Source organism: Dryobates pubescens, chromosome 36 (assembly GCF_014839835.1).
Source record: "Dryobates pubescens isolate bDryPub1 chromosome 36, bDryPub1.pri, whole genome shotgun sequence".
NCBI classification, from domain to species: Eukaryota; Metazoa; Chordata; class Aves; order Piciformes; family Picidae; genus Dryobates; species Dryobates pubescens.
The window spans coordinates 3047683-3180967 of record NC_071647.1 but is presented as its reverse complement, the minus strand read 5'-3'; the positions used below and the strand labels follow the sequence as shown (position 1 = coordinate 3180967).

Below are 133285 nucleotides of genomic sequence, written 5' to 3'. Positions count from 1 at the left end.
CAGCCCCAAATCCAAACTAAATAACCCCAAATCCAAACCCAGCAACCCCAAATCCCAACCCAACCACCCCCAAACCCCCAACCCAACAACCCCAACCAGTTCCCATCTCCCCCCTGGGAGTGAGCCCCCCCCCCCCCCCGCTGCCCCCAACCCAGCAGCATGTCTGGGAGTTGTTCCTGGATGTCCCCAAGGTCCCCAGGGAACCCACAGGAGCTGCCACCCCACATCCCTACCCCCCAGAAGCATCCAACCTTCAGCCCTGGGAGCCCCCAGCCCTCCTTGGGGGGGGATTCTGGGGTTTCCAATCCCCCCTCCCACAAGATTCTGGGGGTACAGCAGCCCTAAGGGTGCCCCCCCACATCCCCCCACCGAGGTGCTGTTGGCTGGGGGTGGCAGAGGGTGCGAGGTGGGTGCTGGCAGCCCCGGGTCCCGGCCACGTGGCACCAGAGCCACCGTCCCAGCCAGGCCCCGGGCACAGCTCCAGGATGAGGTCAGCAGGAGAGATCCCAGCCAGGCTCCGGTGCTGGCCGGCAGCGCCGGGAGCCCTCCTCTCCCTGTTCCTCTCTCCCTCTCCCTCTCCCTCTCCCTCTCCCTCTCCCTCTCCCTCTCCCTCTCCCTCTCCCTCTCCCTCTCCCTCTCCCTCTCCCTCTCCCTCTCCCTCTCCCTCTCCCTCTCCCTCTCCCTCTCCCTCCCCCTCTCCCTCCCCCTCTCCCTCCCCCTCTCCCTCCCCCTCTTCTCATCCCCATTTCCATGACCCCCATCCCGGCTGTCCCCTTCCCTTTCCCCATCCCCATGTCTGTCCCCACTCCACCCTTGTCCTCCTCTCCATTCCCTGTTCCCCATCCCCACTGTCCCCATCCCTGGCCCCATCTCCATCCCTGTCCTCATCCCCTTCCCTGTCTCCAGCCCCATCTCCATCAGTCCCATCCCCACTGTCCCCTTCCCTCTCTCCATCTCCATTGTCCTCATCCTTGCCCTCATCCCATCCTTGATCCTCATCTCCATTCCCCATCCCCCACCTCCACTGGCCCCATCCCTGGCCCCATCCCTGGCCCCATCTCCATCCCCATCCCTGTCACCATCCCCATCCCTGGCCCCATCTCCATCCTTGGCCCCATCCCTGTCTCCATCTCCATCCTTGGCCCCATCCCTGGCCCCATCTCTATCCTTGGCCCCATCCTTGTCCTCTTCCCCATCCCCATCCCTGTCCTCATCTCCATCCCTATCCCCATCCCTGTCCCCATCCCCACCTCCACCTCCATCATCTCCATTCCCATCCTGTCCCCATCCTTGTCCCTATCCCAAGGCTCATTCAAGAGCCTCTGGGTGCAGTGATTAGAGGGATGGTGACCCCCCCACACCCTTCCCCCCCCACAAATGGACCTGAGAGGAGGTGGATTCTTAGGGTACCCTTCTCCCCCCCCCCCCCCCCCAAAATCCCTATCCCTATCCCAGGGGGAACTCATTCAGGAGCCTCAGGGTGCAGTAATTAGAGGGATGGTGACCCCCCCCAACAAATGGACCTGAGAGGAGGTGGATTCTTAGGGTTACCCCCCCCCCCCCCAAATCCCATCCCAGTCCCTTACAATCCATCTGGGAAAGGTTTGAGGAGCATCCCCCCCACCCCTGGGAACCCCTGGAGGGTGCAGGGGGGGGGTGGGGGAGCAGCAAAGTTTTCACTGAGATTGGAAAGAGGAAAAAGGAGAGGGATGGAAAAAAGAAAGGGTGGGGGGGGAACAGGGGGGAAAAAGGGGGAAAATGGGGGAAAAAAGGGGGGAAAAGGGAAAAAAAGGGAAAAAAGGGGGGAAAAAGGGAAAAAGGGAAGAAAAACAACAGGAGAAGAGTGAGCAGGGAAGGGAACTGGCAGTGGAAAATGTTCAGCGTGGAGCTCGGCCCTCAGAGTTTCCATCCCAGCCCAGACAGGGGGGGGCCCAGGCTGGGCTGCTGCTCCCAGCCTGCGACACCCCTCCCCCCCCGCCCCCCCCCCAAATGTCCCTCCTGGCCCCCCCAGATTGTTGCTGACCCCCCAAGGGTTGTCACCCTCCTGCTCCTGGGTCTGCTGCTGGGACTCCAGGCTCCGGGGATGAGTTCTGCCCTTCCCCCCCCGCAGGGACACAGCTGGAGGGGGGGGTAGAAAGGTGTGGGGGATGAGCTCCCCCCCCCCCCCCCGGCAAGGGATCAGCGCTGGGGTGTTGGGGTGCAGATGGAAGGACCCAGCCCGAGGATGTGGGGGTGAAGGGGGGAGGGGGGTGAGCCCCCCCCCAGGAAGGGCTCAGGCTTTGGGGGGGGGGGATGAAGAGGGGAAAATGAAGCTCCCCCCCCCCCCCCCCCCGAATGGTCTCACCTGCAGAGGGGAGAAGGAGCCCCCCCGGAGCCCCCCAAGACTGACCCAGTGCTGGGAAGTGGGGGTGTAGGTGGGGGGCAGGATGAGCCCCCCAGGCCTGTCCCAGTGCTGGGAAGTGGGGGTGTAGGTGGGGGGCAGGATGAGCCCCCCAAGACTGACCCAGTGCTGGGAAGTGGGGGTGTAGGTGGGGGGCAGGATGAGCCCCCCAGGCCTGTCCCAGTGCTGGGAAGTGGGGGTGTAGGTGGGGGGCAGGATGAGCCCCCCAGGCCTGTCCCAGTGCTGGGAAGTGGGGGTGTAGGTGGGGGGCAGGATGAGCCCCCCAGGCCTGTCCCAGTGCTGGGAAGTGGGGGTGCAGGTGGGGGGCAGGATGAGCCCCCCAAGACTGACCCAGTGCTGGGAAGTGGGGGTGTAGGTGGGGGGCAGGATGAGCCCCCCAAGACTGACCCAGCTCTGGAGTATTTGGGTGAAGATGGGGTGGGATGGGACCCCCCACCCTCAGCCCTGGGGGTTTGGGGGTGAAGCTAAGCCCCCCAAGATAGGAGGGACCTGAGGCTACAGCTGAGGGGATGACCCCCCCCCCCCCCCCAGGAGTGACCTCTGGAGCATCTGGGTGCAGCTGGGGTGGGCTGAGCCCCCCAGCCCTAGGCTGTGTGTGTCTGCGGGGGGGCGCAGATGACGGAATGAGCCCCCCCAGGGAGAACACCCAACCCAGGGAGGTGCCCACTCCCACCCCACCTCCCCTCCCCCCCTGCCAAGCTTTGCCACCTGCCTGTCCCTTCCTCAACCTGCTGATCCCCGGGGCGGGGGGGGGGGGGGGGGACGACCCTGACCCTCCTATTTTGGTGGCTGTGTGGCGGACCCCCTCCCAGCCCCGGGACCCCCTCCCCGGGGCTCCCCCTCCCCGCTGTCGGGCCGCGGTGCCCCCGGCGGGGCGCGGCGCTGGCAGCCCTCAGGCCAATTAAACCTTGAGCGGTGCCCAGCTGGGAGCTGCTGGAAATAGCCAGGAGCCGGGGCCGGTGATTATGGGGTGCAGTCCTGGCTGCCGCAATTGAGGGTGCCGAGGGCTGGGTGGCCACCAGGAATAGCTGGGGTGGTGCCCTGCTGTGGGCTGTGGCCGGGGGGGAGTGAGGGGCGTGGGGGGAGGGGGAAACTGAGGCACCAAACCTCCCCTCCCCCTCCTGTCCCTGGCCCCGTGGTGGGATGAGAAAGGTTGAGTGAGGAGGGGGGGGTTGGAGCGGGGGGAGGGGGGGGATGGGGGAATGGGGTCTCGAGGGGGGGGGGGTTGGGGATGGTTGAGGCTCTTGGGAGGGGGATTCTGCAGCGGGGGTCTCCCCTCAGGTCAAGTCCACCACGGAGTCAAACTCCTCAAGGGGTTAAGCCCCTCGTGGGATCGAGCTCCTGGTGGAGCCAACCTCCCCCACGGGGGCAGACCCTGCCGGGGGGCAGACCCTGCCAGGGGGCAAACACTGCCGGGGGGCAAACCCCTCAGGGAGCCAACCTCCCCCACGGGGGGCAAACCCTGCCAGGGGGCAAACCCTGCCAGGGGGCAAAGCCCTCATGGAGCCAACCTCCCCCACGGGGGCAAACCCCTCCATGGAGACTACATCCTGATAGAGTCAACCTCCTCATGGGGTCAAACCCTGCCAGAGGGTCAAACCCCTCCATGGGGACTATGTCCTGATGGAGCTAACCTCCCCATGGGGTTAAACCTCACCATGCAGCCAACCCTCTTGTGGGGTCACCCCCTCCGTGGGGTGAACCTCTCCACAGAGTCATCCTCCCCATGGGGTCATTCCCTCCAAGGAATCAAAGCTCTCCATGGGGTGAACCTCCCCATGGGGTCAAGCTCCCCATGGAGTCAACCTCTTCCTAGGGTCAAGCTCCCCATGGGGTCATCCCCTCCATGGAATCCAGCCTCTCCTTGGGGTGACCCTCCCCATGGAGTCAACCTCCCCATGGAGTCAGCTTCTTCATAGGGTCAACCTCTCCATAGGTTCAACCTCCCCCTGGAGTCAACCTCCCTGTGGGGTCATCCCCTCCATGGAACCAAACCTCTCCATGGGGTGAACCTCCCCATGGAGTCAACCTCCCCATGGAATCAACCTCCCCATGGAGTCAACATCCCCCTGGAGTCATCCCCTCCATGGAATCAACCTCCCCCTGGAGTCAACCTCCCCCTGGGGTCATCCCCTCCATGGAACCAAACCTCCCCATGGAATCAACCTCCCCATGGGGTCCACCCTCCCCAAGGGGGGGGGGGGTTCAGCCACCTGCCTGTCACCACCTCAGGGGACACCCCCTGCCCCTTGTCCCCATCCTCACCACCCAACCCCCACCCCCTGGGGTGAAGCTGGGGAGATCCCACGGGCGTGGGGCTGGGGGTTGGGATGATCTGGGGGGGGTTGGGGGGGAGGGTGTCTGACGTGAGGCTGGCTCCTGGAGCTGCTGAGTGGGGAACAGGGCCGGGGGGGGAACACAGAGAAAGAAGTCCTTTAATGGGCTCCATGTGTCTGTGCTGCTGAGGGAACTTAACTCACACCAGATGCCGGCGGCTGCCCTGCTCCTGCTCCTTCTCCAGCTCCCAGCTCCAGCTCCCAGCTCCAGCTCCCAGCTCCAGCTCCAGCAAACCAACCCCAGCACCTCCCCTCCCCCCCCCAGCCCCCCCCCAGCTCTGCTTGTCACTAGGTCCTACCCAAAAGGGGCTGGGGGGGTGACCTGCCTGCAGACCACCTTCCTCTGCCCTCCCCCCGCACCCCGGGGGTAAGCCCTGCCCGGGGGGGGGGGCAGCCATCGACTTTCTGGGGGTGGGGGTGGGGGGCGGCCACTGCCTTTTGGGGGAGTCCATCAACTTTGGGGGGGCTGCTCTTGGCTTTTTGGGGTAGCCACGGACTTTGCTGGGGCACCCACTGCCCTTTTTGGGGTGCCCATTGGCTTCTTTTGGGGGGCACCCACTAACTCCTCGGGGTACCCACTGACTTTTGGGGGGCCCCCACTGACTTTCTGGGCTACCCCCTGACTTCTTGGGGTACCCACCAGCTTCTTGGGTGCCCTCATCCCATTTCTGGGGCACCCACTGCCTTTTTTTGGGTGCCCATTGGCTTTTTTGGGGGGCACCCACTAACTCCTTGGGGTACCCCCTGACTTTTGGGGTGCCCTCATCCCATTTCTGGGGCACCCACTGCCTTTTTTTGGGTGCCCACTGGCTTTTCTGGGGGCACCCACTAACTTCCTGGGCTACCCACTGCCTTTTTTGGGGCACCCACTCTCTTTCTGGGCTACCCCCTGACTTTTGGGGGGCACCCACTGACCTTTCAGGGGGTACCCATTGACTTTTTAGGGCCCCCACCAACTTCCTGGGCTACCCCCTGACTTTTGGGGGGCACCCATTGACCTCTCAGGGAGTACCCACTAACTCCTTGGGGTACCCCCTGACTTTTGGGGTGCCCTCATCCCATTTCTGGGGCACCCACTGCCTTTTTTGGGGTGCCCATTGGCTTTTGGGGGGGCACCCACTAACTCCTTGGGCTACCCCCTGACTTTTGGGGGGCACCCATTGACCTTTCAGGGGGTACCCATTCCCATTTTGGGGCACCCACTAACTTCCTGGGCTACCCCTTGCCTTTTTGGGGGGGCAGGGGGAACACCCCCTCCCACTTTCCAGGGCATCTGTTGACTTTTGGGGGGGGTGGGGAGCATCTAAACAACTTCTGGGGGCACCCATCAATTTGGGGGGGGGGGGCATTTATTGCCTTTTCGAGGCCCCCATGGACTTTTTGGGGGGCCCCCTTGGACTTTTTGTGGCCCCCATGGGCTTTTGGGGCCCCTCCATGGACTTTTTGGCTCTCCCCATGGGCTTTTTGGCCCCCCCCCCCATGGGCTTTTTGTGCCCCCCATGGACTTTTTGTGCCCTCCATGGACTTTTTGTGCCCTCCATGGACTTTTTGCCCCCCCATGGGCTTTTTGTGCCCCCCATGGACTTTCTGTGCCCTCCATGGACTTTTTGTGGCCCACATGGACTTTTGGGGCCCCCCTATGGACTTTTTGTGCCCTCCATGGACTTTTTGTGGCCCCCATGGACTTTTTATGGGCCCCCCCTGGGCTTTTTGGCCTCCCCATGGACTTTTAGCCCCCCCCCCCCCTGGACTTTTGGGGGCCCCCCCTGGACTTTTTGCCCCCCCCCTGGACTTTTTGTGCCCCCCATGGGCTTTTTGGGGGGCACCTGCCCCCAACTTTGGGTGGCACCCCTCAACGTTTTGCCACCACCATCTCTTGGGGGGGGGGGGAGGTGACCACTGATGTTTTGGAGCCACCACTGCATGGTTTGTTTTGGGGGGGGGGGGGGGGGGAGGGGGCTGCTCACCACCTTTTCGGGGTGCCCACTGCATTTTGGGGGGCACCCATTGAATTTTCAGCTGAGTCAGCAAGGTGTTTTTTTTGGGGGGGTGGGGGGGGGGAGGGTGGGGGTGACCACCAACTTTGGGGTGGGGGTTTTTTTGGGGGGGTGGGTAGGGGGTGTGTGTGACCACTTCTCTCTCTTAGCTCAGCCACCTCCAACCCCCAAACCACCTTCTGCAGCTCTGCTTCCCACTGGGCTCCCCCCCCCCCCCGAAGCCTGGAGCTGGGGGGGAGGTGGTGGTGGGGAGGGGGTGTGGGTGTGAGTGGGTGACTCCCTCCCCTCCCTCTCTCCCCCCCCCTCCCCCATCATATCCCCCTAGCCCTGACTCAAAGGATGATCCAACTTGCCTCCCACCACCTTTTAGGGCTTGAAGAGAGTGTGTGTGTGTGGGGGGGGGTGTGCAGGCCTCCATCACCCCTCCCTCCTCACCTCCCCCTCCCTCCCTCCCCTGCACCCCCTCCCCATTCGCTGTCTCCCATTCTGACTTCCCAGGATCCCCTGATGACTTTTCCAGGACCTTTTCCTCTTCTTCTCCTTCTCTTTTGCTTCATTCTTATGATTTTTTTTTTTAAGTGGGATTTCTTCCCTTTCTTCTCCCCCCCCCCTCCTCCCCCCCCCTCTTTCCCCAACCCTTCCCCTCCCCCCCTTCTCTCCCCTTCCATCCAACCTCCTTAACATTCCTGGGGCGGGCGGCCAGGGGCTGATGAGGTGGCACCGTCTTGGTTTTGTGTGTGTGTGTGTGTGTCCCCTCCTCCTCCTCCTCCTTCTCCTCCTCCTCCTCCTCGACCTCTTTTTTTTCCCCTCCCTTTCCATGCATATGAAGCAAAAAAGAGAGAGAGAGGAGAAAGGAAGGGGGGGGGGGGGGGGGGGGGGGAGGAAAAAAAAAGCCCTCCCAACCCCCCGATGACATTCTTTTCTTCGCTGTCATGCTGCAAAAATTAAAGACACATCTTCGGGCTGGAGCCTGGCCAAAAGGGCTTTCGAGTGGCTTGAGGAGGGGATTGGAGCAGGCTTCGCCCTGCAACGTGTCTCGGATGCGAGGATCCAGGGCTTGGAATGAAGCAAGGAGAAACGGAGAGAGAGGGGGGAGAGAGGCGGGGGGGGGGGGGGGAGGCCCAGTAGCTTCCCCCCCCCCCTCTCCTCCTCACCTCCTCCTCCAAACCCCCCGTGCGAGGCACAGCCCCTGGCTCCCCGGCGTGGCTGTGTGCGTGGCCCAGGCAAGCCCAGCCCCTCCTGCGGCGCTGGGGGTTGGGGTCGTTGGGGGCTTGCTTTTTTTAGGGGGGGGGGGGGGGGAGGGGGGCAAAGTTGGTTGGGGTTTTAGTTGCATTTCGTTGGATGCTGCAAAAGAAATAAAGACCTGGGGAGGTCATTGGTGTGAGGGGGAGGTTGGTGGGGAGGGAGGGAAATAGAGGGGGGGGGGGGGGCGTTTGGTGCTCTTTCGACGTGTCACTTCCTCCCCCCCCCCCCCCCCCCCCCCCCCCCCCTTTTCCCTCTTCCTGGCCCTGTTGTCTCCTTGTTAAGTTGGCATCGATTTGGTTTGCCCTGGAAGAGTAAATAACCACCCACCCCCACCCCCCAAACACACACACACACACACACACACTCACCCCCTCCCCTCCTCTGAAGAGAGAATAAACTCGGTGGGAGCTGCTGCTCAGCTGTGGATTCCCCTCTGCTTCACACCCAGTGCTTCCCAGTGCTTCCCAGTGCTTCCAATGCTCCCCAGTGCTTCCCAGTGCTTCCCAGTGCTTCCAATGCTCCCCAGTGCTTCCCAGTGCTTCCCAGTGCTTCCAATGCTCCCCAGTGCTTCCCAGTGCTTCCCAGTGCTTCCCAGTGCTTCCAATGCTCCCCAGTGCTTCCCAGTGCTTCCCAGTGCTCACAGTGCTCATAGTGCTTATCAGTGCTCCCATTGCTTCCCAGTGCTCCCAGTGCTTATCAGTGCTCCAAAAGCTTCCCAGAGCTCCTAGTGCTTATCAGTGCTCACGTTGCTTCCCAGTGCTTCCCAATGCTTCCCAGTGCTTCCCAGTGCTCCCAGTGCTCCCAGTGCTTATCAGTGCTCTCAATGCTTCCCACTGCTCCCAGAGCTCCCAGTGCTTCCAGTGCTTCCCAATGCTCTCAGTGCTTCCAGTGCTCCCAATGCTTCCAGTGATCCCAATGCTTCCTATTGCTTCCCAGTGCTCCCAGTGCTTCCAGTGATCCCAATGCTTCCCATTGCTTCCTATTGCTTCCCAGTGCTTCCAGTGATCCCAATGCTTCCCACTGCTTCCTATCATTTCCCAGTGCTCCCAGTGCTTCCCAGTGCTTCTATTGCTTCCCAGCACTTCCCAGTGCTTCCTATTGCTCCCAGTGCTTCCTATTGCTCCCAGCACTTCCTATTGCTCCCAGTGCTCCCAATGTTTCCAGTACTTCCCAGTGCTCCCAGTGTTTCCCAGTGCTTCTCAGTGCTGCCAGTGCTTCCAATGCTTCCCAGTGCTCCCAGTGCTTCCCAGTGCTCTCAATGCTTCACAGTGCTTCCAGTGCTCCCATTGATTCCCCTTGCTCCCCAGTGCTTCCAGTGCTCCCAGTGCTCCCATTGCTTCCCATTGCCTCCCAGTGCTCCCAGTGCTTCCCAGTGCTCCCAGTGCTCCCATTGATTCCCCTTGCTTCCCAGTGCTTCCAGTGCTCCCATTGCTCCCCAGTGCTCCCATTGCTTCCCAGTGCTCCCAGTGCTTCCCAGTGCTCTCAATGCTTCACAGTGCTTCCAGTGCTTCCCAGTGCTCCCAATGCTTCCCAGTGCTCCCATGTGCTTCCCAATGCTCTTATTGCTTCCCATTGCTTCCCAGTGCTCCCAGTGCTCTCAGTGCTTCCAGTGCTCCCAATGCTTCCCAGTGCTCCCAGTGCTCCCAATGTTCCCAGTGCTCTCAGTGCTCCCTTTGCTTCCCAGTGCTCCCATTGCTTCCCATTGCTTCCCAGTGCTCCCATTGCTTCCCATTGCTTCCCAGTGCCCCCAGTGCTCTCAGTGCTCTCAGTGCTCCCTTTGCTTCCCAGTGCTCCCATTGCTTCCCATTGCTTCCCAGTGCCCCCAGTGCTCTCAGTGCTTCCAGTGCTCCCAATGCTTCCCAGTGCTCCCATTGCTTCCCAGTGCTCCCATTGCTTCCCAGTGCTCTCAATGCTTCCCAGTGCTTCCCAGTGCTCCCATTGCTTCCCAGTGCTCCCAGTGCTCTCAGTGCTTCCAGTGCTCCCAATGCTTCCCAGTGCTCCCAATGCTCTCAGTGCTTCCAGTGCTCCCAATGCTTCCCAGTGCTTCCCAGTGCTCTCAGCGCTTCCAGTGCTCCCAATGCTTCCCAGTGCTCCCAATGCTTCCCAGTGCTCCCATTGCTTCCCATCGCTCCCAGTGCTCAGCACCGAGGGACCAAGCCAAGGTGTGAAGCCTGCACCCACTCCTTCCCCAAGCCCAACAGGACCCCAGGGCCTCCTTTGCCACCTCGTAGCCCCTTCAAAAGCTGGGGAGGGGAACCCCCTCCTCCCCTTCCCCCCCCCCAAACGCCACATTGCTCTCTCCCCAGCGGCCCCCGGGGGGCTCCCAGCGGCCTCCCAGCGGCTCCCTCCGCCGAGTCCCAGCCCTGGCCAGTGTGTCTGTTTTGTTGGCATGTAATTACACCCTCCCCAAAATTGCACAGTGGGTTGTGGATGATCCTCGAGGAGCCTTTTTTTTCCCTCTCTCTCTCTACCCCCCCCCCCCCGCCTCCCTCCCCCCTCCTTCCCTTCCTTTCCTTTCCCTTCCCTTCCCAGTGGTTTTTTTTTCCAACCAACGTGGCTCCTTCGAATGTGGAAACGGCGGTGGAGGAGTGCCAGGGAGGGGGGGGGGGGAAAGAGAAAAGGGATGGAGGGAGGGATGGGAGTTGGGAAAAGAATGGGAAAAGAGGGAGAAAAAAAATGAAGTAAACTTGGATCTTGGTGTTAGGGTTTTTTTTTGGGGGGGTGGGGGTGGGATGGTTGGGGATTGGGGACCCTCAGCTGGGTGATGATGCTCTGGGGGCCTTTGACCTCTGGGGAGCTGCTGCTCCTTGGCCTTTGAGATGGCTATGAGGCTGGTGGTCCCCCTGGGGTGGTGGGGAGCACTGGGTGAGGGAATGGGTGGGGTGGGGGTGCAGGGGGTGGCAGGTGGGGGGCAGGTGCTGGCGCCCCCGAGGGGCAGCGCTCGGCGGCGTGTGGCGTGGTGGTGGTGGTGCTGGTGGGGTCCCCGGAGCGCCCCGCGGTCTGCCCACACCCCACCCAGCCACGTCCAACCTCACAAACACTTTGGGATGTGCAACCTTCCCCCCCCCCCCCCCCCAAAACACCCCCAAAATACTCCCCCCCCCACAACCCCCCCCAGACCCTCAACCCTCCCAGCCCAGCATCCCCTTCCATGGCATCGCCTGGCACCAGGCTCCCCAAAGCGCCACATCGCCTGCTCCCACCTCACCCGGCCACATCCAGGCCCCCAAGCATCTCAGGATGTGCAAACTCCCCCCCAAAACCCAGCAACACCCCCCCAGAAACCCCCCCCCCACCCCAGCATCCCCTTCCCATCCACCCCACAGCCACCAGCTCCCAGCCCAGCTCGGGGACAACACGCGTGTGCACGTCTGTCTGCGTGTGCATGGACGGGATGGGTTGGGAAGAGGGGGGGCGGTTAGGGCTGTGATGGGGGGAGGGAGGGAGGGAGGGGAGGTGGGGGGGTTGAGAGGGGTCCCCCCGACTCTCTGAGCTCCTCTGATTGGCTGAGGGGCCGTCCAAAATTCCCTGGTCGCGCCGGGTCCCACCTCTCCCAGCGGCGGCGGCCGTATATAAGGGGAGGTGAAGGAGTGGACGGAGGGCAGTAGGAAGTTTTCTGCTGGGGTCTGGATTTGGAGCTCCAGGAGTCGGCTCGGCCCCGTATGACCCCAAGCTAAGAACAAAAAAGAGACCCCAAAGAGTCTACATGTCTAATATTTAGACATGTTCAGCTTTGTGGATTCTCGGTTACTGCTGTTGATAGCAGCGACTGCACTACTCACCCACGGGCAAGGAGAAGAAGACAGTAAGTAGCTCAGCCCCCGGCCCTTCAGCCTCGCCGGGATGAGGATGGGTGGGAACGGTGGCCGTGGTGGCAGGGCGGAGGGGGGGCGGGTGGGCATCAAGGAGCGTTGAGTCTTGCTGTCAGGGGCTCGGTGGAAGGGGCAACGGGGTCGGTGGAAGGGTGGGAATGGGGTGGTCGGAGCTGCTCCGTCGACTCCCAGCTGGAGCGGAAAACAAAAGTTGGAGGAAGGGGAGGGGGGGGGAGGGAAAAAGAGGAGGAAAAAGGTGGGGTGAGGGGGGATTTGGGAGTGCGGGGTGAAGGGGCTTGAGGGGCCGTGGAGTTTTAGGGGTGAAGGGGTTTTAGGGGTGAAGGGGGTTTAAGGGGTGAAAGGGTTTTAGGGGTGAAGGGGGTTTGAAGGGGTGGAGGGGGTCTAGGGGTGAAGGGGTTTTGGGGGTGAAGGGGGTCTAGGGGGTGAAGGCGTTTTAAGGGATGAAAGGGGTTCAGGGGTGATGGAGTTTTAGGGGGCGGTGGAGTTTTAGGGGTGAAGGGGTTTTAGGGGTGAAGGGGTTTTAGGGGTGAAGGGGGTTCAAGGGGTGAAAGGGGTTTAGGGGTGAAGGGGTTTTGGGGGTGAAGGGGCTCTAGGGGGTGGAGGGGTCTTAGGTGGTGCTGGGATTTTAGGGGGCAAAGAAGCTTTAGGGCGTGATGGAGTTTTAGGGGTGAAGGGATCTTAAGGGGTGAAGGGATCTTAAGGAGGGAAGGGATCTTAAGGGGGGAGGGCATTTTAGGGGGTGCTGGAGGGGGTTTTAGGGGTGGAGAGGTCTTAGGGAGTGAAGGGTTTTGAGGGGGGAGAAGGGATTTGAGGGGGTGAAGGAGTTTTGAAGGGGTTAAAGGGGCCTGAGGGCTGAAGGGGTTTGAGGGGTGCAAGAGGTTTTAAGGGATGAAGAGGTGAAGGGGTTTAAGGATTTAGGGGGTGAAGGGGTTACTAAAGGGTTTTTAGGGGGGGGCAAGGGTTTTTTTTAGGGGGGGGGGGGTTAGGGGGTCTGTGGTGACGCGGACGGTTGGGGCATCCTGCCAAGAGCAGGGAGGGAGGGAAGGGTGGAGAGGAGCCGAAGGGAAGGAGGGAGCTGGGGGAAGAAGGGGAGGAGGAGGAGCAGGAGGAAGGGAAAGGAAAGGAAAGGGGGGAAAGAGCGCGGGAGAGAGTGGTGGGGAGAGGTGGAAGGGGGGGGGGGGGGGGTGGAAGGGGAGGGGAGAGAGAGGAGGAGAGAGAAAGGAGGGAGGGGGGCGGGGGGGGGGGGGCGCCAGCCCCGGGATCTGCTAAAGCCATCAGGAAAGAATTAGGATAAGTCTGGGATGATTCATAAGGAAAATGTTCGGGCAGCCCTTAAAGCCGGGACTGGCCAGACAGCCCCGCTCGGGGCCAGCGCCCCACGGCCTCCCCGCGGCGCTGTCCCGGCCCCGGGCCGCGCCGCGCCGCTGGGGGGGGTCACTGCCGCCACCCACCGCCCCCACCCCGCCGCCGCCGGCTCCCCTCGGAGCTGTCACCTGCGGCCATGGGGACACGGGGGACCCTGGGACTGAGCCAGGCCTGGGCTGCCCTTCGTACTTCAGCCTGGTTTAGCACGGAGGGGGAGGATTTTTGGGCGCAGATTTTTTCCTCGGGGGCAAGGGGGGGGGGATGTGGGGGGTGCCTTTTGCATCCCGAAGTTTGCAGCTGACAAGGTCCAGCCTGCACCCCGCCTGCTGCAGCCCAAACTTCGCCCCCTGGAGCCTGCAGGTTGCCTTCTGTAGCCCACATTTTGCCTCTGGTAGCCTGCACTGGGGCTCTGTTGGCCAACATTTTGCCCCTTTGTATTCGTTTGGCCCTTTTAGGTTCCACATTTTGCCTTTCACAGCCCACACTTGCCCAGTTTTTTCCTTCCAGAGTCCTCATTTTTTCTCTTATATTCCACATTTTCCTCTTATATTCCACATTTTCCTCCCATATTCCACATTTCCCCTCTTATATTCCACATTTTCCTCTCATATTCCACATTTTCCTCTCATATTCCACATTTTCCCTCTTATATTCCACATTTCCCCTCTTATATTCCACATTTCCCCTCTTATATTCCACATTTTCCCTCTTATTCCACATTTCCCCTCTTATATTCCACATTTCCCCTCTCATATTCCACATTTCCCCTCTTATATTCCACATTTTCCCTCTTATTCCACATTTCCCTCCCATATTCCACATTTTCCCTCTCACATCCCACATTCTCCCCTCTACCCCCCACCCTTTGCCTGCTTTATTCCTCCTTTTCCCCCTCTCCTATCCCGCTTTCTACTTTTACATCCCACATTTCGCCTTTCTCCAGCTGCATTTTGCCTTCTCCCCTCCTGCCTTTTGCAATTTAATTCCTCTCCCCCCTTGCATTTTGCCTTCTTTTTGTTTTCCTCCCAAGCTGATGACCACAACCCAGGCCAGCCCCACGCACTCCCCCCACCTCCACTACTCCTCTTCCCCCAGACCCTTCCCCACCGCGGGGCCAAGCCCGGCTCCTGGCTCTCTGCCCTACTCCAACCCCCGCCCGCTTCCAAGCCTCTGGATTCTTATTCCTCATCCCAGCTGGACTGATCCAAGCCTATCCCACAGCCTCCTGGATCTAATTTCAACCCAGACGCCGGAGCCAACCCGTTCCCATCCCCGTTTCGCCCCCATCCCGTCTCCTCATCCCATCCCATCCCATCCCGGTCCCGGACGGTGGGGGACCCTCCGTGTCAGCCCCGTGGAGGGGGTTTGCCTTGGCCCCATCCTCCTGGAGCGCCTGGCTGGAGGGATTTTGTTTAAATTCCAGCGTTTGTGGGAAGAGTTTATTGTTGGTGCTTTTCCTGTGTCACCACCACGGGCTGATGAGAACCAGATGAAGGAGGGGGGAAAGGAAAAAGAAAGCTGCCGGAGCAGCGCATGGGGCGGGAGGGGAGGAGGAAAAGCAAGGGAGAGAGCCCGATGAGGGGGGCGAGGGGGATGCCGCTGCCTCTGGGTCCCACTCTCGCCGCCTCCCCGAGCTCAGCCCTGATGTCTGCTCCCCCGCTCCCCTCTCCCAGTCCAAACTGGAAGCTGCATACAGGATGGCCTAACGTACAACGACAAGGATGTGTGGAAACCAGAACCCTGCCAGATCTGCGTCTGCGACAGCGGCAACATCCTCTGCGACGAGGTGATCTGCGAGGACACCTCCGACTGCCCCAACGCCGAGATCCCCTTCGGGGAGTGCTGCCCCATCTGCCCTGACACCGATGGTAACCTCCTGGCACCCTCTGGCCCCCTTCCTCAGGGTGACAGACACCCCCCCCCCCCCCGGAGGAGCAGCGGGGCTTGGAGCCCGCCCTGGCTCGGCAGCCCTCCCGCGGGGTGTTGGGGTTGTGGTAGCTTCCTCTAAAGCTCCTCCTTTCCTCCACAGCCTCCCCAGTCTACCCAGAAACCGCTGGAGTAGAGGTAAGGGTCCCCTTGCCCACCCTCTGACAGCCCCTCCCCACCACCACCTAGTTTTGGAGCCCCCCCCTTCTCTAACCACCTTCTTCTCTCTCCTCCACAGGGTCCTAAAGGAGAGACTGGCCCCAGAGGAGACAGGGTGGGTGTCACCCCTCACCCCCACTTAACCAAGCTCCCCCCTGCTTCCACCCCATCCCCCTGGGGCTCACTCCTCTCTTCTCTCCCCACAGGGACTCCCTGGCCCCCCTGGCAGAGATGGCATCCCCGGACAGCCTGGCCTCCCAGGACCCCCAGGCCCTCCAGGTCCCCCAGGCCTCGGCGGAGTGAGTATGGGGGAGGGTCTGGGTGGTGCAGACCCCCAGGGGGGGTCCCCACCACCTGCTCACCCCCTGCTCTCCCTTCCTGCCTGCAGAACTTCGCTCCTCAAATGTCCTATGGCTACGACGAGAAAGCTGGTGGCATGGCTGTGCCCGGCCCCATGGTGAGCACAGGGGGGGCACAGGGACCTCTGGGGGGCACAGGACACTGGGGGGAGACACACAGCCAAACACAGGGGAAGGTGGGAAGGTGGATGAAGCTTCCTGTGTTGGTGGTGCCAAGGATGGTGCTGAGTGGTGGGAGGGATGCAGACAGAGATGGGGTGGCAATGGGGATGGGGTGGTGGTAGGGTGGCAATGGGCATGAGTTGGTGGCAGGGTGGCAATGGGATGGCAATGAGGTGGCAATTGGGTGGCAATGGGGATGGGGTGGTGGTGGGATGACAATGAGGTGGCAATGGGCATGAGATGGAGGTAGGGTGGCAATGGGGTGACAATGAGGTGTCAGTGGGCATGAGATGCAGGTAGGGTGGCAATGGGGTGACAATGAGGTGGCAATGGGCATGAGATGGAGGTAGGGTGGCAATGGGGTGACAATGAGGTGGCAATGGGCATGAGATGGAGGTAGGGTGGCAATGGGGTGACAATGAGGTGGCAATGGGCATGAGATGGAGGTAGGGTGGCAATGGGATGGCAATGAGGTGGCAGTGGGCATGAGTGGGTAGTAGGGTGGCAATGGGGTGACAATGAGGTGGCAATAGGCATGAGATGGAGGTAGGGTGGCAATGGGATGGCAATGAGGTGGCAATGGGCATGAGATGGAGGTAGGGTGGCAATGGGGTGACAATGAGGTGGCAGTGGGCATGAGATGCAGGTAGGGTGGCAATGGGGTGACAATGAGGTGGCAGTGGGCATGAGATGCAGGTAGGGTGGCAATGAGGTGACAATGAGGTGGCAGTGGGCATGAGATGTAGGTAGGGTGGCAATGGGATGACAATGAGGTGGCAGTGGGCATGAGATGGTGATGGAGAGGTGGTAGAGTGTCCATGAGGTGCCAATAGGAGTGAGGATGGGTTGGATGCAATGGGGACAGGGATGGGATGGTGAGAGTGGGGTGACAATGGGTGTGGGATGGTGATGAGGAGGTGATGGGGTGGCAGTGGGGTGAACATGGGGTGACAGTGGGGGGGGGGGGTGGCAATCAGGTGACAATGGGCACAAGGAAGAGGTGGTGATGGAGGCAGTGATGGGATGATGATGATGGAGGCAGACAGCGAGGGGGTGACAATGGGGACAGGGGATGGCCAGTGATGGGGACAAGCTCAGGGTGGTGATGGGGACAGTAATGGGGTGGTGGTGATGGGGTTCAGTGGGGATGGCAGTGGGGACAGGGATGGGGACAGGGATGGGGACAGGGATGGGGACAGGGTGCCATGGCAGCCACTCATCACCACTTTCCTCTCTCCTTGCCAGGGTCCAGCAGGTCCCCGTGGTCTCCCCGGCCCTCCTGGTGCTCCTGTGAGTATCTCACTTCCCTCTCAGCTTGGGGACCACCCAAGGACCCCTTGGGGTGGGATGGAGATGGGCTGAGGGCAGGACAGTGTCCCACCCTTCCTGGTGGCCACGGAAAGGCGTGGGGGATGCACATCCTGATGTCACCAGAGGGGGGGGGGGGGACAGCTGCCACTGCCTTTGGGGTCTTCAACCCCAATCTCCTCCTTCTCTAACCCATTTCTTTCCCTCTTTTTCTTTCTTTCCCACCAACCTGCAGGGTCCTCAAGGTTTCCAAGGTCCCCCTGGTGAACCTGGAGAGCCTGGTGCTTCTGTGAGTCCTCTGCCACCTCCCTCTCCGACCTGATGTGCCCTGGGCACGGGCACGAGGCTGCCTGTTCCCACCCTGCCCCAGTGCCCCTGTGCTGGGGCACCGGTGGGAACGGGGCTGCCAGAGCCTGGCACTGCCCAGCCCAAGTGGTGAGGGCACAGAGTCACCCACAGCACCCTCACCCTGCCCTGCATCTCTCCTAGGGTCCCATGGGTCCCCGCGGTCCTGCTGGCCCCCCTGGCAAGAACGGAGATGACGTAAGCGGGCTGTGGAGGGGGTCCCCAGGACCCCGGCTTGGGTGCTGGTGGCCCTGCCTCCAGGTGAGCAGGAGTCACCTGGCTTGAGGACACGTCCCCAACTCCCTCTCCTTCTCCCCAGGGTGAAGCTGGCAAGCCTGGTCGTCCCGGTGAGCGTGGTCCCCCCGGCCCCCAGGTGAGATGTTCCCCAGGTCACCCTCATCCCCATCCCCTGCCTGGTGGCAAAGCAAGGAGGTGACCCCAGCTTCCTGCCCCCACCTCGGGCAGGACAAGAAGTGGGGTGTGGGCACAACCCCGCCCTGGGCATCTCCATCACCCCCTCCCTTCTCTCCTAGGGTGCCCGTGGTCTGCCCGGAACCGCCGGTCTGCCAGGCATGAAGGGTCACAGGGTGAGTCCCACCTCCCAGCCCTGTGGGGGGAGCCCCACCTCGCTCAGGGGGTCCCCTTTGACCCCCAACCTCTTCTCTTTCCTGCTGCCCAGGGTTTCAGTGGTCTGGATGGTGCCAAGGGTGAGCCTGGTCCTGCTGGTCCCAAGGTGAGGAGCGGTGGCAGCCTCCTCCCCCAGCCTCCCGGGGGAGTCTTCCCTGTCCTGCATCCCTCTGGAGCAGCTCCCTCAATGTTCTCCTTTCTCCTAGGGAGAGCCTGGCAGCCCCGGGGAGAATGGTGCTCCTGGGCAGATGGTGAGTCCTGAAGTCCCTGAGGGCCACGGTGGGGAGCTGGCCTTGGCCAGCACAAGGGGCTGGGAGCCAGGATGTGATGGGGGTGGATCACCCTCAGGGGGTGGGGGCTAGGAGGGGGCATACCCCCCTGGAAATACCACTGTGGGCAGGAGCAGGGTGGGATGGGAGGCACAGGGATGAGAGAAGACCACCCAAAGGGTCCTCCTGGTGGCCCACCAGGTCTCTCCTGGTGATCTGAAAGTGTCCTCTCCCCTCCCCAGGGTCCTCGTGGGCTCCCCGGTGAGAGAGGTCGTCCTGGTCCATCCGGCCCCGCTGTGAGTATTTGGTGTGGGCAGGGCTGAGCATCTCCTGCCCGGGGGGATGCAGAGGGGGTTAGGGACCACCTCTTCTGTTGTGGACAGCACTGACTGGTGTCTCCTCCCCCCTACAGGGTGCTCGTGGTAACGATGGTGCTCCTGGTGCTGCTGGTCCCCCCGTAAGTAACCCCTGCCCCCATCCAGCTCCCAGCAGCATCACCTCCAGCTGCTCCAGAGGGAGACCTCAGCTCGGCTCCACCGTGGCCAGGAGATCCTGGCCGGGAGGCAGAGCTCTGCTGCCCACAAAACCCTCCAGCAGCAGCTGATGTGTGAGGTGGGATCCCCCCTCTGACGCTTGCCCTCTCTCCCATCTAGGGTCCAACTGGTCCTGCTGGTCCCCCTGGCTTCCCTGGTGCTGCTGGTGCTAAGGTAGGACCTGCCTGACCCTCTCTCCTCCCAGGTGGCATCTCCTGAGCTGGGGGGAACTGGGGGAAACTGGGAGCCCAAAGCGGGGCAGGCAGGGGTGCCCCAGCCCAGCCCCGTGGGCAGCTCTCCTGGCCTGGCCTCCCTGGGAAAGGAGCTGCAGATGGAGAGGGACATCAGCCATGCCAGGAGCTTCAGGGCAGCCTTCATGCTCAGGACTCTTCCTCCTTTCTCTTCCTCCCCAGGGTGAAACTGGTCCCCAGGGAGCTCGCGGCAGCGAAGGTCCCCAGGGTGCCCGTGGCGAGCCCGGTCCCCCCGGCCCTGCTGGCGCTGCTGGCCCTGCTGTAAGTGGCATCTGATGGCTCCTCGTCCTTCAGCCTCATGCCCTGCCAGCCCCCCCTCCCCATAACCCTCCTCTTCCTCTTTCTCCTTGCAGGGCAACCCCGGTGCTGACGGTCAACCCGGTGCCAAGGGTGCAACCGTGAGTGTCCTCCCGCCCTGCCCAGCTCTGAGGTGAGGCTCCAAGCTGCTTCCTCACCACCTCCTCTGCCTCTTCCAGGGTGCCCCTGGTATTGCTGGTGCTCCTGGCTTCCCTGGTGCCCGTGGGCCCTCCGGACCCCAAGGTCCCAGCGGTGCCCCTGGTCCCAAGGGTAACAGCGTGAGTATCCCTGGCCGCCTCCACCCTCCTCCTCCTGGCCTTGTGCCCCTCCTCCTGCTCCAGCAAACCACTGTCCTGACCTGGAGATGCCTCCTCTGGCATCCCTGGGAGTGCAGGATGGTGCTGAGGGCCCGGGAAGCACGTGGCCCAGGGCTGCCTTTGCTCATCCACCTGGAGTTAAAGAGCTTCTCCCTCTTCTCTCCTTCCCCCTCCAGGGTGAACCTGGTGCTCCAGGCAACAAGGGAGACACTGGTGCCAAAGGAGAGCCTGTAAGTCACCCCTGGGGTCTCCTCAGGGGCTCAGCCCCTCCTGGACTCCGTGGTGCTCCCATGATGATGCTCCCTGTGGGTGCTCATCCCATGACCTCCTTCCCCAGGGTCCTGCTGGTGTCCAAGGTCCCCCTGGCCCAGCTGGTGAGGAAGGCAAGAGAGGAGCTCGTGGTGAGCCTGGCCCTGCTGGGCTGCCTGGCCCTGCTGGTGAACGTGTGAGTAGAAGCTGTCCCTGTCCCATCCCCACCAAGTCCCTGTCCCCATCCTCACCATGATCCTGTCCCCATCCCCACCATGTCCCTGTCCCCATCCCCATCATGATCCTGTCCCCATCCCCATCATGATCCTGTCCCCATCCCCATCATGATCCTGTCCCCATCCTCACTATGATCCTGTCCCCATCCTCACCATGTCCCTGTCCCATCCTCACCATGATCCTGTCCCATCATCACCAAGTCCCTGTCCCCATCCTCACCATGATCCTGTCCCCAACCTCACCAAGTCCCTGTCCCCAACCTCACCAAGTCCCTGTCCCCAACCTCACCAAGTCCCTGTCCCCATCCTCACCAAGTCTCTGTCCCCATCCTCATCATGTCCCTGTCCCATCCTCATCCTCCTTCCATCTCCCCATGCCCACCCTCCTTCCATCTTCCCTCTTGGGGGTGCTTGGGGACAGACACCCACCAGGGTGGCATCCCCAGCCTCTTCTGATGCCCCCTCCCCAGGGTGAATCCTCTCAGCAGGGACACCAGACTGCTCCCACTGAGACTGGGTCTCACCTCTGCACCCTCCCCTGAGGTCACCCCATGCCTCCCCACTGACTCCTCTTGTGCCCCCCACAGGGTGCCCCTGGCAGTCGTGGTTTCCCTGGTGCTGATGGCATTGCTGGGCCCAAGGTAGGTGCCCTCCTCCTCTTCCTCCTTCTCCTCCTCCTCCTCTTCCTCCTTCTCCTCCTCCTCCTCTTCCTCCTTCTCCTCCTCCTCCTCCTCCTCTTCCTCCTTTTCCTCCTCCTGCCCCTGTGGCCAAGAGAACCACCTTCTCAAGGGGGTTCTGGGGACAGCAGGAATTTGTCCCCTGTCCCCATGCCATGCTACAGCTGACTCTGTGCTGCTGCCACCTCTGGTGACATTCCTCCAGTCCCCATCCCCAACGCCCCCCTCCTCCCCCCCCCGGTGCTGCCCTGCAGCTGGGGTAACCTCTGTCCCCTGTCCCCAGGGTCCCCCTGGTGAGCGTGGTGCCCCCGGCCCTGCTGGCCCCAAAGGATCTCCTGGTGAAGCTGGCCGCCCTGGGGAACCTGGGCTTCCTGGTGCCAAGGTGGGTATGGCAGGGTGATGGTGGGCAGGGTGGTGGGCAGGGTGGTGGGCAGGGTGGTGGGCACAGTGGCTGCCAGGGGCAATGAGCCCCATCAGCGTTGGCCGCCACGCCGGGGGGGCTCCGCTCCAGGGATGGATGCAGCCTGCTGGAGCTCTCCATGCTGCTGGGGCAGCTGCTGCCCAGGATGCCCACGTGGGTTGGGGCAGCTCTGGGTGGTCCTGAGCTCCTCACCCACCTCCTGCTTCCCTCACAGGGTCTGACTGGAAGCCCTGGGAGCCCTGGTCCCGACGGCAAGACCGGACCCCCTGTAAGTTGCACCCCACGACCTCCTGCTCCCCCCTTGCCTTGCTGTGGGCTCTGCTAAGGGGCTGTCTGCTCTCCCCTCCCCCCTCGCCCCCCATGATAGGGTCCTGCTGGTCAAGATGGTCGCCCTGGTCCCCCTGGCCCCCCTGGAGCTCGAGGTCAAGCCGGTGTGATGGGATTCCCCGGTCCCAAAGGTGCTGCGGTGAGTGTGGCTGGCAGCTGGGGGCGCTGCTGGAGGTGCCCAAGCCCTGGGCCACGAGGGGCTGCCACCCTCTGGCCATGAGGGGCTCCCACCCTCTGCACTGCTACCACCCAGGATGGTGGCTGCAGGTGGGCTCCTGTGGAGCAGCCACCGAAGGAGGGGGGGCTCAGCCCTGCCTGATCCTGCAGGCTGGTGCCCACGGTGCCAACGTGGGTCTCATCTTGCTCTCTTGCTTTCTAGGGTGAGCCTGGCAAACCTGGTGAGAGAGGTGCTCCTGGACCCCCTGGTGCTGTTGTAAGTGTCCAGCAGAGCTCAAACAGCCCCTGGTGGGGCTTGGCAGGGAGCTTCACCACGGTGTGGAGTGGCAGAGAGCTTCAGCATGGTGTGGGGTGGCAAGGACCTTCACCTTGACATGGGGTGGCAGGGAGCCTCAGCATGGTGTGGGGTGGCAGACAGCTTCACCACGGTGTGGGGTGGCAGAGAGCTTACCATGGTGTGGGGTGGCAGAGAGCTTACCATGGTGTGGGGTGGCAGAGAGCTTCAGCACGGTGTGGGGTGGCAGAGAGCTTCACCTTGGTGTGAGGTGGCAGAGAGCTTCACCTTGGTGTGAGGTGGCAGAGAGCTTCACCTTGGTGTGGGGTGGCAGAGAGCTTCAGCATGGTGTGGGGTGGCAGAGAGCTTCAGCATGGTGTGGGGTGGCAGAGAGCTTCAGCACGGTGTGGGGTGGCAGAGAGCTTCAGCATGGTGTGAGGTGGCAGAGAGCTTCAGCATGGTGTGAGGTGGCAGAGAGCTTCAGCATGGTGTGGGGTGGCAGAGAGCTTCACCTTGGTGTGAGGTGGCAGAGAGCTTCACCTTGGTGTGAGGTGGCAGAGAGCTTCAGCATGGTGTGGGGTGGCAGAGAGCTTCAGCATGGTGTGAGGTGGCAGAGAGCTTCAGCATGGTGTGGGGTGGCAGAGAGCTTCACCTTGGTGTGAGGTGGCAGAGAGCTTCACCTTGGTGTGAGGTGGCAGAGAGCTTCAGCATGGTGTGGGGTGGCAGAGAGCTTCAGCATGGTGTGAGGTGGCAGAGAGCTTCAGCATGGTGTGGGGTGGCAGAGAGCTTCAGCATGGTGTGGGGTGGCAGAGAGCTTCAGCATGGTGTGAGGTGGCAGAGAGCTTCAGCATGGTGTGAGGTGGCAGAGAGCTTCACCTTGGTGTGGGGTGGCAGAGAGCTTCACCTTGGTGTGAGGTGGCAGAGAGCTTCAGCATGGTGTGGGGTGGCAGAGAGCTTCACCTTGGTGTGGGGTGGCAGAGAGCTTCACCTTGGTGTGAGGTGGCAGAGAGCTTCAGCATGGTGTGGGGTGGCAGAGAGCTTCACCACGGTGTGAGGTGGCAGAGACCTTCAGCATGGTGTGGGGTGGCAGAGAGCTTCACCACAGTGTGGGATGGCAACGATGGGACAGGGGAGAGCCAAGCTGGGGCCAGGAGAGGCTCCAAGGCTGAGAGCAGCAGCAGGCTGAGGTGGCCAAGCCTCCAAGCTGGTGGCTGCCAGCAGCTTTGGAGCAGGGAGAGGAGGAGGTGACGTGGCCATGGGCAGCTCCCTGCAGCTCCTCCATCCTTCGAGGGATGCTGTGGGCACACCCAGCCCCACACCCTGCTCACAGGGGGGGTGCAGAGTCCCACGGGTGGGGGGTGTTGCAGAGTCCCGTGGGGGCACTGCTGGGCTGCAGGTTGGGTCCATGCCCTGAGCACCCTCTTCTCCCTCTCCCACAGGGTGCTGCTGGCAAAGATGGTGAAACTGGTGCCCAAGGTCCTCCCGGCCCTACCGTGAGTACCGACAAACCTTTGCCCCCCCCCGGCTGTGCTCAGCCGCTGCAGGAGGGGCTTGGGAACCGAGTGCCCCCTCCCCTCCTCACACTTTGTCCCATCTGCCCCAGGGTCCTGCTGGAGAAAGAGGTGAACAAGGTCCTGCTGGTGCTCCTGGCTTCCAGGTGAGAGGTGTCCCCCTCCCCTGCTGCCCCTTTCCTTGTCCCTCACCCACTTCGTGGGGGTCTCATCGCTCCTCCTCTTCCTCCTCAGGGTCTGCCTGGCCCCGCTGGCCCCCCCGGGGAGGCTGGCAAGCCTGGTGAGCAGGTGAGTGTGGGACAGCGTGGGCAGGGGGTGGCATTGTCCCTGTCCCCTCTCCATCACCTCTCTCGCAGTTGGGGTACCCCCCAGCACCCCCCGAGGTGATGGGCTCCACATAGCCTCTCCCTGGGAGCACTGAGGGCTCCAGTTCAGATCTGTCCCCCCAAGGACTGGGGGACCCTCTTCTTCCCTAGCCCTCTCCTGTCCTGTCCTCCCCAAGGACTGGGGGATCCTCTCCCTCCCCAGCCCTGTCCCCCCCAAGGACTGGGGGACCCTCTCCCTCCCTAACCCTGTCCTCTCCTGTCCCCCCAAGGACGGGGGGACCCTCTTCTTCCCAGTCCTTCCCCATCACCTCAGGCCTGTGGGTCCCCCCTCATTCCCGACCTTTGGGACCTCTCCCCTTGTCCCCACGGCCACCTCACCCCCCCCGGCTCTTTGCTGACCTTCTCCCTCCCACACAGGGTGTCCCCGGAGACGCCGGTGCCCCCGGTCCCGCTGGTGCCAGGGTAAGTCGAATCCTATTCGCTCCCTAGCTGGCTCTTGGCACCCCCCTGGTGCCCACCATCTCCATGGCACCTTTGACCCCCTCCCTTCCTGCCTCTCTTCTCCAGGGTGAGAGAGGTTTCCCCGGTGAACGCGGCGTCCAGGGCCCCCCCGGTCCCCAAGGTCCCCGTGGTGCTAACGGTGCTCCCGGTAACGACGGTGCTAAGGTAGGTGCCAGGTGCTTCGCCACCCCAGCTGGGCACCGGTTGGGTGGCGGGGGGGGGGATCACTTTGGGCTGCAGGCGCGGAGGGGAGGAGGGCGGCTTTGGCTCCACCTCCTCTCGCCGGGGCCGCGGGCGGGGAGGGATTTGCCCTGCGCCGGCTTCTCTCTAACCTCTGGTTTGTGTCTCTCTCGGCCAGGGTGATGCTGGTGCCCCCGGTGCCCCCGGGAACCAAGGCCCCCCCGGTCTGCAGGGTATGCCCGGAGAGCGTGGTGCTGCCGGCCTGCCAGGCGCCAAGGGTGACAGAGTACGTGTGTGCCCCCCCCCCCCCCGAGCCCTCCCCTCCTTGGTCCTCTGCTCCTCACCACACCTCTGCTTCCCCCCCTGTACCCACCCTCCAAATACCATCCCCTCTGGGCTGGATGTGCTGCCCCGAGGTGAGGTGGGCAGGGGGAGATGCTCAGTGCCACCACTGCTGTCACCATCTGAGGTGGCAGAGGGAGATGCTCAGTGCCACCACTGGCATCATCTGAGCTGGTGGTAGGGGTGATCAGTGCCACCACTGGCACCATCTGAGGTGGGCAGAGGAAGATGCTCAGTGCCACCACTGGCACCATCTGAGCTGGTGGTAGGGGTGATCAGTGCCACCACTGGCACCATCTGAGGTGGGCAGGGAGGGATGCTCAGTGCCACCACTGGCACCATCTCAAGTGGCAGAAGGGGGATGCTCAGTGCTGCCAATGTCACCATCTGAGGTGGGCAGGGGGAGATGTTCAGTGCCACCACTGTCACTATCTGAGCTGGTGGTAGGGATGCTTAATGCCACCACTGGCACCATCTGAGCTGGTGGTAGGGATGCCCAGTGCCACCACTGGCACCATCCACACATGGCCCTCCCTGAGAGCTGGGAGTTGAGCTCAGCTCTTCCCCCTGCACCCAAGAGGAGGATGATCCCAACCTGTCCCAGGAAAGATGAAGAACCAGGGGTGCCTTGGTGCAGAAGGGAAAGTAAAGGGAAGAGTGAGGTGACCCTCCCTGGAGGAAACCTCCCCAGGTAACCCCCTTCCCCATCACCTTCCTCTGGCAGGGTGACCCTGGTCCCAAAGGCGCTGATGGTGCTCCTGGCAAAGACGGTCTCCGAGGTCTGACCGGTCCCATCGGCCCCCCCGGCCCTGCTGGTGCTCCCGGTGACAAGGTAGGGCTGTCCCCGGGCTGGACACCTCCCTGGGGACAGCGGTGTCCCCACCGCCGCCTCCTCACCTCAGCCTTAACCTGCTCCTTTCCGGCTTTCCTCTCCTTTCCCAGGGTGAAGCTGGTCCCCCCGGCCCCGCTGGTCCCACTGGCGCCCGTGGTGCTCCCGTAAGTTCCCTCCCCCTCGCCCCCCACCCCTCTGCGACGGCCCCGCCGCTGGTGCCCTTCCCCTGGCGGCCACCGGCCGCTGTGCCAGGCTGGAGCTGACTCCATCCTCACCACCTCTCCTAGGGTGACCGCGGCGAGCCCGGCCCCCCCGGTCCTGCTGGATTCGCTGGCCCCCCTGTGAGTGTGATGGCCTCACCCCCCCACCCCCCCACCCCTCGCTTCCAGGGGCCTGATCCTGCCCCGCCGGGGCGCTGCTGAGCTCCTCCCTCCCCCAGCCCCAGCTCACCACACTTTGCTGTCCCCCAGGGTGCCGACGGCCAGCCTGGTGCTAAAGGTGAAACTGGGGATGCTGGAGCCAAGGGTGATGCTGGTCCCCCCGGGCCTGCTGGCCCCACTGGTGCTCCTGGCCCCGCTGTAAGTTGTGCCCCCCCTCACCCCCTCCCCCTACCCCGTCACACCCCCACTCGGGGTCCAGACCCACGGGCACAACTCACCCTCCCCCTCATCCTTCTCCTCCTCTTCCTCCTCCACAGGGTGCTGTTGGTGCTCCTGGTCCCAAAGGTGCTCGTGGTAGCGCTGGACCCCCTGTAAGTAGCAGTTTCATGGTGGGGAGGGGGGGAGTTGGGATGCCCAGGGGGGGACACCTCCCCCCCCGAGCGGACATGAACACTCCTGAAGTGGTTTAAGTCCTCAAGACCTTCAGCTCTGCACCCCAAAACCATCCCTGGGGGACAAGAGCAAACTGGGCTGGCTTCATCCCGTGCTGGGGTGGGGAATGGGGGGGGGAAGGGATTTGCTTCTATTCCCTCCCCCCCCCCCCCCCCAAACCAGTCCCAGGCTGGGCACTTCCCTCCTGGCCCCCGGCCCCAGGGCTGCCTGTGGTGGCCCCCAGGCAGGGGACAGTGCCCTGGACCTGCTGCAGAGCAGGAGCAGGAGCAGGAGCAGCCTGGATCTGGCTCTTGGTGACTCCATTTCTTCTCTCCCCCCTCTCCAGGGTGCTACTGGTTTCCCTGGTGCTGCTGGAAGAGTTGGTCCCCCCGGCCCCTCTGTGAGTACCCCCGGGGAGGGCAAGAGGGTGCTGGTGGGGAGGTGGATGTGGGATGGAAGACGCTGGGCACCCATCCTGGTGGGGCTCCACGTGGCCTCCTTGCCCCAGTTGGCACTGGGACGCCTTTGGCCACCCTTCAGCTGGCATCTGGGAGGGGGGGGGGGGAAGGGCTGTGAGTCTTGAGCTGCTGCCTGACTTCATTGCCTCCACTCCCCCCCTCCCCCCATTCATGCAGGGGAACATCGGTCTCCCCGGCCCCCCTGGCCCCAGCGGCAAGGAAGGTGGCAAAGGACCCCGCGGTGAAACTGGCCCTGCTGGCCGCCCCGGTGAGCCAGGACCTGCTGGCCCCCCCGGACCCCCCGGCGAGAAAGGTTCTCCTGGTGCTGATGGCCCCATTGTAAGTCAGCCCTGCCCCCGGCCCGACCAACCCCCACGGAGCTGGGGGACGCTGGGCAGCATCGCGGCCCCCCTGCAGCCCAGCATCCTTTGGCCATCTCTCCCGTGGGGAGGGTGCTCCCCCCGCACCCCCCCGGCTCAGATGCCACCCCCCTGAGGTGCTGTTTGTCCCCGCAGGGTGCTCCTGGTACCCCTGGACCCCAAGGTATCGCCGGCCAGCGCGGTGTCGTTGGTCTCCCAGGACAGAGAGGTGAAAGAGGCTTCCCTGGGCTGCCTGGCCCCTCAGTGAGTACCTGGGGGGGCTTCCTGGGAAAGGACAATGCTGTGACCCCCCCCTTGGGGTCCAGCTCACCTGGATGGCCCCCGTGGGGAGGCCACTGGCTGGTGTCTGACCCCTCCTCATCTCATCCCATCCTCTGTAGGGCGAACCTGGCAAACAAGGTCCCTCTGGCTCCCCTGGTGAGCGTGGTCCTCCCGGCCCCATGGGCCCCCCCGGCTTGGCTGGACCCCCTGGTGAAGCTGGACGTGAGGTGAGGAGCAACCATCAGCCTTGGGGGGCAGGGCATGGACCCCTCCATGCGCTGGTGTTGGGCTCAGGGTGCTGAGGACTGAGCAACTCGTGGTGCCCATGGAGCTGCCGTGGTGGGTGGAGGGTGGATGGTGCCAGCCTGGCCCCTGCTAGCCCCCAGCTGCCCTCACTGGGGGTTCTCTGCTGCTCCCTAGGGTGCTCCTGGTGCTGAAGGTGCTCCTGGTCGTGATGGTGCTGCTGGTCCCAAGGTGAGTGGGCTGGGGCTGGGGCTGGCGGGGGGGAGATGGGGTTGTGCTGGCTCATGATGACCTCTCCTCTTCCTCCTCTTCCTCTTCCTCCTCCTCCTCCTCCTCCTCTTCCTTCTCCTTCTCTTTCTCCTCTTCCTCTTCCTTCTCCTTGTCTTCCTTCTCCTCTTCCTCTTTTTCCTCCTCCTCTTCCTTGTCCTCCTCTTCCTTCTCCTCCTCTTCCTTCTCCTTCTCCTCCTCCTCCTCCTCCTCTTTCTCCTCTTCCTCCTCCTCCTCCTCTTTCTCCTCTTCCTCCTCTTCCTCTTTTTCCTCCTTCTCCTTCTCCTCCTCCTCTTTCTCCACTTCCTCTTCTTCATCTCCCTCCTTCCTCCTCCTCCTCCTCCTCCTCTTCCTCCTCACAGGGTGACCGTGGTGAGACCGGCCCCGCTGGCCCCCCTGGTGCTCCCGGTGCCCCCGGTGCCCCTGGCCCCGTTGGTCCTGCTGGCAAGAATGGAGATCGTGGTGAGACCGTAAGTGACCTCCTGCCTGATGCAGCCCCAACCCTTACACCCCTCAGGGGACCCCAGCTTAGTCGTGGAGCAGGAGCTGATCCTGTGAACCCACCACGGGCCAGGCTCTGGCCCCAGGCTCAGCTCTCCCCCTTGGATGGAGCTTCCCTGGCAATCCCAACCCCCCCCAGGGGAGGTGCTGCCCCAAGCTGGCGGCAGCAGAAGCTGGAGGATGCTCTAACCTCTCCTTTTCTCTCCTGTTTTAGGGTCCTCAAGGTCCTGCTGGCCCCCCTGGTCCTGCTGGTGCTCGTGGTCCTGCTGTGAGTTGATCTCCTCCTCCATCCTCCTTGGTGCCCCTGTGTCCCTGCGAGCATGAGGGGCAGTGATCAGCTCAACACATCTTCCTCCTCTTCCTCCCTCCTCCTCCAGGGTCCACAAGGTCCCCGTGGTGACAAAGGTGAAACTGGTGAACAAGGTGACAGAGGCATGAAGGGTCACAGAGGCTTCTCTGGGCTCCAGGGCCCACCTGGTCCTCCTGTAAGTGCCACGGGGGGGTGCTGGCTCCGGGTGCTGCCCCACACCCTGGACTGGAAGCAGAGCAGGATGCTGATGGAGCCTCTCCCTGTCCCTTTGCTTTGCACAGGGCTCTCCTGGTGAACAAGGTCCTTCTGGTGCTTCTGGTCCCGCTGGTCCCAGAGTAAGTTCTCAGCTAAGCCACAGCCAGGGGGGAGAAGGGCTGGGGGGAGGTCCTCGTCCTCCTCGGGTTTCTCATGGGGACGTGGCTTGAGGGCTGGAGGGGGACGACTCTGCCCGGGCACGGGGCACATGCTGAGCTCTTTTCCTCTCCCGCAGGGTCCTCCTGGCTCCGCTGGTGCTGCTGGCAAAGACGGTCTCAACGGGCTGCCCGGCCCCATCGGCCCCCCCGGCCCCCGCGGGCGCACCGGTGAAGCCGGCCCTGTCGTACGTACCCTGCCCCCTGCTGCCCACCTGCCTTCAGCCTCCTGCTCGCCGTCATCCTCCCCCTCATTCTTCTTCTTCTCCTCCCACAGGGTCCTCCCGGCCCACCCGGACCCCCTGGTCCTCCCGGTCCCCCCAGCGGCGGCTTCGACTTCAGCTTCCTGCCCCAGCCCCCGCAGGAGAAGGCTCACGACGGTGGCCGCTACTACAGAGCCGACGATGCCAACGTGATGAGGGACAGGGACCTGGAGGTTGACACCACCCTGAAGAGCCTGAGCCAGCAGATCGAGAACATCCGCAGCCCCGAGGGCACCCGCAAGAACCCTGCCCGCACCTGCCGCGACCTCAAGATGTGCCACGGCGACTGGAAGAGCGGTGAGCGCCCCCCCGCGGGCCTCTGGGGTGCTCTCTGCCCCCCCCGCCTGCTCCTCGCCTCCATCTCCCCTGCTTGAGCCTGGTCTGCATCTTCTCACGGCTGCTCTCCCCTCCGGCCTCCGCCTCTCGTGGCGGCTTCTCACCTCCCAGCCTCTTATGCCCTCCGCTCTTCCAAGCCTCACTCCTGCTTCTCACCTCCTCCCCTCCTCCGCTTCTCACAGCCACTCCTCACCTCCTTCCTCTGCTCCTCATGGCTCTTGCTCAACTCCATGCTCCACCCCACCCAGATTCCTCCTACCTGCTCTTCACCTCCCTCCTCCACCTCTCATGGCTGCTCCTCACCCCTGCCTACCATCCCTTCATCCTCCATCTCTCACAGCAACCCCTTCCCTTATTCAACCACCTACCTGCTCCTCACCTCCATCCTCTATGACTGCTCCTCACCTCCATCCTCCACAGCTGCTCCTCACCTTCATCCCTCCCCGCTCCCTGGCTGCTTGTTAGCTCTATCCTCCACTCTCTATGGCTGCTCCTCACCTCCATCCTTCCAACCTCCATGGCTTCTCCTCACCTCATCCTCTATGGCTTCTCTTCACCTCCAACCTCCATAGCTTCTCCTCACCTCATCCCTATGGCTGCTCTTCACCTCCATCCTCCATGGCTGCTCCTCACTTCCACCCTCTACAGCAGCTCCTCACCTCCATCCTTCCAACCTCCATGGCTTCTCTTCACCTCATCCTCTATGGCTACTCCTCGCCTCCATCCTCCATAGCTTCTCCTCACCTCCCTCTTCCATCCATCCATCCATCCATCCATCCATCCATCCATCCATCCATCCACCCATCCATCCATCCACCCATCCATCGTGGCCCCACCTGCCCCACTCCCTGACCCTGTTCCCTCTTCCCCGCAGGTGAATACTGGATCGACCCCAACCAAGGCTGCAACCTGGACGCCATCAAGGTCTACTGCAACATGGAGACAGGAGAGACCTGTGTCTACCCAACCCAGGCCACCATTGCCCAGAAGAACTGGTACCTGAGCAAGAACCCCAAGGAGAAGAAGCACATCTGGTTCGGCGAGACAATGAGCGACGGCTTCCAGGTGAGCACGGGGAGGATGATGAGGGTAGGGACAGCTGGCACTGCCAACCAGCTCTGAGGTGCCCTAACTCCTCCAACACTGAGCACGGGGAGGATGATGAGGGTAGGGACAGCTGACACTGCCAACCACCTCTGAGGTGCCCTAACTCCTCCAACACTGAGCACGGGGAGGATGATGAGGGTGGGGACAGCTGGCACTGCCAGCCAGCTCTGAGGTGCCCTAACTCCTCCAACACTGAGCACGGGGAGGATGATGAGGGTGGGGACAGCTGGCACTGCCAGCCAGCTCTGAGGTGCCCTAACTCCTCCAACACTGAGCACAGGGAGGATGATGAGGGTGGGGACAGCTGCCACTGCCAGCCAGCTCTGAGGTGCCCTAACTCCTCCAACACTGAGCATGGGGAGGATGATGAGGGTAGGGACAGCTGGCACTGCCAACCACCTCTGAGGTGGCCTAACTCCTCCAACACTGAGCACAGGGAGGATGATGAGGGTAGGGACAGCTGGCACTGCCAACCAGCTCTGAGGTGCCCTAACTCCTCCAACACTGAGCACAGGGAGGATGATGAGGGTGGGGACAGCTGGCACTGCCAGCCAGCTCTGAGGTGCCCTAACTCCTCCAACACTGAGCATGGGGAGGATGATGAGGGTGGGGACAGCTGGCACTGCCAACCAGCTCTGAGGTGCCCTAACTCCTCCAACACTGAGCACAGGGAGGATGATGAGGGTAGGGACAGCTGGCACTGCCAGCCAGCTCTGAGGTGCCCTAACTCCTCCAACACTGAGCACAGGGAGGATGATGAGGGTGGGGACAGCTGGCACTGCCAACCAGCTCTGAGGTGCCCTAACTCCTCCAACACTGAGCACAGGGAGGATGATGAGGGTAGGGACAAGTGGCACTGCCAACCAGCTCTGAGGTGCCCTAACTCCTCTTCTCCCACAGTTCGAGTATGGTGGTGAGGGCTCCAACCCAGCTGACGTCGCCATCCAACTGACCTTCCTCCGCCTGATGTCCACTGAGGCCTCCCAGAACATCACCTACCACTGCAAGAACAGCGTTGCCTACATGGACCAGGCCACAGGCAACCTGAAGAAGGCTCTGCTGCTGCAAGGGGCCAACGAGATCGAGATCAGGGCCGAGGGCAACAGCCGCTTCACCTACGGCGTCACCGAGGACGGCTGCACGGTGAGAGCCCCGGGGCCGGGCTGGAGGGGGCGGTGGGGAAGGTGGTGGGGAGGTGGTGTGGGGTCTAGGATGGTGAGGAGGTGGTGTGGGGATGAAGGTGGTGAGGAGGTGGTGTGGGGATGAAGATGGTGAGGAGGTGGTGTGGGGATGAAGATGGTGAGGAGGTGCTATGGGAATGAGGATGGTGAGGAGGTGTTGAGGGATCTAAGGTGGTGAGGAGGCGTTGTAGGGTCTAGGATGGTGAGGAGGTGTTGTGGGGATGAGGATGGTGAGGAGGTGTTATGGGGTCGAGGATGGTGAGGAGGTGTTATGGGGTCTAGGATGGTGAGGAGGTGTTATGGGGTCTAGGATGGCTGTTGAGGAGGTGTTGTGGGGATGAGGATGGTGAGGAGGTGTTATGGGGATGAGGGTGAGAAGGAGGTGCTGTGGGGCTGGTGAGGAGGTGCTATGGGGGTGAGGATGAGGAGGATGCATTATGGGGCTGGTGAGGAGGTGCTATGGGGGTGAGGATGAGGAGGATGCATTATGGGGCTGGTGAGGAGGTGCTATGAGGGTGAGGATGAGGAGGATGCATTATGGGGCTAGTGAGGAGGTGCTATGAGGGTGAGGATGAGGAGGATGCATTATGGGGCTGGTGAGGAGGTGTTGTGGGGATGAGGCTGAGGAAGATGCATTATGGGGCTGGTGAGGAGGTGTTGTGGGGATGAGGCTGAGGAAGATGCATTATGGGGCTGGTGAGGAGGTGCTATGGGGATGAGGCTGAGGAGAATGCATTATGGGGCTGGTGAGGAGGTGCTATGAGGGTGAGGATGAGGAGGATGCATTATGGGGCTGGTGAGGAGGTGCTATGGGGGTGAGGATGAGGAGGATGCATTATGGGGCTGGTGAGGAGGTGCTATGGGGGTGAAGCTGAGGAGGATGCATTATGGGGCTGGTGAGGAGGTGCTATGGGGGTGAGGATGAGGAGGATGCATTATGGGGCTGGTGAGGAGGTGCTATGAGGGTGAGGATGAGGAGGATGCATTATGGGGCTGGTGAGGAGGTGCTATGGGGGTGAGGATGAGGAGGATGCATTATGGGGCTGGTGAGGAGGTGCTATGGGGATGAGGCTGGTCAGTGGGGATGATTATGGGGCTGAACCTGGCGAGGAGGTGCTGCGGGGAGCAGGGCTGGGGGGTGACTGCACCTTAAGGAGACCGACCTGGAGGGGATGTGCTACGGGGACAGGGCCGGTGGGTGGCGGCGGGGCGGGGGGGAGGATGGGGGAGGTGGGGGACCCTGTTCTGAGTTGAAAGCTGACCGGCGCCTTCCCCCACAGAGTCACACCGGCGCCTGGGGCAAGACAGTCATCGAGTACAAGACGACAAAGACCTCTCGCCTGCCTATCATTGACTTGGCTCCCATGGACGTTGGGGCTGCGGAGCAGGAATTCGGCATCGACATCGGCCCCGTTTGCTTCTTGTGAACCGGTTTCCCCCTCCCTCCCCTCCCTCCCCCCTTACCCTCCACCTCCACTTCGCGGCAGGAGAGAGTAAAATACCGAGAATAACAATAATAATAATAATAAAAAAAAAAACCCAAAAAAAAGAAAAAGACAAAAAAAGAGCTAAAAGACCAAAAAAAAAAAAAAAAGGAGGGAAAACAGAAAACCACCAAAACAAAAAACTTTTCTCCTGTGGACTTGAATTTTTGTGTCGGTTTCTACAGCTTCTTTGTGGTGCCAGGATAAAAAAAACCAAACCACCAACCCCAAACCAACCAACCAAACCCCCTCCCCCCCCCCCCACCTCAAAACCCCAACCAAACCCTTCCTCTCCTCCCCCCCCAAAAAAAAAAAATCGACCAAAAACGTTAACCTCCCCCCCCAAAAAAAGCTAAAAAAAGAATAAAAAAGACTAAAAAGGAAGAAAAAAAAAAGACTAAAAAAAAAAAGATTAAATAAATAAATGACTTTTCAAACCAAAGCAACAGGCAGTGGGTTGGCTTGCTTGCTTGCTTCCTCCTCATCCTCATCCCCTCCTTCTCATCCTCATTCTCCTCCTCTTCATCCTCATCCTCCTCGTCGTCCTCCTTGTCCTGCTCATCCTCCGCCTTCTCCTCCTCCTTCTCCTCCTCCTCATTCTCCTCCTCCTCATCCTCATCCTTCTCCTCATCCTCATCCTTGTCCTCCTCATCCTCATCCTTCTCCTCATCATCTTCATCCTTCTCCTCATCCTCATCCTTGTCCTCCTCATCCTCATCTTTCTCCTCATCCTCATCCTTGTCCTCCTCATCCTTCTCTTCATCCTCATCCTTCTCTTCATCCTCATCCTCATCCTCATCCTCATCCCCTCCTTCTCATCCTCATTCTCCTCCTCTTCATCCTCATCCTCGTCATCCTCCTTGTCCTGCTCATCCTCCTCCTTCTCCTCCTCCTTCTCCTCCTCCTCATTCTCCTCCTCCTCATTCTCCTCCTCATCTTCATCCTTGTCCTCCTCATCTTCATCCTTGTCCTCCTCATCTTCATCCTTCTCCTCATCCTCATCCCTGTCCTCCTCATCCTTCTCTTCATCCTCATCCTTCTCTTCATCCTCATCCTCACCCTCCTCATCCTCCTCCTTCTCCTCATCCTCATTCTCCTCCTCTTCATCCTCATCCTCATCCTTCTCCTCATCCTCATCCTCCCCCTTCTCCTCCTCCTTCTCCTCCTCCTTCTCCTCCTCCTCCTCCTTCTCCTCCTCCTCCTCCTCCTCCTCCTCCTCCTCCTCCTCCTCCTCCTCCTCCTCCTCCTCCTCGTCCTCATCCTCATACACCCCCTTCTCCTCCTCCTCCTCATCCACCCCCTTCTCCTCCTCCTCATCCTCCCCCTTCTCCTCATCCTCATTCTCCTCCTCTTCATCCTTATCCTCCTCCTCATCCTCATCCTCATCCTCTTCATCCTCCTCCTCGTCCTCATCCTCATCCTCTTCATCCTCCTCCTTGTCCTCATCCTCATTCTCCTCATCCTCATCCTTCCCCTTCTCCTCCTCCTCCTCCTCGGGGTCAAGCAGCTCAGCACCAGCATCATTGACACCCCCTCCCCCCCCCCCCCCCCCCCCGAAGGGCCTTGCTGGACCCCAACCCAACCCTCTTGGCTTCTGGCACCTCAGCAGGACCCTGGGCTTGGACGGCTTTGGGGGTGGCTTCGGTGAGAGCTCCCCTGGGCTTGGGGCACTCAGCTGAGCTGAGGAGCTCTGCTCTGCTTCGCCTCTGGGCGTTGGATTGGATTTTGTTGGATTGGATTTTAGTCTGCTTTATGTATGCATTTCATTTCATCTTTAGTTTAGTTTAGTTTAGTTTGATTTTAAATGTCACTATTTTAGCTCATTTTAGCTCACTTTCATTGTCTTGTCCTCTCCCCCTCTCTCCCCCTCTCTCCCCCTCTCTCCTCCTCTCTTCTTTCTCTTCTCCTCTCTTCTCCTCTCCTCCTCTCTCCTCCTCTCTCCTCCTCTCTCCTCTTCTCTCCTCCTCTCTTCTCCTCTCTTCCCTTCTCTTCCCTTTTCTCTTCTCTTCTCTTCTCTTCTCTTCTCTTCTCTTCTCTTCTCTTCTCTTCTCTTCTCTTCTCTTCTCTTCTCTTCTCTTCTCTTCTCTTCTCTTCTCTTCTCTTCTCTTCTCTTCTCCTCTCCTCCTCTCTCCTCCTCTCTCCTCTTCTCTCCTCCTCTCTTCTCCTCTCTTCCCTTCTCTTCCCTTTTCTCTTCTCTTCTCTTCTCTTCTCTTCTCTTCTCTTCTCTTCTCTTCTCTTCTCTTCTCTTCTCTTCTCTTCTCTTCTCTTCTCTTCTCTTCTCTTCTCTTCTCTTCTCTTCTCTTCTCTTTCCCTTTCTTTTCTTTTTGGTTTCAATTTTCCTTTCCTGTCCTGTTCTTCCCTTTCCTTCCCTTTCCATCCCTTTCCTTCCCTTTCCATCCCTTTCCTTTTCTTTCCATCCCTTTTGTCTTCTTTCCTTCCCTCTCCTTCTCTTTTTATCCTTTCATTCACTTTCCTTTCTTTATTTTTCTCTCCTTTCCCTTCCCCTTTACTTTCCCCACTTGATTCAATTTAGTTTCATTTCCTTTTTTTTCCTCATTTATTTCCAATTTCCTTTCCTTGTCTTCAGTTCCCTTCAATGTTCTTTGCTTTCTGACTCCTCAGTTTCCCCTTCTTTAATATTCTCTATCTTGAATCTTATTTTGTTTCACTTCACTACTTTTTCACTTCACTTCACTTCATTTCACTTCACTTCAATTCACTTCACTTCACTTCACTTCTCCATTCCATTCCATTCCATTCCATTCCATTCCATTCCATTCCATTCCATTCCATTCCATTCCACATTTCATTTCATTTCATTCCATTCCATTCCATTTTGTGTGTGCTTATTTCAGTGCATTCAGGTTTGCTTCATTTCTTCCATCTCCTTCCATTTAATTGCAATCTGATTTGACTTCATTTTTCACCCTATTTTGCTTGGTTTCATTTCACTTCCCTGAATTTAATGTCACTGATTTTCCTCACTTTGCTTCCTTTTTCTTTCTCTTTCCCCTTCCCTTTCTCTTTCCCCTTCCCTTCCTCTTTTCCATTCCCTTCCCTTCCTCTTTTCCCTTCCCTTCCTCTTTTCCCTTCCCTTCCTCTTTTCCCTTCCCTTCCTCTTTTCCCTTCCCTTCCTCTTTTCCCTTCCTCTTTTCCCTTTCTCTTTTCCCTTCCTTTTCTCTTTTTCTTTTTCATTTAAATATAACTCTATTTATTTTATTTAATTTCATTTCTTTTACTGGTTTAGCTCATCTTTTTACTCTACATTTTCTTTTCTTTTCCTTTTAAATGTTACTTTAATTTTGGTTTGGTTTATTTTCTTTATTAGTTTTTTTTTTACTTCATTTTTAAGTTTATTTCCTTTATTTTCCTTTTATTTAGCTTAGTTTATTTATTTTACTCATCTTCTTCTATTTATTTTCTTTTATGTACTTTATTTTAGTTACTTTTATTCATTTCATTCATTTTCTTTTACTTAGCTTTTCTTTTTTTGAATATTTTATTCATTTTCTTCTTTTTATCTCATTTAATATTTTATTCATTTTCCTTTATTTAGTATTTGATTCATTTTATTTCCTTTAATTTAGTATTTGATTCCTTTTCTTCTTTGTCTCTTATTTACTATTTTATTAATTGTCTTAATTTTATTTTATTCAGTATTTCATTCATTTTGCTTTCTTTTATTTACTATTTGATTCATTTTCTTCTCTTTCTCTCATTTAGCATTTGATTCATTTTCTCTTATTTAGTATTTGATTCCTTTTCTTCATTTTCTCACTGAGTATTTGATTCCATTTTATGTCTTTCACTTTATTCCCTTCCCTTCCCTTCCCTTCCCTTCCCTTCCCTTCCCTTCCCTTCCCTTCCCTTCCCTTCCCTTCCCTTCCCTTCCCTTCCCTTCCCTTCCCTTCCCTTCCCTTCCCTTCCCTTCCCTTCCCTTCCCTTCCCTTCCCTTCCCTTCCCTTCCCTTCCCTTCCCTTCCCTTCCCTTCCCTTCCCTTCCCTTCCCTTCCCTTCCCTTCCCTTCCCTTCCCTTCCCTTCCCTTCCCTTCCCTTCCCTTCCCTTCCCTTCCCTTCCCTTCCCTTCCCTTCCCTTCCCTTCCCTTCCCTTCCCTTCCCTTCCCTCCAAGCTGATCTGCTCTGACTTTATTGCACCCAGAACCATCCTGCCCTTTCCCCCTGGCCACACACCATCAACCCCTTCCCCCCCTTCCCAGCTGCACTCTCCCCTTTCCCAGGACTCATCTCCCACTGCCTTTGGTCCTTTCTGGTCCTTTTGGATCCATTTTCCTTTCCTTTTTTCAGCTTCTTCTGGGGCTTTCCACCTCCTCATCCCCCTGTGACTTTCCTCCAGGTGCCAATTTCTCTCTCTTTCCCCCATTCAGGGTTTATCTGGGGGTGTGTGTTTGTGTGTGTTTGCCACAAACATTTCCCACCCCTCAGTTTTTACTCTGCTTTATATTTTTGGGTCTAATTCTCTGTAGTTTTGGTCCCACCACACTCAGCCCTGGTGCCTCTGCCCCACCCAGACTCAATGAACTTCCCCTTCCCCACCCCAGTTTGGGTTCATTTCCCCCAATTCAATCTGTGGACTTTCCAAGGTGTTGGTTGCTCCCCCCAAGCCCCCAAGACAGACCCCCAAGAGACACCCTCCCCCCCAAAATGAAACCCTCAACAGGGATGAAGGACCAGGCTGCTTCTCAGGTGAGCCTTCAGGTCTGCTCATGTCTCCAGCAGCTTCATCCCTCCATCCATCCATTCATCCACCCTTCCATCCATCCACCCTTCCATCCATCCACCCTTCCATCCATCCACCCTTCCATCCATCCATCCATCCATCCATTCATCCACCCTTCCATCCATCCACCCTTCCATCCATCCATCCATCTCTCCATCCATTCCTCCAACCATCCACCCCATTATAACTTCATCCCTCCCTCCCTCCTTCCTTCTATCCCTCCATCCCTCCTTCCCTTTATCCCTCTATCCCTCCATCCCTCCATCCATCCCAATGTCTCAGTATCCCTCCATCCCTTCTTTTGTCTATCCCTGCATCTTTCCCTCCAGCCCTGCATCCCACCATGCTTCCATCCCGTTCTACCATCCCTCTGCTTCTCCATCCATCCCTCTCCATCCATCCTTCCCTCCCTCCATTCCTTCATCCCTCCACCCCACCATACTTCCATCCCATCTCACCATCCCTCCATCTCATCCCTCCACCCTGGCATATCCCTCCATCTCTCCATCCATCCCTCTTTACATTCCTCTATCCCTCCATCTCTCCATCTCTCCATCCATCCCTCTTTACATTCCTCTATCCCTCCATCTCTCCATCTCTCCATCCATCCCTCTTTACATCCCTCCATCCCTCCATCTCTCCATTCATCCCTAGACCAGCTTCTCCATCCACCCCTCCATCCACCTATCCTTGCATCCCTCCCTCCCTCCATCCATCCATCCCTCCCTCCCTCCATCAACTCCTCCATCAACTCTGTCCATCCCTCCTTTCATTCCTTTATCTTTCCATCCCTCTCTCAATCCTTCTTTCCACCCCTCCTTCCATCCCTCCCCACACTCCCTGGACCCACTGCCGTTTGCCATCCTCCCTCCTGCTGGATTCTGCTCACAGCTCTTTGGGGTCGCTGCTTTGGTTCCACTCCCGGTGCCCCCCCAGCCCAAATCCTCCCTCCAAAGGTTGCCACCAACCTGGGAGCTGCTCGCCGGCGCCTCTCGCTCTTGGGGGGCTGTCAGGGTGGGGGGCTCCTGGGGGCTGTCAGGGTGGGGGGCTCCTGGGGGCTGTCAGGGTGGGGGGTTCCTAGGGGGCTGTCAGGGTGGGGGGCTCCTGGGGGCTGTCAGGTTGGGGGGTTCCTGGGGGCAGCGCTGGGAGCCCCTCGCCCCCCGTTCCCGATCGTTCCCGGTCAGCTCCCGCCGAGCTTCTGCGCTCCGGTCCCCTCCAACCTCCTACCCAATCCGGGCCCCCCCCCGCGCCGGCCCCAGCCCTCCTCTTCCTCCTCCTCCTCAGCACACCCCCCGCTGCCCTGGGAGGTGGGGAGAGGAAGGAAGGGGGGAGCCACCCCCCCAGGGAGGAGGGCTGGGGGTGGCAGAGCGGTGAAGGGATTGGCGGGGGAGGGGTTGTGGTCCCTTCCTAAACAGGGGGAGAAATGGGGACACAGGGGAGCAGTGAGGGGTGGGCAGGGTGCTGGGGGGGAGGGTATTGGGTGCCAGGGTGGGGGGCGCTCAGCCCAGGGTACCCCCCCGCAAAAGGAAGATTTGGGGAAGGGGATGGGCACAGACGTGGCACCTGGGTGAGAGGGGGCACCCCGAGCTGGGGTGCAAGAGGTGTGCCAAGGTGGGGGAGGGGATGCTGCAGTGGGGAGGGTGCCACGGGGGGTGGGTGCCACCTTATGCACGGGTGCCACGGGGGGCGTGGGGGGCCACAGGGAGTGGGTGCCACGGCGGGTGCGTGGGTGCCGTGGCTCGTGGGTGCCACGGTGGGTGAGCACCGCCACTCAATCCCCCACCCACCACAGGTACAGCCCCCCCCGCCCCGTGCCAGCAGCACCCCCACAGGCTGCTCCTGCTCACTCGTGCCAGGGCAAGCTGGGCAACCACCCACCCCACACTCACATGCCCAGGCTGGATGGTGCCCACCACGTCCCGCTGTCCCATCGGCGGTGGGCACGAGTGGGGACCCCAGACCACACTCACATGCCCGGGCTGGATGGTGCTCACCACGTCCCGCTGTCCCATCGGCGGTGGGCACGAGTGGGGACCCCAGACCACACTCACATGCCCGGGCTGGATGGTGCTCACCACGTCCCCCCGTCCCATGGGCGGTGGGCACGAGTGGGGACCCCAGACCACACTCATGCCCGGGCTGGATGGTGCTCACCACGTCCCCCCGTCCCATGGGCGGTGGGCACGAGTGGGGACCCCAGACCACACTCATGCCCGGGCTGGATGGTGCTCACCACGTCCCGCTGTCCCTTCGGCGGTGGGCACGAGTGGGGACCCCAGACCACACTCATGCCCGGGCTGGATGGTGCTCACCACGTCCCGCTGTCCCATCGGCGGTGGGCACGAGTGGGGACCCCAGACCACACTCACATGCCCGGGCTGGATGGTGCTCACCACGTCCCGCTGTCCCATGGGCGGTGGGCACGAGTGGGGACCCCAGACCACACTCACATGCCCGGGCTGGATGGTGCTCACCACGTCCCGCTGTCCCTTCGGCGGTGGGCACCCCAGAGCACGGCGGAGGTGGGGAGAGGGGGGGAAGAAGGGGGGTTGGGGGAGTGGGGGGGCTGCAGAGGCAGCAGGATGAGGCCTCAATGGTGCCTTTCTCCTGCCAGCCCCATCAATGGGTCCCCTTGTTCCGTGCGGGGCCCCCGTGTTTGCCTAACCCCCACCCTGGCGCCTGCCCCTGCCGAGGGGGGGGCCGTGAATGAGCCTCTTTCTTTGGAGGGCACGGGAAGGGATGGGGCTGGGCTGCGGGGGACCCCCTGAGGTGGGAGAGAGAGAAGGGGGGCCTGGGGAGGGGCTGTGGGGGTGCTGAGTGGGATGCCCAGGTCTGTGTGGTGGGAAGGGACAGCGGCCGGAGGCTCCGGGAAGGGCTCTGCTGGATACCAGGTGAGCTGCGGGGGGGCACCGGGGGGGGGGGCACCGGCAGCCCCTGAGGGTGTCCTCATTGTTGTCCCTGGGGACATTGGGGTGTCCTGGGGTGGCACCGGGAGTCTGCCTCCTTGTCTCTGCAGACATTGGGGTGCCCTAGGGTGGCACCGGGAGCCCCTGGGGGTGTCCCCCTCATTCTTGTCCCTGGGGACATTGGGGTGCCCTAGGGTGGCACCGGGAGCCCCTGGGGGTGTCCCCCTCATTGTTGTCCCTGGGGACATTGGGGTGCCCTAGGGTGGCACCGGGAGCCCCTGGGGGTGTCCCCCTCATTGTTGTCCCTGGGGACATTGGGGTGTCCTGGGGTGGCACCAGGAGTCTGCCTCCTTGTCTCTGCAGACATTGGGGTGCCCTAGGGTGGACCGGGAACCCCTGGGGGTGTCCCCCTCATTCTTGTCCCTGGGGACATTGGGGTGCCCTAGGGTGGCACCGGGAGCCCCTGGGGGTGTCCCCCTCATTGTTGTCCCTGGGGACATTGGGGTGTCCTGGGGTGGCACCAGGAGTCTGCCTCCTTGTCTCTGCAGACATTGGGGTGCCCTAGGGTGGACCGGGAACCCCTGGGGGTGTCCCCCTCATTCTTGTCCCTGGGGACATTGGGGTGCCCTAGGGTGGCACCGGGAGCCCCTGGGGGTGTCCCCCTCGTTGTTGTCCCTGGAGGACATTGGGGTGCCCTAGGGTGGCACTGGGAGTCCCTGGGGGTGTCCCCCTCGTTGTTGTCCCTGGAGGACATTGGGGTGCCCTAGGGTGGCACCGGGAGTCCCTGGGGGTGTCCCCCTCGTTGTTGTCCCTGGAGGACATTGGGGTGCCCTGGGGTGGCACCAGGAGTCTGCCTCCTTGTCTCTGGGGACATTGGGGTGCCCTGGGGTGGCACCAGGAGCCCCTGGGGGTGTCCCACTCATTCTTGTCCCTGGGGACATTGGGGTGCCCTAGGGTGGCACCAGGAGCCCCTGGGGGTGTCCCCATCTTGCCCCTGGGGATGTTGGGGTGCCCCAAGGTGGCACCAGGAGCCTGTGGGCTTGTCCCCTCCTCGTCCCTGGGGACATTGGGGGTGCCCTGGGGGTGGCATCACAAGGGCTGTGTTCCCCTCCCTCCCCTGCTGAACCCGGGGCGGGGGAGGGCATCGAGGTGCCCTGGGTGACATTGGGGTGCCCTGAGGTGTCACAGTGACCCCCAAGGGGCTCTGTGTGTGTGTGTGTGTGCCCCCCTCCCCCCATTACCCTGGTCGGGGGGGGAGGGGGGGGACGTGTGTGTCACTGAGGTGCTCTGAGACATCATCCTGAGCCCATCAAGCTCTGGCCCCACCTTTATCAACCCAGCCCACCGTGCCCAGGCTGGGGGGTGCCAACTGTTGGGGGACCCCCCCCCCCCCACCCCGAATTGCTCCAGGCAGGGGCCCAGCAGCGGGCAGAGCCCAGCTGGACGGGCGGCCGCCCGTCCAGCTGGGCTCTGCCCGCTGCTGGGCTTCTGCTGCCCCTCTGAGGACACCCCCAAACCCCTCACCCACCCTCCCCACCTCCTTGGGCATCCTTGGAGCCGTCCTCTCCCCTCCGGCTGGGCTCAGGGTGGGAGGAGGGGGGCGCGGGCGCCGTCCCGGGCACCCTCCCTGGCAGCGGGCAGGGGGTTGAGGCGCTGCCCGGTGCGGACGTTGAACATGGGGAGGGTGGAGAGGGGGCGAGGGACGTCCCTGCTGCCGGCCATGTGCCTCAGCTCCTCGGTGTCCCCGCGGATGGTGGTGTGGTGGAACAGCTGGAGGCTGCCAAAGGATTGGGGGGGGAGGGGGAGGGGGTGGGCAGGGGGAGGGGAGAAGGAGAAGTGAGCGCTGGGGGCTCCCCGTTGGCCCCCCGAGGCCCGAGGAGGAGTTTAGGAGTGAGGGAGGGGGGAGGGGGATGTGCAACCGTCGTGAAGGTTTGTTTGTTGGGGGGGGGGGGAGGGGGCTGCACTATCATGAGGGGCTGCTGTCTGCCCAGCATTGGGGGTTGGGGACTGTCCTTGGGGGTCTATTCCCCATCATTGGGGTCTGCTGCCCCCCCATTGGGGGTCTGCTGCCCATCATTGGGGGCTCTGCTCCCCATTACTTGGGGTCTGTTGCCCATCATTGGGGTCTGCTGCCCACCATTGGGGTCTGCTGCCCACCATTGGGGGTCTGCTGCCCATCATTGGGGGCTCTGCTCCCCATTATTTGGGGTCTGTTGCCCATCATTGGGGTCTGCTGCCCATTATTGGGGGTCTGCTCCCCATTATTTGGGGTCTGCTTCCCATCATTGGGGTCTGCTGCCCATCATTGGGGTCTGATGTCCATCACTGGGGGTCTGCTCCTCATTATTTGGGGTCTGCTGCTCATCATTGGGGTCTGCTGCCCATCATTGGGGGTCTACTCCCCATTATTGGGGGTCTGCTGCCCACCATTGGGGTCTGCTGCCCATTATTGGGGGCCTACTCCTCATCATTGGGGGTTTGCTCCCCATTGTTTGGGGTCTGCTGCCCATCATTGGGGGTCTACTCCTCATCATTGGGGGTTTACACCCCACCATTGGGGTCTGATGCCCCCTATTGGGGGTCTACTCCTCATCATTGGGGGTTTGCTCCCCATTGTTTGGGGTCTGCTGCCCATCACTGGAGTCTGCTGCCCATCACTGGGGGTCTATTCCCCATTATTGGGGGTCTGCTCCCCACCATTGGGGTCTGCTGCCCATCACTGGGGGTCTACTCCCCATTACTTGGGTCTGCTGCCTGTCATTGGGGTCTGCACCCCAGTCTCTGGGAGTCTGCTCCCCACCATTGGGGTCTGCTGCCCACCATGGGTGCCCTGCTCCTCATCCTTGGGGTTTGTTGCCCCTCATTTGGGGTCTGCACCCCGCTGCTGACCTTTGCTGCCCACCCCTGGGGGTCTGCAGCCCATCATTAGGGTTTGTGGCCCATCTTTGGGGGTCTTCCTTCCCTCACCAGGCTCTGCCCTTCCTCACTGGAGGTCTGCACCCCCTCGTGGAGCTCTGCACCCCATCACTGAGGTCTGCACCCCATTATGGAGCCCTTCACCCCACCATGGAGCCCTGCACCCCACCCTGGTGTCCTCCAGCCCCCTCCCCGTGGGGTTCCCCAGCCCTGGGGCTCTCCTCACCAGCCCTGGATCCAGCTGAGACTACTGGAGAAGTAAAACCTCCCTTGTGCTCCACCCCACGTCGGGGGGGGGGGAGATGGGGAGGGGTTATTGGGGGGCGCACCGTGGTGTGGAGGGGGTCGAGATGGAGGTTGAGGGATGTGTGTGGGGGTCCCTCTTTGGGGTGGGGAGCCCTTCAGGCTCTATCACCTCCAGAACGTTCCCTGCTGCCTTCCCTCCCCACCTCCATCCCTGCTGACTGTCCCCATGCGCGGCCACGACCTCGGGCCCCCCCACCCCGGTCCAAGAGCAGCCCCCCCAAGAGCAGCTTCCCCCCCCAAATCCCCCCCGGGTGCAGGAACTCACTCAGACGTCTCCAGGTTCCGTTTTTGCCTGCAAAAGAGAGGGGGAAAGAGGCAAAGTCCTCAGGTGATGGTCAGAAGGCTTCTCCCCACCTCACCCCACCCCCCCAGGGTGGTCCTGGCACCACGATGGCCGGGGAAGGGGCAGCAGCACCCAGCCTGGGGTGGGAGGGAGGGACCCCCAGCCTGGGGTGGGAGGGAGGGACCCCCACCCTCGGCCTGTCCTTCCCCCTCCTCCCTGCCCCCCCCCAGACTCACACTCCCTCCCTGCGGCAGCACATGAGGTAGCCCAGGAGCAGGCAGAGCAGCAGGGCCACCAGCAGCGGCACCAGCAGCGTCACCAGGAAGCCAGGCAGCAGGTCCCGGGGGGTCGCCTCGGTGGGGGGCTGGAAATCGCCAGCGTCCTCCAGCACCCCAGAACCCCACACCGGCCCCGGAGCCGTGGGGCCGGGCCGGAGCTGCAGCTGCCGTGGGAGAGAGGGTTAGGGGAAGGGGGGGGGACCATGGCGGGGGGCAGGTGGGGACAGGGGGAGACGGGGGGATGGAGGGGGAGGGGGGGATAGGGGGAGACGGGGGGGATGGAGGGGGAGGGGGGGATAGGGGGAGACGGGGGGGATAGGTGGGGGCAGGGGGGACAGGTGGGGGCAGATGAGGGCAGGTGGGGGCAGGTGGGGACAGGGGGAATAGCAGGAGACAGGGGGACAGGAGGGACAGGTAGGGGCAGAGGGGACAGGTGAGGATGAGGGGGAGAGGGGGGGACAGGTGGGGGGCATGTGGGAACGGGGGGGGCAGGTGGGGACAAGAGGGACGAGTGGGGGCAGATGAGGGCAGGTGGGGACGGAGGGGGGCAGGTGGGGACAGGGGGGGACAGGTGAGGATGGGGCAGGGAGGACAGTAGGAGACAGGGAGGGATGGGGGGGACAGAGGGGGCGGAGCAGGGCGGACAAAGGAGGACAAGGGGGGAGAGGGGGCGACCGGGGAGGACCCGGGGGGGGTCTCACCAGGGTGAGGTTGCACCATTGGATGGAGAAGGAGGGGGCGAAGGAGTCGTAGCAGTCGGCGAGGGGCTGCTGGCCCAGGCTGCAGCGCAGGCGGCTCTGGGGCGAGGTGGCCGATGCCAGGCAGGGGGAGAAGGCACCGTGGGAGCCTACCTTCACGTACACCCTGCCAAGGGGGGCACCAGTCGGAGGGGACCATCCCCCATCTCCCCCAAACCCCAACCCCCACCCCCCACCCGTGGGGGAGGCCGGGAGCCGCCTCAGCCCCGCCCCCAGCCTGCCCCTACCCCTCCTTGCGCCCCTCGATGGGCAGCGGGACGCGGCCGCCCCGGTCCAGGGCCGAGGTGATGTTGATCACACGGAGGTCATCCTGGTCCCAGACTCCAGCTGTGGCCTGCAGGAACATCTCCTGCACCTCCTCGGGCAGCATCTCCTCCACGTTCCGGTTCCCCACCAGGAACTCCCCCTGGTAGGGTGGCTCCCCATCTGCAGGGGGCACACGGCACCCGTGCAGGGGCCACGGCACCCGCGGGGGGGACATTTCCGGGGTGGGGGTGGGGAATGTCGGTGCGGTTCGGGGGGGGGGGGGGGGTCCACAAGCCTTACCTGGAGCGGGGATGACGGTGAGGAGGAGGAGCTGTGCCGCCGTCTGGTAGGTGTGCCGGTTGTAGGCCAGCACCTGCAAGGGCAGGGAGAGAGCCCAGGAGATGGCAGCACTCACCCCCTGGCAGGGGGCTGGGAGGGTGGGCACCTACCTCGATGCCATGGGTGCCCAGCTCGCTGGCAGTGGGGCAGCCATAGAGGTAGCCCGGCTGGAGGGGGTCTCGCTGGACGTAGCGCAGCCAGCGGGGCAGGTCGGGGTGGTCCTGGAGGTGAGCTTGGAAGGTGATGGGGGGGGCTGGGGGGGGGGCACCAGGGCACGGGCATGGGTGGGGAGGGACACAGGCATGGGCACACATCATCATCATCATCATCATCATCATCATCATCATCATCATCATCATCATCATCATCATCATCACAGGATCAGAGGATGTCAGGGGTTGGAAGGGAGCTGTGAAGATCGCCCAGTCCAACCCCCCCCCCGGCCAGGGCAGGAGCACAGAGCCCAGCCCAGGTCACACAGGAGCACAGCCAGGTGGGGCTGGAAGGCTCTCCAGGGAAGGAGACTCCACAGCCCCTCTGGGCAGCCTGCTCCAGGCCTCTGGGAGCCTCCCAGGGCAGAAGTTCCTCCCCGTGTCGAGGCGGAACCTCCTGGGCTGCGGTTTCCATCCGCTGCCCCTGGCCCTACCCCAGGATGCAGCTGAACGGAGCCTGTCCCTGTGTCCCCCCCGCCCCCCAGCCCTCAGCTATTGATAAACATTGATGCAATCCCCTCTCAGTCTTCTCTTCTCCACACCGAGCAGCCCCCGGGGCTCTCAGCCGCTCCTCGCAGGGCAGCCCTCCGCTCCCTGCAGCATCACACCAGGCTTCGCCGCGGGGGGCAACCGCCCTGCGAGCTCCTCCTGGCCCTGCCGGCCCCAGTAAGGAGGCAGGAGCGGTTACGGAGGGAGGGGGGATGGATGGATGGAGGGAGGGAAGGAGGGAGGGAGGGAGGGAGGGAGGGAAGGAAGGAGGGAGGAATGGAGCATGGATGGGGGATGGATGGGTGGGTGGAGGGATGGATGGAGGGATAGAGGGATGGATAGAGGGAGGGAGGGAGGGATAGATGGGGGCAGGGAAGGATGGAGGGAGGGATGGGGGATGGATGGATAGATGGAGGGATGGGTGGAGGGATGGAGGAATGGATAGATGGAGGGAGGGATGGAGGAATGGATAGATGGATGGATGGATAGATGGATGGATGGAGGAAGGGAAGGATGGAGGGAGGGAGTGATGGATAAAGGGATGGATAGATGGAAGGAGGGATAGATGGAGGGAGGGAAGTAGGGAGGGAGGGAGGATGGATGGGGGATAGATGGATGGATGGAGGGATGGGTAGATGGAGGGGTGGAGGCATGGATGGAGGGATGAAGGGAAGGATGGATAAAGGGATGGGTGGAGGGGTGGATGGACAGACAGATGGCTCCCCAGGGATGGACTGGGTCATGCCTGATGCCAGTGCCAGCCATTAGCAGTCTCAGCCCCCCTCCGCCCAGCACTGCAGGACCCCCCATTGTCCCCAGCCCCCATTGTCCCCAGCCCCCCTCGTGCTGGCCCTCACCATCATCCTCCTCGTGGCCATTGACGAAGGCCTCCTGGAAGAGCTCCCGCTCCAGCTCGTGGACGAAGATGGCTCCAGCCTCGGAGGAGAGGCGGTGGTCAGGGAGGGTGTGGTGGTCAGGGAGGGTGTGGTGGTCAGGGAGGGTGGCCCAGGACCCCCCCAGGGCCATGGCTGTGGGTGGGCAGAGGGCTGAGCTGGGGCTGGGCACCTCGGCTCCTCCCTGCCTCAGTTTCTCCAGCACCCACAGACCCCAGGGCCAGCCAGGTGCCCACAGAGAGCCCCCCAGGGACACCTTGCTGGGGCACAAAGCTGGCCCTGTGGTGCCAGCTGTCCTGGGACAGCTGGGGTGGGCTGTGTTTAGGAGGGGATGGGGGCAGGACCAGGCATGGGGACAAGGCCATGGACCAGGACAGGGCCATGGGTGGCAACAGCACCTTCCCTAGCCCAGGACCCACCACGGGGATGTCCCACTCGGGCCCCTCCTGTCCCAACCCCGGCTGGCACCAGGGCCAGGCTTTATTTAGCTCTGCCCTGTCTCAGCCACGTTCCCCCCCCTGCCAGCAACCACCTCCTGCTCACTCCACTCTAGGGGACACCCCCGCCCCTCCCCCCCCATTGCCTCCCTGCTGGGGTACCCCCAGCCCAGCCACGTCCCCTGTTGAGGGGGGTGACAGGGGTGCCACTTGCCTGCCAGCACCACGACCTGGAGCAGCTCAGGGCCCTCCATCTTCAGCAGTGCCTGGGAGCAGGGCCAGGGCTGATTGACAGAGGCAGCAGGGGCTGGCGTGGCCTGGGGGGGCCCCATCTGGGGGGCCCCCACTGGGGACATGGCAGGGGCCCCCACCACGGCCACCTCCTGCCACCAAGGCTGGGTGACAATAATCCTAGGGGCTGGCAGGGTGCTGAGGGGCTCCCATGGCCCCTTGCTGGGGTGTCCCTTGGGTGGGCTTGCCCTGGTGCCCCCCAGTCATGGCCACCAGGGTGGCACTGGGGGAAGGGGGAGCTGGCACTTGGGGACAGCACCACGGCCACCTCCTGCCGCCAAGGCTGGGTGACAATAATCCTAGGGGCTCCTATGCCCCCTTGGGTGGGGTGTCCCTTGGGTGGGCTTGCTCTGGTGCCCACCCCAGCCATGGCCACCAGGGTGGCACTGGGGGAAGGGGGAGCTGGCACTTGGGGACAGCACCGCGGCCACCTCCTGCCACCTAGGCTGGGTGACAGCCATCTGCTTGGGGTGCTGAGGGGCTCCCATGGCCCCTTGGGTGGGGTGTGCCCTGGGTGGGCTTGCTCTGGTGCCCCCCAGCCATGGCCACCAGGGTGGCACTGGGGGAAGGGGGAGCTGGCACTTGGGGACAGCACCGCGGCCACCTCCTGCCACCACGGCCGCCTCCTGGGGGCGCTGAGGGGCTCTAATGTCCCCGCGGGTGGGCTTGCCCTGGTGCCTCCCACTTGCGGCTGCCGGGATGGCACTGGGGGGGGGGGGGGGGGGGGGGGGGGGACACTTGGGGACAGCTGCCAACCCTCCCCTGGCACGGCAGGCAGCCTGGCAGCACCGCTGCCCGCACACGCGCGTGTCCTTGCGTGGCACCGCGGGAACACGCGTGGGCGTGCGCGAGGCGGGCGGCCTTCACCGGGACAGACTGGGAGGGGGCTGGGACAGCAGGGGGCTGGGGCGGGGGGGGGACACGGACCCGAGCCCTGCAGTGGGGTGGGGGGTGGGAACGGGGACATGGCGGCGGCGGAAGGGGAAAGGGGTGGCCGTGGAGGGGGGGAGGGTGATGCTCCACGTCACGCCACGTCACGCCGTGTCACGCACAAAGGCTGCGTGGGGCAGCGGCAGGGTCCTGCTGCCCGCACTCTGCCTGCCGTGGGTAGGGGGGCGGGGAGGGAGCTGGGCTGCTCCCCACGCTGTCTCCTGCCACCTTGGGGTGCTCCTCATGCCCCAGCACCACCCCGAGCTGTCACCTCCCCGTGTGTCCGTGTCCCACTCCCCCCCCCCCCCCATAATACCTGGTGGGAAGACAGCACCACCCCACCCCCCCGAATCCCCCATTGCCCCCCACAACACCCCCCCTCCCCCCGCCCCAAATCTCACCCTACAGTAAGGCAAGGGAGCAGCATTGCCCCCCACCCCCCCCAGCCCCTGGATCCCTTCCTGCCTCAGTTTCCCCTTCCTGTGTGTACAGGGGGGAGATGGGGGCATGTGAAGGGGGGGTGTGTGTGTGCTGCACCCCAGGGATGGATTCGGGGGGACAGAGAGGAAATGATGGCCCTGGGACACCTCGAGATGGGGGACTTTGGATACAGGGTGTGGGGGACCCCGGGGGGACATGGGGACAAAGCTGAGAGGGGTGCAGGGATAGGATGGGGGGGGAGGGGCGGGTGGTAACTGGGGGGACGTGGGGATGGGCTGGGGGGATGTGAGCAGGAACTGGGAGGGGGGTGGGTGCAAACTCGGGGGGGTGAGGGTGAAAATTGGGGGTGATGTAGGGACAGGGTGGGGAATATGGGGACAGGACTGGGGGACGTGGGGAGAAACTCGGGGGGATGCAAGAAGAAGAGGGGGGGATATGGGTGTAAACTGGGGGGGGCTGTGGGGACAGGAATGGGGGACATGAGGATGGACTCGGGGGGATATGGCAGGTCCAGGGGGATGGAGGCACAAAATTAGGGGGAGGGGGATACAGGGACGAGGCTGAGGGGACACAGGGACCAGCTTGGGGACCACGGGGGCAGAAAATCAGGGGGGAACAGGGACAGAGGCTGACAAGTGTGGGGAGTGGGACAGATCTGGGGGGACATGGGGACAGAGTTGGGGGGGCCTCAACCCAGAGGAGCCGGCGGGGAGGGGGGAGGCAGAGAGCCCAGCAGTGATGCTGCCGGGGAGGGACGTGCCGCAGGGAGGAGAGCAGGGAGGGGACCGTGGGGTATCTTGGTGACAAGTAAGGGGAGGGGGGGGGGGTTGAAGGGAGGGGGAAAGGGTGTCCCAGTGGTCCACGGCGGCGGTGATGGTGGTGAGGCCGAAGAGCGGCGCTGAGGAAGAGGAAGAGCGAGCGCGTCGCTAAGACCCAGAGGGCTCTGCGGGCAGCGGGGCGGGCAGATCGCAGGCAGCAGCGGCTCCATCACCAGCCACAGAGAAAGGGGAAGAGGAGGAGGAGAAGGGAGGAAGGAAGAAGAAGAACCAGGGGTGGAGAAAAAAGGGGCCCCCTTGGGATGGACATGGCCTGACCGAAATCATCCCCCCCCCCCCGCAGCCCCTCCGCGGGCCGGTGTGGGTGTAGCGGCGGTTGGGCCTCGCTCCCCCCTCCCCTTCAGCGGGGTGGCATCCCCCTCCCCAATGTCGCTGTAGCCGGCGAGTGGCCGCGGCGGTGGTGGTGGTGGTGGCAGCGGCGGTGGCGGTGCCGGTGGTGGCAGCGGGCGATGCGGCGTGGCCAGCCGGTGGCGGCATGTTGAGGACAGAGGCAGGCGGCGGGGCGGCCGCCGGTGGGGGGTCCCCTTCCTCCGGGGGAGCGACCGGCAGCGGCGGCGGCGGCGGTGGAGGTGGTGGCAGCGGTGGTGGTGGGGGTCTGAGGAGTGCGTCCCCTCATCGGAACGCCTACGAGGCCACCATCCAGGCTCTGGCGCCCACAAAGGAGGCTGACGGTGAAGACGGCAAGAAGAGCCGAGGTAAGAAGTATGGCTCCAACGTTCACCGTATCAAGAACATGTTCCTGCAGATGGGGACGGCGCCCGGCCCCGACGGCGGTGCCTGCGACCTGGCCAAGGCCAAGGAGAAGCCGGTCCGCCTCTCCTTGCCCCGGGCTGGCAGCCTCAACGAGAGCATGGAGCAGGGCAGCCTCCTCAAGCTGGGCACCAGCGTCTCGGAGAGGGTCAGCCGCTTCGACTCCAAACCCGACAAACCCTTCTCCAAGCTGCAGGAGACCAGGAAGATCTTCGAGAGGAGCCCGCAGGAGAAGGCCACCAGCACCAAGCTCTTGCTGCGGAAGGAGCGAGCAGGCTTCCAGGACCGCAAGCTGGACGTGGTGGTGAGGTTCAACGGCAGCACCGAGTCCCTGGACAAGCTGGACACCGAGGCCGTCTCGCCCACCGTCAGCCAGCTCAGCGCCGTCTTCGAGAAGGCAGACCTCCGGAACAACCTCCACAAAGCCCCGGGCAGAGCGGGGGGACCCCTGGGGGCCAAGGTGGTGGGCAAGAGGCCTCGGGTCTTCGTGCCGAGCCCCGAGGTTGGACGTTCGAGCGATGCCCACGGCGCTGCCCCCCCGGCCAGGGCCAAGCCGCCGGAGGAGGAGAAGGCGGCGGTGAAGGCCGGCCGGCCGGCGGAGAAGGAGGCGACCACCCCGCGGGTGCAGGAGGTCTGCAAGATCAAGCCGGTGGAGGTGGAGGAGAGCGGTGAGGCCGAGGAGGAGGAGGAGGAAGAGGAGGAGGAAGCGACGGCGGCCAGGGAAGCTGCGCCTCTGCCCCAGCCGGCCCCCAAGGAGGCCGAGGGACCGGCCCCGGCCACCGCGCCCCGGCTGGAAGGGGGCTCAGGGGGGGCCGGGGCTGATGAGGGCGTCAAGGGTGAGAGGGTGGAGGAGAACGATGCCTACGAGGAGGCCAAGAAGGAGGACTTCTCCGAGGCGGACCTGGTGGACATAAGTGCCTACAGTGGGCTCGGGGAGGACTCGGGGGGCAGTGGGCTGGAGGAGGAGGATGAGGCCGAAGGGCTGTACGAGCCTGAGTCGGGCTGCGTGGAGATCCCTGGGCTGTCCGAGGAAGAGGAGCCTGTCCCCAACCGCAAGATCCAGTTCAGCACGGCCCCCATTCAGGTGAGACCTCCTGGGGATGGGGGGCAGATGGGGAGGGGGCAGCCTGCCAGAGGGATGGGTGCTCTAGGGGGATGATGGGGACCCCAGGGTGATGGTGGGTACCTTAGGGTAATGGGTACCTCTGGGTGATGATGATGGGTACCCTAGGGTGATGATGGGTACCCTAGGGTGATGATGGGTAGCCTAGGGGGATGATGGGTAGCCTAGGGGGATGATAGGTACCCCAGGGTGTTGATGGGCACCTCAGGGCGATGATGGGTAGCCTAGGGTGATGGGCACCTCTGGGTGATGATGGGTACCCCAGGGTGATGATGGGTATCTCAGGGCGATGATGGTTGCCCTAGGGTGGTGGGTACCTCAGGGTGATGATGGGTAGCCCAGGGTGATGGGCACCTCTGGGTGATGATGGGTAGCCCAGGGTGATGATGGGTAGCCCAGGGTGATGGGTACCTCAGGGTGAGGGGCATCTCTGGGTGATGATGGGTATCTCCAAGATGAGGGGCACCACAGGATGATTGGTACCTCAGAGTGATGGGTACCTCAAGGGTAACTCAGCATAAGGGACACCACAGGGTGATTGGGACCCTAGGGTGATGGGTACCTCAAGATGAGGGGCACCAGAGCATGGGTGGTACCTCAGGGGTACCTCAGAGTAAGGGGCACCACAGGGTGATTGGTACCCTAGGGTGGTGGGTACCTCAGGGTGAGGAACACCTCAGGGTGATGGGCACCCCAGGGTAAAGAGCAGCCCAGGGTGGGGGGTGTGACCCGGTAAAGCCACCCCTTTGGAGCTGCTGGTGCCAGGGACAGAGAAGGGGTGAGGGTCTGTGCCCCCACCACCCATGGGGCATGGCATCCTGCCTGGCCAGGCCCTTGTGCTGGGAGAAGGTGGGTGGCCACCCAGCCTGGCTAACGAGCCCACTAATGAAAGGCCCTGCCCTGGCACGGCCTGGGCACCCCCTTGCCAGCCAGAGGCCGCCCTGGGTCTGGGATGGCAGGGAGAGGTGGCACTGGGACCCACCAGGGTGGGCCATCCGTGGCACCCAGTGCCAGCCCAACCACCGTGCCCAGGATGGGCCAAGACCCAGCCCAGCTCTTTGGGTGGGGATGCCCAGAAGCTCCAGATGTGGGCAGCAGGCAACATCTGCCCTTGGTCCACGGGGAGGGGTCCCTCGATGCTGGGGCTCCTCCTCCCAAACTGGGGGGTCCCTGGGGACAAGGTGGTGGGTTTTGGGGGTGGGGTGGGGTGGTATTTCCTCCCTCCCCCCCGCACACACCATGTGCCCAGCGTGGTGCCAAGGAGCATTTTGGGAAGTGGAGGAAGGGGAAGTGCCTTGGGAACACCACCGGGTGGGGACCGGCGCCGGCAGCGCTGCGCCTGTGTGCGCCCCCCCGCCCCCTCCCCCGTTCCCTGGTGGCTTCCAGATGCCCGTCTGGGGGTGGTCCTGTGACAAGCGGGGAGGGGGGGGTGGGGGGTGGGCAGGCAGGGGGCAGAAGGGGCCGGGCAGCTATTCTGGGGTGTCCTGCGCCGCTGGGATGCCCCCGACCCGCCCGGCGGTGGCTGCTTTGTGCTGGGTTATTTTTAGAGCCCCGGCCTATATTCTGGCTCTGAGTCAGAGCGGGTGGGTGGCCCCCACCCGGGACAAGGTTGGGGGGGGGGGGGGGGGGGGGGGAGGTGGGACACAGGCAAAGGGATCAGCGTGGCCAGGGCAAGGCAGGCTGGTGCCAGTGGGCTGGGTGGCAGCGTGCTGCATGCTGGGTGCCTTGGTCCCGTGGGAACGGAGCAGCCTGCTGCTGGGAAGGCATTGGGGATGCCTTGGGGATGCAGCTGCAAGGTTTTGTTCTGGGGGTGGGGGGAGGAAGCTTCTGCTCCCCCCTACCCCCAGCACACCTCAGGGTGATCCTATTGTGTCCCACCCAGGTGCCTGAGCAACCCCCAGCACCCCTCGTGGGTACGTGGGTGATGCTGAGCACCCCCCACCAGAGCTGCTGTAAGGGAGTGCTGGGGACCACCCCCACCCCATGCCCTGCACCCAGGAATAAGGGCACAGACCCCCCCCAGCCCCTTCCCCTGGGCATGTGCCTGCTCCAGCTGCTTCTCCCTTGGGACCCACTCCAGGTCCTGGCACATCCTCAACCACCCTCAGGATCTAGGGACAGGGATGGGGACACAGTAGGGTGCCCTGGGACCTGTGCCCATGAGCGTGGGTTTAGATGCCCACAGGTGCCCAGGGGATGGCATATGGACAGGAGGGTGGAGGCATCTCCCCTGCTATGCTCATCCCTGGCACCCCTGGGTGCCACCTGGGTAGGTGCTGCCCATTTGTGGGTGTCACCAGGCTTTGTGGCAATGGCCCTTGACACTCATCCCTAAGAGCCTTTGTGGGGAGGTTTAGTGCTGGATGTTATCCCTAATCCCCTCACCCCTCCAGGGACATCTGCCAGGCTCAGCACCAGCCTGGCCCTGTCTGGAGAGGGGTGCAGGGATGTGGCACCTCACTCCCTCCAGCTCCAGGCTGGGGACATCCTCCTGGGGGCACATCCAGCCTTGGCACAGGGCACTTCCAGCTCCAGGCTGGGGACATCCTCCTGGGGGCACATCCAGCCTTGGCACAGGGCACTTCCAGCTCCAGGCTGGGGACATCCTCCTGGGGGGCACATCCAGCCTTGGCACAGGGCACTTCCAGCTCCAGGCTGGGGACATCCTCCTGGGGGGCACATCCAACCCCAGCCAGGGGCATCTTGGTGCTCAGCATGGGGGTACCCAGGCCTAGGGTGGGGGTGCCCCAGGTGGAATAAACCAACCCCAAACTTAGGGTGGGATTTATCTGTCCTGGGCATGATGGTGGGCTTGGGTGCCAGGGCTCCAAGGTGGCATCCCTCCCTCCCTCCCTCCCTCCCTCTCTTCATCCTTCCTTCCTTCCTTCCTTCCATCCATCCATCCATCCATCCATCCATCCATCCATCCACCCATCCATTCTCCACCCTTTCAATCACTCCTCTGTCCATCCTTTTGTCCTTCTGTCCCTCCCTCCATCCATCCCTCCATCCCTTGATCCATCCATCCATCCATCCATCCATCCATCCATCCATCCATCCATCCATCCATCCATCTGCCATCCCATCCCTCCACCCCTTTGTCCATCTCTCTCTCCATCCACCCCCCTCATCCATCCATCCATCCTTCCACCAACCTGCAGAGCTTCTTCTCCCTTCCCAGGGCCACCCCAAACTCTCCACCTGCCCCCAGGAGCTGCCCTGCGGCAGGGGGAGGATTCTCCCTCACCCCCCCCGGCCTGGGGCTTCTCCTGCCTTGAGATACCCTCCTGGCTGGGGGCTTGGGGGTGGCCAAGGATGTCTGCCCTCTGCATCCCACTGCCTTGCTGAGCAGCTCCCTCCACCCTGGCAGGTCTTCAGCACTTACTCCAACGAGGACTACGACCGCCGCAACGAGGACGTCGACCCCATGGCCGCCTCGGCCGAGTACGAGCTGGAGAAGAGGGTGGAGAGGCTCGACCTGTTCCCTGTGGAGCTGGAGAAAGGTGGGGGCCACACCTCCCCCTGCACCCTGGTTGCTCCAGCAGCACCCCAGGGATGGGGTTGGAGGTGCCTCCCTTGGGTGCTGGGGGCGGCTCAAGCTCTCTGCTGCTGTATCCAGAGGGACACTGCTGCACCGAGTCTCCCTCCTCGTGGTGCCTCCTGCACAGGGGGGAGGAAGAAGAGGGAGAAGGTTCTCAGGTTGGATGTGAGGAAGAAGTTGTTCCCCATGAGGGTGGTGAGGCACACTGGCACAGGTTGCCCCAGGGAGGTGCTGGAGACTCCCAGGTGTGGAAGGAGGGCAGAGAAGCCTTACAGCAGCCTCTCCTCTGCTGTGTGAGGATAGGTGGAGAGAGCTGGGGCTGCTCAGTCTGGAGGAGAGAAGGCTTCCAGGAGACCTCATTGTGGCCTTCCAGGATCTGCAGGGGGCTGCAAGAAAGCTGGGGAGGGACTTTTGAGGCTGTCAGGGAGGGATAGGACTGGGAGGGGATGGAGCAAAACTAGAAGTGGGGAGATTCAGGTTGGGTGTGAGGAAGAAGTTGTTCCCCATGAGGGTGGTGAGAGCCTGGCACAGGCTGCCCAGGGAGGTTGGTGGAAGCCTCATCTCAGGGCTGGCTGTGGCTGTGGGCAACCTGCTCTGGTGTGAGGCGTCTCTGCCTGTGGCAGGGGGTGGTGGGGGTGGGTTTGGAACCGGATGATCTTTTGGGGCCCCTTCCAGCCCTGCCAATTCTGTGCTTCTGTCTCTGCAGACTCGGAGGGGCTGGGGATCAGCATCATCGGCATGGGGGCAGGGGCTGACATGGGCCTGGAGAAGTTGGGCATCTTCGTCAAGACGGTGACAGAGGGGGGGGCAGCCCATCGAGACGGCAGGTGAGGGCTGCCCCCCACCCCCAGACGCCCACTTGGCACCTCGCTCTGCCACCCAGCCAGCAGGGAGGCTGAGTGGTGCTGGGGGAGCCGGCCGCGGGAGCAGCCTGCGCCGGGAGCTCTCCACGGGGGGAGGTGCTGGGGAGGCGAGCAGGGGCTGGGCCCCGTGGTGACCGTCCCCTTGTCCCCAGGATCCAGGTGAATGATCTCATCGTGGAGGTGGATGGCACCAGCCTGGTGGGGGTCACCCAGAGCTTCGCTGCCTCTGTCCTCAGGAACACCAAGGGCCGAGTCCGGTAGGGCCTGGGGGGAGGTTTGGGGAGGGTTTGGGGGAGCCAGGAGACCACCCCCAGCCTGTGCAGGGCTCCTTTGGGGGGCCAGGAGACCACCCCCAGCCTGTGCAGGGCTCCTCTGGGGGGCCAGGAGACCACCCCCAGCCTGTGCAGGGCTCCTTTGGGGGGCCAGGAGACCACCCCCAGCCTGTGCAGGGCTCCTCTGGGGGGCCAGGAGACCACCCCCAGCCTGTGCAGGGCTCCTTTGGGGGAGCCAGGAGACCACCCCCAGCCTGTGCAGGGCTCCTTTGGGGGGCCAGGAGACCACCCCCAGCCTGTGCAGGGCTCCTTTGGGGGGCCAGGAGACCACCCCCAGCCTGTGCAGGGCTCCTTTGGGGGGCCAGGAGACCACCCCCAGCCTGTGCAGGGCTCCTTTGGGGGGCCAAGAGACCACCCCCAGCCTGTGCAGGGCTCCTTTGGGGGGCCAGGAGACCACCCCCAGCCTGTGCAGGGCTCCTTTGGGGGGCCAGGAGACCACCCCCAGCCCGTGCAGGGCCTCCTGTCCTCAGAGCACTTCAGGATGGGCTATGCCACTCTGTCCCCCAAGTCCCCATGCCCACTGTTTGCCCTGTGTCACTGTAGTGCCCTCTGCCACCCCAAATGTCCCCATATCCCCCCCCCCCCCCAGTCACCCCCAACTCATCCACAGGTCCCTCCCCCCCCCAGTTCACCACCCCCACAGAGGTGTGGGGACATCCAGCAGGGGTGTCCAGGGATGTCCCCTGGCTGTGCCACCTGAATGTCCCCTTGCTGAGCCTCCCCAGTGTCCTCTGACTGTGCCATCGGGCTGTCCCCTGGCTGAGGCTCCCCAGCGTCCCCTGGCTGAGGCTCCCCAGCGTCCCCTGGCCGTGCCATCGGGCTGTCCCCTGGCTGAGGCTCCCCAGCGTCCCCTGGCCGTGCCATCGGGCTGTCCCCTGGCTGAGGCTCCCCAGCGTCCCCTGGCCGTGCCATCGGGCTGTGCCCTGGCTGGGACGGCCGCCCCGAGCCCTGCCGTCCCCGCAGGTTCCTGATCGGCCGGGAGAAGCCGGGGGAGCAGAGCGAGGTGGCGCAGCTGATCCAGCAGACGCTGGAGCAGGAGCGGTGGCAGCGGGAGATGATGGAGCAGCGCTACTCGCAGTACGCCGAGGAGGATGAGGAGGTGAGGGGGCGGCAGCCGCCCGGGAGGGGCCAGACCTGCTCCCACCCCCTGAGACGGGGCTGAGCCTCCTGGCTGTGCTGTTGGGATGTCCCCTGACCCTGCCACTGGGCTGTCCCCTGGCTGAGCCTCCCCGGTGTCCCCTGACCCTGCCACTGGGCTGTCCCCTGGCTGAGCCTCCCCGGTGTCCCCTGAGTGTGCCATTGGGCTGTCCCCTGGCTGATGCTCCTCACTGTCCCCTGACTGTGCCACTGAGGCATCCCCTGGCTGAGCCTCCCCAGTGTCCCCTGAGTGTGCCATTGGGCTGTCCCCTGGCTGTGCCTTCTCTGTGCCATTGGGCTGTCCCCTGGCTGAGCCTCCTCGCTGTCCCCTGGCTGTGCCATCAGGGTGTCCCGGTGCCTGGGATCCTTGCTGTCCCCTGGCTGTGCCATTGGGCTGTCCCCTTGCTGTGCCTTCTCTGTGTCATTGGGGTGTCCCCGGTCTGAGCCTCCCCAGTGTCCCCTGACTGTGCCATCAGTGTGTTTGAGCCTCCTCTGTGCCATTGGGCTGTCCCCTGGCTGAGCCTCCTTGCTGTCCCCTGGCGGTGCCATCAGGGTGTCCCAGTGCTTGGGATCCCTGCTGTCCCCCGGCTGTGCCATGGGGGTGTCCCCTGGCTGAGCCTCCTCATTGTCCCCCGGCTGTGCCATGGGGGTGTCCCCTGGCTGAGCCTCCCTGCTGTCCCCCGGCTGTGCCATGGGGGTGTCCCCTGGCTGAGCCTCCCCGCTGTCCCCCGGCTGTGCCATGGGGGCGTCCCCTGTCTGAGCCTCCTCATTGTCCCCCGGCTGTGCCATGGGGGTGTCCCCTGGCTGAGCCTCCCTGCTGTCCCCCGGCTGTGCCATGGGGGTGTCCCCTGGCTGAGCCTCCCTGCTGTCCCCTGGCTGTGCCATGGGGGTGTCCCCTGGCTGAGCCTCCCCGCTGTCCCCTGGCTGTGCCATGGGGGTGTCCCCTGGCTGAGCCTCCCCGCTGTCCCCCGGCTGTGCCATGGGGGTGTCCCCTGGCCGAGGCCCCCCTCGGGCCGGGGGTGCCAGGCCGAGGCAGCGCGGCGTGCCAAGGCCGGCGTGTGCCCCGGCAGACGGGCGAGTATGCCACGGACGACGAGGAGGAGATGAGCCCCATGTTCCCCGGCGGGGAGATGGCCATCGAGGTGTTCGAGCTGGCCGAGAACGAGGACACCCTGTCCCCCGTGGAGATGGACCCCGAGAAGCTGGTGCACAAGTTCAAGGAGGTGAGGAGGGGCCGAGGGCTGCCGGGGGAGCGCGGCCGGGGGGCGAGCGCCCGCCCGGTGCCCGGTGCCAACGGCCGGCTCCTCTGCCAGCTCCAGATCAAGCACGCCGTCACCGAGGCCGAGATCCAGCAGCTGAAGAGGAAGGTGAGCTGGTGCCCAGGCCCCCTGCAGGCAGGAGGGATCCCCCTGGCTTTCCATCCCTCTAGATCCTCCCTGCATATCCATACCCTGCATCCTCATCTCCCTGCATCCTCCCTGCATCCTCCCTGCATCCTCCCTGCATCTCCATCTCCCTGCATCCTCCCTGCATCCTCCCTGTATCCTCCCTGCATCTCCATCCCCCTGCATCCTCCCTGCATCCTCCCTGCATCCTCCCTGCATCTCCATCTCCCTGCATCCTCCCTGCATCCTCCCTGCATCCTCCCTGCATCTCCATCCTCCTCCATCCTCCCTGCATCTCCATCCCCCTGCATCCACCCTGGAACTTCATCTCCCTTGATCCTCCCTGGATCCACATCTCCCAGATCCCTCCAGATCTCTATATCTCCAGATCCCCCCTGGATCTCCATCCCCCTACATCCTCGCTGGATCTCCATCTCCCAGATCCCTCCGGATCTCTGTATCCCTTGATCCTCCCTGGATCTCCTTCTCCCTACATGCTCCCTGGATTTCCATCTCCCCAGATCCCCTGTGGATCTCCATTCCCCTCTATCCTTTCTGGAACTTCATCTCCCTTGATCCCCCCTGGATCACCATCACCATATCCCCCCAGATCTCTATATCCACAGATCCCCTGTGAATCTCCATTCTCCTCCATCCTCCCTGGAACTTCATGTCCCTATCTCCCTTGATCCTCCCTGGATCTCCATCTCCCTACATCCTCCCTGGATTTCCATCTCCCCAGATCCCCCTAGATCTCTGTATCTGCAGATCCCCTGTGGATCTCCATCCTCCTCTATCCTCTCTGGAACTTCATCTCCCTCAATCCTCCCTGGATCTCCATCTCCCCAGATCCTTCCAGATCTCCATCTTCCCAGATCCCCCCAGGATCTCCACCCCCCTAGATCCTCCCTGGATCTTCCATCACCCTCAATCCTCCCTGCATCTCCATCTCCCCAGATCCCCCCTGGGCTTCCTTCTCCCCATCTCCCCCTAGCTCCCCCCCCGGCCCCCTCCCCAGGCTGTGCCAGGCCAGGCCATGCCCATTCCCTGCCTATGCCCTTCTGTTCCATGCTGTGCCATCCTCTGCCATACCTGCTCCCTGGCTGTGCCATGCTGTGCCATGCCATGCCATGCTCATTCCCTGACTGTGCCATGCTGTGCCACATCACACTGTGCTGTGCCGTGTCATGCCTGCTCCTTGACTGTGCCACACTGTGCCATGCTCTGCCATGTCATGCCAGCTCCACTGGCTGTGCCATGCTATGCCATCTTCTTGCCTGCTCCCTGGCTATGCTGCACCAGGCCATGTCATGTCATGCCCATTCCTTGGCTGTGCCACGTGGTGCCACCTTGTGTTGTGCCATGTCACGGCTGCTAATTTACCATGCTCTGCCATGCTGTGCTATGCTAGGCCATGCTATGCCATATCATGCCAGCTCCCCCTCTATGCCATGCTGTGCCATGCCATGCCAGCTCCCCCTCTGTGCCATGCCAGCTCCTCCTCTATGCCATGCTGTGCCATGCTCTGCTGTGCCATGCATATGGTGCCAGCTCCCCCTCTATGCCATGCTGTGCCACGCCATGCCAGCTCCTCCTCTATGCCATGCTGTGCCACGCTCTGCTGTGCCATGCCATGTGGTGCCAGCTCCCCCTCTGTGCCATGCCGTGCCACGCCACGCCAGCTGCCTGCCTATGCCATACCGTGCCACGCCATGTCATGCCAGCTCCCTGACCGTGCCACCCCGCGCCGTGCCATGCTGTGCCACCCTGTGCCACGCCATGCCCTGAGCCCGCTGTCCCGCAGCTGCAGTGCCTGGAGCAGGAGAAGGCTCGCTGGAGGGCCGAGAAGGCCCAGCTGGAGCAGAGCGTGGAGGAGAACAAGGAGAGGATGGAGAAGCTGGAGGGGTACTGGATGGAGGCCCAGAACCTGTGCCAGGCGGTGGACGAGCACCTGAAGGAGACCCAGGCCCAGTACCAGACCCTGGAGCGCAAGTACAGCAAGGCCAAGAGGCTCATCAAGGAGTACCAGCAGAAGTGAGGGCAGCACCGGGCACCCATCCTGCCCCTGGGCACCCATCCACCCCTGGGCACCCACCCTCCCCCTGGGCACCCATCCACCCTGGGCACCCATCCTTCCTTGGGCACCCATCCACCCTGGGCACCCATCCTGCCCCTGGGCACCCATCCACCCCTGGGCACCCATCCTCCCCCTGGGCACCCATCCACCCTGGGCACCCATCCTGCCCCTGGGCACCCATCCTTTCCTTGGGCACCCATCCTTCCTTGGGCACCCATCCACCCCTGGGCATCTATCCATCCCTAGGCACCCATCCTCCCCCTGGGCACCCATCCATCCCTGGGCACTCATCCTTCCCTGGGCACCAAACCCTTCCTGGGCAGCCCTGATCCCTGGGCATGAAACCATCCCCCGGGAGCTCCCTGAGCACCACCCTCCCGCACTGAGCAGGATCCCTCCCTGGCCCCCACGCCCTGGGGTCCCTCCTCGCCCTGCCCCCGTGCCCAGGGCATCCCCGGGCTGTGCCCGGCGCGGCGCGGGGAGGTGATGGAGCCCCCCGGCGCCGGTGCCCGCAGGGAGATCGAGTTCCTGAAGAAGGAGACGGCGCAGCGCCGCGTGCTGGAGGAGTCGGAGCTGGCGCACAAGGAGGAGATGGAGAAGCTGCAGGAGAAGGTGGGCACCGGGCGCCGGGACGCAGGCTGCCCCTGAGCGCCCCCCCGGGCACAGCCGGACCAGGCCTCGGCCTCGGCCTCGCCACCGCCGCCCAGCCCCCGGCCCGCTCCGCGCCGCTCCGCCACGCCGCCCCCCGCTGGACCCCGGCGTGCAGCACAGCCGATGTGCCCCGGGCGCTGCCCCGTGCCAGCCGCTGGATCCCCAGCATGGATCACAGCAGATCTGCCCCGGGCGCTGCCCCGTGCCAGCCGCTGGATCCCCAGCATGGATCACAGCCGATCTGCCCCGGGCGCTGCCCCGTGCCAGCCGCTGGATCCCCAGCATGGATCACAGCCGATCTGCCCCAGGCGCTGCCCCGTGCCAGCCGCTGGATCCCCAGCATGGATCACAGCAGATCTGCCCCGGGCGCTGCCCCGTGCCAGCCGCTGGATCCCCAGCATGGATCACAGCCGATGTGCCCCGGGCGCTGCCCCGTGCCAGCCGCTGGATCCCCAGCATGGATCACAGCAGATCTGCCCCGGGCGCTGCCCCGTGCCAGCCGCTGCATCCCGGGGATGGAGCACAGCAGGTCTGGCATGGGGGCTGCCCCGTGCCAACCACTGGATCCTGGGATGGAGCACAGCAGATCTGCCCTGGGCGCTGCCCTGTGCCAGCCACTGGATCCTGGGATGGAGCACAGCAGATCTGCCCTGGGCGCTGCCCTGTGCCAGCCACTGGATCCCCAGCATGGATCACAGCAGATCTGCCCTGGGCGCTGCCCCGTGCCAGCCGCTGGATCCCCAGCATGGATCACAGCAGATCTGCCCTGGGCACTGCCTTGCACCAGCCACTGGATCCCAGGGATGGATCACAGCAGATCTGCCTCAGGCACTGCCTTGTACCAGCCACTGGATCCCGGGGATGGATCACAGCAGATCTGCCTCAGGCACTGCCTTGTGTCAGCCACTGGATCCCTTGGATGGATCACAGCAGATCTTGCTTGGGTGCTGCCCTGTGCCAGCCACTGGATCCCCAGCATGGATCACAGCAGATCTGCCTCAGGCACTGCCTTGTACCAGCCACTGGATCCCAGGGATGGATCACAGCAGATCTGCCTCAGGCACTGCCTTGTGCCAGCCACTGGATCCCTTGGATGGATCACAGCAGATCTTGCTTGGGTGCTGCCCTGTGCCAGCCACTGGATCCCCAGCATGGATCACAGCAGATCTGCCTCAGGCACTGCCTTGTGCCAGCCACTGGATCCCAGGGATGGATCACAGCAGATCTGACTTGGGCTCTGCCTTGTGCCAACCACTGGATCCCTTGGATGGAGCACAACAGATCTGGCTTGAGTGCTGCCTTGTGCCAGCCACTGGATCCCAGGGATGGATCACAGCAGATCTGCCTTGGGCACTGCCTTGTGCCAGCCACTGGATCCCCAGCATGGAGCACAGCAGATCTTGCTCGGGCACCATCTTGTGCCAGCTGCTGGATCCTACATCACAGGGCAGGAGTGGAGCTGAGTGGACTGCTGGCTCCCCTCTGGACCAAGCTCCAGCCACTGGATCCCACACTGGATCACAGGGGATCTGCTTTGGGCACGGTCTCCCTCTGGATTGTGCTGCTGCCGCTGTGCCCTGCGCCGGATCGCAGTGGATCTGCTCGGGTGCTGGTGCACGCCCGATCCTCCTCCTGGCACTGGATCCCACACTGGATTGCAGTGGATCTGCTTAGGGTCGGGGCACAGTGGATCCTGCTTCAGGGTCTGGCATGCCACAGTGGATCGAAGGAGATCTCGGGCGCTGGGTCCCCTGACTGCTTGCGCGGGATCCCGCAGTGGCTCCTGGCAGAGCGACGCGAGGCACGGGGCCGCACTCGATCCTCTGTTGGATCCCATGCTGGTCATGCTGGATCCCACCACAGATCCCACTGGATTCCATGCTAGCCACGCCGGATCCCCCCCGGGGGCGGGGCCAGAGCTGTGCTGGGTCATAGCGGATCCTCCGCGGGGTCACCGGATCCCTTGGGATCCTGCAGCGCCCGGGCGGCCGCTCCGGGTTGGAACGGGTGGGAATGGGGGGCAGGGGGGTAGCAGCTGCCTGGCTGAGGGGGGGCACCAGGTGGGCAGTGTGTGTGGGGGTGCCCCTGGCACCTAGCAGAGCCCCCCCCATGCGCCCCCCACTTTGCACCCTCCTCCAGCACCCCCAGAACGTTCCCCAGCGCCCCACAGAGACTCAGCCCCTGCCTGCCTGCAGTCCCCCCCCCCCCCCCCGTGCCCCCTTCCTGCCCCCACAGCCCCACACTGCCCCTCCAGCCCCCTGCCCTCCCTGGCCCCTGCCTCTGGCCCCTGCCTCTGGCCCCTGCCTCTGGCCCCCTTTGTCTGCCCCCTCCCCTCCCCAGCACCTCCATGTTCTGCCCCTGCCTTGTCCTGTCTGCCCAGTCCCCATCTCCATGTCTCTGGTCCTTGTATCTCCAGCCCTGTCCCCCCACCCCAGTGTCCCCCCCACCCCAGTGTCCCCCACCGCAGTGTCCCCCCCACCCCAGTGTCCCCCACCGCAGTGTCCCCCCCACCCCAGTGTCCCCCCTGCCGTTGCCCCCCTCCATGGAGCCACATCCTGTCCCCCATCCCCATGGCCCCATTCCTGTAGCCCCCCCCTCCTGCATCCCCTATCCCCCTGGCCCCACACCTGTGTCTCCATCCTCGTGTTTCCATCCCCATCTCCCCATCCCTCTCTCCCCTCTCCCTATATCCTCATCCTGTCCCCCCCCCGTGTTCCCATCCCCTCACCCTCACCCTGCTGTCTTCACCCAGCCCCCCCTTATCCTGTGTGTGTCTCCCCCCATCTCCATCCCCATGTTCCCATCCCTCTCTCCCTATATCCTCATCCTGTCTCCCTCCCCATCCCTGTGTTCCCATCCCCTCACCCTCATCCTATCTTCACCCAGCCCCCCCTTATCCTGTGTGTGTCTCCCCCCCATCTCCATGTCCCCATCCCCATATCCCTGCCCTGCCTCCCCCATGCCCCCACCCTCACATCCTCATCCTGTCCCCCTCCCCAGCCCAATGTCCTCATCCCAGTATCCTCATCCATTCCCCCCCATCCTGTGTGTCCCTCCCCCCACTTCCATATCCATATTCCCATGTCCATGTCCCTAGCCCTGTCCCTTTCAACCCTATCACGTCCTCCCCGCCCCCCATATTCACACCCATGTCACTGTGCCCCCCACCCACGACCCCCCCCAGCCCTGTTCCATCCCTTCCCCCCCCATTCCATATCCCTGTTCTCATATCCATGTCCCCACCCCTATATCCCCACCCTGACCCTTCCAGCCCTATCATGTGTGTGTCCCCCCCCCATATTCACACCCATGTCACTGTGGCCCCCCCATGGCCTTGTTCCACCCCCCCCCATTCCATATCCATGTTCTCATGCCCCTGTCCCTAGCCCTGTCCCTTTCAACCCTATCACATCCTCCCCCCCCCCCCAATTCACACCCATGTCACTGTGCCCCCCCCCATGTCCCTGTTCCATCCCCCCCCATTCCATACCCGTGTTCTCATATCCATATCCCCATGTCCTCACCCCTGAGCCCTCCTTCCCTACCATGTGCCGCCCCCACCACGTTGCTGCGTCCCTCCTGTGCCCCCCCGCCCCCCAGCTTCTCCCTCTCCCCCCCCCCCCCCCCCCCCCCGCTGAGACCTCTTCCCTTTGCTGTTTTTCAGATCTCCGAACTGGAGGCCAAGCTGCAGACACTGAAAAATTCCAACCCGACTTAAACCACCCTCAAACCGCAGCGATTTTGAAAGGGGGGGGGGGGGGGGGGGGGGGGGGGGGGGGGGGGGGAAGGGAAGGGGAGGGGCACACACACACACCCCACACCCCCCCACACCCACCCCCCACCCCCCGCCCCGCCCCTCACCGCCCGCCGCCCCCCAGCCCCGTCCTCACCGGCGAGGAGGCAAAGCCCTCCCCACCCCCAACCCCCCCCCTTGCCAAGGCCTCCTGGTGCTCCCCCCCCCCGGCCCCCCGGTTCCCCACTTAGGGGCACAGAGAGCGGAGGAGGGGGGGGGGGGGTCGGGGTGCGTCTCTTGGGGGGGTGGGTTGAGATGGGGGGGGCGGACACCCCGCGTTCGTGTCTGTGTCCAGTGTGAGTCTCGTGGTAACGTGATGGACTGATTGGGGGGGTTGGGGGGGGCGACCCCCGACCCCTTCGACGTGATCCGCCCCCCCCCCCCCCCCCGCCCCAGGACACCTCGGTTGGACGCTGTTGGGGAGGGGGCAGGCAGAAATGTGTCGTCCGTCGTCCCCCCACCTCCGGCCCCCCCATTCCAAATGTGAGCCATAGTGGGGAGCCAGGAGGGGGTGCACTGGAAGCCCCCCCCCCCCCCCCCCCCCCCTCCCAGCTTCTCCTTTTGGGACTCACCTGGACCGCAGGCTGGGGGCGGGGGGGGGAAGGGATGGGGCAGCAGTTGGTTGCCTTTTGGCTCCCCCCCCCCCCCCCAATGGACTCGACCCCAGCCCCACAACGCTGTGCCCCCCCCCCCCCCGGTTCAGTGCCCAGGACACCGCAGACCTTCACCGCGGAGGGGGGGACCCCAAGTGCCCCCTCGGTCCCCCCCCCGCACCTTCCCAGTGCCACCACCACCGGGCCTCAGCCTTTGCCAATCCCTGCAGCGGGCATAGGGGCGGGCGGGGGGGCGGGGGGTCGGTGGGTGTGGGGGGTGGGCATTGACCTCACCACAGCCCCCCCCCTGCCTCCCCCCCTCCAGCACCCTCCTGCGGGGACACAGCCGGGGGGGTGCTCCCGGTGCCCCCCAGCACCTGCCACAACCCTCCCCGAGCCCAGGGCTTTTGCCTTCCCTGGGTGGGGAGGGGACCACACCAAGGGGGGGGAGGGTCCCCCTCCAGGGTAGGGGGGGGGGGGGGCTGCTCTCACCTGCCGCCTCCCCCCCCTCCCCAAACTGTAAATACACCCCCACCCCCCAAAAAAAATCACAGTATTCCTCTGGGGCTGGGACCCCCCCACCCCTGAGCAACCCCAGCCGGGGCAGAGGGTCCCAAACCCTCAGCCTGGGCTTGGGAGGGGGGAGAGGGAGACCCCTTTATTTTTTCGTTTCTCTTTTGTGTCCCCCCCCCTCCCAACCCCTCCCTAACCTCCCCCTCCCCTCCCCCCCCCCAAGTCTCCGACAGTAACTGGATGTGGGGGCAACCGGGAGCCAGAGCTGGGAAGGGGGGGGGGGGGGGGGGGCACATTGGGGGGGGGGAAAAACGGGGTGGAAGCTGGGGGTGGGGGGGGTGGGGGTCGGGGTGGGGGGTTGGGGGAGGGTATTTAAGGCGGGGTGGGGGTGGTCGGGGAGCGCGAGCCCCGGGGGGGGGAGGGGCTGGGGTTATTTAATCTCCCCCGTAGACCTGTGGCTGTATATATCTATATATATGTACCTATGTATGTAACGGTCCTCGGTTTGTAACGCAGCGGCCGCGCCTCCCCCCGACCATAAAAGCACGGCCTCGGCCCCCCCCCCCCACTCCCCGCCTCCCTTCTCCCCCTAACGGGGCGCGCTGGGAGGGGCTGGGTGCGCTGGGGAGGGGGGCGGTGGAGATTGGGAGGATCGGGAGGGGTTGGGGGGGACCGGGATGGGTTTGAGGGCACAGAGAGAAGGGGAAAGGATTGAGGGGATAAGGAGGGGAGGGAGGGATTGGGGGGGACTGGGAAGGACTGGGGGGACTGAGAGGGCTAGGGGAGGTGGGAAGATTGGGGGCGACCGGGATGGGTTTGAGGGTACAGAGAGGAGGGGAAAGGATTGAGGGGTTAAGGAGGGGAGGGAGGGATTGAAGGGGCTGGGAAGGACTGGAGGGACTGGGAGGTCCAGGGGAGATTGGAGGACTGGGGACGACTGGGATGGGATTGAGGGAAAGGACTGAGGGGACTGGGAAGGACTGGGTGGACTGGGAGGTCCAGGGGAGATTGGAGGACTGGGGACGACTGGGATGGGTTTGAGGGAAAGGACTGAGGGGACTGGGAAGGACTGGGTGGACTGGGAGGTCTAGGGGAGGTGGGAGGATTGGGGGCGACTGGGATGGGTTTAAGGGCACAGAGAGGAGGGGAAAAGATTGAGGGGATAAGGAGGAGAGGGAGGGATTGAAGAGGCTGGGAAGGACTGGGGGGACTGGGAGGATTGGGGGCGTTGGATGGATGGATTTGAGGGCACAGGGAGGAGGGGAAAGGATTGAGGGGATAAGGAGGAGAGGGAGGGATTGGGGAGGACTGGGAAGGATTGGGGGGTCTGAGAGGGCTAGGGGAGCTGGGAGGATTGGGGGCGACTGGGATGGGTTTGAGGGTACAGAGAGGAGGGGAAAGGATTGAGGGGACAAGGAGGGGAGGAAGAGATTGAGGGGGCTGGGAAGGACTGGGGGTACTGGGAGGAACTGGGGGTACTGGAGGTCTAGGGAAGGTGGGAGGATTGGGGGGCGTTGGGGGGAACAGGGGTGGGTTTGAGGGCACAGAGAGGAGGGGAAAAGATTGAGGGGATAAGGAGGAGAAGGAGGGATTGGGGGGGTGGGAAGGATTGAGGGGACTGGGAAGGACTGGGGGGGCTGGGAGCTCTAGGGGAGCTTGGGGGATTGGGGGCGACTGGGATGGGTTTGAGGGTACAGAGAGGAGGGAAAAGGATTGAGGGGATAAGGAGGGGAGGGAGGGATTGAGGGGGCTGGGGGAATAAGAAGAGGGAAGAATTGAAGGGACTGGGAAGGACTGGGGGTGCTGGGAAGGATTTGGGGTACTGGGAGGAGTAGGAAATAAGGGAGGGGGAGAACTGGGAAGGATTTGGGGTACGGGAAAAGCTTTGGGGTACTGGGAAGGATTGGGAGCGCTGGGAAGGGCTGGGGGGCACTGGAAGGGCTGAGGGGCACTGGAAGGGCTGGGAAGGATAGAGGGCAGTGGAAGGGCTGGGGGGGCACTGGAAGGGCTGGGAAGGATTCAGGGCAGTGGAAGGGCTGGGGGGGCACTGGAAGGGCTGGGAAGGATTCAGGGCAGTGGAAGGGCTGGGGGGCACTGGAAGGGCTGGGAAGGATAGAGAGCAATGGAAGGGCTGGGGGGCAGTGGAAGGGCTGGGGGGGCAGTGGAAGGGCTGGGAAGGATAGAGGGCAGTGGAAGGGCTGGGGGGGCACTGGAAGGGCTGGGAAGGATAGAGGGCAGTGGAAGGGCTGGGAAGGATTCAGGGCAGTGGAAGGGCTGGGGGGCAGTGGAAGGGCTGGGAAGGATAGAGGGCAGTGGAAGGGCTGGGGGGCACTGGAAGGGCTGGGAAGGATTCAGGGCAGTGGAAGGGCTGGGGGGCACTGGAAGGGCTGGGAAGGATAGAGGGCAGTGGAAGGGCTGGGGGGCACTGGAAGGGCTGGGAAGGATAGAGGGCAGTGGAAGGGCTGGGGGGCACTGGAAGGGCTGGGAAGGATAGAGGGCAGTGGAAGGGCTGGGGGGCACTGGAAGGGCTGGGAAGGATAGAGGGCAGTGGAAGGGCTGGGGGGCAGTGGAAGGGCTGGGAAGGATAGAGGGCAGTGGAAGGGCTGGGGGGCACTGGAAGGGCTGGGAAGGGCTGGGGTTGGCACTGAGGCCACTGGGATGCCGCAGGCGCTGTCCGTTCAGCACCGCGCACCGGGGCCGAGCCGAGCCTGAACCGGGCCAGAACCGGGCCGGGCCAAGCCGGGCGGGGCGGGGCGGGGCGGCTGATCCCGGTCCCCCCCCTCCCCCTTTCCGGCCGCTTCCGGGTTCCTGTCGTCGTCCCCCCCCGCGGCCCCCGGCCCGGCGGGGCGGCCCGGCCCGGCTCGGCTCGGCTCAGCTCGGCTCCCGGCGACGGGAGGTGCTCAGGATGCCCGAGGAGCGCGGGTGAGTCGGGGCCGGGGTGGGGGGAAAGGGGAGCAGGGCGTGACCCCCGGTACAGCCCCATCCACCGGTGAGCATACCCGTACAGCGCTCCGGCCCCGGTAGAGCATCTCCGGTACAGCCCCCAGGCCCCGGTACAGCCCCTCCCAACCCCCGGTACGGCCCCATCTCCCTGTACAGCATCTCCGGTACAGCCCCCAGGCCCCGGTACAGCCCCTCCCAAGCCCCGGTACGGCCCCATCTCCCTGTACAGCATCTCCGGTACAGCCCCCAGGCCCCGGTACAGCCCCTCCCAAGCCCCGGTACGGCCCCATCTCCCTGTACAGCATCTCCGGTACAGCCCCCAGGCCCCGGTACAGCCCCTCCCAAGCCCCGGTACGGCCCCATCTCCCTGTACAGCATCTCCGGTACAGCCCCCAGGCCCCGGTACAGCCCCTCCCAACCCCCGGTACGGCCTCATCTCTGGTACAGCCCCGATGCAGCCCCCTCCCCACCCCTCGTTCAGCATCCTCGGTACAACCCCGTCCCCAAACAGTATCTCCGGTACAACCCCTTCCCCCCCCGCCCCCCCCCCAGGTACAGCATCCCCAGGACAGCCCCACCCCTGGTACAGCATCCCCAGTTCAGCGCCCCCCACCCCGGTAAAGCCCCCCCGGTACATGATCCCGGGTACAGCCCTCCCCCTCCCCCCGCTATGACAGCACCCTGCCCTCCCGGCAATGTCTCTGTCGTGTCTCCCCCCACCCATCGCAGCCCACCCTCCCTGCCCTGCCCCCCACCCCGGGCCGCTCTTTGGGGGTAGGGATGGGGGGGGGGGGCAGCTGGCCTCGCCTGTGACCCCCTCCGCAGCTCCCATTACCTCACCAGCCCCCCCACCCCTCCCCCCGCCCCTGAGACCCCCAAATACCGGGGAAGAGGAGGGGGGGGGGGGGGGGAGAGGTTAACCTCTGTTCTGCAAAGACCTCCCCCAGCAGCTCCCCCCCCCCCCCCCCAGCCTGCTCTGACCCCCACCCCCCACCCTCGATTTCCCCTCCCGCGGGGATGGGGTTGGGGGGGGGGGGCTGTATCCTGCTCCCCCTCACGCCCCTGAGCCCCACGGGGGACACTGGGATCGCTGGGAGGGTACGGGGGGGGGGGTCGCTCTTGCCAAGGGGCTGGGTGCACTGGGTGCTGAATGACCGTGTCCCCCCCGTGTCCCCACCCCCCCATGTCCCCTCTGTCCCCAGCCCTCTCCCACCATGTCGGTCTCCAAACTGCAGGACGTGGATGAGGTTTTTGGTGAGTCTCACCCCCTGGGGGAGGGTGGGGGGTGGCTCGTGGGGTGACAAAACCACCCGTGGGTGCTGGCCCTGTGGGTCCCCCCCCACGTCACACCCCCCCCTCCCCTTTCCTCCCCCCTGCTCCTCCTGCCTGCCGGGGGTGAGGAGCACACAGCCCAGGGCTGGGCTCGGGGACATCGTGGTTGGGGACACAGGGGTGGGCACGGGGAGGGACATGTGGGGTGCAGGGGACAGGGTGGAGTGGGGACATGCATGGGGGAGGGGGACAGGGGCACAGGGACGTGAGGACGTGGGGGACACAGGGACACACAGGAGGGGCAGAGGGGTGGCACAGGCATGGGGACACAGCAGGGGCCGTGGGCATGGGGACAGAGCAGGGGCCGTGGGCATGGGGACACAGCCCAGGGCTGCTCCTCAGGCTGGGGCTGGGGTGCAGGAAGCCACAGCAGGGCAGGGCCATCAGCCCTGGTCCTCCCCCAGCGGGTGACAGGGCACACTCTGGCCCCCAGGGACAGCCCCTGCTCCCCTCCCCGTGCTGGGGCACCTCTGAACACTTCTCTCTGTCCCTCTGTCCCCTGTCCCACCCTCCCGGGGTGTCCCCCTCCACGCACGGTCCCACTGCTGCCCTCTCCCTCTCCCACTCCCCCCTTCTCTGCTGGGCTCCTCCAACTCTCCTACCCTGTCCCCATGTCCTGCTGTCCTTCTGTCCCCTCCCCACCGGGCTGGCCTTCTCCTCCTGACTGTCTGCCCACTGCTTCCTTCGATGCTCTCCTGTCCCCTTCTCCCTGGCCCCTGGCCCTCCATCCCTGGCCCTCCATCTGCTTTACCTGGCCTTACCCATCCCTCCATCCACCCAACTTTCCACCCACCCATCCATCCATCCTTCCACCCACCCATTCATCCATCCACCCTTCCACCCATCCACCCATCCATCCTTCCATCCACCCTTCCACCCATCCATCCACCCATCCATCCATCCATCCATCCATCCATCCATCCATCCATCCATCCATCCATCCATCCCTCCCTCCCTCCCTCCATCCTTCCCTCCATCCATCCATCCACCCATCCATCCCCCCCTTCCCCATCTCCCCCCCAACCTGCCCCCCCCCCCGCCCCCTGTCCGTCTGTCTCTCTCTCTCTGCCCCGGTCTCTCTTTCACCCCCAGATTTTACCGCTGTGGTTCCAGAGACCCCGCGGCTGGACAGCAGCCTGCAGAAGGCTCGGGCCCGGCTGCTAGCCAAGGGCCGCCGGCAGCGGCCGTCCCGCTCCCGCCTGCGAGACAGCGCCAGCTCCACCGAGGGGGACGAGGGCCCCGAGCCCACGGTGAGCCCCGAGCCCACGGTGAGCCCCCGGCAGGGCACACAGCCCCACGAGGACACCACGGCTGCCACAGGCACCGACACCCCCTCCCCAGCCCCCATGCTGTGTGCCCCTCCTGGGGGTGAGGGGGATGGTGACCCCCGCGGCATCCTCACCCTGCTGCCTTGAGGGCATGGTGGGCTCTGGGGGATCCCTGCCCAGCTGCTCCCAGCCCCTCACCACCACCTCATGCCAGGAGGGGCTGGTGGGCACTGGGGGATCCCTGCCCTTTGCTCCCAGCCCCTCACCACTACCTCATGCCAGGAGGGGCTGGTGGGCTCTGGGGGATCCCTGCCCAGCTGCTCCCAGCCCCTCACCACCACCTCATGCCAGGACGGGCTGGTGGGCACTGGGGGATCCCTGCCCAGCTGCTCCTAGCCCCTCACCAACACCTCATGCCAGGAGGGGCTGGTGGGCACCCCCTCGCCCAAATCCTGCCACAGCTCGGACAGCTCTCCCGGCTTCGCCCGCCGCGATGCCCGGCCCCAGCGGCACAGTGAAGGTGAGACCCAGCCCCGCCCCCGGACACCCCCCCCCGGCACTCCCCTGACACCCATGTGGGGGGCAGTGGGTGACACCATCACCATCACCATCACCACCACCCCCCTGCAGATGACAGCCGGGACATGAGCCCCCCCGAGCCGGGCAGCCCCACCGTGGGGCTCGACAAGAAAACCAGGAGGAAGTTCCTGGATTTGGGGTGAGACCTGGCCTGGGGGTGGTGGGGGAGGGCTGGAGGTGAGGCTGGGGGGGACGTGGAGAAGGGATGGAAGGATGCAGGAAGGGCTGGAGAGAGAGAAAGGGGCTAGAGGGGGGTGGAGAAGGAGTAGGGGAACGCAGAAAGGGGTGGAGAAGGGATAGGGAGGCCCAGGGGGAGGGGGAATGGAATGGGATGGAGAGAGGGATGAAGGAGTGGGTGGAGAAGGGATAGAGAGGGAATGAAGTGAGAGAGAGGGATGGAGAGGGATGCAGGAAAGGATGGAGAAGGGAATGGAGAGGCGGGGAAAGAAGGGGAGGAAAGAAGGGGGGAAAAAAAGAGGGCCAAAAAGGGGGGGGAAAGAAGGGAGGGGAAAGAAGGGGAGAAGAAGGGGGGGAAGAGGGAGAAAGGGGGGAAAGAGGGGGCAGAAAGAAGGTAGAGAGGGGTTGAAGGAGGATGGAGTGGGACAGAAAGGGAATGGATGGGGGCCAGAGGAATGAATGGAAGGGGACTGAGGGGGGATGGAGGGGAGAATTGGGGGGGGGGGAGGGAAGGGATGGAGGGGAGGATTGAGGGGGAATGGTGGAGGCTAGAGGGATGCAGGAAGCGCTGAAGAGGGATGGATGGATGGAGGGAAGGATTAAAGGCTTCAGAGGTGCAAGGGAGGATGAAGAGGTGCCTGGAGGGATGGAAAGCCGGAGGTGGGATGCAGGGCGGGAGGAGGGTCCCGTGAGGGGGTGGTTTCTGAGGATGGATGGAGCTGGGGCTCGGGGCCGGGGGGTGGGGGGCGCACAGTCATCAGGGCACCCTGTTCCCCCCTTCCCCCCGCCCCTCCCCCCCATCCATCTCCTTCCTGCCCAGGGTGACCCTGCGCCGGGCGTCCTCCAGCAAGAGCCGCAAGGAGAAGGGCAGCAACCGGCGCTCGATGGGCAGCAGGTGAGGGCACCCCCAAATTCCGGGGGGGAGGGGGGCACCGGGGGCCAGCCCTGGGATCCTAATGTGGCTTTGTCCCCAGGGAGGCAGTGGAGGGGTCGGGCCGCCCCTCGGGGTCACCCTTCCTGCCCTTCTCCTCCTGGTTCTCGGACGGCGCAAGGGGCTCAGCCTCCCCTGGCTCTGCGTCCCCTGCAGGCTCCCCCCGGCACGAGGGGCTGAGCCCCAACAAATCTGCCTCCCAGGTCAGTGCCTGGGCTGGGGGGGGGGGGCTGGGGGCACAGGGGAGGGGGTGGCAGCCCCACAGGGACAGGAAAGAAGGACCTTGGCCCTCCTAGGGGTTAGGTTCTTGTGCTGTAAGGCAAGAGGTCAAAGCCACCTCTGGGGGCAGGGGACAGAGATCCACAGAGCTATAGGGCAGGGAGTTAAAGGTCCAGGGGGTCAAGAGAGCTATAGGGAAGGGAGTCAGACCTCCAGAGGGTCAAGAGAGCTATAGGGCAGGGAGTTAAAGGTCCAGAGGGTCAAAGAGAGCTATAGGGAAGGGAGTCAGAGCTCCAGAGGGTCAAGAGAGCTATAGGGAAGGGAGTCAGAGCTCCAGAGGGTCAAGAGAACTATAAGGGAAGGTATCAAAGCCTCAGAGGGTCAAGAGAGCTATAGAGGAGGGAGTTAAATCTTCAGAGGGTCAAGAGAGCTACAGGGAAGGGAGTCAAAGCCTCACAGGGTCAAGAGAGCTACAGGGAAGGGATCCAAGATAGATCTGAGGGGGATTCAAGACCCCATAGGGTTGGGTAACTACAGGGAGAGGGATCAGAGCCCACTGGGGTCAAGATACCTATAGGGGAGGAGGTCAAACCCCCACAGGGTTCAAGATAGTTATAGAGCAGGAGATCAAAGCTCTGCAGGGTCAAGAGAGCTTTAGGGGAGGTCCAGAGCAGGGCCACGAGGAGGAGCAGAGGGCTGGAGCTGCTCTGCTGTGAGCACAGACTGAGGGAGTTGGGGTTGTGCAGGCTGGAGAGGAGAAGGCTCCCAGGAGATCTCATTGTGGCCTTCCAGGATCTGCAGGGGGCTGCAGGAAAGCTGGGGAGGGACTTTGGAGGGTGTCAGGGAGGGATAGGGCTGGGGGGAATGGAGCAAAATTAGAAGTGGGGAGATTCAGCTTGGATGTGAGGAAGGAGTTGTTCCCCAGGAGGTTGGTGAGAGCCTGGCACAGGCTGCCCAGGGGGGTGGTGGAAGCCTCCTGCCTGGAGGTGTTTGCAGCCAGGCTGGAGGTGGCTGTGAGCAACCTGCTGTGGTGTGAGGTGTCCCTGCCCATGGCAGGGGGGTTGGAGCTGGCTGAGCCTTGAGCTCCCTTCCAGCCCTGACCATCCTCTGGCTGTGATCCCACGGGAGCCCCACGGGGCTGGGTAACTTCAGGGGGAAGGCTCTGAGCTCTGTAGGGCCAGGCCAGCTTCAGGGGTGAGCAGCCCTAGAGGGAGGATGGCTATGGGGAGGGTGCTGGGGTGGGGGGCAGCAGCAGCCCTGCCCTCCCCCCCCTTCCCCCTCCTGCTGCCCCAGGACTCGACGCTGAGCGAGGACTCTCCGCCGCCCAGCGCCAGCCCGCGGCTGCCTGGCCCCCCCAGCACCAAGTGCTCCTACCCCTACCACACCCTCTCCCAGTCCTCAGACGAGGTGAGAGCTTCTGGGGGGGGGGGGGGAAGGAAGGGGTGGAGGTTGGGGTGGCCTCCCCCCAGGGGGATCCCTCCCCCAGTTCACATGCAGCTCTCTGTGCCCAGTTCCTGGACGAGCCCCCGGGGGTGGCCGCGGGCTGGACGTGCCAGCAGGTGGGGCAGTGGCTGGAGAGCCTCAACCTGGAGCAGTATGTGGAGGAGTTCTCAGCCCACAGCATCGATGGCCCACGGCTCCTGCACCTTGATGGAGCCAAGCTCAAGGTACAGGGCTTGGAGGCGGGGGGGGGAACCCCCTATTGTGCTGGGGTGCAGGGGTTCTAGGTACCCCAAGGGGCTGGGGTGTAGGGCGAGAGGTTCTAGGTACACCAAGGAGGTGTTCCAGGTAGTAGAAGGTCTGGGAGGGTTCCAGGTATCCCAACAGGGTGATCAATGGGAGAGCTCTGGGAGGGTTCCAGGTATCCCAACAGGGTGCTCCATGGGACAGCTCTGGGAGGGTTCCAGGTATCCCAACAGGGTGATCAATGGGAGAGCTCTGGGAGGGTTCCAGGTATCCCAACAGGGTGATCAATGGGAGAGCTCTGGGAGGGTTCCAGGTATCCCTACAGGGTGCTCCATGGGACAGCTCTGGGAGGGTTCCAGGTATCCCTACAGGGTGCTCCATGGGACAGCTCTGGGAGGGTTCCAGGTATCCCAACAGGGTGCTCCAAGGAACAGCTCTGGGAGGGTTCCAGGTATCCCAACAGGGTGCTCCATGGGACAGCTCTGGGAGGGTTCCAGGTATCCCAACAGGGTGCTCCAAGGGACAGCTCTGGGAGGGTTCCAGGTATCCCAACAGGGTACTCCAAGGGACAGCTCTGGGAGGGTTCCAGGTATCCCTACAGGGTGCTCCATGGGACAGCTCTGGGAGGGTTCCAGGTATCCCAACAGGGTGCTCCATGGGACAGCTCTGGGAGGGTTCCAGGTATCCCAACAGGGTGGTCAATGGGAGAGCTCTGGGAGGGTTCCAGGTATCCCAACAGGGTACTCCAAGGGACAGCTCTGGGAGGGTTCCAGGTATCCCAACAGGGTGCTCCAAGGGACAGCTCTGGGAGGGTTCCACCAGGGTACTCAGTTCTGCTGGGGTGCAGAGGTTCTAGGTACCCCAATGGGCTGGGGTGTAGGGCAAGAGGTTCTAGGTACACCAAGGAGGTGTTCCAGGGAGTGAAAGGTCAGGGAGGGTTCTAAGTAGTCCAACAGGGTGCTCCATGGGACAGCTCTGGGGCTTGTGCAGGTACCCCAGGGGGGTGGTACCCTGAGGGCTGGGTGGTGCAGGGACCCCCAGGGGCTGGTCCCGGGGGGCAGGGCTGGGTGGTGCAGGGACCCCAGGGGCCGGTGCCGGGGGCAGGGCTGGGCGCTGCAGGGACCCCCAGGGGCCGGTCCCGGGGGGGTGCCGGGGGCAGGGCTGGGCGCTGCAGGGACCCCAGGGGCCGGTCCCGGGGGGGTGCCGGGGGCAGGGCTGGGCGCTGCAGGGACCCCAGGGGCCGGTCCCGGGGGGGTGCCGGGGGCAGGGCTGGGCGCTGCAGGGACCCCAGGGGCCGGTCCCGGGGGGTGCCGGGGGCAGGGCTGGGCGCTGCAGGGACCCCAGGGGCCGGTGCCGGGGGGGTGCCGGGGGCAGGGCTGGGCGGTGCAGGGACCCCAGGGGCCGGTCCCGGGGGGTGCCGGGGGCAGGGCTGGGCGCTGCAGGGACCCCAGGGGCCGGTCCCGGGGGGGTGCCGGGGGCAGGGCTGGGCGCTGCAGGGACCCCAGGGGCCGGTGCCGGGGGCAGGGCTGGGCGCTGCAGGGACCCCAGGGGCCGGTGCCGGGGGCAGGGCTGGGCGCTGCAGGGACCCCAGGGGCCGGTCCCGGGGGGGTGCCGGGGGCAGGGCTGGGCGCTGCAGGGACCCCCAGGGGCCGGTGCCAGGGGGGTGCCGGGGGCAGGGCTGGGCGCTGCAGGGACCCCAGGGGCCGGTCCCGAGGGCAGGGCTGGGCGCTGCAGGGACCCCAGGGGCCGGTGCCAGGGGGGTGCCGGGGGGCAGGGCTGGGTGCTGCAGGGACCCCAGGGGCCGGTGCCGGGGGCAGGGCTGGGGGCAGGGCTGGGCGCTGCAGGGACCCCAGGGGCCGGTGCCAGGGGGGTGCCGGGGGCAGGGCTGGGTGGGCAGTGCCCGGCTGTGCCGCAGGCGCTGGGGGTGGGCAGCTCCCAGGACCGAGCTGTGCTGAAGAGGAAGCTGAAGGAGCTGAGCCTGGCGGTGGAGAAGGAGCGCAAGGCGCAGGAGAAGGCGGAGAGGCAGAGAGAGAAGCAGAAGAAGAAGGACCAGGAGCAGCGAAGGAGCTGAAGGGGAGGGGGCTGGGAGCGCCCCCGCACCCCCTCCCCAGCCCCCAAGGCCTCCCCCGGGGACAGCCCAGGGGACAGCTGGCCGGGGCAGGGGACAGGCCCCCGCGGCCAAGGGCTGGCGGTGCCAGGCTGAGACGGGCACAGAGCGATGGGTGCCCCCCCCCCGGCCCCTCCTCCAGTCACCCCCTCCCTGCCTGCACCCCTGCACCCCACGGGCACAGTCTGGGCCCCCTCCCCCCCCCGCCAGGGGGCTCTTTTCTGGATGCAAATGGCACGTCGGACCCCCCCACAGCCCCCTCCCCATCCCTCACCCCCCCACACACACATCCCGCTCCAAAGGGTCTGGGGGGGCTCAGAGGCACCACTCTCACCTCTCCCCCCCCCCCCCCCCCCCAGCACTGGCTAAGGGCAGTGCATGGCCTCACCTCCTCCCCCCCACCCCAGACACAGATCCCCCCCAAAGCTGGGGTGTGGGGAGTGAATTCAGACCCCCCCTCCACACACATCCCACTCCAAAGGGTCTGGGGGGGCTCACAGGCACCCCTCTCACCTACCCCCCCCCAGCACTGGCCAAGGGCAGTGCATGGCCTCACCTCCTGCCCCCCCCCCCCCCCAGATACAGACCTCCCCCAAAGCTGGGGTGTGGGGAGTGAATTCAGACCCCCCCCTCTCCCCCCCCCCCAGCCCCCAATCAGTGCCCTGGGAGACCCCCCCAGGAAATAAAAGGGTATCAAGGGCCAGTGCAAAGCAGTGAGCCCCAGGCTGAGCCTGACTGGGATGGGGCTGGGGGGCATAAAATGGGGGGTGGGGGGGAGGGGACATCAGTGCCAGGCTGGGGGGGGGCAACAGGAGCTGGGGAGGGGGCAGGGGATGGCTCCTGCCCAAGACCTGTGTCCCCAAGTGCCACCCTGGCACTATTGCCCGGGGGGGGGGGGGGTGACAGCAGCTGAGTGGCCCCAGGGTGGGGGCAGGGGGACCCACTTTTGGGGGGGGGATATGCAAAGAGGTTCCCAGGACCCCCAAAACACCCCAGGAGGAGCTCAGTCAACATCCAATTTACTGGCAGTGGGGGGGGGGGAGGGGGAGGGTTTGGGGAAGGTTCCAGAGCAGGCTGGGGGGGGGGGGGGGCACCCACTCCAGAGGGAGGGGGCTTGGGGGGCAGCACAAGCAGGTGAGAACAGCTCAGTAGTGCAATCCCAGGGGGGGTACAGGGAGCTGGGAGGGGATGGAGTGGGCTCAAGCTCAGTGTCTGTGTGTCCCCCCCCCTTGCCCCCTCCCCCAACCCTGTCAGGACTGGAAAGTGCTTCTGGTCATAGTGGGGAAGGATCAGTCCCTTGCTGCCCCTGGGGAGGGGGTGCTGAGGCTGGGGTCACCACAGAGGCTCTGCCCCCTCCAACAGCTATGTACCAAAGTGCCACCAAGGCTGGGGAGGGAGGGGAAAGAGGGGGGTCCTGGGACACCCTCCCCCAACCCTGACCCCACTGGGACCCCCCCCCTAAACCCACTGGGGACTCCACACCCTTCCCAGTGAGCCCCCAGGGGGGAGGCAGCAGTGGGCTGCAGCCATGCCCCCACCCCAGGGTGAGCAGGGGGGGCCCAGGGGGTTACTCTTCAGGTGGGAGGGGGGCAGCAAGCCCCCCGGGGGTGGGGGGGGGCGGGGGGCTTAGGGGACTCGGTAGGTGGAGGTGTTCTTGGGCTCGGTGCTGGGCACAGACCAGTCCCCAGCCTCCTGGCTCGGCTGGTAGTGCCTCCAGGCTGACTTGTTGTAGACTGGCAGCCTCTCCACTGAGTCGGTGGACAGGGCCTGGGGGGGACAGGAGGGAGGGGAAGGGAAGAGGGAGGGGAAGGGAAGAGGGAGGGGAAGGGAAGAGGGAGGGGAAGGGACGAGGGAGGGGAAGGGACGAGGGAGGGGAAGGGAGGAGGGAGGGGGTGGGAAGAGGGAAGGGAAGAGGGAAGGGAAGAGGGAAGGGAAGAGGGAAGGGAAGAGGGAAGGGAAGAGGGAAGGGAAGAGGGAAGGGAAGAGGGAAGGGAAGAGGGAAGGGAAGAGGGAAGGGAAGAGGGAAGGGAAGAGGGAAGGGAAGAGGGAAGGGAAGAGGGAAGGGAAGAGGGAAGGGAAGAGGGAAGGGAAGAGGGAAGGGAAGAGGGAAGGGAAGAGGAGAATTAACCAGGTTGGAAAAGACCTCAGAGCTCATCCAGCCCAACCTCTCCCCCAGCACCATCTGATCAGCTCAGCCATGGCACCCAGGGCCTCATCCAGGCTCTTCCTAAACCCCTCCAGGGATGGGGACTCCACCACTTCCCAATGGCCAATCCCTCTTGCTGGGAAGAATTCCTTCCTCACCTCCAGCCTAAACCTCCCCTGGCACAGCTTGAGACTGTGGCCTCTTGTTCTGGTGCTGGGTGCCTGGCAGAAGAGACCAACCCCCACCTGGCCACAGCCTCCCTGCAGGGAGTTGCAGAGAGCAAGAAGGTCTCCCCTGAGCCTCCTCTTCTGCAGGCTCAGCAACCCCAGCTCCCTCAGCCTCTCCTCCCAGGGCTGTGCCCCAGACCCCTCCCCAGCTGTGTTGCCCTTCTCTGGACACCTTCCAGCAGCTCAACCTCTTTCCTAAGCTGAGGAGCCCAGAACTGGACACAGGACTCCAGGTGTGGCCTCAGCAGTGCTGAGCACAGGGCAGGATGAGCTCCCTGCTCCTGCTGGCCACACTCTTCCTGCTGCAGGCCAGGAAGGAGGGTCCTGAGCCCCTCCTCAAGGCTGGGGAACCCTCCCTGGGCTGGTGTGGGGTCGGGGGGGGTGGGACACCAATCACCTTCAGGTAGATGACAGCATCAGTGCCAAAGCCTTCCATGGAGAAGAGCTGCAGGTCCCCCTGGAAGTACTTGGCATAGAGGCGGGAGATGGGCAAGCCATAGCCAAACCCAGCCTGGCAGGGGGCAGAGGGGGGGGCTGAGGGGCTTGGCACCCCCAAACGGACCCCCCCACACCCCCTAAGGTTCTCTACAGTGCCACCCCAAAAAGCAGCATGTCTCTGAGTGCCACCTTCCAGTCACCACCATTGGTCATCACCTCCCCAGGCAGCCCCAAGTGTGCCCATGCCACCCCCAAGCACCCCAAAACGTCCCCATGCCACCCCCAAGTGTGCCCATGCCACCCCCAAGCACTCTCAAAGGTCCCCATGCCACCCCCAAGTGCCCCCATGCCACCACCAAGCACTCTCAAAGGTCCCCATGCCACCCCCAAGCACCCCAAAACGTCCCCATGCCACCCCCAGGCACTCCCAGAATGATCCTGAGCCACCTCCAAATGCCCCCAGAAGTCCCCATGCCAAGGCCAAGCCTCTCCCTGCCACCCCCAAGCACCCCAAAACGTCCCCATGCCACCCCCAGGCACTCCCCAGAGCCCCCTAGCTGCCCCCTCCCCAGCCCAGGCCAGAGCTCTCCCTGCCACCCTTCGCCCTCCCCAGGCCCCCTCCCGGCCCTCAGCTCTGTGCCCTCTCTCCCAGCTCCCCCAAGGCCACGTGGAGGGGGGGTCCCTGCCCCCGTGGCACCTACCAGGGGTGCCCCCCCCGAGCCCAGGGGGGGGGTGGGGGCAGTGGAGTAGAGGTAGCTGAAGAGCCTCTCAATCTTCCTCAGGGGCACCCCCATGCCCCGGTCGCTCATCTGCAAGGGACCCGGGGGGGTGACGACCTGGGCCCACCCCTGGCCTCAGGGACCCCCCCCCAGGCTGAGCTGGGGGTCATCCCCTCCCCTCCCCCCCCCCCAGGCTGGTGGCCTCCTACCTTGATGGTGAGGTCCTCCTGGCCCAGGGCCACCAGCACCTGGATGGGTGGCAGCCGGGGGCTGCTCTCGTGGCTCTCCACGGTGGCCCTCATGGCGTTCTGAGGGCAGGCAGGGGGTGGGCACCTCCCTCCTGCTGCCCCCCACCCTCCTTCCTGACCCCCCAACCTGCTTCCTGACCCCCCCCTCCTTCCTGACCCCCCAACCTGCTTCCTGACCCCCACCCTGCTTCCTGACCCCCACCCTGCTTCCTGACCCCCCCAACCTGCTTCCTGCCCCCCACCCTCCTTCCTGACCCCCACCCTGCTTCCTGACCCCCACCCTGCTTCCTGACCCCCCCACCCTGCTTCCTGACCCCCCACCCTCCTTCCTGACCCCCACCCTGCTTCCTGACCCCCACCCTGCTTCCTGACCCCCAACCTGCTTCCTGACCCCCATCCTGCTTCCTGACCCCCCAACCTGCTTCCTGACCCCCCACCCTCCTTCCTGACCCCCACCCTGCTTCCTGACCCCCCACCTGCTTCCTGACCCCCACCCTCCTTCCTGACCCCCCACCCTCCTTCCTGACCCCCCACCCTCCTTCCTGACCCCCCAACCTGCTTCCTGACCCCCACCCTCCTTCCTGACCCCCACCCTGCTTCCTGACCCCCCACCCTCCTTCCTGACCCCCCCAACCTGCTTCCTGACCCCCACCCTCCTTCCTGACCCCCACCCTGCTTCCTGACCCCCCACCCTCCTTCCTGACCCCCCCAACCTGCTTCCTGACCCCCACCCTCCTTCCTGACCCCCACCCTCCTTCCTGACCCCCCACCCTCCTTCCTGACCCCCACCTCCCTCCTGCTGCCCCCACCCTCCTTCCTGCCCCCCCACCCTGCTTCCTGCCCCCCCCCCTTTCTGCTGCCCCCCACCCTCCTTCCTGACCCCCCACCCCCCTTCCTGACCCCCCACCCCCCTTCCTGCTGCCCCCCACTTCCTGCTGACCCCCCCCCTTCCTGCTGCCCCCCACCCTCCTTCCCGCTGCCCCCCAAGCTCCTTCCCGACTTCCCCCCCTCCTTCCTGCTGCCCCCCCTCACCTCCTTCCTGCCCCCCCAACCTCCTGCCCTCCCCCCTCTTTTCTCCCCTCCCCCCCGGACGGGGCTGGGCTCACCTTGAAGAGCTCAAAGAGCATGTGGTAGAGATGGGAGGGGACATAGACGATGCTGATGGGCTGCTGGGGGTTGCTGGCTGGAGGGGTGGGGAGGGGAGAGGAGGCCATCAGCATCCTCCCCAGCCCCAAAGGAGCCACCTCAAGCCCTCAAGGACCTCTCCTCCCCACCCCCCCACCTCGAAGCCAGCCTCACCATTCACCTCCTGGATCTGCAGGTCAGGGGAGGCCATGTAGTAGTTGTCACAGAGGAGCTTGGCCATGTTGTAGGCATCTGGCAGGGGGGAAAGCAGAAAGCCCCACAGCTGGGAGGAGCATTTTTGGAGGGGGGACACAGCCCCCCCCTTCCCCTCCTACTGATCCAACAAGTCTTGGAGGTGGGGGGGGTGGGAAGGAGGCCCAGCCAGCATGGGTTTAGGAGGGGCAGGTCCTGCCTGACCAACCTGAGCTCCTGCTATGCCCAGGGGACTGCCTGGTGGCTGTGGGGCAGGCTGGGGATGGAGTCTGCCTGGACCTCAGCAAGGCCTTTGCCACCATCCCCCACAGCAAGCTCCTGGCCAAGCTGTCAGCCCCTGGCTTGGACAGCAGCTCTCTGAGCTGGGTTAGGAACTGGCTGGAGGCTGAGCCCAGAGAGCGGTGGTGAATGGTGCCACAGCCAGCTGGCAGCCAGGCAGCAGTGGTGTGCCCCAGGGCTCAGCGCTGGGCCCCAGCCTCTTTAACATCTTCATTGGTGATCTGGATGAGGGCATTGAGACCATCAGCAGCAAGTTTGCAGCTGACAGCAAGCTGGGGGCAGGAGTTGAGCTGCTGGAGGGAAGAGAGGCTCTGCAGAGGGACCTGGGCAGGCTGGAGATGGGCAGAGCCCAGGGGCAGGAGATTGAACACATCCAAGTGCCAGGGGCTGCACATTGGCCACAGCAACCCCAGGCAGTGCTGCAGGCTGGGGGCAGAGTGGCTGAGAGCAGCCAGGCAGAGAGGGACCTGGGGGTGCTGGGTGATAGTAGGCTGAACATGAGCCTGCAGTGTGCCCAGGCAGCCAAGAAGGCCAAGGGCATCCTGGCCTGCATCAGGAAGTGTGGCCAGCAGGAGCAGGGAGCTCATCCTGCCCTGTGCTCAGCACTGCTCAGGCCACACCTGGACTCCTGTGTCCAGCTCTGGGCTCCTCAGCTCAGGAAAGAGGTTGAGCTGCTGGAAGGTGTCCAGAGAAGGGCAACAAAGCTGGGGAGGGGTCTGGGGCACAGCCCTGGGAGGAGAGGCTGAGGGAGCTGGGGTTGCTTAGCCTGCAGAAGAAGAGGCTCAGGGGAGACCTTCTTGCTCTCTGCAACTCCCTGCAGGGAGGTTGTAGCCAGGTGGGGGTTGGGCTCTTCTGCCAGGCACCCAGCACCAGAACAAGAGGCCACGGTCTCAAGCTGTGCCAGGGGAGGTTTAGGCTGGAGGTTAGGAAGAAGTTCTATACAGAGAGTGACTGCCCATTGGGATGTGCTGCCCAGGGAGGTGGTGGAGTCCCCATCCCTGGAGGTGTTCAGGAGGTGACTTGCTGGGGTGCTGGGTGCCATGGGTTAGTTGGTTGGGTGGTGTTGGATTGGTTGATGGGTTGGACACCATGATCTTGAAGGTCTCTTCCAACCTGGTCTGGTCTATCCCATCCCATCCCATCCCATCCCATCCCATCCCACCCCACCCCACCCTCCCCTACCCTTCTAGAGGAACCCCCAAAGCGCGAGCTGCCGCGGGACGCCTCGGCCGAGGCTCCCCCCCCCCCCCCCCCCCCGCCCCCAGGCTCAGCCCAGGGCTGGGGAGAAGATCAGGAGGGGACCTGCAGCCCCCCCCAGGCCTTGCTTTGTGTCCCCCCCACCGGGAGAGGGGGGGTAAGGACCCCCACAGACCTCTCACCACGTCGGCCACGCCGCAGTGGGGGTCGATGCTGCCGATGTGCTTGGGGTGCGCGGGGTTGGTGCTGCCGTCGAAGAGCAGGGCTGGGGGGCAGGGGGGGGACACACACACAGAGTGAGCACTGGGGACCCCCCCCCACCCCAGCTCCAGGGACACCCCCACACTCACCCCCCCACCCCCCACCCCAACCCTTGCTGCCTGGGCTGAGCCCGAGGTTGGGCTTAATGCTACTGCCTGGGGGTGAGGGGAAAAGGGACTTGTGGGGCTGGGGGGCGGGGGGGGACATGGTCCCTGGGGCTGGGGGGGATGACATGTGGGGCAGGGGAAGTGTTCCTAGGGCTGGGGGGGGGGACATGTGGGGCATGAGGACACCATGGGATGAGGGGTGGGGTGTTTGGGACATGGTCCCTGGGGGGTTTGGGGGGCAGGGGGACACTCGGGACAGGATGTGTGGGGTTGGGAGCGGACATCTGGGGCAGGATCTCTGGGGCTGGGGGCAAGACACTCGGAGCAGGAGAATCCTTGGGGCAGGGCTGGGATGCTCAGGGCTGATGGAGACACCTGGGACAGGATCTGGGGGGGCTTTGGGGGTACACCAGGGGCAGGATCTCTGTGGCTGGGGGAGGTATATGAGGGCAGGAGAACCCTTGGGGCAGGGGTAGGATGCTCAGGGCTGAAGAGGACACCTGGGGCAAGATCTGGGGGTCTTGGGGGGCATCTTAGGGCCAGGATCCTTGGGGCTGGGAGGTGGGGGGGCACTGGGGGCAGGATGTCCATGGTTGGGGGTGACATTTGGGGGGCAGGAGAATCCTTGGGGCAGGGCTGGGCTGCTCAGAGCTGATAGAGACACCTGGGGGTCTTGGGGGGCAGCTTAGGGACAGAATCCTTGGGGCTGGGGCAGACAACCGGGGGCAGGAGAACCCTTGGGGCAGGGCTGGGATGCTCAGGGCTGATGGAGACACCTGGGGCAGGATCTGGGGGGGCTTTGGGGGTACACTAGGGGCAGGATCTCTGTGGCTGGGGGAGACAGCTGGGGGCAGAACCCTCGGGGCAGGGCTGGGCTGCTCAGGACGCTTGGGGCAGGGGGGTGCCAGGGCAGTTACTGGGGAGTGCTGTGGCAGCTGGGGACCCCCGGGGGGCAGGTGGGGACCCCGGGGGCAGGTGGGGACCCCCGGGGGGCAGGTGCTCACTGTGCTGGTTGATGAGCATGCGGATGGAGATGCGGCTCAGGTAGAAGCGGTCCAGGAAGTACTGAATGTTCTGGTTGGAGACAGGGTCGTCCCCGTAGGCCTCCCGGTACTCGATCACCCCCTGGGCCATGGTGGGCACCACGTCGTTGTGCCGGTTCCGGATGGTCACCAGGGCATTGGTGAACCTGGGCACGGCACGGCCAGGCTGAGCCCCGGAACCAGGCTGAGCATCGAACCCAGGCGGAGCCCCGGGACCAGGCGGAGCCCTGGACCCAGGCAGAGCCCCGGGACCCAGGCTGAGCCCCGGAACCAGGATAAGCATCGAACCCAGGCGGAGCCCCGGGACCAGGCGGAGCCCTGGACCCAGGCGGAGCCCCGGGACCAGGATGAGCATCGAACCCAGGCGGAGCCCCGGGACCAGGATGAGCATCGAATCCAGGCTGAGCCTCGGGACCAGGCTGAGCATCGAACCCAGGATGAGCCCCGGGACCAGGATGAGCATCGAATCCAGGCTGAGCCTCGGGACCAGGCTGAGCCCTGGACCCAGGCAGAGCCCCGGGACCCAAGCGGAGCCCCGGGACCAGGCGGAGCATCGAACCCAGGCTGAGCCCCGGGACCAGGATGAGCATCGAACCCAGGATGAGCCTCGGGACTAGGCGGAGCCCCGGGACCAGGCTGAGCCTCGGGACCAGGCTGAGCCCTGGACCCAGGCGGAGCCCCGGGACCAGGCGGAGCATCGAACCCAGACCAAGCATCGGAACCAGGCTGAGCCTCGAACCCAGGCGGAGCCCCGGACTCAGGCTGAGCATCGGAACCAGGCGGAGCCCCAAAGCCAGCCTGAGCCCCGGAACCAGGCTGAGCCCTAAACCTAGGCTGAGCCACAAACTAGGCACAGCCCCAAATCCAGGCTGAGCCCTGAACCCAGGCACAGCCCCAAAACCAGGCTGAGCCCCGGCCCCAGGCTGAGCCCTGGGACCCAGGCTGGGTATCTGCCAGCTGCAGCTGGAGCAGCCTGGTGGCAGCAGGAAGCTCAGGTGAGCTGTGGTGAGCTGTGCCAGCTCTCAGCAGGGGGACAGCCTGGCAGCAGGCACAAGGGGTGTCACCAGCACGCTCTTACCCCCCCTCACTTACTGTCCCAGGGTAGCCTGGTCCTCAGGGTCCTTGTCCAGGAACTCCATGATGTCCAGCAGGCTCTGAACATACCTGGGGAAGGAGCAGGTTACCCCCAGCCTGCTGCCCCTCAAGGAGAGAGGACATCCTGGGCACCCCACACCAGGGAGAGGAGCTCAGCACCTCATCAACCAGGACCCTCCCCACCCCAAAAAGCTGCTGCCTCATAAACCCACCCTGTGCTTGGCAAGCTTGTCCCTCCCTGCTGCTGGCACAGTGGCCCTTGGGGACGCTTGGGGACATGGCAGGGGCTGGGGTGGGGGGCAGGAGGGTCGCAGGAGCCGGGGTGCCCCCACGCAGGGGCTGGGGGGGGGGTGGCAGAGCCGGATCCTGCTGCCTGCTGCTGCTGGCAGGGGCTGGGGACACTGCACAAACAACTTGTCACGTGGTGGCACTGGGAGAAGGTTCACACTGCCAGAGCTGGCACAGGGACAGGGCACTTAAAGGGACACCCAGACCCCCCCTCCCAGCGGGGACACAGCCCCTCCCCCTGCCATCCTGCTCAGCCTTTTCAGGGGGCAGGGCACTGAAGGGGCACTGGTGACCCTCTCGATGGCTGGGGACACCCTGCTCACATGGGGGTGTCCCCAAAGGCTCTGCAGCCCTTCTCACCCAGGGCCTTGGCACCACAGCGGCTGGCTGCCACCCTGCCAGCCACCGCTCCCTGCCTCAGCCCAGCCCTGCTGGGGAGGACAGCTGGGGGCAGCAAGAGGAGCTGCAGGGGTGCTGGGACCTGCAGGGGCATCAGGACCCTGCTGGGCAGCAGGGGGTGGCAGGAGCCCTGGTGGCAATGGGAGCTGTGCAGGTGGCAGCAGTGGGACACGTGGTGGCACCCAGGCAGGTAAGGGTGGTGGGGCCCTCCTGGGTGACAGCAGGAGGACCTGAGGCAGTGGGACCCTGGGCAGCAGGGTGCATGGTGGCAGCAGGACCTGTGCCAGTGGTGGGACCCTGGTGAGCTACCACAGTGGAACCCACCATGAGCAACATGGTGGCAAGAGGACCCCCGGTGGCAGCAGAACCCACACCAAGTGCTAAGGGCAGGACCTCCATGAGCTACAAGGGTGGAAGCTGTTGGGTCTGGAGGAGAGAAGGCTCAGAGGAGACCTAATTGTGGCCTTCCAGTACCTGAAGGGGGCTCCAAGAAAGCTGGGGAGGGACTTTGTAGGGTGTCAGGAAGGGATAGGACTGGGGGGGATGGAGCAAAACTGGAAGTGGGGAGATTCAGATTGGATGTGAGGACGAGGGTGGTGAGAGCCTGGCACAGGCTGCCCAGGGAGGTGGTGGAAGCCTCCTGCCTGGAGGTGTTTGCAGCCAGGCTGGAGGTGGCTGTGAGCAACCTGCTGTGGTGTGAGGTGTCCCTGCCCATGGCAGGGGGGTTAGGACTGGCTGAGCCTTGAGGTCCCTTCCAACCCTGACAGTTCTCTGGTTCTAAGCCTGGGCAGCAGCAGCTGGGGGGGGGGGACAGCAGCAGCAGCAGCTGGGGGGCAGGGGACAGCAGCAGCTGGGGGGGGACAGCAGCAGCTGGGGGGGGGGACAGCAGCAGCAGCAGCAGCTGGGGGGGGGGGACAGCAGCAGCAGCAGCAGCTGGGGGGGGGACAGCAGCAGCAGCAGCAGCTGGGGGGGGAACAGCAGCAGCAGCAGCAGCGGGGGGGGGAACAGCAGCAGCAGCAGTTGGGGGGGGACAGCAGCAGCAGCAGCAGCTGGGGGGGGGACAGCAGCAGCAGCAGCAGCTGGGGGGGGGACAGCAGCAGCAGCAGCAGCTGGGGGGGGGACAGCAGCAGCAGCAGCAGCTGGGGGGGGAACAGCAGCAGCAGCAGTTGGGGGGGGACAGCAGCAGCAGCAGCTGGGGGGGGGGACAGCAGCAGCCGCAGCTGGGGGGGGGGACAGCAGCAGCAGCAGCTGGGGGGGGGGACAGCAGCAGCAGCAGCTGGGGGGGGGGACAGCAGCAGCAGCAGCTGGGGGGTTGGACAGCAGCAGCAGCAGCAGCAGCAGCAGCTGGGGGGCAGGGGACAGCAGCAGCAGCAGCTGGGGGGGGGGACAGCAGCAGCAGCAGCTGGGGGGCAGGGGACAGCAGCAGCAGCAGCTGGGGGGCAGGGGACAGCAGCAGCAGCAGCTGGGGGGGGGGACAGCAGCAGCAGCAGCTGGGGGGCAGGGGACAGCAGCAGCAGCAGCTGGGGGGCAGGGGACAGCAGCAGCAGCAGCTGGGGGGCAGGGGACAGCAGCAGCAGCAGCTGGGGGGGGGGACAGCAGCAGCAGCAGCTGGCGGGGGGGACAGCAGCAGCAGCAGCTGGGGGGCAGGGGACAGCAGCAGCAGCAGCTGGGGGGCAGGGGACAGCAGCAGCAGCAGCTGGGGGGGGGGACAGCAGCAGCAGCTGGGGGGCAGGGGACAGCAGCAGCAGCAGCTGGGGGGGGGGGGACAGCAGCAGCAGCAGCTGGGGGGGGGGACAGCAGCAGCAGCAGCAGCTGGGGGGCAGGGGACAGCAGCAGCAGCAGCCCCACGGGTGACAGCGGTGGCAGCTCCACGGCCGGGGCGGCGCGGGGCTGCCTGGTGCCCAGGCTGGGCCTCCAGCAGCTGGGACCCCCCCAGGAGCCCCCCAGCCTCACCAGCTCTGCACCAGCTGCACGGAGGGGGTGCGCAGGACGCGGTCTGGCAGCAGGTTGATCTCCTTCATGATGTTGGAGAGGCGGACGGGCAGCTCCTGCCGCAGGAAGGCGAAGGAGGTCTTCTCGCAGGCATTGCTGGAGCCTGGGGGGAAGGGGGGGGGGTTGGGGGGGGGGAAAGGTAAAATGAGGGCTGAGCCCCCCCTGAGTGACACCCCCGGGACTGGCTTCCCTCCTGCTCCTCTGCTGGGGGGGACTGGAGGAGACTGGGAGAGGACTGGAGCCGAGGAGATAGGTGCAGGTCGCCTGTGCTTGGCTGGAGGGGGACACCGGAGGTGGGTCGGGGTGAGGGGGGTGGGGGGCACACAGCTCAGCCCCCAGCACAGCTCAAACCAGGGCTGGAAGGCCCTTGAGGGCAACTGGGAGGAGTGAAGGACTTGGGCCATCACCACCCAAACTGGGACCCTCAGAGTGGTGCTGCTGGGGGGTCCCCAAGACCAGGGGGGGCCCAAGACCGGGATATCCCCAAGGCCAGGATGTCCCCAGCCAAGATGGAGTTGAGAAGGACTTGATGGGGGGGTCCTGGAGCTGCTGGGATGGGGTAGAACCAGGGAGGTGCTGGGGACCCCCCCCCCCCCCAGAATGCAGCCACCAGCCTTGGCCTGGGTTGATGTAGGTAAATATAGCACTGACATTAACACCACCCCCCCACGGGGGACACACGGCCACAGGAGGGGCCCAGGAGGGGGGGCCAGCAATGGGTGGGGGCATCTCCACCTCCCTGGGGCATTTACCTGGGGGTGGGCTTGGAGGGGAAGATCTGTCACCCATCTTGGGGGGGGTGTTGGGGAGGGAGCTAGGCAGGGGTGAGACAGCACATGAACACCATTACAGGGGGGGGGGTACAGAGAATATCTAATGGGGGTGGTCCCCTGCAGGGGGTGGGATTTATCTGGTGGGGGGCAGGGGGGTACCCCAGAGAATGGGGGGGGGGGGGGGGCTGTGCAATATTCATCCAGCTCCTTCAGGGGGTGGGGGGGATATTTACCCAGGTCATTACTTGCCCATGAGGGGAACACCTACCTGGGGGGGGGGGAGCAGTGACTATGGGGGTTGGGGGAGCAGAGGGGAGCAGCGATTATGGGGGACGGGGGAGCAGAGAGGAGCAGTGGATATGGGGGGTGGGAGAACAGCGATTATGCGGAGGGGGGCAGCAGGGGGGAGACTGGAGCCCCCACCCCGGCAGGTGCATATCAGGAGCCCGGATTTCCAGCCTGTTTACACAGGGACCGGTACTTACCGGCGGGGGGAGATATTTACCGGGGAGTACTTGGGAGGTGTAACCTCCCCCTCCCCCCAAATAATAACCCGAGTAGGTTGGGGGGAGGTGGGGGGGGGGATATTTAGGGAGGCCACCGGAGCTCCCTCCGCCCGGGGATTTATTTACCGAAGGGGTGTGCACGGTGGAGGGGGGGATGGGGTAGGTTTGGGGGGGGTGTATTTACCGGGGTAGGGGTGGGGGCGTGCACGAATGGGGGTGTGTTTGTTTACCGGGGGGTGGGCACACACAGGTCCCTCCCCGGAGCACCGCCCCCCGTAGCGGCTATTTACCGAGGAGGGGGATACGCACCGGCTCGGGGCTGTCCGGGGAGGAAAAAGGGGCGCGGGGAGGAGATGTTTTCTTCCCGGGATTGGGGATGGGGGGGGGTTGTCCCGGTAGAAGTGGGTGGGTGTTGGGGAGGGAAAGGGGGGGAGGGGGAGCGCTGGTATTTACCGAAATCCAAGAACTGCTTCATGGAGAGCGGCGACGGCGAGAACTTGCTGAAGTGCTCGATGTAGTTGGGCACGCCGGCCAGCGCCGCCCGCTTGCACAGGTACCGTAGCAACCTCATGGCGACCGCGCCACCCGACCCACCCCCCCCGCCCCGAGCCGCTGCCGGTTCCCCGCAAATCCCAGCGCCGGTCCCAGCCCCTTTCGCCCCCGGGCCCCGGCCCCGGCGCGCCCCTCCCACCGCCGCGCCGCGCGCAAACAACCCGCCCACGGCCCGCCCCGCAGCCAATCAGCGCCCGCCTTGAGGCTGGCCACGCCCCCCTCCGCCGCACGCTGGCCACGCCCCGCACGTTGGCGGCGTCCTTCCCCCCGCGTTGAGGGGCAGCCCTCGGCCCTGCGTGCCCGCCCCCTGCGTGCACCAGCGCCCCCTAGCGCCTAACCGCGGCCACAGCTTTTGCTCACGGGGAAGGTTTGGGTTGGAAGAGACCTCCAAAGCTCATCCAGTCCAACCCCCCTGCAGTCAGCAGGGACATCCTGCAGGGTAGGAAGAAGTTCTTCACAGAAAGCGAGATTGGCCACTTGAATGTGCTGCCCAGGGAGGTGGTGGAGTCACCATCTCTGGAGGGGTTTAGGAAGAGCCTGGATGGGGTGCTTGGTGCCATGGTTTAGCAGATTAGATGGTGCTGGGTGATAGGTTGGACTGGATGATCTCTGAGGTCTTTTCCAACCTGGTTAATCCTATCCTATCCTATCCTATCCTATCCTATCCTATCCTATCCTCCACTGGATCAGGGTGCTCAGAGCCTTGCCGAGCCTGACTTTGAGGGGACGTGGCCTCAACTAACCCCCTGGGTAACCTGTTGCGGTGTTCCAGCACTCTCCTGGTGCAGAGCTTGTTCCTAACATCCGATCTAAATCTGCTCTTCTCTGATTTCAAGCCCTTGTCCCTGGTCCTGTCACTGCAGGCCTTTGGGAACAGTCCCTCTGCAGCCTTCCTCTAGCCCCCTGCAGATGCCGGCAGGTTGCTCCAAGGTCTGCCCGGAGCCTTCTCTTCTCCAGGCTGCGCGACCCCAGCAGCTCCCGCAGCAGAGAAAACCCCTCTGGCACTTAGCCACGCCCCCACCACTAGCCACGCCCCCTCCAACCACACCCCTCGCTTGTAACCAGGCCCCCCTCCTAGACACGCCCACTTACCTCTAGCCCCACCCCTCGATTCTAACTCCACCTCCTCACCCCCAGCCACGCCCCCCCAGCTCTTCCATCTCCTTTAACCCTTTCTCCCCCCTGCCTGCCCCCCAAGTTATTATTAGCCCCCAAGTCCCTGCTCCCCTGGGGTACTGCACTCCCCACACCCCTGCCCATGGGGGGTGTTGCCCCTTCCCCACTCCCCTGGGCTATTACCCCTCAACAGCCCTCTCCAACTGGACCCCAGCCCACCTGAGATCTTGACCTCCTCCCCCTACTCCTGCAGTCCTGGGCTACTCCACCCCCACCTTTCTGCCCCCCCTGCCCCCTTAAATACCCTCCCAGGGACAAGAGGTTACAAATCCCACATTTATTGGGCCCCAGCAGTGGGGATGAGTGGGGGAAGGGGGAGCATGAGCAGGGCCTGGGGGGGTGGTGGGATGGTGGTGCAGGACCCCCCCTCCCCTAGCCCTTCAGTACCAGCTCGACACCAAAACCCCAACGAGAGAGACAGGGAATAACTTAACCCCTGGGGCAGCGTCCGTGGGGTGGGACAGACCCCCGGGGGGTAAGGTGGGGGGGTGTATGGGGGGGACAACCCCCCCCCACCTCCAAGGCAGACTGGGGAAGGGAGTTGTGGGGGGGAAACATACAGGATCAAGCCCCTGCAGTGCTTTGGGGAGGAGGAAGAGGAAGAAAAAGAAGGAAGCTTCCACCACCCTTCATCTCCACCACAGTGAAAGCAGAGGGTCCTGCACCCGGGGGTCCTGCACCCGGGGGTCCTGCACCCTGCACTGAGGGCTGGGGGGAGGAAAGCAGGATGAGTGTATGGGGGGGGGGGATGCAGGATGAGTGTTTGGGGGGGATGCAGGACGAGGGGGGCTGGGGGGATGCAGGATGAGTGTTTGGGGGGGATGCAGGAGGAGGGGGGCTGGGGGGATGCAGGATGAGTGTTTGGGGGGGATGCAAGACGAGGGGTGCTGGGGGGATGCAGGACAAATGTATGAGGGGGGGGATGCAGGACGAGGGGGACTAAGGGGGTGCAGGATGAGGGGGGTCCCAGCCTGCAAGGACCCTGTCCCCATGTGCAAGGAAGTGTCCCCAGGTGCGAGGACAAGCCCCAAGGTGTGAGAGCATGGCTGTGGCAGGAGTGTCTGTGTGGGGAGAAGGCACTCGGAGAGACCAGCAATGGTCAGGTCGGGGGGGGTGGGGGTGGGGGGAGGGGACACTTGGGGCCGGTCCCCACGAGCGTGCAAGAGCCTGGAGGAGAGGGACAGCAGGGTGCAGAAGCCAGCGGCGGGAGGTGGGATGGGGCCGGGGGGCGGGGAGCAGCTTGTGCAAAGTCACAGAGGGGCCCTCGTGTTCCCCCTTGCAGGAGGGCTGGGGGAGGCTCCCCCGGGGGGGCAGGGGGAGGGGGGTGGTCAGTAGTACTTCTCCGGCTCCTGCCATCGGGTCACCCAGAGCTTCTTGCGCCGGCGGGGCAGGAGGCCACCGGGCTGGCAGCGCTGCTCCGGCCGGATCCTCACCGCGTGGTACTTGGGCATGATCCGGTAGTAACGGCTCCGCTGGAAGAAGTCACACTGCAGGGGGCAGAGAGGCACCGGGAGGGTCAGTGTGGGGCCAGAGGGGGTCAGTGTGGGGCTGGAGGAGGTCAGTGTAGAGCTGGAAGAGGTCAGTGCGGAGCTGGAGGAGGCCAATGTGAGGCTGGAGGAGGTCAAGTGTAGAGCTAGAGAGGGTCAGTGCAGACCTGGAAGAGGTCAGTGTGAGGCTGGAGGAGGTCAGAGTGGAGCTAGAGAGGGTCAGTGCAGACCTGGAGGAGGTCAGTGTGGAGCTAGAGAGGGTCAGTGCGGAGCCAGAAGAGGTCAGTGCAGACCTGGAGGAGGTCAGTGTGGAGCTAGAGAAGGTCAGTGCAGACCTGGAGGAGGTCAGTGTGGAGCTAGAGAGGGTCAGTGCAGACCTGGAAGAGGTCAATGTGAGGCTGGAGGAGGTCAGTGTAGAGCCAGAAGAGGTCAGTGCAGACCTGGAGGAGGTCAGTGCGGAGCTAGGGAAGGTCAGTGCAGACCTGGAGGAGGTCAGTGTAGAGCCAGAAGAGGTCAGTGAGGGGCTGGGGGCAGTCAGTGCAGGGCTGGGGGAGGTCAGTGCGGAGGTGAAGAAGACCCCAGAGACAAACACAGAGCAGAGGCAAGGGCAGCAGCAACCCTGCAGCACCTTGCAGAGACCCCCCCCTCCAAGCCCCCCTGTGCCCTGTCGAGACCCTACAGAAGCCGGCAGGAGAGCCGAGGCAGCGAGGAAGAGGAGAAGAGGCTGCAGAGGAGGAGGAGGATGCCCCTGGCATTACCAAGCGGGGGGTGCGGGCACCCCGGGGGGGGGGCAGCAGCGCTGCGTGTGACCCCCCCCCCCCGGTCAGTAGTCGTCCGTCAGCCGCTTGGTTTCCGAGGGCTGGATCCTCATCTCCGCCTTCTGCCCCTTGGCCTCGTACATGGCCCTGGTGTTGGCTCTCCGGAAGAAGCCACACTGCGGGGAGGAGGTGACAGGGTCGGGGGCGGGGCACGGCAGAGGGGCTGCCCGGGGGGGGCTTCTGGTCACTGAGCTGCTCCATTGCACCTCCGGCCCTGGGGATGCTGTGGGGTGGGTGGTTCTGCGGACCCAGCAGGACCCACGGGAGCCAGCAGGACTCATATGGGAGCCACCGGGTGCCAGCAGGACCCACGGCACCTGCCAGGAGCCAGCAGGACCCACGGCACCTGCCAGGAGCCAGCAGGACCCACGGCACCTGCCAGGAGCCAGCAGGACTCATATGGGAGCCACTGGGCGCCAGCAGGACCCACGGAACCTGCCAGGAGCCACGGGAGCCAGCAGGACTCATATGGGAGCCAGCAGGACCCACGGAACCTGCCAGGACCTATGGGAGCCAGCAGGAGCCAACAGGACCCACGGAACCTGCCAGGACCTACGGGAGCCAGCAGGAGCCAGCAGGACCCACGGAACCTGCCAGGACCTACGGGAGCCAGCAGGAGCCAACAGGACCCACGGAACCTGCCAGGACCTACGGGAGCCAGCAGGAGCCAGCAGGACCCACGGAACCTGCCAGGACCTATGGGAGCCAGCAGGAGCCAGCAGGAGCCAGCGAACCTGCCAGGACCTACAGGAGCCAGCAGGAGCCAGCAGGACCCACGGAACCTGCCAGGACCCACGGGAGCCAGCAGGAGCCAGCAGGAGCCACAGAACCTGCCAGGACCTATGGGAGCCAGCAGGAGCCAGCAGGAGCCACAGAACCTGCCAGGACCCACGGGAGCCAGCAGGAGCCAGCAGGACCCAGGGGAGCCATCACGGGCAGGGAGTTTGGCTCCCTGGGGGAGCGCAGCGTGGGGGGGGTCCTCAGGGCACCAAAGATCCTCCCCCCAGCCCCTGACGCGTAGGCGTGGAGGCCATGGGGTGAGGAGGTGCCAGCATCCAGCCCTGCTCTGGCTGCACCAGGGCACAAGTTGGGGTTGCCTCTGTGCCTCTTCCTCATTGCTCTGCTGCTGGCTGGGCACCTTCCTGGGGAGGTATCTGCCGCCTGGGGGGGCACCTCCCACCCCCGGGGGATGGGGGCACCTCCCACCCCCGGGGGATGGGGGCACCTCCCACCTCGGGGATGGATATCTTCCACCCCGGGGGATGGGGGCACCTCCCACCCCCGGGGGATGGGGGCACCTCCCACCCCCGGGGGATGGGGGCACCTCCCACCCCCGGGGGATGGGGGCACCTCCCACCCCAGGATGGACACCTTCCACCCCGGGGATGGAGGCACCTCCCACCCCCTGCTCCATGCCTCCCTTCCTCCGGGCGAGGAGCCCACGGCAGCCAGCGGTGCCAGGAGCCCGGCAGGTCTCAGCACAGCTCCTGCAGCCCCTCCTGGTGGGGGTGCAGGTCTAGGCTCCCCTCACCTTCCAGAGCAGGAGGATGATCAGCCCCAGCAGCAGCAGCCCGGCCACCACCGCCACCAGCACCAACCAGAGCGCGATCTCCGCCGGCTGCTCCTCCGTCAGCTCCGAGTCCACGTCCACCGAGAACTGCAGGGGCCCAGGAGAGCCTGGTCAGGGGCACAGCTTCCTCCCTGCAGCCCCAGGTCCGCCCCAGCCCGGCCCAGGGGAGGGCTCACCCTCACGGTGTGGTTCCTCATGTTGATGGTGGGGACGTGGCTGCGGAGGAAGAGGGTGGCCGTGCCCCACACCTTCACCCGGTCGAAGTCGTGGTACTCCTGGGGGGTGCACGGGGGGGACAGGGGTGACAGAAGGTGGGGACACCGTGGGGGTGGGATGAGCGAGGGGAGGGACACAGGTGAGGGAAGTGGGGAGGGTATGGATGGTGGAAGTGGAGGACGGAGAGGGCAGAAGGGGGAGAGGGGAGGGGAGGCACAGAGGGGTGTGAGGGGGGAATGTGGGTGGTGGAAGAGAGGGGACAGGGGTGAAGGGTCGGGGGGGGTAGGTGACAGAAGGGGGGGACACGGATGATGGAAGTGGGGACAGAAGCCAGGGAACAATGAGGGCAGAAGAGGGGACACACACACGACAGAAGTAGGGACACAGAGATGACAGAAGGGGGGGGACAAGGATGATGGACAGGTGGGACACAGATGTTGGGGGGGAATATAAATGACAGAAGGAGGGGGACACAGATGATGAGTGGGGGGACAGGACAGAAGTGGGGGGGACAGATGACAAGTGAGGGTGGGGGACGGAAGACAGAAGGGGGGGGACACAGAGGATGGGACACACCATACAGTTGACAGAAGGAGGGGGACACAGATGATAAGTGGGGGGGGGACACGGAGGGTAGGACACACCACACAGATGACAGAAGGAGGGGGACACAGATGATAAGTGTGTGGGGGGGACACGGAGGGTAGGACACACCACACAGATGACAGAAGGAGGGGGACACAGATGATAAGTGGGGGGGGGACACAGAGGGTGGGACACACCACACAGATGACAGAAGGAGGGGGACACAGATGATAAGTGTGTGTGGGGGGACACAGAGGATGGGACACACCACACAGTTGACAGAAGGAGGGGGACACAGATGATAAGTGGTGGGGGGGGGGACACAGAGGATGGGACACACCACACAGTTGACAGAAGGAGGGGGACACAGATGATAAGTGGGGGGGGGGGACACAGAGGATGGGACACACCACACAGTTGACAGAAGGAGGGGGACACAGATGATAAGTGGGGGGGGGGGGGGGACACAGAGGATGGGACACACCACACAGATGACAGAAGGAGGGGGACACAGATGATAAGTGGGGGGGGGGGGGACACAGAGGGTGGGACACACCACACAGTTGACAGAAGGAGGGGGACACAGATGATAAGTGGGGGGGGTGACACGGAGGGTGGGACACACCACACAGATGACAGGAGGCGTGAGGGCAGGCTGTTAGCTCCTGAGCTGAGACCTGGCAGTCTCAGTGCCCTGCTTCAGCCCCCTGCCCACCCCCAGAGGCCCCCCCCCAGCCCCACCTCGATGAAGGTGCTGTTCCAGACACGGGCACGGAGGCTGAAGCTGGTGGGGTGCTGGGTGTGCAGCAGGGGGCACTCGAACCAGATGCAGCGAGCGGTGCCCTCGGAGCAGCTCTGGCACACAACGGGGGGTGGGGGTCAGGGCAGCCCCGCAGCGGTGCCAAGCGGCAGCCTGAGTGGTGGTCCTGCCTCCCCCCGCCCCACCCCCAGCACCCACTCACCAGCACCACCTCTGACTTGGCTTTCTTGGCAGTGGCCAGGGTGAGGGGAGGCTCTCCTGCCTCGGGGGGCTCCAGCTCCCGTCTCTGCCGGGAGGGTTCCTGCTCCTCCAGCAGCTGGGGGGGAGGGGGGGGAAGGGAATGAGCCCCAGCAGAGCCTGGGCTGAGGGACCCCCACCCAGGCATGGGAGGCAGGTCCCTGGGGAGCAGCAGGGCCAGGGGCACTCACGGTGAGGTTGAGAGGGTTGATGACCCCCCCGGGGGGCTGGCAGCTCTCGTTGCCATTGACCAGGATCTGGGTGGGGTACAGCAGCCACTTGCCATTGGGGATCTCATAAGGCCACTCAAAGCCCAGCAGGATGGTGCCCAGGTTGCCCAGTGACTCGCCCTTGGTGGTCACCTGCCAGGCAGAGTGGGAGGTAAGAGACCAGAACTCCAGACCCCCTCCACCCCACCCTGGGCTCCAGCCCACAACCCCTCTCCCCCACCCAGCTCACCTGGAAGTCGAAGGTGAGAGGGCTGCCCACATCCTGCTCCTTCCTCATGGCTGACTCGCCCACCACTGCCCCACTGAAGTGTGACTGGGTGTGGGAGGAGGCTCTGGGCACAGGCAAGGGAGAATAGAGCAGAATAAACCAGGTTGGAAGAGACCTCAGAGAGCATCAAGTCCAACCTAGCACCCAGCACCATCTGATCAACTCAACCATGGCACCAAGGGCCTCATCCAGGCTCTGCCTAAACACCTCCAGGGATGGGGACTCCACCACCTCCCTGGGCAGCACATTCCCATGGCCAAACTCTCTTGCTGGGAAGAACTTCTTCCTAACATCCAGCCTAAACCTCCCTTGGCACAGCTTGAGTCTGTGTCCTCTTGTTCTGGTGCTGCTTTCCTGGCAGAAGAGACCAACCCCCACCTGGCTCCAACCTCCCTGCAGGCAGTTGCAGAGAGCAAGAAGGTCTCCCCTGAGCCTCCTCTTCTGCAGGCTAAGCAACCCCAGCTCCCTCAGCCTCTCCTCCCAGGGCTGTGCCCCAGACCCCTCCCCAGCTTTGTTGCCCTTCTCTGGACACCTTCCAGCATCTCAACCTCTTTCCTGAACTGAGGAGCCCAGAGCTGGACACAGGACTCAAGGTGCTGAGCACAGGGGCAGGAAGCATCTCTGGGGCATCCCTTGGCCTCCTTCCTGGGACACAGGGAGCTGTGCCCACTCCCCACAGAGCCAGCTTTGGGTTGGGGGGACACACAGAGGGCTGGGGGGGCACTCACATGGTCAGTGAGGACTGAATGCTGTAGTCCACCAGCAGCTTGACCAGCACAGGCTGTAGGTCCTCCTGGGTGCTTTGCCTGCCAGAGTACCAGGATCAAGCATCTCCCACCACCCAACAGCCCCCAGACAACACAGGGCAGCCCCCACCCCCCGCTAGCCACAGCCATGGGGTCTCCCCCATCCTGCCAGCTTCCCAGTCCTTACTGGACCAGGAACAGCACTGGATCTGATCCCAAGCCACCACCACGTTCCCAGCCAGGGGAAGAGGGACCAACCTCCCTGCAGGCAGCCTCTCCCCAGCCCCTCTGCCCCCCAGGCAGGGGCACTCACGTGGACAGCTCCAGCCACACGGCGAGCTCCCGAGTGTCCAGCATGATCCCGATGGCCTCGAAGGTGATGATCAGCTCTGCCTGCAGCACACAGCAGCCATGGAGCCCCCAGCCTCCCTGCCAGCCCCCCCAGGGAAGGCTGAGGGGAGGCTGAGGGGAGCACTCACCCTCTGGTTCCTCTTGAAAGGGTTGCCCAGCTCGCACAGCACTGTCTCTGCGAAGGTACAGGCTCCACTCTGGGGGAGGGAGGAGAAGGGGGTGAGGAACATCTCACCCAGACCACAGAAGGGATCTGGAGGGGCTGGGAGGTGTCCAGAGCAGGGCCAGGAGAATGAGCAGAGGGCTGGAGCTGCTCTGCTATGAGCACAGACTGAGGGAGTTGGGGTTGTGCAGGCTGGAGAGGAGAAGGCTCCCAGGAGACCTCATTGTGGCCTTCCAGGATCTGCAGGGGGCTGCAAGAAAGCTGGGGAGGGACTTTTGAGGGGGTCAGGGAGTGATAGGAGTGGGGGGGATGGAGCAGAACTAGAAGTGGGGAGATTCAGACTGGATGTGAGCAAGAAGTTCTTCCCAGCAAGAGAGATTGGCCACTGGGATGTGCTGCCCAGCGGGGTGGTGGAGTCCCCATCCCTGGAGGTGTTTAGGAAGAGCCTGGATGAGGCCCTTGGTGCCATGGTTTAGTTGATTGGATGGTGTTGGGTGAGAGGTTGGACTGGATGATCTCAAAGGTCTTTTCCAACCTGGTTAATTCCATTCCATTCCATTCTACTCTATCCTACCCTACCCTACCCTATTCTTATCGCATCCCTATCCTACCCTACCCTTATCCTCTCTCTATCCCTATTCCATCCTTATCCTCTCCCTATCCCCTCCCTCTCCTATTCCTCTCCCCTCCCTCTCCCATCCTTATCCTCTCCCTCTCCCATCCTTATCCTCTCCCTCTCCCATCCTTATCCTCTCCCTCTCCCATCCTTATCCTCTCCCTCTCCCATCCTTCTGCCCTCCCTCTCCCTCTCCTCTCCCTATCCCAATCCCATCCTTATCCTCTCCCCTCCCTATCCTCTCCCTCTCCTCTCCCTCTCCCTATCCCAATCCCATCCTTATCCTCTCCTCTCCCTCTCCCGTCTTGGCCGGGGCCGGGGCGGCGGTGCCGTACCGGGCGCACGGAGGAGGGCAGGAGGCTGGCTGGCACGGTGACGTTGAGCAGAGCCTCGTGGGCATCCTCCCCGTTGGCAGGGCTGCTAGGGACGTTGGTGATGTTGATGCTGAGGAAGAGCTTCCTGGTGTCCCGGCTGTACTGCAGCACCTGGCTCCCGTTCACCCTGCAGGGGGCCGGCACCGGCCCTGCTCAGCACGGGGCTGCGGCCCCGAGCCCCGAGGCCTCCCCCTGGGGCACAGCCCGGGAGGGGCTGAGGGGTGAGCAGGGAAGGAGGGGAGAAGAGGGGGAGGGGAGAAGAGGGGGAGGGGAGAAGAGGGGGAGGGGAGAAGAGGGGGAGGGGAGAATAGGGGGAGGGGAGAAGAGGGGGAGGGGAGAAGAGGGGGAGGGGAGAAGAGGGGGAGGGGAGAAGAGGGGGAGGGGAGAAGAGGGGATAGGGAGATGGGGGAGAAGGGAGATGGGGGAGAAGGGAGATGGGGGAGAAGGGAGATGGGGGAGAAGGGAGATGGGGGAGAAGGGAGATGGGGGAGAAGGGAGATGGGGGAGAAGGGAGATGGGGGAGAAGGGAGATGGGGGAGAAGGGAGATGGGGGAGAAGGGAGATGGGGGAGAAGGGAGATGGGGGAGAAGGGAGATGGGGGAGAAGGGAGATGGGGGAGAAGGGAGATGGGGGAGAAGGGAGATGGGGGAGAAGGGAGATGGGGGAGAAGGGAGATGGGGGAGAAGGGAGATGGGGAGAAGGGAGATGGGGGAGAAGGGAGATGGGGGAGAAGGGAGATGGGGGAGAAGGGAGATGGGGGAGAAGGGAGATGGGGGAGAAGGGAGATGGGGGAGAAGGGAGATGGGGGAGAAGGGAGATGGGGGAGAAGGGTGGATGGGGAGGGGGAGAGGGGTGGGAGGGGATGGGGAGAGGTAGGAGGGGCCGGGGCGGGCCCCGCTGTCACCTGGGCAGGGGCTGGTTCTGGTCGGTGACGAAGCCGCTCTGCAGCTGCAGGTTGCTGTAGCATTTGTTGTCGGAGCCACACTCCTTCTGGAACTCGATCTGGAGGCACAGGGACGTCCCCATGAGCCTCCTCCCACGCCCCCGGGCCGGGCTCACACCCCCCCAGCCCTCCCCCAGCCCCCCCCCCAGCACCTTGGTCTCGTTCTCGTGGGCCTGGTCCTGGTTGAGGACGGGGAAGGAGTCGAGGGAGTGGGGCCCGAGCTGGAAGGTCCTGGGCTTCTCCAGCAGGGAGTAGTTCATGGAGAGCACAATGGGATGCAGCTTGTCCCGGATGTTGTCCTGGGGGGCACAGCGGCGTTGGCACCGCGATGGCACAGCTCCCTGCCTGGCCCTGCCTCCAGCGCCGGCCCCTGGGCGGCCAGCTCCTGCCCCTCACACCCAGCAAACCTCACAGGAGGGAGGGAGGGAGGGAAGGGAGAGAGGGAGGGAGGGAGGGAAGGGAGAGAGGGAGGGAAGGGAAGGGAGGGAGGGAGGGAAGGGAAGGGAGAGAGGGAGGGAAGGGAGAGAGGGAGGGAAGGGAGAGAGGGAGGGAAGGGAGAGAGGGAGGGAAGGGAGAGAGGGAGGGAAGGGAGAGAGGGAGGGAAGGGAGAGAGGGAGGGAAGGGAGAGAGGGAGGGAAGGGAGAGAGGGAGGGAAGGGAGAGAGGGAGGGAAGGGAGAGAGGGAAGGATGGATGCACTGATGGATTTCCACCTCATTTCCTGGCCCTGCTGTTCCCCAGAGCCTCCACCCAACCCTCTCCCTCCACATCTCCCAGCTCCAGGGCAGGCAGTGGAGCATCCTGCAGCACCCCCACCCCGTGCCCGCCCCCTGCCCCTGTGCCCTCACACTCACCAGCAGCAGCAGCTCCTTGGCCTGGCAGCGGGTGCCAGGCATGGTGAGGGTGCCACGGAAGGTGGCTGAGTGTGTGCCCAGGAACCTGACCCTGGGGGGGTGCCTGTCCCTGTCGGCCTCCAGGATGTACTCCAGGGCTGGGGGGAGAGCAAGGGGGGCACAGATGTCAGCCTCCAACACAGCCCTCTGTGCCCATCCCCATGAGTGCCCACCCCTCCTGTGCCCCTCCCCACGTGTGCCCACACCCCGTGTGCCCCTCCCCACGTGTGCCCACCCCCCTGTGCCCCTCCCCACGTGTGCCCACCCCCCCTGTGCCCCTCCCCCCGTGAGCCCAGCCCACCCCTGCGCACCCAGAGGTGCCCCCAGGGCTGGCCCCTGTGCAGAAGCGCTGGTGCCCACCCGCAGCCCCCCGAGGGGCACTCACTGATCTGCTCCTGGTACTTGGGGTCCGCGGCGCTCTGCTCGTAGGAGAAGCAGAAGGTCACCGTGACGCTGGGGGGGGGGGGGCACAGAGAGCGGCCGTGAGCGGAGCAGTGCCCGGCAGTGCCCAGCAGGGGGGGCACAGGCTGCCCGGGCACAGGGCTGGGGGCTCACCAGGAGTCCGGAGTGCAGCGGGCAGGGTCCACCTTGCTGGGGGTCACTGTGAAGGTCTTGTCCAGGATGTTGATCACAGGACGAGCCCTGGGGGCACGGCGGGGGGAGGGCTGAGTGCCAGCAGCGGTGGCTCCTTGCCCGTCCCCACGTGTGCCCACCCCCCCGTGTGCCCACCCCCGTGCCCCTCCTCACGTGTGCCCACCCCCCCAGGCCCGTTCCCATGAGTGCCCACTCCTCCTGTGCCCATCCCCACGTGTGCCTATGCCCCCCGTGCCCCTCCCCACCCTGTGCCCACCCCCCCCGGGCCCATCCCCATGAGTGCCCATCCCCCGTGCCCATCCCCACCCTGTACCCATCCCCACGTGTGCCCATCCCCCCGTACACCTCCCCACGTGTGCCCACCCTTCCTGTGCCCGTCCTCACTTGTGCCTACCCCTCCTGTGCCCATCCCCCCTGTACACCTCCCCACGTGTGCCCACCCCCCTGTGCCCATCCCCCCTGTACACCTCCCCACATGTGCCCACGCCCCCTGTGACCGTCCCCACGTGTGCCCACCCCTCCTGTGCCCATCCCCACGTGTGCCCACCCCCCCGTGCCCGTCCCCACGCGTGCCCACGGGGGGGCACTGGCGCCGGGCACACCTCTCTGCGCCCAGCTCCGCGCGCCCCTGGGGCGCTGGCAGGGGCAGGAGCGGTGCCTAGGAGGTGGCCAAGAGGGCAGGGGGCTGCAGGGTGCCCAGCAGTGCCAGGAGCTTTACCTGAGCAGGACAACCCTCTCGGCCAAGCTGCCCACCAGCAGGTCAGGGTAGGAGTTGCCGTCCAGGTCCAGCCCCCCGCTCAGCGAGTAGCCAAAGGTCCTCATGCTGGCAGGGCCCAGCTCTGCCCCACTGATCACCTGGGGGGTGGCAGGAGATGGAAGCTCGCTGAGCACCCCCCCCCCCCCACCATGGGCCTGGACCTGCTGCAGCCCACCCTGGAGCGTGCAAGCAGCACCAGAACAAGAGGACACAGTCTCAAGCTGTGCCAGGGCAGGTTTGGGCTGGAGGGGAGGAAGAAATTCTCCCCAGCAAGAGAGCTTGGCCCTGGGAATGTGCTGCCCAGGGAGGTGGTGGAGTCCCCAGCCCTGGAGGAGGAGGAGGAGACTGGCTGAGGCCCTTGGTGCCATGGTTGAGTTGCTCAGATGGTGCTGGGTGAGAGGTTGGACTGGATGATCTCTGAGGTCTTTTCCAACCTGGTTAATTCTGTTCTCTTCCTATTCTATTTCTACTCCTATTCCTATTCTATTCTCTTCTCTGCCCCAATTCTGGATGCTCAATCTCCTCCTGACCTAAACCTTCTGGGCAACTCTTCTCCAGGTGGAAAGCCTCCACCAACCTGTGGAAAGCCAACAGGATTCAACCAACTCCAGGCCTTGTCTCTGCTGCAAGTGGGGGGGAAAAACCCTGGTTAATTCTGTTCTATTTCTATTCTATTCCTATCCCATCCCATCCCATCCTTCTCCTATTCCTTTCCTATCCCTTCCCTCCCCTCTCCTATTCCTATTCTATCCCTCCCCTATCCTATCCCATCCCTATCTTATCTTATCCTAGCCCTATTCTAGCCCTATCTTATCCTATCCTAGCCCTATTCTATCTCTATCCTATCTATCCCTATCCCATCCCTATATCCCTATCCTACCCCTATCCCTATCCTATCCTATCCCATCCCAATCCTATCTTATCCTATCCTATTCTATCCCTATCTTACCTTATCCTATCCTATCCCTATCTTATCCTATCCTATCCCTATCTATCCCTATCCCATCCCAATCCTATCTTATCCTATCATATTCTATCCCTATCTTACCTTATCCTATCCTATCCCTATCTTATCCTATCCCATCCCTATCTATCCCTATCCCATCCCTATATCCCTATCCTACCCCTATCCCTATCCTATCCTATCCCATCCCAATCCTATCTTATCCTATCCTATTCTATCCCTATCTTACCTTATCCTATCCTATCCCTATCTTATCCTATCCTATCCCTATCTATCCCTATCCCATCCCAATCCTATCTTATCCTATCATATTCTATCCCTATCTTACCTTATCCTATCCTATCCCTATCTTATCCTATCCCATCCCTATCTATCCCTATCCCACCCCTATCTCTATCCTATCCCATCCCAATCCTATCTTATCCTATCCTATCCCATCCCTATCTTACCTTATCCTATCCTATCCCTATCCTATCCCATCCCTATCCTATCCTATCCCATCCCATCTCTATCCTATCCTTATCCCTATCCCATCCCTATCCTATCTTATCCTATCCTATGCCATCCCATCCCTATCCTATCCTATCCCTATCCCATCCCTATCCCAGCCCATCCCTATCCTATTGGAGGGTGCAGGGTTTCTGTGGGGCTCTCTGGGGTGCAGGGAGGGGGTTTGCAGCCCCAGGGTCCCCGTTACCTGCCGGGGTTTCTCCTGCAGCCCTTCAGCGCTGCTGTGGTAGATGTAGACCTTGCCAGGGCCCTCAAAAGGAGCCCCCACGGCGATGTCTGTGGGGGGGAGAGGAGGATCAGCCCTGTGGGGATGGGTTTGGGGCTGTCCCACGGCACCTCCCCTCCTCCTCAGCCTCTCTGCCCTCCCCCCCTCACGCTCGGCTCTCCCCCAGCTCCTCCCCTCCCTGACCACACTCCCCCCCAGCAAGATGCCTCCCACCTCCCTCTGGCAAGGAGGAGCTGCAGAGCTGGGTGGAGGGAAGCTCATGAAGCTCAAGCAGGGCAAGGGCAGGGTCCTGCCCCTGGGGAGGGACAACCTCCTGCAGCAGGGCAGCTGAGAGGGGACCTGCTGGGGCCCAAGGAGAAGGAGCTGGGAGTGCTGGGGGGCAACAACTTCACCACGAGGCAGCACTGTGTCCTCATGGCCAAGAAGGCAAATGGTCTCCTGGGGGGGCATTCAGAAGAGTGTGGCCAGCAGGCCAAGGAGGTTGTCCTCCCCCTCTACTCTGCCCTAATGAGGCCACATCTGGAGCCCTGGGTCCAGTTCTGGGCTCCCCAGTTCAAGAGGCACAGGGAACTGCTGGAGAGAGACCAGAGGAGGCTACAGAGATGCTGAGGGGCCTGGAGCAGCTCTGTGAGGAGCAAAGGCTGAGAGCCCCTGGGGCTGGGAGCCTGGAGAACAGACCCAGAGGGGAGCTGAGCAATGCTCAGCAAGAGCTAAAGGCTGGGGGGCAAGAGGCTGGGGCCAGACTCTGCTCAGTGGTGCCCAGGGACAGGACCAGGGGCACAAACTGGCACCCAGGAGATTCCAACTGACCAGGAGGAGAAACTTCTTTGGTGTGAGGGTGCTGAGCCCTGGAGCAGGCTGCCCAGAGAGGTTGTGGAGTCTCCTGGTGTGGAGAGCTTCCAACCCCCCCCTGGGCACTGTGCTGCTGGGCAAGCTGCTGTGGGAGCCCTGCTGGGGCAGGGGGCTTGGACTGGCTGAGCTCCAGGGCCCCCTTCCCACCTTCACCACGCTGGCAGTCTGGGATTCTTTTAATCCTAGGCTTCTCCAGAGACCCACCACACCTCCTCTTACCTGAGCACACCCCCTACCCACAGGCAGTCCCCTGCTGTACCCCACCTACGACTCCCCCCACCCCCAGGGCCCCCAGCTGCTCACCCTGGAAGCCATCCTGGTTGATGTCCCCGATGCTGGCCACGGCAAAGCCGAAGGCAGAGTAGCTGGGGCCGGTGAGGACCAGGCTGGGCTCCAGCTGGAAGCCCCCCACCTCGTTCATGTAGACATAGACTGCACCCCCAACCTCCTGCTTCCGCTGGAAGTAGTAGGGGGCCCCCACCACCAGGTCCTGCCACCTGCAGGGCCAAGGGACAGGTTGGGGCTGGGGGTTGCCACCCCCCCCACGCCCCCTGGAGCAGTGAGGACCCCTCCAGATGACTCTAGCACTGTGTGTGTCCCCCCCAAGCTGTGACCCACAAACCCCCCCTCCAGCTGTGGGGCCAACCATGTGGAGAGCTGAAGGGGGCTACAGGGAAGCTGGGGAGGGACAAAGGCTTGGAGGGACAGGCTGAGGGGGGGGTGGCTTTAAGATGGATTTAGACTGGAGATTAGGAACAAATTCTTGCCAGGGAGGGTGGAGAGACCCTGGAACAGGTTGCCCAGGGGAGGCTGTGGCTGCCCCCTCCCTGGAGGTGTTGAAGGCCAGGCTGGATGAGGCTTTGAGCAACCTGGGCTGGGGGGAGGTGTCCCTGCCCACGGCAGGGGGGGTTGGAACTGGATGACCTTTAAGCTCCCTTCCAACCCAAAGCATTCCCTGATCTATGATCACTCCCCACACCCCTCAGATCTGGCAGGGGGGGGTCCCCACCAAGCCTCTTGCCCTCACCCGTCGTTGTTGAGGTCTGCCAGGGCCACGGCGCTGCCGAAGTAGGACCCAACTTGGTGGCCGGGGAGGAGGAGGCTCCTCTGCAGGGTCTGCTCGGGGCTGCGGCTCAGCAGGTAGACGGCGCCCGTGTGGTTGTAGCGAGGAGCGCCGCTCACCATCGTCACCGTGTCCCGCTGCAGCACGGCGCTGCCCACCTCCGCCGTGTACCCTGCCCCAAGCCCCCGCGGGGAGATGGGCACCAGCGCAGGACCCCCCCCTCCAGCATCCCCCCCACCCCGCGGGGAGATGGGCACCAGCGCAGGGCCCCCCTCCAGCATCCCCCACCCCGCGGGGAGATGGGCACCAGCGCAGGACCCCCCTCTTCAGCATCCCCCACCCCGCGGGGAGATGGGCACCAGCGCAGGACCCCCCTCTCCAGCATCCCCCACCCCGTGGGGAGATGGGCACCAGCGCAGGACCCCCCCCCTCCAGCATCCCCCCCACCCCCCGGGGAGATGGGCACCAGCGCAGGACCCCCCTCCAGCATCCCCCCCACCCCCGCGGGGAGATGGGCACCAGCGCAGGACCCCCCTCCAGCATCCCCCCCACCCCCGCGGGGAGATGGGCACCAGCGCAGGACCCCCTCCAGCATCCCCCCCACCCCGCGGGGAGATGGGCACCAGCGCAGGACCCCCCTCTCCAGCATCCCCCCCACCCCGCGGGGAGATGGGCACCAGCGCAGGACCCCCTCCAGCATCCCCCCCCCCCCCCCCCGGGGAGATGGGCACCAGCGCAGGACCCCCCTCCAGCATCCCCCACCCCCATGGTGAGATGGGCACCAGCCTAGGAAACCCCCAACAGCCCCCATTCACTCCCACCACGGTGAGCTGGGCAGGACCCCCCCCAACATCCACCTCCCCTCCCCCATGGTGAGCTGGGCACAACGGCAGGACCCCCCCCAACATCCACCTCCCCTCCCCCATGGTGAGATGGGCACCAGGGCAGGACCCCCCCCAACATCCACCTCCCCTCCCCTGCAGTGAGATGGGCACCAGGGCAGCCCCCCCCCCCCCCCTTGCTGGCTCTGACAGGGAGGGGGGGTGCTGGCACAGCTGGCAGTGTGACATCTGGAGCTCAGAGGTGCATGGTGCTGGTTGGGTAGTGCCCAGGGCTAGCAGGCACCTGGCAGCATCACCCTGCTTGCATGGAGCAAGCAGAGGGACAGTCCCCATCCTGGTGCCCCCCTCACAGGAGCTGAGCCCTCCTCATCCAGCCAGGGGAGGCACATCCATGGAAGGGGTTGCCCAGGGAGGCTGTGGATGTGCCCTCCCTGGAGGTGCTCAGGGCCAGGCTGGATGAGGCCTTGAGCAACCTGGGCTGGGGGGGAGGTGTCCCTGCCCATGGCAGGGGGTTGGCACTGGCTGAGCTTCGAGCTCCCTTCCAACCCAACCCATTGTGTGAAGCCTGGGAGCTCTCCAAACCTCTCCAGCACCTACCCTGAAGGGTCCCTCAGAAATCCACAGACCCCAAACCCTCTCCTCACCCCCACACCCCCCCTGCCACTCCCCCCTTACCTATGTAGGTGTTGCCACTCTTGGTCTTGGGGTAGGAGAAGTCGTGCAGGTCCCACATCTCCCTCTGCAGCATGTAGGCAGTGCCTGCAGTGGAGGGGAGGGGGGAGGTTAAACCCACGGTGAGGAGCAGCCCCAAGCCCCCCCAGAGCTCAGCACCCACCCCCCTTGCACACAGCTGTGGCCATGGTCACCCAGGTGCTGAGGAGCTCCGTGGGTGGGGACGAGGACACGGGGCGGGGGGGGACACCTGGGGGGCACCTGTGTGTGCTCCAGCAGCTGGTGGAGGCCACACCTGGAAGCCTGGGGACACTTTTGGGGGGCCCTCAGCCCAAGAAGGTCATTGAGGGTGGCATGGGGGACATTTTGGGGTGCTTAAGGGTGGCATGGAGAGGTTTGGCCTTGGCACAGAGGCTTCTGGAGACATTTGGGGGCGGCTAAGGGATGCTCTGGGATGCCTGGGGGTGGCATGGAGACATTCTGGGGTCGTTTGGGGGTGGCATGGAGAGGTTTGGTCTTGGCACAGAGGCTTTTGGGGTGGCTTAGGGACCTTTGGGGAGTGCCTGGGGGTGGCATGGGGACGTTTTGGGGTGGCATGACGTGGCCTTGGCAAATGAGAGGAGCGCAGACGTGCAGCCAGGGGCACCTGGATGCCTTCCTGTGCCACCTGTGCTGCATTCTGTGGTCCTGCTCTGGCAGGGCAGGCTGGCAAGCACCCTGACCTCACCCTGGGCAGCAGTTAGGGTGGCTCTGACAGGGAGGGAGGGTGCTGGCACAGCTGGCAGTGTGACAGTTGGAGGTCAGAGGTGCATGGTGCTGGTTGGGTAGTGCCCAGGGCTAGCAGGCACCTGGCAGCATCACCCTGCTTGCATGGAGCAAGCAGAGGGACAGTCCCCATCCTGGTGCCCTCCTCACAGGAGCTGAGCCCTCCTCATCCAGCCAGGGGAGGCACATCCATGACCTGCCTGGCACAGGTTGCCCAGGGGAGGCTGTGGATGTGCCCTCCCTGGAGGTGCTCCGGGCCAGGCCGGATGAGGCCTTGAGCAGGGCTGGGGGGGAGGTGTCCCTGCCCGTGGCAGGGGAGGTTGGCACTGGCTGAGCCTTCCAACCCAACCCATTCTGTGACCTATGCTCAGTCCCCTCTGCAAAGGAGGGGTTGGGCTGTGCCAGGTGGTGCCAGCAGCAGGGTGCCAGGGCAGGCTGGGCAGCTCTGGCACCATCCTGACCTCACCCTGGGCAGCAGTTAGGGTGGCTCTGACAGGGCTGCCAGGAGGAGGGGCGGGCGCCCACCTTGCCAGTTGTAAGCGCCGGGGGCGCCGAAGTAGATGATGTTGGGGGTGAAGCCGGCGCTGGTGCCCATCTGGCACATGCCGGTGTCGTCGTTGTCGGTGTTGGAGTTGCACATCTCGTTGTGGTAGGTCTGCCACTCGTCGCTGAGGTTGAGCCGCAGGTCGTTGCCCCGCACGTAGCACCTGCCCACCATGCGCCGCTGGTCCTCGCTGCCCGACCACAGCACCCTGGTGTAGCGGTGAGCGCAGGCCTGCCGCGGCCACGGCGCCCGTCAGCCAACCACCACCCGAGCGCCCCAACCAACCAAGTCACACCAACCAACCCCCACCACCCAACCGCCACAACCAACTAATCAACCAACCACCACCACAACCAACAACCAACCCAAACAACCAACCCCAACCACCCAACCAACCCCCACCACCCAACCGCCACAACCAACTAATCAACCAACCACCACCACCACAACCAACAACCAACCCAAACAACCAACAACCAACCCCCACCACCCAACCGCCACAACCAACTAATCAACCAACCACCAACAACAACAACCAACCCCAACAACCAACCCCCACCACCCAACCCCCACAACCAACTAATCAACCAACCACCACCACAACCAACCCCAACAACCAACCCCAACCACCCAACCAACCCCCACCACCCAACCGCCACAACCAACTAATCAACCAACCACCCCCACCAACAACCCCAACCACCAGCCCCAACCACACCAACCAACCAAATAACAACCAGCCACCACCACCTAACCCCCACAACCAACCCCAACCACAACAACCAACCAACCACTACCAAACAACCAACCAAATAACAACCAACCACCGCCACCCAACCCCAACCACCAACCACAACAACCACCAACCAACCACCACCACCAACCAACCCACCCCCACCAAACCAAACCCAAATCCAGCTCAAACCAAAACCAACTCAACCCCAAGCCAACCCAACCCCAAACCAAACCCCAAATCCAATGCCAAACCAAACCCAACCCAAATCCAACCCCAGCCCTGCCCCAAACCAAACCCCAACCCCAAACCCAACCTCCAAACCAAATCCAACCCAACCCCAAACCAAAATCAACCCCAAACCCCCAAACTAAAACCCAGCCCCAAACCAGAACCCAAGCCAAAACCAACCCTAACCCCAACCCAACCCCAACCCAAATCCAACCCAACCCCAACCTCAACCCAAAACCAACCCCAACCCAACCCCAAACCAAACCCATCCCAACCCCAACCCTCTCACCCCACATCTCCCTGCCCCAGAGCAGGGAGCCCCCACAGCACAGAGCTGAACTACCAAGGGGGGAGGTCACTCACCAGGACCCTGCCAGCCGGCTGCCTCTGGCTGGCCACCGTCACCCCCAGCCACATGTCATCGATGATGGCCTTGTCCGGCTCACCTGGGGGGAGGAAGGGACAATGTGAGGCTGGGGAACCCCCCCCCCCACGAGCAGGGGGATGTTTTGGGGGGGGGTCACTCACTCTTCAGCTCGATGTCCAGGCGCTGGCAGTCGCTGGTGGAGGGGCTGAGGGGGCAGGCGTAGACCGCGCCCGGCCGGGTGCTGCTCAGCGGCTCCACGTCTCGGGGGGCCCCCACCAGCAGCCTGGGGGGGCAGAGATGAGGGTGAGGGGGGAGAGAGAAGGGGCAGAGGGAAGAAATGGGACCACCCACCCCAATGTCCTCTACTTCATTTTGGGGGTGTCCCAGGGAAGGGCTGAGGGGGTGATGGTAACAAGGAAGGGCTTCCCTGGAGCATGCCACAGCTTGGCACCCCCAAATAATGAGTGGGGGGTGGTGGTCCCAAGCACCCCAATGCCTTCTACCTCATTTTGGGGGTGTCCCAGGGAAAGGGTGAGGGGGTGATGATAACCAGGAGGTGCTGGGAGAGGATGAGTGTCAGTATCAGGACCCCACCAATACTGGATCCCCACCACCACTATTGGACCCTAACAGCAGCACCAGGGCTCCCCAGCAGCCCTGCAGCCCCCACACCAGCACCAGGGACCCCCAGCAGTCTTGGAGCCCCCCACCAGGACCAGGGCTCCCCAGCAGTCCTGGGACCCCCACCAGTTCTGGAGCCCCCACAGCAGCACCAGGGCTCCCCAGCAGTCCTGGGGCCCCCACTAGTCCTGGAGCCCCCACAGCAGCACCAGGGCTCCCCAGCAGTCCTGGGGCCCCCACTAGTCCTGGAGCCCCCACAGCAGCACCAGGGCCCCCCACAGCAGCACTCCCCAGCAGTCCTGGAGCCCCCACAGCAGCACCAGGGCCCCCCAGCAGTGTAAACAGCCCAAGGCAGGGCAGCACAGCTGCAGCATGTCCGGCAGACAGGCTCAGCCTGCCAGGGAATGCAGGAGAAACGGGGGTCCCAGCAAAGGGGGGAAAACCCCCCCAGGACTGGGGAGGGTGAGGTGGGACCACCTCTGGGTGCATCCCTCATGCCAGGAGGAGTCTGGGCTTGTCTGCCCCCCTCCCCCACCTCCTCCTGGAGGTCCCAGGAGAGGCTGCACCCATCCAGGGGATGACTCCAGGGGGTCCCAGGGGAGGCTGCACCCATCCAGGGGATGACTTCTGGGGGTCCCAGGGGAGGTTGCACCCATCCAGGGGATGACTCCTGGGGGTCTCAGGAGAGGCTGCACCCATCCAGGGCTTGACTCCAGGAGGGTCCCAGTAGGAGGCTGCACCCATCCAGGGGTGACTCCTGGGGGTCTCAGGGGGAGGCTGCACCCATCCAGGGGATGACTCCAGGGGGTCCCAGGGGAGGTTGCACCCATCCGGGGGGGTGACTCAGGCCCTTTTTCGGGGGGGGGGTGGGGGGTTAGGAAGGGGCAGAGACATCCTGGCTGAGTCATGGCAGTGCCATGCAGAGGCAGGACATTGGCATCCCTGGAGGGGTGCCCAGGCTGGCACCCACAGCCCAGCTCCAGGTTCTCATCATCGGGGTGGGGGTGGGGACTTCGTGGTGGGACTCCAGCACCCACGGGAAGAGGCTGGGAAGGGGTCCCCAGGTAGCAGCAGAGGGCAGAGGCTGCCCAGCGCTGCGGTGCGGCCGGGCCCCGGCAGGGGGACGTGAGGGACTCCGGAAAGGCCAAAGCCTTCCGCGGGGAAGTCCCTCGGGACGGCAGGGACAATGGCACCGAGCGGGCACGGCCCCAGCCTGCCAGGGCAGGAAGCGCAGCACCACCCCCACCCCCCCCGCAGGCTGGGCACAGAGCACCCAGACAGCTGCGGCAGCCCCCAGACCTCATCACAGGGCACCGCGGTGAGGAGCTGCCCAGGTCCCAGCACCAGTGTGAGGAGCTGGCCAGGTCTCAGCACCAGTGTGAGGAGCTGCCCGGGTCCCAGCACCAGTGTGAGGAGTTGGCCAGGTCCCAGCACCAGTGTGAGGAGCTGCCCGGCTCCCAGCACCAGTGTGAGGAGCTGCCCAGGTCTCAGCACCAGTGTGAGGAGCTGGCCAGGTCCCAGCACCAGTGTGAGGAGCTGCCCAGGTCTCAAGCACCGCTCTGAGGAGTGGCCCATGTAGCAGCACCAGTGTGAGGAGCTGCCCAGGTCTCAGCACCAGTGTGAGGAGCTGCCCAGGTCTCAGCACCAGTGTGAGGAGCTGCCCAGGTCTCAAGCACCAGTGTGAGGAGCTGTTTGGGTCTCAGCACCACTGTGAGGAGCTGCCCAGGTCTCAAGCACCGCTCTGAGGAGTGGCCCATGTAGCAGCACCAGTGTGAGGAGCTGCCCAGGTCTCAGCACAGACACTTCAACACTGTTATGAGGAGCAGCCCAGGTCTCAGCACCGGTGTGAGGAGTTGGCCAGTTCCCAGCACCACTGTGAGGGGCTGCTCAGGTCTCAGCACAGACACTTCAGGACCACTGTGAGGAGTTGGCCAGGTCTCAATACCAATGGAAGGAGCTGGCCAGGTCTCTGCACCGGTGAGGGGCTGCCCAGGTCCCGGCACAGACACTTTAGGATCGGTGTGAGGAGCTGGCCGGGTCTCGGCACTGCCACTTCGGCACCGCCGTGAGGAGCTGGCCGGGTCCCGGCACACGCAGCTGGTCCCCCGGTGAGGACGGAGCCCACCCTGGCCGTCCCCATCGCAGCACACGGGGGAGGGAGCGGCGGGGAAGGGGCTGGGGAAGGCGAGGCCGGGAAGCCAGGCGCGTCCGGGCAGAGCCGGGCGGCTGACTCAAAGCCCAGGCACAGGAGGAATGTGGGGCCCCAGGCAGCCCCCGCCTCGGCACGCCGGGCTCCCCCCCCACCCCCTCCCACCCGGTGATGGGCACTGCCAGAGGCATCGCTCAGGCTGAGTCAGCCCCATGCTGCAGGTTTGGGATGGGAGAGGGGGGTACACACGCGTCGGTGTTGCTCAGGCACAGAAGAGACCTCCCCCCCCCAAAAAAAAAGAGGGGCAAGGGTAGAGGGGGCTGCTCCCCCTGGGAATGCTGGGCTGGGAAAAGGGGACTCCCTGGGTGAGATGAGGTCAGGTCCTTCCTGACTTTTCCCAGCCTGGCACAAAGGAATCTGTGCCCCCAAAAATCCCTGCCCCCCACCCTGCCCCTTACAGCTGAGGGACAAGGGGGGGGGGGGGGGGGGGGGAATAGGGACACCATTGTCCCCAGTTACCTAGGGGGGAGGTGACTCAGTGCAGCCACGCTGTGAGTCAGGGCTGGAGAGCAAAGCCACGGAGTGGGGGGGAGGGGGGGGGTCCTGCCCCACCAGCAGCACCCACAGCCCTCAGCAGCTGCCCCCCAGCAGTGGTGGCTCCTGGGGACAGGAACCCATCTCGGGCTCCTCGCTGGGGGGGTGGCTGTCCCCGGCCTCCCCGGGTGGTCCTGGCTCAGTCAAGCCCCCAGCTCCAAACAGAGCTCTTCCCAACTACCATCATCCTCATGTCTGTGCCCCCACAAGTCCCGGGGGGGGAGGGGGTGGTGGGAGCCAGCCCAAGCCAAGCAGCTCTGGCGTCTTGCTGCCTCCAGCCAAGACTTCCCAGCACAGCAGCCCACCCGCAGGCTCTGCTCCTGGGAATGGGGGGAAGGGGATGCTGGGGGCTTCCAAATCCCACTGAAGCAGGCAGGAGGGGGGGGGGGGGGGACGGGGACATGAACAGGCGAGCCCCCGGGTGCCCTACAGGGAAAAGCAGGAGCTGGGATCCTGAGGCTCCCACCTCGGGGAGCCAGGACCGGTTTGTGGCACTGGTCCCACCGGGGCAGGAGGGGCAAAGGAGATGCAGCTCAGCGCTGGCCTGGTGCTGGGAGAGCAGAACAGGGGCAGGAGATGGTCAAACAGCAGCGGGAAGGGGGAGGCTGGGAAGGGAGGGAAGCAGGAATGCGAGAGGCCGTGGCCCGTCCTAATCCGCCCTGCTAAGCTGGAATGGGGGGGACACGGCAGTGGGGGGGGCTCCCAGCCAGCACTGGTTGAACTGGGAGAGGCAGCTGTGGGATGGGCTCAGCACCCAGACACCGAGCAGCTCCAACATGTGGCTGTCCCTAGGGTAAGAGAGGTCTGATGAGGACGGCAAAGGGGGGACCCGACCCCCAAGAGCTGTGCCACAGAGCACACCCCCCAGCCCCAACCCCCCTCCCTGGGGTGTGCAGCAGGCAGGGAGCAGCTGGGCAGTGAGAGCAACACCTCAAAGAGGCAGGAGGGGAAGAGTGGGTGGGAGGTTTGGGGGGGCTGGCACCCCCATTGTGCTCCATTCCCCCCACCCCCGCTCCATTCCAGCCCTGTCTTGCCTCATTGCAGCCCCATCCCGCCCCATCCCTGCCCCACCCCTGCCTACCCACCCTTGATGACAGGCAGTGGGGCACAAGGACCACCCCCACCTCCCAAAGCTCCCCACCCCAAACCTCACCCCAAGACACTGCAGGTTCCAGAGCTCCCCAAAATGAGCTTCAGGATCTCAGACAACAGCCCCCTGCCCCCCCCGGGGAAAACCAAGGGATGTCCCCCCCCAGCCCAAGACTCTGGGGCCAGCTCCACACCACTCCAACTCCCCAGGGGCACCGGGGGCAGGGGGGGCCCTGCAATGATCAATCCTCCCCCTCAGGGAGCCCTGAGCAGCCAAATCTGCTGATGCCCGCGGGAAGGAGCTGGCTCCTGGAAGCAGTGAAGGATGGACAGACAGAGGGCTGGCTGGACAGACGGATGGATGAACCCCCCCCCGCATCCGCTCCCCCCCTTCGCCTGCCAAGGAACAGCAGCCCCGCAGGACCCCGGCCCCTGGCCAAGGCGGGAGGGGGTGGGGGGGAAGCAGAGCCAGGCCAGCCCCAGCCATCGGCACAGAACCAGGCGAGGGGGAGGGAAGCTGGGAAGGCAGCCGCTGGCCACGCTCTCCTCCTCTCCACCGGCAAGCCAGGACCAAGGAGACCCCTACAACAGCAAGAAACACCCCACCCCCACCCCTGCACCCCCCCCCACTCTACTCCCTCAGGCACACAGGGGGGAAACTGAGGCACCCAGAAGGCGACAGACGTGGGGGCTGCACATCAACGGCCCCCAGCCTCCCTGCCATGGATGCTCTGCGCCTCAGCTCCCCCTCAGGTCACTCAGAGATGATTCCCCCCCCCCCAAAATAAGGCACATTGGGGTCATCTGACACTGCCAGGTCCTGCCAGCGTGGCCACAGGTCACACCACGTCCCCTGCCTGAGCCCGTGGGAGTGGCTGCTGGCCCAAGGAGTTTCCTAATCTCCGGAAGGCTGATAAGGCTTCCACCTCTCCTTCACCTGGCACGGGGAGGAGAGGGCAAACAAACCTTTGCATGGGCACAGCTCCAGCCCATGCAGAGCCAAAAACCAGCGTGGGGGTGGAGGCAGCAGAGGAGAGGGGACACACACACTCCGGTGTCACACCGGCTGAGCGCTGCCAGCCTGGCCCCTTGCCACTGCCCAGCTGGGAAGTGGCTCTCCCCCAGCCCTGCCGGGAACGCCAGCGGCGCTCCAGAGCATCCCTCTGGTCACAGCAGCATCGCCACACCTCCAGCAGCCACACGGCAGCGAGGTCAGGCAAGGAGGGTTCCCCATCCCCCCCCCCCCCAAAAACAACCCACCCATGAGACACCTCCCCGTGGTGTCCGGGGAGGATGGCAGCAGGAAGTGGCCCTTTCCTGTCCCCACCCTAGCAGGGCTGCACCTGCGAGGACCTGCCCAGAGAGCAAAGGGCAGGGAAGCCTCCATCCAGCGCTGGGGATGAAGGAGGGAAGCAGGTCCACGCCGTGGGGGCTGCAGCCCAGCCCAGGACTCCCCTGGTCGGCCAGGGATGAGGGGAGCCGAGGGGCACACCTGCCCTGGTGCCACCTCACCCCAACCATCTGGGATGGCTCTGACACCTCAGGGACAGAGCTCACGCTGTGGCTCAGCCCCCTCCTGCCTGCACTGTGTGCCCCCCCCCCCCCCCCCCCCGCCCAGGGCAGGAGCCAGTGGGGCAGGCAGCTCCCCCAGCTCCTGGAAGAGTGTCAGGATGTTGACACCAATTGTCACCTCGGAGCCACTATCACGACAAGCAGCTCCCCGCCCCCCCCCCCCGCTCCCATACCCACGGCAAGCAAGCCAGGCCCTGGTCAGGCAGGAGCTGCCTGCACCCCTTCCAGCCCCCTCCTGCCTGCACGGCTTGGACAGGTCCTGCACGGCCTGGCCCAGTCTGCTGTCACAAGGGTCCCCTGGCCCTGCCGCCCTGGGGACAGGCAGCAAAGGGCTCCCAGGGGACAGGGGCTGCAGATCCCTTGGGGTTTCAAGTTCCAAAGCTTTTCCCCCCACGGAGCCCCTGCCGGCATCACGCTCAGACACGCAAGGGCCACGTGGCCCACGTCGGGGGGGGATCACGAGCTGCTGGCGGCACCACAGCCCCCCAACACCCCCCCCCCCAAGACAAAGTGATGACCCCTGCCAGCATCTCCACAAGATGGATCATCAGCTCTGCTGCCAGCCAGGACCCTGACCTCGATGTCCCCCCAGCAGCTGCTCCAATGTCACCAAAGCCAGGGCAACTCAGCCATGGATGGATGGGAGCCAGCGTGTTCCCCACGAGGAGAGGGGAAGTGTATGTGGGGGGGGGTCCCCAGGCTGCTGGCTCAGCTCCTGCACACCCCCACATCCCCCCCCCCCCTCCAGCTGCTCCGCAGGGAACAGCTTCACTCCCTCCTGGACGGGAGCAACAACAGACATCCCACGGCGGGGTGAGCGGCCCGAATGCATCTCTGGAATGCGGAGCAGCAGATGCCTCTCTCTGCTCAGCAGCTGCCACCAGTTCCTCCACCGTGGGCATGAGGGTGGGGGGGGAGGGCGGAAAAACCCCCGCAGGAACACTCCAGGTTTCCCAAAGGCTTCCCCCCATCCCCCCCCCCCCCCCCAGCTGGGAGTTCCACGGGAAGGTGAGCCAGCAAAAAACCTGTGCCCTAGGGCAAGAGGAACCCAACCCAAGCCCGGCGCCTTCTCCCCCAGCACGCACAGGCAGCTCACACCTCCGGCCAGGAGGGTCGGGAACGGGGGATGCTCCCCACTGGGGGGTGGGGTGGGGGGTGGATTCTGGTTAAGCTGAGGGACAGCGGGGGACACGGTGGGATCGCACGGGGAATGCTCCGGTTGAAAAGGGTTTTTGTTGGGGCTTTGCCCAGCAGCAGGAATTACAGTTCAACAGGTTCCCCAGGGCCCACCCCCGGTCCCCCCCCCCCCCCCCGGCTGCTGGAGGGGGACAGAGTTGAAGGGGGGACACGAGGGGCTTCGTAACCACTCCAAGGAGGAGCGCAGCGGCCGGGGCCCCGCGGGTGAGGGTAGCCCCAAACTCCCGAGGGGGGCTACCAGGCTCCGTGCCCACCTTTGCAGCCACTGCGTGTGCCAGACCCACCCTGTGTCACTGGGGTCCCGCGTGGGAGACCCCACAAGAGGAACAAGGGCTGGAGGAGGGGGGGGAAACCCCCAGGGTCAGGATGGGACCCGCCTCCAGTAAGGGGTGCAGAGCAAAGCCGCGATCGGGAGATAAACCCCTCCGGGAGCTACTTCAGAGCACCGAACCCTCTTAAGCTGACCTCGGGGGCCACCGCCTTCAACGAAAGGCCCCCCCTGAGCCCACCCTCCAGCACTCCGACCACCGGTCCCCACCCAAAGCTCCTCCTCCGAGCCCACCCCTACCCCAGGGACCCCCCACCGCCGCCGGTAGCCTCTCACCGGGAAACCCTCCCCCGCCCTCCACCCAGGAACCAGGCCCCCACCCCGCTCCAAAGCGGCACTCACAGGCTCCGCTCCCTCCGCTCCGTTTGCCGGTGCAACGCTACCGAGAAGCCGAAGAAGCCTCCGGGGGTCGCGCCCTCCTTGAGCACCGGGAAGGTTCGGTCCAGGTTGAAAGCGGCGGCGGCCCCCAGCAGCACGGCCAGCAAGCCCGGTAACACGCCCGGTAAGCGGTGCCCCGCCATGTCCCGCACCGGTTCCACAGTTTTCCCACCCCCCCCCCTCCCGCCCCCAACCCCACCTTAGGGCCGCAGCCACCGAACCGCGCCCCGACCGGGGCCGGTGCGCTGCGGGGCGGGGCCCTTCCGGGCACTCCCCTTAAAGGGGCCGCGCACCCCCCCCACCCCGGGCTCCCACCGGGCACCTGCGGGGAGGGGCGGGGGGGCGACACCACGCCCCCCCGGTGAAGGCCGCGCCCCAGGGTCGTGAGGCCACGCCCACCCTCTTGCGCCTGCGCACCGCGGTGGAGGGGGGGGGGAAGGAAGAGGTGGTGCCCTACCTGCGCGTGCATGGCGGGAGCGCGCGCGCGCGGACACGTGGCCACGCCCACTCCCTGCTGGCACCGCCCCCTGACACACCGGCCACGCCCCCTGCGATGGGCTGTTGGGGGGAGCACCGCCCCCGGGGGTATCGTTGCCTGTCCCGGGATGTCCACACCTGGGGTCCTCCGGATGGAGACTTTGGGACGGGAACCCCCCCAGGATGGGACCCCCTGGGGTATGAACCCACCATGGGAAGGGATCCCCACCAAGATGCGACTTCATCCCCCCAGGACAGGACGAACCCCATGGGAAGGGACCCCCCCCAGAATGGGACGCTCCCCCGGGGCGGGACTTTCCCAAGGATGGGACCCCCCCCGGGGCAGCACCCCCACCATGGGAGGGGATCCCCCAAGATAGGATCTTCCTCCTGGATGGGACCCCAGGATGGGTCGTCCCCCACCATGGGAAGTGAATGCTCCCAGGATGGGACACCCCCTCCCAGCATGGGGCCAGCCGGGATAGAAACCCCCAAGATGGGACCAGGATGGACCCCCCTAGGCTAGGAGCCCTGCCGCGGGTGTGTGCTCGGAGCTGCGACACCGGTGGGTGGCACCTGGAGGGTCCCCAAGGGCTGGGTACAAGGGGAGGCTGGAGGGGCAGACCCCCACCCTGAGCGGGGTCAGCGGAGATCGAGGCTGGACCCCAAGAGTGGGGCCAGGGCCAGGAGGCAGGGTGGGTAACGCGGGGCCACCGCATTGTCCCCGCGGGACGCCGCAGCATCACCGCTTCCTTCCCGGGGAGGTGGCGGTGGTGGCCGCCACGGCCCCCACGCCAGGCAAAGGTCACCGGGAGCCATCACACCACACCCGCCCGTGCCAGGAAACGGGAGGTGGCGGGGTGGGGGGTGGGGGCTGCAGGATGTCCTGTGTCCCCCGCCCCGACGTACCCCCGGCACAGCTCCTGCGCTGCGCGGTGTCACTGGAAAGAGTGACGGCACAGGGGACGGTCCCAAGGGCAGCCGCGCCGGCGCACGGCTCTGGCAGGGGGCCCTGTCCCCTTGTCCTCTGTTCCGTGTCCCCTGTCCCCTTGTCCTCTGTCCCGTGTCCCCTGCCGCCTTGGTCGCCCTGCCCCTGCGTCCCCGTCCTTTTGTTCCCCTGTCCTTTGTCGTCCATCCTCTGTCCCCCATTCCTTGTTCTCTTGTCTCTTGTTTCCATTCTCTGTCCCCCATCCCTTTTCCCCTCATCCCCTGTCTCTTGTCCTTCACCCTCTTGCTCCCTTGTCCTCTCTCCTTTGTCCCCCCATTCCTTATTCCCTTGTCCCCTGTTGCCCTATGTCCCATCCCCTGTCCCTGGTACCCCATGCTCTGTCCCTGGTACCCCATGCTCTGTCCCTGGTACCCCGTCCCCTGTCCCCGTCCTGAGGTCCTCCAGCACAGACTGGTCCCCGTCGCAGCCCCACCACCTGCCACCTCCCCATTTCTCTCTGGCAGGTGCCACATCCCTGAGCATGAGGGCGAAGTACCCCTGGCCAGATGGCTAAGCCACCCTGCCCCTCTTGGGGACATTTTGGGGTGCAGTGGATCTATCTCTGCCCCCTGGGCTGTCGCGTGTTCCAGGGGCTCACCCTGTGTCCTTGGCTGGCACCCAAGGTGAAGGGTCAGCACCCGAGGTGGGGGTCAGCACCCAGAGAAGGAGGTCAGCAGCCAAAGAGAGGGGGGGTTGTGTGTGACATGGCCCCCAAGAGGGTGTCGTGGCCCAAGAAGGCCACTAGATGCCACTGTCCCCCCAAGGATGCTCCGGGGGGGGGGGGCGGGGGACAGTCTGCTGGCCTTGGTTCCCGCAGGATTTGGGACATAAAGGACCCCCCCGGGGGCACTGCCGGGCTGCGAGTGGGCTTGCAGTCAAGGGAACACCCCCTCAGTCTTGTGGGGGGCACAGCTGGAGACGCTCCCATCCTCGGGGGGGGCATTGTGAAGGAACCCCTTCAGTCCAGTAGGGGCACATAGGATGGTGAGGGGGTGCTGGCTTGTCCCCTAGTGGTCAGCTCTGTCCCCTGACTCAAACCCTCCCCCCCCTCTCTCCTCAGAGACCCCTGGGTGCCCCAGTACAGCAACTTGTGCCACCCTCCCCATCCCAGTTCTCCCAAACCAGACCCACCCCCACGCCCTAGTTCGTGTCGTTCCCCCACACCCCCCTCCCCCCCATCCATGAACCGAGCAGCAGCCTGGCCGAGAAGCCCGGGGCAGCTGGAGGCACCAGTGCCTCCCAGTCCCAAACTGGTTCAGGACTGCACCGACCTGCTCCCTCCTCGCAGCCCGGTCTGCAGCTCTCGAACCGGCTTTTCCTGCTGGAGAAGCCCTCTCCCTCTCCCAGCAGGAGCCAGCCCTGGTGACGGTCCGGCTGGAGGGACAGCCGTGCTGGGGGACCTTGGGGACGTCCCGCCGGCTTCCCCGGGACTTTGGGAACGCTCCAGGCAGAGGCAGGCAGCCGGTCCGGGCTTGTCCCAGACGGTTCTGGCCCCTCTGAATTAATTCCTCAAATCCCAAACTGCATTTCCCATGGCGGGGGTCTGAGTTTTGAGGCTCCCCAGACAGCTCCTGGGCCACCCTCCTGCCTGGGCCACCCTCCTGCCTGGGCCTGGCTGCTTCTCTCTGGAGCTCACCTCCAGTTCTGCCCAGTCCTGCTCATTTCCAGCCCTGTTCCCACCTATTTCTGTTTCTACTGCTAATTTCCATTCCTATTCCTCTTCCTTATTCCTCTTCTTACTCAATTTCATTCCTACCCTTATCCTCATTCCATTCTTATTTCTATCTTTATCCCTATTACATTCTTATTTATCCCTATCCCTATCATTCCCATCCCTATCTTATTCCATTCCTATTTATTGATCTCCCTATCCTTATTCCATTCCTATCCCTATCCCATTCCTATTCATTCCTATTCCTATCCCTGTCCCTATTGCTATTTATTTCTACCCCTATCTCTATTCCTATTCCACTATTTACTGCTATCTCTAGCCTTATTCCATTCCTATTCACTCCTATCCTTATCCTTATTCCTATCCTTATCCTTATTCCTATTCTTATCCCTATTCCTTTCCCTGTTCCTGTTGTTATTCCACTTTTATCTATCCCTATCCTTATCTCTATCTATCCCTATCCCTAGTTCCAGATTCATTCCCACGTATCCCTACCCCTATCCCATTCCTAATCCTAGTTTCATTCCCATGTATCCCTGCCCCTATCCCATTCCCATTCCAGTTCACTCCCGTGCTCGAGTCCACGCGTCCACCGCTGGTGGGGGTCCCGGGACTCGAACCTGGGGCCAAGAGAGCGGCGCAGTTCCCGGCTGTGGCCGGCAGGCGGAGCAATTGCACCACACTGCGCGGGCCTGGAGGAGGGCGGCTGGATGGGGACAACCCCAGGCTAGGCGGGGCGGACGCATGACACACAGGGAACACAGCGGAGAGCGTGGACAAAGCCACGGCCAGGGTTAAGATTCCGCTCCCAGCCCCCGACTTCCAGCCCCCCCAAACCCCTTCCGGGGGTCAGGATCTGCCAGCAGAGTCTGAGTCCCCTACCCCACCCAAATAAAAGTCCCCCCCTCCCACAGCTGCCTCCCCTCCTGGTGCTGGGTGGAGGAGGTGGCTGGGGACAACTCTGTGAGTTGGTGAGGGGGTGGCAGAGCCTGGCGTGGGGCCCTGGGCTGGGTGATGCTGCTGGGAGCTTTTAGGACAGTGGAGGAGTCAGGAGGAGCCTGAGTCGGGGTGGGAGAAGGGAATAGGGCCCCAAGTGGGGGTGTGCAGCCCCCACAGAGTCAGGGCTTGTCACCACTTCGAGGTCCCCACGGGGCAGGTGGCGGATGTTAAGTTTTGGGGTACTTGGCAGTCCCCTGCTCCAGGAAGCTGGGGGGATGGTCTTGATCTGGGAGACGCTGGTAACTGCTGGGTGAAGATGGAAGCTGGGGAGGGGGCGCTTAAACCCCGCCAAACTTGGACCTATCCTGCCCCCTAACCCCAGCCTCCCTCTCTCTTGCCCCCACCAAACCCGCTCTCACCTCACTCCTTCTCCAAATCCCTCCCTTAGCACTCAGAGTCCCCAGGGGGGCACCAATCCCTTTGCTAAAAAGTCCCAATCCAAATTCCCCGGCATCCCCAGCGGCACTGCCAGCCCCCTCCCCTTTTTTTTTCCTTCCCCCCCCCCCCCTTCCCCTTTCCCACCCCTTCTGCTGCAGCTAGGAGCCTACAATCTTTGTTTATTCCTTTTCTTCCCTTCACCTGCTCTTTGTTGCTTCGAGAGAGAGGGAAAGAAGGGGGGGGGGGGGGAGAAAGAGGAAAAAGAAAAAGAGGAGATAAACTAAAAGGGGAGATGGGGAGAGAGAGAAAAGAAGAAGAGGGAAAGAAAAAAGGGAAAAAGAGGGGGGAAGAGAGAAAAAAGGTTTTAAAAGTGGGAAATGTAACAAGGAAAAGATTAAGAGGGAAATAAAAGAGGAAACAAAAGAGGAAAAAGAAGAAGAGGGAAAGCAAAGAAGGAAGAGAGAGAAAGGAGACTTTTAAAAGTGGGAAAGAAAAGAGAAAGAAAAGAAAAAGAGGGAAAGAAATAAGGGGGGGAAAGAAGAGGGGGGGAAAAGAAGGAAAGAAAGAAGGGGAAGAAGAAGGGGGGAAAGAGGGTAAGAAAACAGGAAGAAAAAAGGAGGAGGAAAAGAGGGAAGAAAAGCAGGAAAAGAAAAAAGGAGGGGGAAGAAGAGGGAAAGAAAACAGGGGAAGGAAAAAAGGAGGGGGAATAAAGAAGGAAGGAAAACAGGGAAAGAAAAAAGGAAGGGGGGGGAAGAGGGAAAGAAAAACGAGGTTAGAAAAAAGAGAAAGGTAAAAAAGAAAAGAGGAACAAAATGAGAGGGGGAAAAAACGCGGCGAGGAAAAAAAAAAGGAGAAAAAAAAAAGAAAAGGGGAAAAAAAAGGAAAGAAAAAAAAAAAAGAAGAGGAAAAGAAGAACAAGAAGAAGAAACAGCAAAAAAAAACCCACCCCAACACACAGAGGGAGAGGAGGCAGGAGCCTATTTTGCCTCCCAGGCAATATTTCTGGAGCCAATCGGAATGCGCACCCACCCTGCCCTGCTCCCTAATTAAAGGCTTTAAGCAGGCGGCCGGGGCTGGAGGTTTGGGCACAGTCTCTCGGTTGCTCTTTGCAAGAGCTGGTGTGGAGGAGCCGGCTCTGGGGGCACCTCCAGGGCCTTGACGCCTCGGTAGGCAGAGCCGTCGGGTTGGGGGGGGGGTCCCCAAGCCGAGGCGGGCAGCTTCCCCCCGCTCCCCAGCGCCAGCGATGAGCGGCTCCTTCGACAAGAAGCTCTCCAGCATCCTGACCGACCTCTCGGGCTCGCTGAGCTGCCATGCAGCTTCCAAGGACTCTCCCACCCTACCGGAGTCCTCTGTCACCGACCTGGGCTACTACACCGGACAGCATGACTACTACTCGGGCCAGTCCTACAGCCAGCCCGTCAGCCACTACCCCTACCACCAGTTCAACCTCAACGGCATCGGCACCCCCGGCACCTACTCGCCCAAATCCGACTACTCCTACAGCCCTTCCTACCGCCAGTACAGCCACTTCAGGGATCAGCAGCTCCCAGCCCAAGAAGCAGGTAAGGATGGTGCTGGGAAGAGGGGTCCCAGATCCCCCCCACCGGATCCCGGGGTGGTCCCCTGGGAGTGTGGTGAAGTTGCATCGCTCTGAAGTGTCCCCCGCGGGTCGGCGGCGGTGGGGCAGGGGGGGTGTTGTTCGGAGCGGAGCTCAACCTCCTCCGGCGATCCCCGGTGCTGCTGGCGGGGGGAAGGGGAGCGGGTGGGATGGAGCTGTGCGGGATGCGGCCGGCCAGGGATGACCCTCGGCTTTGGGGCGGGGGGGACGGGGGGGGGGGGGGGGAAGGTGGGGGCGGAGGAGGTGTCTGTGGTGGGACCGTCACGCAGCTCACAGCTCCGCTCTCTGCCCAGTGTCGGTGAAGGAGGAGCCGGAGCCGGAGGTGCGGATGGTCAACGGGAAGCCCAAGAAGATCCGCAAGCCCCGCACCATCTACTCCAGCTACCAGCTGGCAGCCCTGCAGCGCCGCTTCCAGAAAGCCCAGTACCTGGCACTGCCCGAACGGGCTGAACTGGCTGCCCAGTTGGGGCTCACCCAGACCCAGGTAAGGGCTCCTCGCTGCACTTCACCCCAGTTCCCAGCCACGGGCAGGAGGGGTCGGCAGGAAGGGGAAATGGAGTTTCCCCCCTCCCTTCCAAAACGCAGGTGAACGGCGGGGTTTGGAGGAGGAGTTTGGGGGTCCCTGGGGACGGGCGATCCCCACTTGCTTCTTGGTGTCCGGGTCTGTGCTGCCAGGTTTCCCTGTACGAAGCGAAAGGAAAAGGTGAGGAGGAAGAAAGGAGCGGAGAGAGAGAGGAAAGACCCCAGCCCTGCCCTGCTCCCCACGTTTCAGGGCTTATCTCCCTCCCTCCAGCCCCAGGTGCATCCCAAACTTCCCAGTAGGATCTGGGCTGGAGTTCTACCCCGGTGCAGGGCCCTGGGTCAAGGAACGCACCCGGCCTCACGGGAACGCAGGGCATGAAATCCCAGGCTCAGCACAGGGTGCTTGGAATGGGGTTGCTCAGGACGAGCTTGCCCAGGACAGGGTGCTCAGGATGGGGCACTTGGGTCGGGTGGTTGGCAATGTTGGGGTGCTCAGGACACCCCGCGCTGGCGGCAGGACTTGACCCCAAGTCCAGACGGAGCGTGGGCTCTTGGAAGCTGGGTTCTGCCCCCAGATTTGGTCCTCCTGGGGCTCCCTTTGGGTCCGTCCTCCCGGCACTCCAGGTCCAGGCAGAAAGAAGGGATTTGGGGATTTAGGGCTTTGGAGACAAGGAGCCACAGGCCCTCCGCAGGGACCCAGCGCTGGGCTGGCAGTTTAGGCCGGACTGGAAGAGCAGGACTGGGCACCACGGGTTTGTCCCCACGTAACACCCAGCTTCGGGGCTAACCCAAACTTCTGGGCTTTGCCTGGCGCGGGGACAGCTCGTCCTGGGCGATCTGCTGGCGTGGGGGTTGTCACCGCCGCCACTGCAGCGCCCGACTCCCCCGCGCCCCATCCCGTCCCCGGCACCCACCCTGCCTGCGGGCCGGCGCCCTTGTGCCGCCCTTGGCGCGGCGCTCCCCAGCACCCAGCCTTCCTCCTCCTCCCTTGGGCAACGATGAAGCAATCGGGGACACTCGGCAAAGGGCTGACGGAGCGCGTCACCCGCTCCCAGAGGGACATCCTGTTTGGGTGACAACCACCGCCCCCTCCCCCCCACGCCCCTTCCCCCAAGGGCGTCCCGCGCCGACGCCTCAGCCGGTACCAGCGACGCTCCCGACGCCTGGCGTGACAGCCTGGTGTCACGCTGTGACAGGCTGGTGTCGTGGTGTGACAGCCTGGTGTCACGCTGTGATGGGCTTTCTGCATTCCCCACGTCCTCAGTGGGGGCTTTCCACCATGGTCTTGGTCCCCACGACACCCATGTCCAGGTCCCCTGTGACACCCACGGCTCGGGTGCCTTCCTGTGGTGCATGGTGTGTCCGAGGTCCCCACAGCACCCATGTCCTGGGTGCCTTCCCGTGGTGCACAGCATATCCAAGCTCCCTGGGACACCCTCTTGTCCCTTCCCACCTTGCATCGTGTCTCTGGGGTGTCTGAGGCGCCCAGGCCCCCTGGCCCTGCCAATACTGCATGGCGTGGCAGAGGTGCCCACGACACCCAGGTGCCTTCTGATGTTGTATCTAAGCCTGGGGTGTCCGTGCCACCCATGCCCCATGTTCCTTCCCACATGTGCATCCTGTCTGTGGGGTCCCCACGGCACCCCTGTCCTGGGTGCAGTGTGCCACCTGTGTCCATTGTCACCTTCCCATGGTCCCCGCATCCTCCTCGTCCCGGCTTCCCCTTCAAGCTCCCAGTTCGACCTGTCGGGCTTCGGGTGGCGGGGCTCTGACCCCTCTCCCTTCCCTGCCAGGTGAAGATCTGGTTCCAGAACCGTCGCTCCAAGTTCAAGAAGCTCTACAAGAACGGCGAGGTGCCCCTGGAGCACAGCCCCAACAACAGCGACTCCATGGCCTGCAACTCTCCCCCTTCCCCCGCCGTCTGGGACAGTAACTCGCACGGCAGCGCGCCGGGCAGGACCCCGCTCCCGCAGCCGCTTCCCTACAGCTCTTCCCCGGGATTTTTGGAGGAGCACAACCCCTGGTATCACCCCCAGACCCTCAGCGGACCCCATGGACCCCACCAACCGCCTCCGGCCGCCACAATGCATCACACCTCCCCGGGGCCTCCTCCCAACACCGGCTCCGTCTATTAACAACCGAAGGGAACTGAGAGACTCCGGCAGAATTCCTTTGTCTCCTTTTTTCCCCCCCCCCTCCCGCCCCCTCCTCTACTTTTTGGTTTTGTTTTTCTTTTTCCTTCTTTTTTTTCAAACAAACCCGAGGACACCCACGTACAGCCCCCCCGTAGATAAACACTTCTATATTCTCCTCTCCCGGCTCATCTCAGGAACAAGAGGACTGCAAAAGGTTAAACTCGTTTGTCCCCCAGCCCAGGGCAGCGAGGAAAAAGTGGTGAATTAGTAGAATTCTTCTTTTTTCCCCTCTATTTTTTCCCCCTCTTTTTTCCACCATCCCCTCAATTAAAACGACCCTCGAGGAGCCACGGCCCAAGGCCGGGGCGGGGGGGGGGGTGACCCTCGCTGGAGCTTCACTGCTTCACTTCCCACCCCGCACAGGTGGGCTGCCGCACACCGTGACACCTTCCAGAGCACGCGTGGGCACCCGGGAGGGGTGCAAAAAGGACCCAGGGGAGCCGGGAGGGTTGTGAGGGGCACCCCCGGAGCACCCAGAGCCCGGCCGGGATGGAGGATGTGGCGTCGTGGTGTGTGGGTGACCGTCGCCGATGCTGAAGGAACGGAGCGCGCTTTGCTCTTGTGGCGCCCAAAATCCAGGGCCTGGCACCCAGAAGCGGAGGACGAGCACTTGAAAACCAAGGATTTGCCCCCGGAATCCAGGGACTGGCGCCGGAAATCCAGAGAAGAAGGTCGATCGAAGTCCGGAGACGGGCACCTGAAACCCGGGGACCGCCGCCTGAAACCCAGGGACCGGCACCTGCGATGCAGGGAACGACTCCTGAAAGCCGGGAACTGGCACCCAAAACCTGGGGACTCACAAAACGAAATCGGGGCGGGGCGGGGGGGTCGGCTGGCGGCACCTGAAATCCAGGGATCGACGGCTAAAACCCGGAGAGTAGCGCCCGAAAGGCGGGGGATTAACGCCTGAAGCGTGAGGATTTGCACCCGAAAGGCGGCGGCTGGCACCCGAAACCCGGGGATCGCCCCCCCACCCCCCAAACTCCAAAAGACTGGCTCCTGCCATCCAGGCCCCGAGATGGCTCCGGGGAGGCCTCCGACAGACACTCCGCAGGCACAAACCCCCCCAGGAGCCCAAACCCGAGCCCGGCGGTGTCAGCTCGCTGAGCCAAATCTTCCCGGGACGATGCTCAGGTGGTTATTTAACACGAACTTAAACAAAACCCCGAACAAAACGACCCCAAAAAGGAGCAAACAAAAACAGGGGGAGGGGGGAGAGAGAAAAAAAAAATAATATTTTAATATTTAAACATTTTGGGGAAGCGACTTTTAAGTTATTTTTTTGGGGGGGGGTGGGGGTTGTTTTTTAAGGAGCGCGAACCGGGCTCCGGGGGCCGGTTCCGAGCGGCGCCTTCCGCCTCCGGGGGTAGGGGAGAGAAGGGGGGAAGCAGAATTCTTTCTTTTCTTGGTTGAATTTTTTTTAATCAAATCGAAGCATTTTAAAGGAAAAAAAAAAAGACCTCCCCCCCCACCTTCCCCCCCCATTTCCTTGCCTGTTTTTTAAGAGAATGCTATTTTTTTAAGAGCGGCGAACGCGGGATTGGGGGGGGGGGGGGGGGGGGCGGAGGCGTTTTGCCTGGCTTTGTACAGTCCCGCGGGTCTTATTTATGTTGCCTTCTATAAATAGGGGGTGGAAGGGGGTCGGGGGGGTCGGGGTGGGAGGTGGGGGGGGGGGGGAAACGCGACCAGCAACGACAGCAAAAAAAAAAACCCCAGCCAAAAAAAAAACAACCCAACATAGAGTGTACATAAGAGGTTTGTTTGTATAAAGCTGATCCAAACCCGAGCCGCTTTCGCTCCGCTTCTTTTGTTTCGCTTGATTGGGCTTGAAGGGATCTCAACATGCCCCGCCCCCCGACCCCAACCCCGCCGCCGCCACCTCCCGACCCCCCTCGGCCCCGTCCGCTCCTGGCCTCGCCAAGGTGAGGGCGAGTCCGCAGCTTGCTGTTGTCTCCCGGGCCAGAAGCGGAGCTCTGTTCATCATAATTAACCACCCCCCCACCCCCCCAAAAATAACCCCCAAAATACCTCAACCCCCCCGTTTTCAACTCCAAAGCTCCGAACATCATTTTGGGGCGGGGGGGGTGGGGGAGTTCAGGAAGTTTTCCACCTTGGAAAGGGGAAAGAGTTAAACCCAAACGCGATCGGTTGGGGTTTGATTCGGAGGGGTTGGGGACGGAGATCGGCGCCGAGTTCTGCTTTGGGATGATTTTTTGGGGGGGGGGAGGGGGGAGTTCAGGAGGTTTCTGACTTGGAAAAGGGAAAGTAAAGCCTACGGTTGATTTTGGTCGGGGTGGGTCAAGGACAGGGATTCATCCCGAGTCCTGGTTTGGGAATATTTTGGGGGAGTTCAGAAGCTTTCTGGCTTGGAAAAGGGAAGTTAAAGCCTACAGCTGACTTTGTTCAGGGGGGGGGTCGAGAAGAGTTATTCATCCCGAGTCCTGGTTAGGGAATATCTGGGGGGAGTTCAGGAGGTTTCTAGCTTGGACAGGGGAAGTTAAAGCCTGAAAGTGATTTTGTTTGGGGGGGTCAAGGACAGGGATCCATCCCCAGTCCTACTTTGGGAATGTTTTGGGGGAGTTCAAGAGGTTTCCCGTTTGGAAATCGGGAGTTAAAGCCTGCAACTGGTTTTGTTTGGGGGGGTCAAGGACAGGGATTCATCCCGAGTTCTGCTTTGGGATGATTTTGGGGGGAGTTCAGGAGGTGTTTTGCTTGGAAAAGGGAAATAAAAGCCTGAAAGTGATTTTGTTTGGGGGGGTGGGGGGGGTCAAGGACAGGGATCCATCCCCAGTCCTACTTTGGGAATGTTTTGGGGGAGTTCAGAACTTTTCTGGCTTGGAAAAGGGAAGTTAAAGCCTGAAAGTGATTTTGTTTGGGGGTGTCAAGGACAGGGATTCATCCTGAGCCCTGCTTTGGAGAGGTTCTGGGGGAGTCCAGGACTTTCCCAGCTTAGAAATGAGGAGTTCAAGCCTGCAACTCTTTTTTTGTCGTTGGGAATTTGGGGGGGGGGGGGGGGGGAGGGGGAGATGATTTTATTCCTGGCTTGCAAAGTTTTCTCCTGGCTGCTGCAACTTTCTGCTTCCCTCCTGTTCCTCTTACTGGGACCAGTAGGTTCCTCCAGCCATGCAGCCCGGGAGGGGTTTGGGGACGTCCTACGAGTGAGGGATGGCAGGGGGCAGGACCCCCCCCCCCACCGAGGCTTAGGAGGCAGTGACTTTCTCCATCGGTGTGATGGAGCCAGGGGGGCACAAGTGA

The 133285-nt window shown here is 63.8% G+C and overlaps 7 protein-coding genes across 9 annotated transcripts; 4 read left to right on the top strand and 3 right to left on the bottom strand.

Moving 5' to 3' along the window:
- The first annotated feature begins 11633 nt into the window (after positions 1-11633).
- COL1A1 (collagen type I alpha 1 chain) lies at positions 11634-33755 on the top strand. The gene is made up of 51 exons (XM_054176678.1): positions 11634-11784; positions 14851-15045; positions 15207-15241; positions 15342-15377; positions 15469-15561; positions 15651-15719; positions 17029-17073; positions 17327-17380; positions 17581-17634; positions 17756-17809; positions 17970-18023; positions 18116-18169; positions 18270-18314; positions 18575-18628; positions 18745-18789; positions 18986-19039; positions 19279-19377; positions 19470-19514; positions 19593-19691; positions 19907-19960; positions 20068-20175; positions 20803-20856; positions 21176-21274; positions 21528-21581; positions 21681-21779; positions 22020-22073; positions 23531-23584; positions 23695-23748; positions 23837-23890; positions 24346-24390; positions 24496-24594; positions 24788-24895; positions 25676-25783; positions 25894-25947; positions 26071-26124; positions 26254-26361; positions 26481-26534; positions 26942-26995; positions 27231-27392; positions 27569-27676; positions 27814-27921; positions 28115-28168; positions 28567-28674; positions 28920-28973; positions 29083-29190; positions 29297-29350; positions 29506-29613; positions 29703-29985; positions 30899-31089; positions 32032-32274; positions 33593-33755. Exons 1-51 carry the CDS (start codon positions 11703-11705, stop codon positions 33737-33739), a joined length of 4362 nt encoding a protein of 1453 aa, XP_054032653.1. The 5' UTR covers positions 11634-11702; the 3' UTR covers positions 33740-33755.
- A 9265-nt stretch (positions 33756-43020) lies between these two features.
- SGCA (sarcoglycan alpha) lies at positions 43021-51571 on the bottom strand. Its single transcript, XM_054176610.1, has 11 exons — positions 51353-51571; positions 49689-49763; positions 48811-48862; positions 48124-48294; positions 46676-46818; positions 46527-46599; positions 46208-46406; positions 45924-46086; positions 45181-45386; positions 44927-44953; positions 43021-43216 (listed from the first exon to the last, which is right to left on the bottom strand). The coding sequence occupies exons 1-11, from the start codon at positions 51569-51571 to the stop codon at positions 43021-43023; spliced, it is 1524 nt and encodes a 507-aa protein (XP_054032585.1).
- Positions 51087-66708, top strand: PPP1R9B (protein phosphatase 1 regulatory subunit 9B). Its single transcript, XM_054176668.1, has 10 exons — positions 51087-52928; positions 56338-56470; positions 57215-57335; positions 57524-57628; positions 58667-58802; positions 59911-60063; positions 60154-60207; positions 62030-62259; positions 62818-62914; positions 66618-66708. Exons 1-10 carry the CDS (start codon positions 51570-51572, stop codon positions 66669-66671), a joined length of 2442 nt encoding a protein of 813 aa, XP_054032643.1. The 5' UTR covers positions 51087-51569; the 3' UTR covers positions 66672-66708.
- Positions 66709-71996: 5288 nt separating this feature from the next.
- On the top strand, positions 71997-79090 carry SAMD14 (sterile alpha motif domain containing 14). Of its 3 annotated transcripts, none has more exons than XM_054176670.1 (9): positions 71997-72049; positions 73220-73377; positions 73816-73915; positions 74026-74113; positions 74972-75046; positions 75126-75285; positions 76595-76708; positions 76813-76968; positions 78903-79090. In XM_054176670.1, the coding sequence occupies exons 1-9, from the start codon at positions 72010-72012 to the stop codon at positions 79056-79058; spliced, it is 1047 nt and encodes a 348-aa protein (XP_054032645.1). In that variant the 5' UTR covers positions 71997-72009; the 3' UTR covers positions 79059-79090. The 3 variants fall into 3 exon arrangements, with proteins under 3 accessions (XP_054032645.1, XP_054032646.1, XP_054032648.1); XM_054176671.1 differs by having other exon boundaries at positions 71998-72049; positions 73241-73377; XM_054176673.1 differs by having other exon boundaries at positions 72003-72049; positions 76799-76968; positions 78903-79060.
- Positions 79091-80705: 1615 nt separating this feature from the next.
- On the bottom strand, positions 80706-92748 carry PDK2 (pyruvate dehydrogenase kinase 2). The gene is made up of 11 exons (XM_054176669.1): positions 92604-92748; positions 90833-90974; positions 88190-88261; positions 87059-87243; positions 85862-85951; positions 84172-84249; positions 83979-84055; positions 82834-82932; positions 82607-82714; positions 81865-81978; positions 80706-80861 (listed from the first exon to the last, which is right to left on the bottom strand). The coding sequence occupies exons 1-11, from the start codon at positions 92719-92721 to the stop codon at positions 80721-80723; spliced, it is 1224 nt and encodes a 407-aa protein (XP_054032644.1). The 5' UTR covers positions 92722-92748; the 3' UTR covers positions 80706-80720.
- Positions 92749-95248: 2500 nt separating this feature from the next.
- On the bottom strand, positions 95249-121344 carry ITGA3 (integrin subunit alpha 3). The gene is made up of 26 exons (XM_054176676.1): positions 121146-121344; positions 113415-113536; positions 113250-113332; positions 111904-112153; positions 110617-110700; positions 109064-109271; positions 108340-108533; positions 107146-107234; positions 105446-105582; positions 104689-104775; positions 104519-104586; positions 104095-104231; positions 103395-103541; positions 103204-103301; positions 102261-102426; positions 101275-101343; positions 101109-101188; positions 100778-100855; positions 100011-100113; positions 99743-99913; positions 99517-99630; positions 99296-99409; positions 97930-98028; positions 97715-97840; positions 96124-96299; positions 95249-95365 (listed from the first exon to the last, which is right to left on the bottom strand). The coding sequence occupies exons 1-25, from the start codon at positions 121322-121324 to the stop codon at positions 96189-96191; spliced, it is 3114 nt and encodes a 1037-aa protein (XP_054032651.1). The 5' UTR covers positions 121325-121344; the 3' UTR covers positions 95249-95365; positions 96124-96188.
- A 5306-nt stretch (positions 121345-126650) lies between these two features.
- On the top strand, positions 126651-130012 carry DLX3 (distal-less homeobox 3). Its single transcript, XM_054176674.1, has 3 exons — positions 126651-127257; positions 127607-127797; positions 129629-130012. The coding sequence occupies exons 1-3, from the start codon at positions 126939-126941 to the stop codon at positions 129968-129970; spliced, it is 852 nt and encodes a 283-aa protein (XP_054032649.1). The 5' UTR covers positions 126651-126938; the 3' UTR covers positions 129971-130012.
- Positions 130013-133285: the final 3273 nt, after the last annotated feature.

What these genes read in the sequence shown, in the direction of transcription:
- SGCA (XM_054176610.1), bottom strand. Translation starts at nt 51,571, where the DNA reads ATGCCGCCACCGGCTGGCCACGCCGCATCGCCCGCTGCCACCACCGGC. An exon ending in CACCGTCATCCCCGCTCCAG is followed by an intron (nt 46,407 to 46,526) that starts GTAAGGCTTGTG and finishes TGCCCCCTGCAG; the next exon opens with ATGGGGAGCCACCCTACCAG. An exon ending in CGGAACCTGGAGACGTCTGA is followed by an intron (nt 43,217 to 44,926) that starts GTGAGTTCCTGC and finishes ATCCTTTGGCAG; the next exon opens with CCTCCAGCTGTTCCACCACA.
- PDK2 (XM_054176669.1), bottom strand. Translation starts at nt 92,721, where the DNA reads ATGAGGTTGCTACGGTACCTGTGCAAGCGGGCGGCGCTGGCCGGCGTG. An exon ending in GACCAGGCTACCCTGGGACA is followed by an intron (nt 87,244 to 88,189) that starts GTAAGTGAGGGG and finishes TGCCGTGCCCAG; the next exon opens with GTTCACCAATGCCCTGGTGA. An exon ending in ATGCTGTCATCTACCTGAAG is followed by an intron (nt 80,862 to 81,864) that starts GTGATTGGTGTC and finishes TGTCCCCCCCAG; the next exon opens with GCCCTGTCCACCGACTCAGT.
- ITGA3 (XM_054176676.1), bottom strand. Translation starts at nt 121,324, where the DNA reads ATGGCGGGGCACCGCTTACCGGGCGTGTTACCGGGCTTGCTGGCCGTG. An exon ending in GAGAGGGTTGTCCTGCTCAG is followed by an intron (nt 104,776 to 105,445) that starts GTAAAGCTCCTG and finishes CCGTGCCCCCAG; the next exon opens with GGCTCGTCCTGTGATCAACA. An exon ending in ATTCAGTCCTCACTGACCAT is followed by an intron (nt 100,114 to 100,777) that starts GTGAGTGCCCCC and finishes GCCTGTGCCCAG; the next exon opens with AGCCTCCTCCCACACCCAGT.
- SAMD14 (XM_054176670.1), top strand. Translation starts at nt 72,010, where the DNA reads ATGTCGGTCTCCAAACTGCAGGACGTGGATGAGGTTTTTG. An exon ending in GGACGTGGATGAGGTTTTTG is followed by an intron (nt 72,050 to 73,219) that starts GTGAGTCTCACC and finishes TTTCACCCCCAG; the next exon opens with ATTTTACCGCTGTGGTTCCA. An exon ending in TTGATGGAGCCAAGCTCAAG is followed by an intron (nt 76,969 to 78,902) that starts GTACAGGGCTTG and finishes GCTGTGCCGCAG; the next exon opens with GCGCTGGGGGTGGGCAGCTC.
- PPP1R9B (XM_054176668.1), top strand. Translation starts at nt 51,570, where the DNA reads ATGTTGAGGACAGAGGCAGGCGGCGGGGCGGCCGCCGGTGGGGGGTCC. An exon ending in CCCTGTGGAGCTGGAGAAAG is followed by an intron (nt 56,471 to 57,214) that starts GTGGGGGCCACA and finishes CTGTCTCTGCAG; the next exon opens with ACTCGGAGGGGCTGGGGATC. An exon ending in ATCAAGGAGTACCAGCAGAA is followed by an intron (nt 62,260 to 62,817) that starts GTGAGGGCAGCA and finishes CGGTGCCCGCAG; the next exon opens with GGAGATCGAGTTCCTGAAGA.
- DLX3 (XM_054176674.1), top strand. Translation starts at nt 126,939, where the DNA reads ATGAGCGGCTCCTTCGACAAGAAGCTCTCCAGCATCCTGACCGACCTC. An exon ending in GCTCCCAGCCCAAGAAGCAG is followed by an intron (nt 127,258 to 127,606) that starts GTAAGGATGGTG and finishes CTCTCTGCCCAG; the next exon opens with TGTCGGTGAAGGAGGAGCCG. An exon ending in TGGGGCTCACCCAGACCCAG is followed by an intron (nt 127,798 to 129,628) that starts GTAAGGGCTCCT and finishes CTTCCCTGCCAG; the next exon opens with GTGAAGATCTGGTTCCAGAA.
- COL1A1 (XM_054176678.1), top strand. Translation starts at nt 11,703, where the DNA reads ATGTTCAGCTTTGTGGATTCTCGGTTACTGCTGTTGATAGCAGCGACT. An exon ending in CTGGTCCTGCTGGTCCCAAG is followed by an intron (nt 18,170 to 18,269) that starts GTGAGGAGCGGT and finishes CCTTTCTCCTAG; the next exon opens with GGAGAGCCTGGCAGCCCCGG. An exon ending in CTGGTCCATCCGGCCCCGCT is followed by an intron (nt 18,629 to 18,744) that starts GTGAGTATTTGG and finishes TCCCCCCTACAG; the next exon opens with GGTGCTCGTGGTAACGATGG.